This window comes from Pagrus major, chromosome 10, assembly GCF_040436345.1.
Source record: "Pagrus major chromosome 10, Pma_NU_1.0".
Taxonomy (NCBI): domain Eukaryota; kingdom Metazoa; phylum Chordata; class Actinopteri; order Spariformes; family Sparidae; genus Pagrus; species Pagrus major.
The window spans coordinates 21343111-21452638 of NC_133224.1; the positions used below are offsets into that span (position 1 = coordinate 21343111).

Consider the following 109528-nt stretch of genomic DNA (forward strand, 5'->3'; position numbering starts at 1 on the left):
GTATTTTGTTGAAAGTAACTAAAAAGTAGTGTAATAAGTAATATATTACTCTATGCAGACAGTAATATTGTAATGTAATATATTGCTTTAAAATGAAGGTGGATGGATAAAAATCTACATAGCCAACTTCAGGGTGATCCCGACAGGGGCAGCAGAAGACCGGGAGAGGCCGAGAGAACATGAGTGGGATCCATAACAACTCTGACATTAGCTATTGTTGTTGATGTTTGCTAACGTTAGCTGTGATAGCTCATAGATAGGAGCCATTTGCTAGCGTCAGACTTTGTTGAGTCTTAAGTCTTTTGACTACGAGTCCAAGTCAAGTCTCAAGTCTCTGTGTGTGGCTACTTAAGTGGGACTAGGACTCACAGACTCGCGCCCAAATCTCTGGCAAATAATGACCGTGATCATGTGTAGCTCCCCTCCAAAGCTTCAACTCTTCACTGATTATTGTCACTGAATCCCTGGAACTATCAATGATGAGCTAACATACCAGCTTCCCTTTGAGTGCTCGCAGCGTGGATCGAGGTTCAGCAGTAATGGATGTTCAGTCAGTTGGTGGACCACTTTGGTCCGGACTGAAATATCTCAATAACTTTTTCAATTTCATGGATTGTGAATATGTTTTGTTCAGACAGTCATGGTCCCCAGATGTTAATGACTTTGGTGAGTCTGGTGATCCCCTGACTTTTCATCTCGGGTCATCATCAGGTCAACATTTACATTTCTTCAATGCTTTGGCTCAGTTTTCTGCACAATGACCATTGCAGGCTTAAAGAGCTGCTTTGAAAAATGAATAATGCTCTGATGAGCAGCAGCACTGTAACGGACAAACTTGTATCTGTGACCTCCTCTTTACTGGATTTCAACAATCACTGTGGCCTCTCCTGCTGTGAAATATTCTCCCAGCCCGTCTAATCAGCTTCATTCTTCACCAGCAGTGAAAGACCTAAAGCCTCAACTTCTGCAGTCGCCTGCTGGCTGAGTTGAATAAGTCAAATAGAAAGCGGGGCCGAAAACGAGAGGGCGGGCGAGCGAGCACCTGATGAAAGAAAAAGAGAAAGAGAGAGAGTAAAAAGAAAAGAAAAAACACAGAGAAGGACAGGCTGCGCCCTCCGGTGCCTTTGTCCTATTGGCCAAGGGCCCGCCCGGCGCCGACGGCAACCGATGACATCACTGTGTGAAACGCGGTGGGGGAGGGCGGGGCCTCTGCTGCCTCTTGTCACCCTGGCAACAGGTCCACTCAAGTGTGTGTGTGCGTGTGTGCTTGTTAGAGTTATGCAGTGATTGCCTCACCTCTGGCGATAAGTCTGCCACCGATTCTCTTTTATTCTTTCTTTCCTCCATCTGTCCATCATTTCTTTTCCCTGTGGCATTACGTTTTGTCATCTCAAAAGTGTTTATGCATTTTTAAAATACACAAACAAGATTTATTTCCTCAGACTATATTTTCCCCAAACAAACATCCATCTCCTCTTTTCATCTCTCCTCACTCCCTTCTTCTCCTGCCCACATGTCCTTTCATCTTCCTTTCTCCTTCCCTCCCTATTTTCCCCCTCATCTCTTCCTCTCTCCTCCCCTCCTCTTCACTCTTTTCAGTATTCACTGGAGTCTATCGTAAGTGGATTGGTTGTGTGCCCACTTAAAAGGAGTGGAGGAATCACACCACTAATCCCATTGTGAAAGAACAAGAGCAGAGGCAGGCCGATGTGTGTGTGTGTGTGTGAGAGTCCATGAGTGAGTGACACTACTTCTGTGTGCAAAAAAGTGTGTTTGAAAAAAGGAAGAGAGAGGGTTATCCTGATGGAGAAAGTCATAGAGAGAGAGAGAGAGAGAGAGAGAGAGAGAGAGAGAGAGAGAGAGGTCTTTGTGCGTGTGCCCTGTTAAATCAGGCATGTAACGGCAGCTTTTATAGGAAAGCCTCTCTAGACTCCTGTGATAAGTGGCAGGCTTCTCTGATCTGTACATGAAAGACCGTGGGTAAGAAAGGGAGAGAGAGAAAAGGTGGAGGGGGAGAGGAAGTGGGAGAAGAAAAAGAAGGAAAATGTAGCAATGAGAGAGTGGGGAATCAGTGTGGTCTGTCCAAAGAAATTAATTTTTCCACTTCCTAGGGAGCTTCGTGTGCTGTTATCCTAATGACAAAGATGAGAGGAAAAGGGAAGAAAGGACAGGATGACCAAGGACTTTACATTCACATGTCTACATTTACACATCTGCACTGTCAGGGCTGTATGGCCTGCTCATGACCACTTAGTTGTTGGAGCTTTGCTAATTCAGGAAAGACTCCTAGTTCTGCAAAAAACCTATCAGCAGAATAGAGTTAGGATAAGGGACTACAAATACCAAAAAGCATCTGGAAGTGTTTGGCTCAGGTTATCCTCTAAATGTCAGCACACAACCATATGGAGTAGATCTTTGAGCGATTGAAATCTGTATTTCAAGTCCATAAATAAACAAACCAACAAAAGAGCAGTGCATATGAAAACAGGCAATTCTAATTACATGTACGAAAAGGATTAAAATCCATTAATCTTTATCTAATAATTCAGCATAAGCTTCCTTATTTAATCATTACTTATGAAAACATAAATAAATGAATCGATATGTAGTATACATATACACAAACATACAAATATGTATATAATTTATATGTTGTGATTTGACCTTGTCGTGGCCTGTTTTGTGACGTTTTTCTGTACTCTGTGTTTCAGAGGCGCTTGGGGCTGGGCGTGGCTTTTCTGCTGGCTGGTCCACACACCTGCAGCGCATTGGATGTAATCAGCACCTGCTCTGCTCTCAGTGTCTCTAGAGTATTTGTATTTAGAAGCTTTCTTTATGTTCACTCGCCAGCACCTAAATCCAGCCTCTCTGCTCTTCCAGTGTGACCGGGCCATTCCTGTGGACCAACTCCACCACTCGCCTTCCAGCCTCCTGCACCTCTGCCACCCCACACAACCCTGACTGCCTGAGCCAGCCATCTGCGTAACCGTGAGTCTCCACCTGCACCACCCTGGGAGCCACCTGCGCTCGAACTCACTACCTCTATGAATTTAATAAATGAACAACGAATACACATAATCCCCTTGTGAATTTTAAAGCCCTTCTACATCCCTGTACCTTGTGTAGCTTTTATCTGCCAACCAAAACGGTGAAGTAGTGGGCCGTGAAACCAAAACAATGAGCTGAAAAAGGATAAACTGCTTGGTAGAGCTGAGGGGGACTGCATTAGTCTCAGTGATCCCTTTACATACAAATCTATTAATCATATAAGAATATTGGTAAGTGCAGCTTTGAAGTTCCCTAAAGATTGTGTTTAAAAGAATAGCATAGGTTTTCTTTGAAATGTCTTTTCTCTTCACAAGAAAACAATGCGGACAGGTACGGAGGACTGAAAATGCTAAAATCAAAAATAAATAAATGGCTCAATATATCAATCAATATGTAATTAATTATTTCCATCCATCATCCAAATATGGAACCCAAGAAATAAACAAGTAAATAAATACATTTAAAAATTTGATGAATCAATAAATAAAATAGAAAATTACAGGAGTAAGTAAATAAATAGTTGAATTAAAACAAAGGTAAATAAATACAGAGGCAAATTAAAGTGGAAATATCAATATATTTTACATTTTATAAATCAATTAAGGCCTACATTTATTTTCAATACCTTTTTTTTAAATTTATTTTTTATTTTGGCAGCTTCAGTCCTCCATAGCTGTATGGCGGTCATTTGCGGCACTAAAACAGTGTTACACTCGTTTCAATTAGGCTCTGAGACATAACGGTCATATTTCACACTTCTATTAGAAGTCTCAAGACAGTCTCAAAGAAAGCAAGAGAGGGAAAAAAAGACAGCCAGTAACGAAGAGAGAAAACACTGAGATGTTCACAGTGAACTTGGATCACAGGAAGTCTCGTCTGATCTGTGTCCTTTTAATAACGTCTTTCTTCTGTCCTTTCCAACCTTGATCTACATGCTTGCACCATGCCAACCGCAGCGCGTCTTTCTTGTCATCTTTTATTCCTTCATCCCTCCCTTTCTCTACCTCACACACTCATCACCCACCAGGCGCAAACACACTTCCCTTTCATTCCTGACACTCCTGTTTTCTTCTCCTCACTCCCACCACTCCTCGCCCTGTGGGAGGTAGAGAGAGATTCATAGAGGCTGAAGTGATATCATTGTTAACGGTTGTCCTCTGAGCTCCCCTTTGAACACACACACACACACACACACACACACACACACACACACACACACACACACACACACACACACACACACACACACACACACACACACACACACACACACAAGCAAGCAGAGATGGTGATTTGCAATCAAACGCAGAATGTGACTGCGCGAGCAACGAAGAGACACAAATGCACAAACACACTTTAAGTAACACACACACAACATCCTTAGCACTCCGCCGTCTGCTGTCAAGAGGGTTTGTTCCCACGCCGTAGGGAGTGTGCCTCATGATCAGCCGACTGTGTGTATGCATGTGTGTGTGTTGGAGGCTGTATCGGGACACTTGGGGCTTCTCCTTGGGGATTAAACTCGTGTTTTAAGGTCAAAGGAGGTTGCACTGCTGGTGGCTGGAGGATTTGCTCACACACACACACAATCAGTTACCTCAGGTCAGAATTAGCCGTCGCCGCTGTCGTCAAACAGAATGTATTAGCTTATTTCAAATACGATATGGTGTGAGCTATTGTCTCACCAGCCAATCCATTAAAGTGACCACAGAGGTCCCAGTGGTACCAGCATCAATCCTCCTAATGCCTCGGCCGGGCAGTCACTGTGTGGATAAGTGGGGTTGTAGGTGACCGGCTGGTGTAGCAGTGAGAATAATTTTGTATTTTAATGACTGTGGCTGGTGGATTGTTTCTCAGATGTCTAAAGCTTACAAGGAATCACAACAGAGATCCCAATCGTATTGCATTGGACCAATATGCCTTATATTTATGGGCTCACAGTTAAAAAATACATGGACGTGTTCTGATGTGTGTTTCACTTATTTTCTCCTGCATGAAAGTTGTTTTTGTCTGTTTCCTGTTGCAAGAATACACTGATCAATGTCTTTTAATTTTAATGAACTTCTCCTGAAACATGCATGCAATTTTGAGCTCAGAGAATGCCTTTGGTTGCATTAAGTGAAGTAAAAAATAGTGAAACTGAGTAAATTGGCTGATTATTATGCACCAGAGTCCCTCCAACGCTCCATTCAGACTGAGATCATTTCTCCAGGGGAGGTGGGGTGATTTTAACATTACCTGTGCTCGTCAATGATAGTAAAATGGACTAGAGTGCACATGCAGGTAGTTTTTAAAAAAAATCCCTACTGGAGAAATAACACTCACAGTACTCTCCTGTTCTGTCAAACTTGCTGGTCGTCCTGTAATTGAAGTCCAGTCTGGAGTGTCATCCTTGTATTTTAAAGTGGATATCTGCAGGAAGAGCTGCCTGTCCTGCTACTTTATCACTCAGTAGGGTTGTTGCCTTTTATATGAAAAAGGCCTATTTGGGAACCATCAGATGGGATATTGTAAGGTAGATAATTTTGGCTTGTCCTGCTGAAGTCTCTTACACACCAAATTTTGCAATGGTTAAGATACTGTCTGGAATAGTGAATATAATTACAGAGAATCACAGTGAATATCTTATTTCCCACCTCCTCTGTAATGTTAACCCTATTCGAATGGGGTAGATGAAAAAACAACATTACAGCATTATTTTGCATTGCTTGTGCGCTTGATGTTAGAGGAAAAAGGCCGCCGTCTGAGCTTGATGTTAGAGGAAAATGGCCGCTGTCTGAGCTTGATGCTATAGGAAAATGGCCGCCTTCTGAGCTTGATGTTAGAGGGAAAATGGCAGCCGTCTGAGGCACTCGGAACATTCCACCATTTTGGTCCAGACAAAAATATGTCAACAACTGTTGTATGGTTGCTATGAAATGTGAATCCCACAAGATGATTTGTGATGACTGTGATCCCATAACTTTTCTATAGTGCTATCATCAGGTCCAAATTACTTTGGTTTATCATTAAATATTTGCAAAACAACAACATTTCCATCAGTCTCAACTTTGCTTAGTTTTTCATACTTATTAGCTTATGTTAGCGTGCTGACTAAGATGGTAACATTATACTGAGCATGAGCATATTAACACTATCATTGTGAGCATGTTGCCTTACCTTAAACACAGCTGTGTCCGATTTTATGTCAACACAAACCAGAATAATGTTTTGTGTCTTCCTTTAAGAAGACATGGATCACCATATGTTAGTGTACAGTGTACTGTACAAGATCCTCAGTGCTGCATATACGGTTATAAGCTCAGAAAATGGTTCCAGCAAGAGAGAATGGAGAGAAAAAAATGGTGAATGTGCAAATGAGGTGCTCGTTTTGTATCAGATTCTCTTGAGAAAGAAAAAGTAAGAAAAACACGAATCAATTCAAATGGTATTTTTTAAATGTGATCGCCACGCAGTGTAGAAGCACAGCGAAACAAAAACATGATTCTCATTTCAACAGCTAATGTCTTGCAGAATAGAATACAGGGTAGATTATTATTTTCAGTTTGTTTTTATTTCAAGGTCAGCGTTGGGTAGAGCCTACACAACCCTATTCAACATCTGAAGTACATCTTCCTGTTGGTTCACCATTTCCCTGCTTTTATATAAACAACCTTTTGTCCTTGAATGACCTTGACTGTGCAAGTTTTACTTGGACGGCATCATTTACATCTAAATTAGCATTAGTTACAGGTATTGACTGCCCTGGCTGTGAATTAAATCAACCCCATTGATCCAATCTGAGCCAACGACAGATACAATTGGGACTGTGATACAGATTCGTGTGATACTATTCAAGGTCCAGACAAAAGGTAATAGGCTCAGATGGATTACAACACCAGAGTCTGAATAAATGAACTGTAGAGGCTATTGTCAGTATGAATAAGTTCTGGCTGATTCATGCAAAAGCGATGAGGCCTTTCTTAGAAGATCAAGTTAGAATACTTAGTAGACGACAATGGAGCTCATATAGAAACGCTGACATCTACATTAAATTTCTTACTCTTCCACCTTAAAATGGTTAATAGTGTAGTCATTTTCTTGAAAGGAACAAGAATCGCTACAGTCTTTAATAGTGAACTTCAACAAAAAGCCTCATTCTTATCTCATAAGCTGATTATTTCAGAAGTGTTTTTTGGGGTGAATCGAGGAAGAGGATTTCAGAGCGGGATAGAAGGGTTTGAGTGTTGTTTTTCAACATGGGTATTAATGCTGTTTTGATCCCATTGTTATGAGACATCGTGGCTTTAAGGCATCAGTGTCTCTCGGTTGACTGGCTTTGGGGTGTCACTGTGTTTTGGTGATTCTGTTCCCGACTAGACAGATGGCATTTGGCGCAATATGCTTCTTTGTGTCAAATTCCCTTAAACCTTGAAGCCAATTGTTATGTGTTTGATGTTGTTTGGATACAGTTTGAGCCATAACATAGCCTTGTACATTCTTAACAGTATTAGGTGGTGTTTCATGTTGTAAACAGATTAAATCTTGAGTAATGCAAGCTGAGACCAAAGACTGCTGTTCATATAGTTTAGTCTAAGGGCCATCATCCCTCCATTTAACAAAATGTGTAGTTTAGTTCCTGACAGCACAATATTCGCCTCACAAAGCCAGCAATTTTCTCTTTTTTATGCCTCTGCATCTGCGACAGCCAAGGCCGGAGGAATTATGTTGTTGGGGTTGTCCTTCGTTCCCATTCTTGTGAACGTGAAGAGAGAGCTATCTCTTGAGGGAATTTCTTCAAATTTGGTACAAATGTTCAGTTGGACTCCAGGATGAACTGATCAGAATTTGGTGGCCAAAGGTCAGAGGTCAAGGTCACTCTGATCTTACAAAACACATTTTCGGCCATGACTCAAGAATTCATACGATAATTACGATACAATTTTATACAAAGAATAAAATGATGAAGCTATGACATTTTATATCCAGAATGGGTTAAATGCACTATGACATCATAATAATCAAAATGTTCTGCCCATTATTCAACTCCATAGCTCAGGAAACAGCAACTGCAAGCCGGCTATTCTAATCTTTCTTTCTTTTTCTTTTTTTTTCTTCTCTCATCGTAGTCTTGGAAGAGAGTACAGTCATTTTAGACAGTTTTCCCTCTCACTCAGACACTCCTCAACTTTTCCTCCACTTGACTGGACAACAAACACAGGTCCAACAAGTATCCAAATTCATTTTTTCAAGACAGCAACTGTGTCTCCATCTCATTGTCAAGCAAATTTGAAGCAAATTGAAATGTCACAGAAAAGTGTTTTTACAGGAGTTGGTGGTATAGGTCGAAGTAGAGGTTGCTAAATGAAAATGAAACCACCTCTAATAACCTCAACCTCAAAAAAACAGTAGAGGAAGAAGAAACAAAGCCAGTCCCCTTGGTCACATATGAGGGAATGTGGGAATTCATCCGGGATTGGGAATCTCATGGGAATATCACCAACAGTAGGCACAGCTTCTTCTTCTTCTATCTGAGTGGAAAAAGCAGAGTGAGTCATGTGAGATAAATGTTCACAGTAGGTCAGATGTAAAAAGATAAAATAATAATATTTCAGCTAACCCATTTCAGCCATGGATTCTATCGGTACTGGTAATACTGTACTCACCCAAGTGATTTCTGAAATCTTGGAAAGTGGTGAGATCAGTAAAAATAGGTCTCACTGTGCAATGAGAACAATAATAAGGGTTGTAAATATGCAGTTTTTCCAGATTAGCTGCCACTTTATTTAAAGGTCAAATGAAAAATGAATGTACATTATGAATGTTCACAACTATGACAAGTACAATGGGGGAAAGTTGATCCAGGATTGTGGCTGTATAAGCACTGCTGAATGTTTCCAACAAACAGTTTGACGATGCCATCGTCCATCGCCAATGGCTGACAGCCATGGACTACTAATCCCTGACCATCGTAACACCGTGATTTAAAAGGCTCCCCACCAGAGAGCACAATTAAGAGGCGTGTCCCTTCAGAGTTGCCGTAGGTCAAGGGTTGTTGTTGTTTGTGATATGTGGGGAGAGGAAATAAAAGAAGTATGTTGCTGCTCAGTGCACTTACATTACGTCTCTATGTCCCGTTTATAATTTTCGTATTAAAACAGTTAGGCGAACCCAAGACACTTGGTTGAATTTGTGGCAGCAGTGTTTCTTTTCCAGCGGGCCGCTGTTTCTCTGTCGCGCCTTTTTTTTATACAGTGTCCTTAGCTCAGCTTCCTTGGCTAGTAGGCCAACATTGTTTGTGCATACGGACAGGTGGTGCGAAGACGAGGACGCTTTTAAACCTGGTACAGGGATGTATGTCGGTGGTAACGGGATGATGTCATCGTCCATCACGATGTTTCACCGTAGACATCGTCATATGCCAATTCGGCAGAAATCACCCAACCCTCATTCTGGTACTATATTTTATTGGATATATCAGACCTGCCCGCTGTCCTAACCCCCTTGTTATAGTATCCTCCATTGTCATAAAGTGCACTGACCTTTATTTTCTTTTGAATGTGTGCATATTCATGTAAATGATTTCACCCAGAGCAACTATGATTGAGAAGATTTGTGTGTGGGGGGCCTGTGCGTGAATGAGTCTGCACTATATTTGGCTGTTTTAGTTTCTAAATGATGGTACGAAGCCATTTACCCTCAGTTCAGACTAAGTTAATTTCATACTAATTTTTTCATTACATTACTGTAAATGAGTACAAGCAACGCCTTTTTAAATACTTGAAAAACAGGACCACTCTTAATACTGATAGTTGTTCCAAAGGTTGATATTTTATTATCACTTAGTTAATGAGAATAGGACCAAGCAATGCAATGTGAAGAAGGGGAAAACACAATATAAACTGGTTCAGATGGACCTTATGCTTTGACCTCCACCTAATTGGTGAACTCAACCCCGGAGCAAATCCTAACCTTTAAGTGGTCAGCCTACAAAGACTCAGAGGACAGCCTGAGGCACGTAGAGGACTGTTTGCAAGAAGAACGGACTGTTTTGTGCTGTTGTTAAAGAAAAACGACACCCATTCCGTCATTTTCTGGAAGCTGGTCTTCTTTTCAGACCTTTTGTGTTTGTGTAAACCAACACATCATTGAATCTCCCTTAACTTTAGAGAAATAGATGGAACTGTTCATTATTTCTTTGGAAATCCATAAATAATCAGACATTTTTGTCTTACTTATTATCCTAACTGCACCTCTTTTACCTCGTATGTCAGTGTCAGAATTGACAGATGCGTGAGATACAAATAGTCACATCTGGAGGGCGTCTTCATCCTCACCATCTCCTTCATTGGTCTGACAGTTTGGGCAGCCGTCACCGTCACGGTTGACAAACCGCCCTTGTGGACCCACTATGACAGGGATGATGATGTTGTTGATTGCTGATTGAAGTGGCATTTCCAATGCTGCCGACATTCAATCATGCTCATATATAATTAGTCACAAGGAAATGGGGCAACAGGTTGTTAGGGTACACTCAAATTAAGAGGAGAAAATAGAGGAAAAGTGTGTGTGTGTTTTGACAAAACAGTGCACGCTTTCAACTACTTATACTGGGACACGCATGGTCAGATTCACTTTAACCACAGGGCACCATGAAATTGCCTTTAGTTGTCAATTTGTGCTCTCTTGTCTAAGTGCAGAGCAGCCCATTGTTGATATTGACAGTGTTGCGTCTGCACTGCTTTACACTATATTGACTATTCAGAAGGCCTATTCAATTTTCCAATAGGCCAAATGCTAAAACATTTCTGTTTGTTTCTATCAGCTTGACAGCACAGTTGTAGCCTCTTGAATGTTTTTTTTTGTTTAATTATTATTATTTTGAAGTATTTCTCAGCCCTAAGTGGCTGATATTGATTCAATGGTACTGTATGCACACTGTCCACGCTTTGAGCTACTTTGCCTTCCATTAGCTGGGATAGCTACATCAGATGTGCATTGATTTGGCTGTGGACAGACAGTGCTTTTATTGTGTGTAATCAGGTGGCTTTTCAGCTTCACAATATGTTCTAATACACCAGGGTCACAGTAGGTAACTACACATATACAACAGGGCCTTTTTAAATAAATATTACAATTCTGAGTTTAAATTTCTTCTCCAAAGCTACACAGTGCCTCTTTGATATACATTATTATTGAGGTAATAACACAAATTCAGAAATATTTATTTTTTCCATAACTGAATAAATGAGCTGTTCTCAGAGGAAAATAAGGTCCCCAGAACACTGTTTGAAGCTAGAAAGGTGGCAGGGTCCGCCACATATAAACAAAGTAAAACAGTATAAAACGTGTGTTTTGTCCTTTTAAGGTCAGTTTGTTTATTTAGTTTGTTCAGACATAAAAAAAATCAGTCAATGAAGATCTTCCTCTTCTCATTAAAATGTCTTCCCCTAAACTACATAGTGCACCTTTTTAAAGTAAAAAGATTTAAATGTAGGACACTCTTCAAGGAAAACAGAGGCAGCCTTCTTAACAGTCAATTTCAACCTTATTTTTTATTAGATATTAGACTGACAATGATTCTTGGCGTCCCAGAAATTGCCCTGTTAGTCCAGACGGGTGGTACAAAATAGGAAAGTGAAGGTTGAATTACATTTACAGTCTCACCGTGTAGGCTGCTTTCAAATGAGTACTTTGAATAAATGCAAGCAGGTGCTGGTTAGAACAAAACTGACCTCACCTGTCTATCTCGTGGGTGGTTTCAACACACAGTAAATTGGGCGCACGCTCACATGCACGCGCACACTCTTTCCCCCCTCGTCCCCTCCTCTATAAATGTCAGAAAGCATTGATTGTGTGACTGTGAACAGGAGCCCAGAGGCAATTTCAGGTTTTGTTTGTGTCTTAACAAAGATATAAAAAAAAAACCTGACAGTGTATTTAAAGGTCAAAACTGGAGAATAGGAATAGGGGTACTGTGTGTGTTTGAGCGTAAATGTGTGGGGCCGGGGAGGATGGAGGAATTTGGAAACTAAGAGAAAGTAGGGTAGAATTACTTTGAAAAAACTTTGAAAAAAAAAAGAAAACATGTAGTTTTTAATGTTTTTGTGTGAACAAAACCACAAGTGTGAAGTTTGCTGATTTTTTTGCTGCAAGATTTGATTATAGTAATATTGTGTGTGTATGTGAGTGTGTTTCTGTGTGTTTTTTGAGTGCAGAGGGGCTTTCCTATTAGATTTTGGAAATATGGAAAAGGCTTTTCTCTCTCTTGCACAACACACTGGTGGATGTGCTTTTGCGCGATGTTGCTCATGGGTATTCCTTTTGAGTTGGACTGTCTTTGAGGCTTCGGCGTGCAGTTGGACCCGTCTCAAAAAGTCTGTAAGGTTTGCATCATACAAGTGAAATAATGTCTTCTTCCTTGTATTTGCTTTGGGTCAAACTACTGATGATACTAAGATGTTTTTTTTCTTCTTTTGAGCAGACAATGTTTTTTTGGTTAGGACTCGAAAGATGTCATTAATAAAATCACAGGACCTCACACACACACACATATTAATCTGTCTTTCTGCAGGAGGAGACCCTGCTTGGTGTCGGATTTAATCTCAGTCTCAATCCACAGGCACTAATCCTGCAGATTATAGACCCCTCACTCCACGGTTTGTTATTAACAGCATCTTTATTATATGTGACAATCCCCTCTGAGCGATACTGCCCTCTCAGCATTTGCCCATGTGACACCAGCTGAGACCTGGACATATATTAACACACATATTCTCATCATGTGCAATAATGTATAATCCTCATATAAGATAGCTATGCTTATTGATGCATGCATCGCTACACAAACAGATGCACCATAGATATGCGGCATTTGACCTGGGAGCGACCTCGCTTATCATATTGTTGATTTTGCATTGAATGAGGAATTAGTGAGACTACACACTCACACACTCATATGCTCATTATTAAATGCACACCAATTATTAAGGTGATTAAGTGCTCTGTATTAATCTGTATCAGTGTCAGTCATAAGACAAACAACTGAAATATGCTGACTTTCACCACATGTCAGAGGAATCATTTCAGGATTAAGCAGATACACACGTGTGTGTGTGTGTGTTGTGTAATCACATGTAATCTGTAATTATATAGACACTGAACATGGGGCACATATAATCCCTTTGACCTGGTAAAGAGAGAGATGGGCTGAAAGATAAATTTACATTATATAATCAGTGACAACTCCAGATCGAAACAAGGAGGATTAATAGCATCTTATTATCAAATCAAATGTACATAATGTGGCTCAGAGGGGAGACGTTTTTGACAAACTTGGGTCGATGTTCTGCTGAATAAGTAAATAGGTGTTTTCCTCTTGTTACTTTTTGTTAACTTTTTATTACTTTACATATCTTGGCAAACTAGGGTGCGCTTGATCCCAGGGTCCTATGTTCTCAGGGCTTTATGTTCCTAGGGTCCTATGCTATCAGGGTCCTCTGTTCCCAAGGCCTATGTTATCAGCGTCATATGTTCCCAAAGTCATATGTTCCCAGGCTCCTATGTTCCCAAGGCTTTTGTTCTCAGGGCCCTTTGTTCTATGCTCCTATGAACTAGAGTTCGGGTTATTTGACTGAAAGAGAAAGGTTAACGTGTGCTAACAAAATATTGCTCTGGGAAACAAAGAAACTGTGGAACATTAGATATGCTCCCAATACAACAGCTTCCTCAGTTTTGGATTCTTTGAGTTCACGTCCCCCTCAAAGGTCAGCACTGTCGAGGCAACTCGGTGTTGGTCAACAGCGCAAATATTCATGTCAAAGTTGACCAAACTTGAACTCAGAGTGAATCCTCTAATAAACACAAGCTACTACAGAGAGGTGCACAGTAGACTGACAGAGAGAGACCGAAGCACACATCTATTCATTATAAATGATATTGACTCAAACAGAGAAATTAATTATTAAATGAAGGGAGCACTGGGCACCAACATCGCAACCACCAGTAACACCAGTGCAACTACTTAGCAACACTCCTAACATTCAACCACCTGCTTTTAAAAGCATTTCTACTCCTCTCCAAGTGATTGTCACCTCTTTTTTTTCAGCGACAGTGACAGGCTGTTGTTCAGCCACTAACTCATTCAGCTACAGACTGAAGTACGTTCATAACAGCTATTTTGCTTGTGTTTATATGATTGGGGCATTTAACAGAGTTGTTTATGTTGTTATGTATTCATTAGTCTAAAAAAATCTAAGAGATCTTGTGGAATGTTGCAAACTAGCCTTTAACACATATCTCTAAGCTGGCCAGCAAGAGCTATGGGGCGGTCAGTGTCGGTGTAGTCAGGCAGTGCACCGTGATATGGTTCAGAGGAGTGGCTCTGGAGGGAGGACAGAAGGGGGGAGGTAGGATCCTTTAAAAATTTAGCTTAAGCTTGGTTTTGGGCAAGCTTTTTAGGAGGCATGGAAATGTTAATATTTGTGGATAACAGAATGAACCTCTATACTGTTTCAATTTGAGGTTTTTTTTTATGTTACGTTATTCTGCTGGCCTCTGAGCATGTGGGTATGTATATGCATGAGAGGGACTAGCGATTTTCATAATGGAGAACTGCCAGTAGAGTGTGTGTGTGTGTGTGTGTGTGTGAGACTGGATTGATGCCAATGAGTCTGGATCAGCATTAGTTGAGATCAGAGAGTCGTGTCATGATCCTTCCACGGGACTATGTGTGTGTGCATGTATGTGCATTTGGCATGGGTAATCGCTATGATGCTGTAGCTCCTCTGTCTCTCCTTGCTGCCTCTGTTCATCATTCCTTCATGGGCTCTCTGCTAAGCCAATCAGTCTCCATGTAAGCAGGTCACCAGCCATGCATTCGTGTCCTCGTTTGTCATCGAGATAAGACGTTGGCTGCAATTGAAGCCGTCTCATATTAGCAATACATCCGCATACAGCTATGAAAATCAAGTTTGCTTGGTTGTTTGCCTGACAGAGAGAAGGTCAAGCATGTAGCCTAGAATTCATGATATCACTACAACTTTTAATGTTGTTCAATTGAAAGATGAGTTTTCCTCAACTGTATGTTATTTTGAGGCTCCCCGTTAACTAAGATTCATTTTCACTTTCTTGATATTTTGCCATGTCATATCAGCCAGACTGTGTTTACTAGTGGTTGAGTGGGAAGGTAATTAAAAAGTGATAGCCTGCATTTTTTGTCTGGCTCTGCTTTTACTTGTGGAGGCACCACAACAAATATTTAACATGATAAAAAAATAGACAATTTTGTCTCTATATCTGGTGTGATATGAGCTGGTGATGTTTGCACTTGCGCTTACATAACTTTTAACAAGCTGGTTTCAAAATGCACAGACTAGTTTATTTTTCTCACCACATAAGCCAGTATAGCAAATAATATACCCATATCTTGGCCTTTTGCTGTCTGCATGTGTTATGTTCAAAAATATGTCTTATTTGAACGTAATTCTTTTGAATGTGTGTGACTGGGCGCCATCTTGGCTCCACAGAGCAGCACTGGACAGGAGCCAAGATGGCAGATGGCTGCTTGTCTGCAGGGTTTGGATTCCTACAGGGCGTCTAATACAGCAAACACAGACAACTGGGTGGAGGAAGATGCTGCCCGGATGTAGATGCTGATATTTATTGTCTCTGATTTTTTTTTTTCTTATCTTTGATTCTGTCCTCCCTCATTCAGCGTCAGTTTTAGTTTTTCCCACCCGGTCCATCTTGTCCTCTTTTTGAGTTTTCTGACAATTAGACAATAAAAACACAGGAAATGTATTTTATTGTCTCCCTTCCGTTTTAAGCTCAAATGATTTATAGAATGATGTGGTATGGTGTAATTAAACAATGTAAAATATAAATTGTAATGAGTAAGGAAGAAAAATGTCACTGGCTTGTTTCATTGCAGTACATTTTACATTTGAATTATTTTGCTGACATTCTTATCTGGAGCATTTTGCAGTGCGCGACTGTGGCACAGTAGGCTTTAAACTCTTGTACTAAATCAGCCGATGATATGAAACACGCTAGATGAGTTCCAGGACAGAAGATTAGATTGAAACTTTGCTGAGCATCTAAAAAAAAAAAAAAAATCAATTATCTTCTGCCAAACAAATAGATAGGAAATGAAGACATGCTGAGCACTATGTATGCATTTGTTTTGTGGGTTGGTATTAAAGGGTAATTTCATTCTGAGGATGTGAAAAATGCATCGTCCTCATTCCTACATCCAGTCAATTCTATATCCTTTTGTCCTCCCTTTCCTTTTTCCTCCATTTCCTCCTTTCTTTTTCTAAATCACTCCATATTTCTCCCTTTCTTTGTCCTTTTTTTTGCTTTCTCTCTCTTTCTCCCCTATTTTTGACTCCATCTCATCCCACTCAACCTCTCTCCGCATCCCTGCATCTCTCTTTTCCAATCTCGATCTCTACTCCTGGAGCAACAGTATGTATACACCCGGTTGCCGTGGCAACCGGAGGAGGCCACATGAGCGGGTGGATGAACAAAAGACCCAGAGACCCTCATCCACAGAGAGAGTGAGAGAGAAAGCGAGAGAAGGAGAGTGAGAGGGAGAGAGAGAGAGAGAGAGAGAGAGAAGGAAAATCAGATTTCATTTTTAGGCGAGGGGTTTGGTGTGTGTGGAAAATGAGGAGGTGGAGGAGGAGGAGAGGGGGGAGGGATGGATAGCGTAGGTGAGGTGAGTTCATAAATGAAAGAGAGAGAGAGAGGGAGGGGGAAGGGAGATGTGGTTAACAAAGCAAAAAAAAAAAAAAAGGGAAAAGCTTTCTGTGAATATAGAAAAGAAAAGCCTAAAAAATGCAACAGTGAATTATGTAAAACTGCAGCTGTCACAGCAGCCTGGCCAGCGGTGGTGTCTCTGAATTAGAGATCATTTTAAAATCACTTGGAGGTGCAGAAGATTGCATGGCATTATATTTTTGCTAAGACCATTTCAGATGTGTTTTGTATTGTTCAAGAGGTAATTCTGAAGGCAATTTGTCTGAAAAAAATCTGTTGTTTTTTTTTTCCAGAAAATCTTTACGGTGTTTTACTGCATCTAATTTACAGAAATGGGATCTTTCCTGCTTCTGTATCGCTGGCTCCATATTACTCATACGTAAAGTAATACACCAGCCGTGTGTACAGTACGTAGTGTAGGCAGTCATATGTGTGTGAGAGAGAGGGAATAATACTAGCAGGAGTCTGTAGCCTCTTTCATACCCCTTTCACACTGGTGAAAATAAAAGACTCAGGCCCATTAAAGAGTCAATCGCCTTTAAAAAAAAACCTCTCCTCCATGATATCACTTACACTCTCCACAACTGTGTCCTGCTCTGAAATCCAGTTTCTGCTGTTCAGCTGGAATGCATTCTGCTTCGCTGGCAGTAGACACCTCATTTCCAGCACCAGAGTTTTTCTAACCAGCTTTTTGGCTAGTAGCTGACATGACCTGCCCTAACCTGGGCACGTCCACGTCAACGTAAGACGGCCTAGCTAGCACAAAAACAAATTGCGTTCTGGTAAAGCAGTAACGCTGCATTACTTAATATAGTAACTGTAATAATAGTGCTGCTTTTGAAATTGTACTCCCTTACACTACTTGTTACTGTTGAAGAAATTAATAATATAACAGTTACTTATTACTAGTTATGGTTAGGCAAAGATCACGTCAGTGCTATCTTAGACAGCGGTCTATGGCTTTTGCCCAGCTGTCACACCACAACCATCTCCCCCACCTCCTGACATGTCATATGAAAGTCAGCTCATATGCATGTAATCTGAATGTGTATAATCCGTATTGTAGAAATGTTAATACAATAGGTATGACACAGACTAATCTGAACGTATCCATAGTTCGCAGAAGCATCAAATGCCAACATATTATCGTGGTGGCTGGGATAGATGTCACTTATTGAAGACGTGTTGTGTGTGCAACCCACAAGATTTCCCGGAGCTCCTTACCCTTCGAGCACAGGACGTATGTCAGGGACAGTAAATGATTGTTATTGCCGTGTTATGCCATTATTGTTTAGAAACAGCTGTTGATGTGAATGTTATATGTCACAAGACAATGATGCTGTTGTTACACATACCCCCCACAAAACTGGCATTTGTTGCAGAGGTACTGTGTAAAAAGGGCCAGTGAGAGTTGAACCCACAATGTTGCCCTTATATGAACCGTTAGCTTGCTGTTAGCTCCATCACCCAGGTTGAGGGTCATAAAAATCTAAGGGGTCGCAAGATGATCAACAGGTCAGGAAGGAGAAAGAAAAACACGACAGCAAAGTAAAATTTAGCTTTTTCTTGTGTAATTTGGAATACAAATACAGTTTTACCCATTTAGACCTCCATCTATTATTAAAATGAAACCAAAGGAGAAGTTCCGTTGAAGCTCTCAAGCATTTGATTTCCTCCTCCATTTTTTATCATCATTTCCAGTTTCTCCAACTCATTTTGTCCTTTTGTGGATTTTCTGTGTTCATTTCTTATCTCTCTATTATAAATGAGACGTCCTAGTGGAAAACAGACAAAATATGGATAAAAGAGAATAATATACAGACATCATGTACTCACAACACCATGGGTTTTAATTCACCTTGTCATCTCTTTACTCTTCTTTACATATTCATACATACATACTCAGACGCCTTAAAGAAGATCTTTCAAGACCAATATTGTTCTTAGTATCACATAACTTTTGACTTTTGCTTTTGGGAACTCTGCTGATAGAGGAATCATTGTAATTGGCTCTGAATGTTTTCTAAAAGCTGAAAAAGCTCTTTCTAAATACTATCTATGTCTCCTTACCAACCTGGGGAGGGGGACCCATCTAGCACTTTCAAGATGGGCATCACAAGATGATTTATCAAGTAAGGAGAGAAGAAGAAAAGCATTCATGTGACACACGTTTATTTTTTTCAGACTTTTTTTTCTGTTGAAATGAAACAATATGAGAGGGAACACTTTTACTGACGTGCTCACAGACAACTAAACTGATAAAAGATGATCATCATACTGACAGTGGGTGTCACAAACAGCATGGTGGTAAATTGTCTTGAGTTTTGATATTTGATTTGTAATATTCAAATGATGAGTCTTTTCCATTCATCACTGGTAGAAACTTTGACTGCTGACAACATTCCTCCTGTGCATTTGTCTTTCCAACACCTACAGCAGAGTGGTGGAACCTTGTGTGCACCATAAGACACCCTCAAACACATGCTGGCGTTTCAGTCATACACAACTTTCATTTTAAATAAAGCATTTTAATGAAGGCGCAAAAAATGTCAGAAGGTTGGCTTTGGAGTGAATAAGATCATATTGAGATAAGATCCTTTTAACTACACTGTATGCTTACATGTATTGCGTTATCTTCAGTCTATTCTCACTCACGACGTGTCAAATACTGCAGCTGTGTCAGTGGCCGACGCTTCACAGTTTGACACTCTACTTACCCCAGTGTCACTTCTTTAAGTCAGTGCATTAGTATATAGAGCGGCAAAGTGTGAGTCAGGGGCCGGGTCATTCAACGGGTTTTTCCCTGTAGAGACAGGGATTTGAGTGCACCAAGTAGTTTTTTTTTGCGTAACCCTAACCAAGTACTTTACTTTGCCTAACCCTTAGCAAGTAGTTTATTTTGCCTAAACCTAACAAAACCGCGACTGTTTGACAATGTTAAGAACATTGCAAATGTCATTATCTGTCATACTATACAAACTCTTCGTTTATTTTAAAAGTCTGACCAGATGTTGAATATAACACATTAGTGCTAACATGACCTTGGAACCATTCACATGCAAACCTGACGCTAGAAGGGTCGGTAGAGCATCACAGTTTGAGGGCACTGGCCAAGCTGCCGACTTTGACGAGTTGAAATTGAGAAGGTGTTGTTATTTTGCTATGTGCTTAAAATTAGATAAAGCAACCATATGCTAATTTAAGTAATACAAAGGCACTGGTTTAACATAAAATATAAATATACTGTATGATATAACATTATCCATAGAATAAATCCTTCCTTTGATGAGCCACCTCAAGGCTTCTTCCAATTACTGTAGCTGTAAAGAAAACAACTAAAAGCCTCGTTTCTACTCTAATCAGCATCTTTGGTTGTATTGCAGGGCTGGTAATTATGTTGCCCTTGTTGATGCTCATTCTGAACAAGGAGCCGACATGTGTTCAGTCTCATATTAAGTTGTAACCTAGTAATAATTAGGGGGAAAGTTACACTTGGGAAAATGTCAAGTTGATTTCCACTTCAATTAGTGCTCTCATTATTTTTACTCTTTTTCATCAGCAGCTTTTTCACTTTCAGTTTTTCACTTTCAGCGTCTGTGTTGCAGGTTTTGGGACACAGCGTGTTGCCTCTCTCAATCATCAATACAATATTGACCTCAAACGCTCCCATCAAGTCCATTAATAACCTTTTAAAGTCCATAATTAACAGCTGAGTTAGTCGCAAATGTGCTCCTATTTGTCTAAGTAAACGTATGGAGTGCTGATCCTCTGCAGAAAGTGCAGATAGAGCCTTCAGGGCACAAGTGAGAGAATCAAAATCAATTATCCTGCCTATTAAAACTTGTCAGGTGTGTGTGTGTGTGTGTGTGTGTGTGTGTGTGTGTGTGTGTGTGTGTGTGTGTGTGTGTGTGTGTGTAAGCTGAAACAGGACAGCCTTATGCAAATATAATTACACCAATTAAACCACAGAGGGGCCTCCGCAGGGGTTTTGGGTGGAAAGACTGTCAGCAGACGTGTGTGACTGCTGGTGAGTGTGTGCCAGTGGGTAAGGTGGTTATAGAGCTTGTGTGTGTGTGTGTTCATGTATATAAGTCGTTGTGCACATGAGTGGGTGTTGACATTCTGGGAACACTATTCTTCACACCCTCTCCTCCATCCCCCATCAGCACCACCATCGCCCCCATCCCCCAAAGCCTGCTCCCCCATCTTCCCGTCTGTCTTCAGGGAGCTGATGGAGCTCAAAGGAGAAGCTTGGGAGGGACTCCGTGTTTGGAGGAGCGATGGAGGAAGGAACGAGGACGAGGAGAGCGTACAGATGAAAAGGAGGCTGAATGATTGAGCCCAGGAGCAAATCAGTCGCCACTTCACACGTAGTTGGAGGGATAAAGAAGTAGCAGCGACCGCGTGTGACCCGTATCATGAATAAAAGATCTTATGTATCAAAACACCAGGGTTACTTTCTTTTCTCTCTTCTTAATGAGTTTGTGCCAGGTAAGAACAATTAGCCTTGACCCATTTAACTTCACTCATTAAATCTGTGCTGCAGGTGCAGGATGTTAGAGAGGGATTTTGAGGCTTTGTGACAAGTAAAAACCTGCTTTTATCTCGGATAAATATTGCTACGCCACGAACATCCTGAAAAAATAACGACTTGTTTTTGTGTGTGCCTTGACCCTGCTTGAGATGTGCTTTTGCCACCTTATTTTGGAAGAACGGATCTGAGGAACAGAGACCCAAACCAGGGGCCGAGTTGGACAGGGTGGAAATTATCAGGCCAGGTAAGGTCTTTTGGGTTACTACTACAATAGGTTTACATGCTTTAATGCTCAAAAAACACATCTCTTTAGAATAAAGGCGTATCCTAAAGATGATGATATGGATGACATGGGATCGTTAATCTCTAAATCGATATGTCTATCTGGATCGATGGATCATTGTACCCAGACTATCCAGAGTGAATCAGCTCTGATCGTATGGTATGCTTTAATAACTGCAGGAGAGTAAGTATAGATGGACTGACTGAGAGGAATGAAACAAGATCAAGAAGTTATCTGAGCATGAAAAGTCATTTAAAAAGTTATATGGTGTTAGAGGCAGTGGAAGGTGTTCATCAAGCAAGATTATGGAGCTTGGGATTGCTACGCAGCCTAGTATCATGGCAGTTCATAAAACTGTGATGACATTTTATCTATAGGATTCCTGTGTTGTGACTGTTTCACCAGCTGATCTTTCCCTGACCTTAACCAAAGTGCTTTTGTTGCCTAAAGCTAACCACGGACTGGATGCAAAACCCTGAATTCTGGTGTGACAGTCCCGGTTTAGTACGCCCCGCCATCCGCCCTGCGACCCCGCGGCAGTACATGTGGCGTTTCATTCAGTCAAAGGACCGTGGTGCAGGCACGAAAGATAGTCTTGCTTGGGATAAAACAAACAGTTTCCAAGAAACTGCCGTGATACTATGTTGTGCTCTGGAGCAGTCAGGACACCAGCTTCCTTCACACACAACACTCTGCCAAAAAATGATAATAAAAGCTACATAACTCCATTCCTGATTGTTTTCTCATCAGTTTTGCCTTAAGAAAAGTTTAGTACAAGATGTGCAAGTGATTGAGACAAAGGGAGTGAATGACTGGCTAAACTGATGTAATATTTCCTGACATCCCCCCCCCCCCCCCTCTTTCTGAGCAGATCGGTATTCACTGGTTTTTGCCCAAAGGGTAACACCAGGGACCATGTCTGTCAGGTTAAATTTACCCCAGAGAAACTACCTCTTCATACACTCAGAAGAAAAACAACAGAATTTTTTCTGACATTGTTGAAAAAAAAACTCTCTCCGGTCTTGTCCTCGTGAGAGATAAACTGTCATCACAATGCAGCAGGGGCCATCGTATTACAAACATCAGCGGCCACTGGAAGTTGCTGTCAAGCTTTCGTCTCTGTTTGCTTCCAGAATACAGTGACGGCATCACACACTCGAGTGCACTCTGCAGAGCTGACGGCATCTGAGCAATTCAGCAAAGAGCAGGCAGCGCTGAAACCAAGAAAATTAACTGTTTTGTGATCACTGAGACACAGCAGACAGATTTGTGGAGTGCTTCTATTGAAGATTCAGAAGCTCATTTGTGGAGGCAGTAAGTTACTAGAGAGCACTAACTGGAGATATTGGTACTGTTCAATATACTGTGCTGGTCGCAGCAACAGTTGAACTGGACCTTCATCGTACCCTCGCAGTTTGTTTGTGTTCAATGAGGAAAACTACTTGGTTAGGTGTAGGAAAACATCATGGTTTGGATTTAAATAACTCACCGTTTACTTTTTGGTTTCATACAGGATTACTTTACTGATTACTTCACTTTACTTCCTTCTTTGCTCCTGTTGGTACGGCCAAACGAGAAATGTAAATTTGGGTCGTAATAAGCTGCTTGCACAGACGTCCTATATGGTTGTTTTTCTGATGAGGTACAGCCGCTGGTTTGTGTAATGTAATTTATGTACAGTACATCCATGACCTCGCACGCGCACTGTGCACGTAAAGGGGTTCAATTTACACAGTTACATTTTACAGTGGGGCGGCTATAGCTCAGTGGGTAGAGCAGGCAACCAGCGATCAGAAAGTCGCTGGCTCAAATCCCGGCTCCCCTGGGCGGAACCGAGCCACATGTCGAAGTATCCTTGAGCAAGATACTGAACCCCAAAATTGCTCCTGATGTGCAGATGGCACCCTAAGTGGCAGCTTCTGCCATCAGAAAGGACACACACCAGATTTCTCTCTGGCTCTCATAAAGCAGGAGGAGAGCCAGAGTGAGACATGGGCTCTGAATCCCTCTCCTCATGAGGGATGAACCTTTTTTTCTCAAAAGGGACTTACATTTCACTAATATACTCCCTAATCTTGTGCAGTATTAACAACACATGATTTATTCGCTCTACTCACTTCGCCACATCTATTTTAAGCTCCCAGACAAACTTTGGGTCCTTTTCCTCTTCTCTCCTCTCCTGCTAATCAGTCAGCAGATGTTTGGGAGGCACAAACGCCACTCTCGTCCTCCTCCCTCCTGTCCTCCTGTCACTCCTCCTCTCCCTTTTTAATTACCTTTGAATTTCTTCTTTCTGTCCCCGCTCGCAAAAAGCTTAAAATGAAGGAGCCGTTGTCATGTGAGCAGACGCCCAGCTGGAATCATCCCTCCTTTCTCCACTCCACAAACCTGCTCTCCCTCCTGATGAAATGATGAATCCATATTCATGTGCTGATTGTTGAACCATATCTTTTATTAATAGACATGATGTTAGTGTGTTGTCTGTCTAACATTGCCTTTTTTTTCTCCCCCCCCATCCAAGCATTTTCCCTTTTCACCAGGCAAGGACCAATTTACCCTCTCCTCAGTATGCCTTATTCCACCCCCACTCCTCGCCCTCTCCTCCTACCTCTTTCTCCAGTCTCAACCCTCCTTCATTTCATCATCGCCTCTCTCTTCTCTGTTTGCTCAAGGAAAGGGCTCGCAGAGACGAAAGAGGAGAGGGGGAATCATAAAGAAACAAACAGGTGATATAACCAACAAAATACAATAATAACAAAATAATTACATAAAAGCACTTTTCATACTATACACACATCCATCACTCTACAGTGTATATGATGAACAAGAACAATTAAAGTTGGAGGACAACTGGGGTCAACTAACCCTGAGTTTGTGTGGATTTTATATTGTCTTTTTCATTTCAAGTTCAAGGATTTTTGTGAATGTTTTTATGTAACACACCCTTGACTATTGTGTATCTTGTTATATTGTGTGGCCCAAAGGAGGGCATGGACAAACTGATAATAGAGTTAGTCTCCATTGTGGACAGAGAGCGCAGATGCTGCGCATTGAACCCAGGACTCCTGCGCTTCATCACCGAGATTAAACTGTTGTTTCATAACCAACCCGTAACAAATGAAACAGGGCCGTGATATCGGAGACAAGCACTTTCCGAGCAGCAGAAATCAATTTGTTTGGCTCTTTCAAATTTATTCTGTGAGGAAGAAGCTCAAGGCCACCACGGATTCACACAGCGTGTATCTTATTGAGCAACCCAATATTTCAGTCATGACAATATTTTCCAATTTGGACGGATTAGTTCTTCACAGCAGACCAGGAGAGATACAAATTGGAGGTGCTGTGGGATTGAAAACCAGATCCTCATACTCCTCATTTGGGCTTTTCAGAGACTGATAAATTAAAGGTGCAGTGTGGAGTTTTTATGTAAACAAACAAAAAGATCATGTTTATTGTTAGTCGCTTACCAAAACACATTGTCTGTAAAACATTGCTCCATAGTGTCTCTAGTGGTCAAAAACTCTACAAGGCACCTTTAAGTTTCTGGCTCGTTGGTGTCTGTGTTTAATGCAAATCATTTAGCCGACTTACACTGTATGTATTCTGTCTCTAGTGTACTTAAACCCTGTGTTAGTCACTTGATGATATTCATGTTTGTAATAAACAAAACAAAAACAATTTCTGTCCACACAAAATGACTGTGGGTATAAATAATATGTACAGTAGTGGACAGTATTGTAACGTATGGTCTTCAACATGTCAGACTGAGGATTGTAATTATAACTGCAGACAGCCACACGTGCACAGTGAATCATTTAATCAGTGATTTATAGTTCAGCATAATCTGTGTAATCAACCACTGAATCAGCTGAATGAAATAATCAGTTCCTCGCATATAATCATGACCTCTTATCCTTTCAGCACTGCTGCTGTGTAATTATTCCAATGTGATCTTATGCAGTGTGGCTGCCATGTGTTTTTCACAGCTTAAAATGCAGTCGTCTTTCTTCTCACTGTGCTGCTGAGTTAAAACTGACTGTAATTAAGGTTTGAGCATATTGAAACTACATAATGTAAAGTGTCTGCATTGATACAGATGCATTTAACACACAAAAGTCCAGTCAGCTCCAAAAACATTAAGTGACGCTCAATTTAAGAATTTAAGTTGCCAACGTAAACGAAGCTAAGACTCTACAGCCATGCTAGCAGCATGTGTGCCTGTACTTAAGCACAGCGGTGCTTTGAGCTAAATGCTAATGCCAGCACGCTAGCATGTTTGAAATGACGATGCTAACATGCTGATGCCAAGCAGGTATAATTTTAACCATGTAAAACCAATTTTGTTTAGCATGTTAGCATGCTAACTTTTGCTAATGAGCATCAAACACAAAGCAGCTATGGCTGAAGCTAATGGAGTGCTGCAGGGATGACGAATTTTCGTAGGCTAACCTGGAAGTTAGCATCAGCCTGGTTCCCTCTACTACAGCTTAAGTTTATGACACTTACACATTTTGTTCAGCCGGATAATCTTCACAGATGAATTCCACTTACATGATTTTTGAAGTGTAAATCATAGAAGTAAAAAGCTAATGTTAGGCTACAAACAGACAACCACTAAGTGTCTACACTACACTATTACTACACATGTGTTGTGTAAACTGATGAATCTACAAGTTGTAAAGTCAGAGTTAGTATAGTTTGTGACTAAAGTCGGCCCGTAAAGACGGACTAGTGAGTAGATGAGTCTCCGTGTTGACGTTTAATGTTCGTGACAACTTCTGTAGCCACTTGTTAGCAACGGCCGTTTTTAAGACACGTAAGCAACCAATCCTATTTCAGGCATTTAACCAAAAACTTTAACGCATAGCGCTACATGCCTTGAAACTCCGATGTATCTTGATGATGACTCTTTTTTTTAAATAGGGTCTGAATACAAAGTTTTCGGTTCTGGGTAGAATATGACTACAACTGGTCTTGGTATCAGGCGCTGAACAGTTTAACAGCTCTGACTCCAGTGCAGCCAAAGCTTTCTTCTCCCTCAAACAATAAATGCTTTCACACTGAAAGACCTTGAACATTTTCACCAAAGCAACTCTTTGCCTCTGAAATGGGAATATTCCACATCTGCTCAGGCCCACATTGCAGCACAGTGATAAAGCGAACAGAGGCAACCCCAGCCAGAGTCAGAAGCTGGGGTGTGTGCAGCAAAGGGTTTAAATCTCTCTGCTATCAGCCACCCACAGCAGTTTATCTCCCAGCACTGGGAACTGTGCTAACAAGCATTTTTCTGCAATAAAACAAAAAATCTACCATGAAATCTAGCATAGTGGCACAGCTCAAATGTCATTCCTCCCTGAAATGTAGATTTATTCAAACTTAACAAAATGTAGACTATCTTACTGTCACTAGTGATGCCCAGTGCATCCACCCACATCGCCCCCGTTCAATTTCTAAGACCCCTTTTTTTTCTGCCGGATGAGGGTCAAAACATGTTGTCAAGAGCAGCTTAGCACACAGCAGACCTGTCTCATCCCTTCAGAGGTCAGATCTTATCATTAAGGAACAACGACCTCAATCGCCTCACATGCTACAATCTGCAAGTAAACAGCTCGTCACCTGCCACCTCACACACACACACACACACACACACACACACACACACACACACACACACACACACACACACTAGGTAGTGATTATGATTGTAAAATTTTGTTTTTAAGATTTAGTTTTAGAAATAGTAGATAGAAAGAGTAAAAGTATAAGTACGATATGAAGAGTAGAATAGAAATAGTCTTTCTACTCATTTTCTGAACAACAATTTAAATAGTTTTAGGAAGTCATCGTATTCTAAAAACCCATATTAGCGTTTTCTGATCTCCCAGATTTTAAATAGGACCAACATGGCAGCTCGTTCAGAAAGTCTTCTCTTGTATTATGGAAATGGTTCACCGAAATGTGTTTCTGGAAACATTTTAGATAAAGATATGAGCCATGCAGTTGCTGAATCTGTCTTCATTTTGGATAAACGTTAGTTTTTATAGTTTTTGGGGAGTTTCCAGAGGTGTCAAGTTGCGCTGGATGCTGGTGATTTGCATAAAGCAGCCTTGACCTCAACTTTATCCAAATGGATAGGGGCCAACCTGATGCCCCGTCTCACCAAATGCAACACGCCGCTACCAGAATCCATTGGACGGCTGCTCGTTTGGACAATGATTGGCCACCAAATGAGTATTAGCAGGTAAATGTTTGCTAATCAGCCCTGAACATGTAAATAAGTACAACACCAAGTTATTACAATACGTCACATTTTACTATAAATAAAAGTGCTATGAATTTCAAACGTTGTGTGTCTGACGGTGTTGTGTTTCCGCTGATGCAAGTACGATAAGAGATAACATGAAACAAAAAGAACGTTTCCTTGTGGACTTTGTATCTTGTATCGTTTTATTGATGGAGTCAATAAAGCAACACTGAAATCAAACTCACTTCACCTGTTCTTCGACCGCACACAAAGCACCTGTGGATTAGATGATCCACTATGTAAGCAGCTGTAAACCTCAACTTAAACATTAGTGTAAGCTGCTGTGTAAAATTGCTTCCTCTTCCTCTGCACCCCCACATTCACAATCCTGTTTTTCAGATTGAAACGCTGCGGATCACAGACATTTCTTTTTTTTAACACTAGTCATGTATTAATGTCATAGTGAGCCGAGGAGCTCCACTTTGTACCGAGCACTTGTTCCTTCAGTTAGATCTCAGCCGGGTGGAGGGGTACCATGTCGTACTTGCCCCGGGCTCTCTCTGCTTCTCCACGCAGTAAGAGTGGGTTAACAGGATTAAGGGGACATTTGCATTGGGATGGGTGGAACACTGAGTACGTTGGCAGTCGACGACTCCATCATGGTATGTACTAGTGTTCAGAGAGCTCGACGTGGAGCGTATTTAGGTCAGATTTGAGAAATGCATACATTAACACAAACAAATACGAGCAGAGGATGTTTTCGAGTGAGGACCAGTGGAAAGAACATCTTGATAGATAGATAGATAGATAGATAGATAGATAGATAGATCCCACAAGAGAGAACAAGACTGACACTGTAAATGGGGAGGGGATGTTGGGGGGGTGTGCATCTTGATGGTGTATGTTGATCTAAGACACTCAGACTGGTTCATAAGGGAGTTGATGTTGGCATAATCTACTTAATCTGATTGAGGGCAGCGTCTTCTTCCCAGGCTCAATAATTGATATCACCATCTGCTGTGGAATCAATCTACCAGAATGCCACATAAGGAATTAGGTTAGAACAACACTGGGTAATTACATTTTACCTTTCTTCGCCATAAGGAGACTGATACTGGGTAATTGTATCGAACACTTTGCTTTTATCATAATCAAAGCAGGATGGATGTGAGTGTACTGATGTGGGTTTCTGTGTGCTGCAAGTCTCTCATCCTCAAAATTAATGATTTATCTGGAAATACTTCCTCGATCAAAAGTAATGTGCGCACACGTAACAAGGGGAGACATATGACCAGATGAACTCAGCACATCAGCATGCATTAGAAAAGCCTTTTTGTCAGAGAGTCCCAGAGCTCTGTCAGCTGAATTCAACCACCACCTAGTGCAGATCTTGACAGGAGTACCCATCATACTCCGAATGTGCTTATTTGAACTGATTTTAAAAGTCCAGAGTGTAGGATTTAGTAGCAACTCGTGGTGAGGTAGCAAACAACTGAACACCCTTCACTGTACTCCCCTACGTAGCTGCTAGAATGTGAAAAATGCCTAAGGCCCTCTCAAGAGTCAGTTTGGTTGTTCGTTCTGGGCTACTGTAGAAACATGGCAATGCAACACGGCTCCCTCTGTAGAGCTAAGAGACTCATTCTAAGCTAACAAAATACAATGATTCTTAGTTTTACTCAAGATATAGAAGAGGATGTTGCAATGTTGTTTTCATACAATTCAACGTTCAGTCTTTAAAGTTGGTCTAGTTAAGTTTGCATTCAAATGAGTAATGTTAGCACTCGTTCTGATGTTTTTTAGGCCACATTCCAACCATTTAACCATGCACGCAATACTTTTAGCTATGTATTTCAACTGTTTACCCATAACTTTTAGTTAACCAAATATCTATTACCTTTAGCTATCTAGTTCAACTGTTTATCTGTGACATTTAGCTAGCCAAATATCCATTACTTTTAGCTTTGTAAGCCCATTTCAACTGTTTACCCATTACTTTTAGCTAACTGTGTCATCTCCAACTCATTATGTAGAAATATCTTTTTTCAAACCAATCTGTAATTTAATTATATAAATGTACTTGAGCTATCCCATAGCTTTTCTACGTAGGCTACCCCCTGGCGCCTGCTGAATTACCACCTGGGGTAACATGAACCACTGGTTGGGAATCACTGCATTAGATGATTAGCTGTATTGAACTGAAGTAGGCAGCCATTATTGAAAAGCAGCATGTGTCTTACGAAGCACTTCTTGGTTGCTCTTTGAGGGACGAGGCTAATGATTTTATTTCAGCTCACAATGAAGAATGGCAACTCCACGGACGTAGAGGCTAATTATAGCGGAAATTATCCCTTTAATTAGACAGGGCTGTTTAATAGGGTATGGTGTGTCTATATGTGAGACCGTGCGCTTGTGTGTATGTGTTTGCTATCTAGATTGTGCTTGTGTATGTGTGTTTGACATGTAAATAATTAATTGGTTAGCATTGTTTGAACATCTTTAATTCACATCACAGCGATGGATAGCACACAGTTCTCCCCCAAGTGCTGCATGAAAGAAGTGCCTGTAAACATGCGCTTATGTTCGACACATTAAAACACTTTTATTAGCTCTGAGAGCTCGGACAACGTGCTGTATGTGATGATAAGAATCAACTTTGATTTCTCCGCCAAGCATCGTGTTGCAACACCTCAGCAGGTGCAGCTGGAGCAGGAGGGGCCTCTCAACATGGATCTGTGTTTCTTGGAAGCATCGGCCATGTTGTGTTCATGTCACGTTGGAAAGGGGGAAAGAACAGGTTGACAGATTAATGCAATTTGGGAATGCTGGGAGCATTGTAACCCCAGGATTTAAAGACACTAGCGGGCAGATATGAAGGTTTTTTTGACATTTGTTTTTCTTTTTAATTTTTAATTTTTAATTTTAATTTTTAATTTTAATTTTTTTAATTTCATCTTGCCCCCCTGTGCTCTGTTTGCTCAAGGAAAGTACCTGAGAAGGGAGATTGAAGAACATGGACATGGACATGATGAGGGAAAACTGTCATGTTTCATATAATTATGTTCAGTTTATCTATTGAATGGAAAAATCAAGTTGGAGGCCATCAAAGCCCAATGAAGGCCATTCCAGAAAAAATGTGGATTTGTCTGTTTAGTTGTTTTTCTGAATTGATTTACCTTGAAGACGTTGCATGGCTGTTACTTTGGTGAATGCTTTTACCCGAAGCACCCTTGAACAGTGGTGTAAGATGGTATGACCTAAGGGAGGGCATCAGCAACACTGAGAAGATTCCTGCTTCACATGTAAGAGCACTGTGGTCACACACTGTTTCACATTGTGTATGATGTCGTGTTAATAGGCACAAAGACTGTCAGTTAACATTGAATGTATTAGACGTCCTCTGTGGATAAGAAGTGGAGATGCTGGGGATTGAACCCAGGACCTCATACATGCAAAGCACGCGCTCTACCACTGAGCTACATCCCCTCTGCCAGTCACTCCACTGTATAATACTTCAGCCCTCATTCAAAGACAGAGGGATGGTGATCATGTCAATTTATTGATTACGCATATGCAGTATATAAACCTAAACCTAACTCTCTAACCACAGCATTAACAGTGAAACACTCTATATTATGAACACATACATGATACCATTGTGTACATGGCGAATGAAAATATCAGTTGGAGTGGCTGAAAACAAAGCTTGTTGTACTACAGCCCCCAAAATAGTGGATTCAACATTGTATTTTTTTTTTTTTTTTGTATGAGGAGCTCCTTCTTTCAGTCATTTTTTATTTATTCATCTTGAAGGCAGAGCAAGCATACAACTGATTCTTTGGTGAAGGGCTGCACTACCTTGAACATTGCATAATGGTGCAGTGTTTAGTGGCCCAAAGGTGAACCAATCCTGGAGGTGAGAGAGAACATAAGAAGATAAAAAGTAGAGAAGCTGGGGATTGATCCAAGGACTTCATACATGCAAAGCATGCACTCTAACACTGAAATACACTCCATCTTCTGGCAAAAGATCTGAGGAGGTGCTCAATATGTCTACACTTTTGTGAGTAGGATTAATGAACTTGCTAATTACTAATATCACTATTACTATTCACTTTATTCAATTGCTTATTGTACACGGGGAGTCTGTGAGTGCTAAGGGCTGTCAAAACCCACAATTCATTCAGTCAGGGCCCTCAAGCGACCTCTCTGCAGATGTCCAGAGAGTCCTGCTTGGGGTGCAGACTTCACTCTACTTCACTGATTTAATCACCTACAGTTCATTGCAATATGGATGTGACATTGTAGTATGTCCAACAGAAAGAACTGTCTAAAACAACTACTTTATTAAAATGTTACTTATTAGAAGAAGTCAAAATGCATTGTATTATTGTAGTCTTTAAGCCTGTCTATCAGAGGCTTCTACGAGCCCTACAGACTTGACGCAATGACAGTGATCATGTCACGGTACGTAAACTGAAGTCTGAGATGGCTGGATGAGCTAGTGCACAGACATGAAAGTGGTACGTGTTCTTATTTTTGTATTTCAACCATGAAAACAAAGTTTTCCAAACATTAACAAAGTAGTTATTTTAACCGAAACCATTATTTTCCCCTAAAACTAACCAAGTCGCTTTTGTACCTGATCCTAACCAAACCAACCTGTGTTTCATATTGCTTTTTAGCACAATCTGATGGTTGTGAAAGGGTCGATAATAACAAAAAAAATGATTGCCTAGACTTAATCAAACAGCCACAGAGAGCTGTGTGTGTGCTGAGTGAAAACATCAGTTAGAGGAAGGCTGTTAGAGCCAAAAGCATTGGTGTAGTCTTTGCAAGAGGATCACCTCCTCCCACTTCTTTTTCATTCATTCATTCAGCAACAGATTTTTTTGGTCAAAGCCTTTTGTGGGCTGAACATGATATGATGATGAATATCTGGTGTATTATTTAATGACTCATAATAGGCACAAACCTTGGGATGATGAGAGCTCCTCTGTAGATAAGAAGTGGAGATGCTGGGGATTGAACCCAGGACCTCATACATGCGAAGCATGCGCTCTACCACTGAGCTACATCCCCTTTGTGTAGATGACACCTGTATTATCAGACATCTGACATCTGAGGGAGGTGGTCACAACGTATTTATCTTTCTGACGAGGATTAATGAATCATCCCAAATTATTCAAAGCAACAATGTAATGAAATATGACAAATTCACTTTATTAAATTGCTTATCTTCCACATTGTGAAACTCCACATCCTTCTGTTGACACAGCACGTGCTGCCAGGTTATAATGTCTGACATGAGAAATTCTTTGAGGAACTGCTAACACAAGTTAATCACAACAGGATGAAATAACACGGGAGACACCTGGTGATTTCCCAACTGGAATTTATTAACTTTGTTGTTTTTTTAAGAATGACCACAGTGACTCCAACTTGTTTATTATCGTATCCATGACAACAAAGCTCCACAAACCTTTGAGAAGTAACGAAACCATCATTTTCCCCTAAACCTAACCAAGTTGTGTTTGTGCCTGCACCTAACTAATCTGTAAGCTTCGTACTGCTTTACAGCACGATCTGATATTGGTGGTGCTATTACTAGAACATCATGAATAATGTCAGTCCAGGACTGTCATTGCAACTGACCAATCACGTTATTGCGATGTCATAGCTTTCTAACTCAGGAAAAAGACCAGAAACGCATGCACATGGAGGAAGTTGTCTCTAACACGTGGTTAACATTGTGAAACGGTCTATTTAACCCCAAACCGTCTTTTCCAAACCTAAGTGTTTTTGTTGCCTAAATCTAACTAAACTGCGACAGAAAACTGAAAAAAGGAATATAATTAGTGAACGTAGCGTAACGATAATAACAACATGCTCTGAACAGCACACAGACCCCTGTGTTCTGGGTGAGAGTTCTGTATTTGCCACAGTGACTTACTACGAAACGTGGAAGACATGCCATGGAAACATCAGTTGGAGGACAAAATCTATTGAAGGCTGTCAGAGCCAAAAACATTATGAAGTGAGGAGCACTTCCTCCCACATATTTCTTATTAATTCACCTTTGAGGCAGTGCAAGGCTGCTACTCTTTTTTTTGGTGAAAGCCTTCACTGTGTTGAACATCATATCTGGTGTAGTATTTAATGACCCACAGGAGTGCTAGCATGAGAGTTCCTCTGAAGATAAGAGGTGGAGATGCCGGGGATTGAACCCAGGACCTCATGCGCTCTACCACTGAGCTACAGCTCCTTTGAGAAATGATCGTACTGTATTATAAATCCTTTTTCTAAGCAGGACTAGTGGAGTTCATTTATGTGACAAATTCACTTTATTAACCTTCTAGTGGTAGGTTCATATTTTGTTGTGTATCTTTGATAACCTGGACAAAAAACCCAAACATTCACGGCTCATTTTGGTGGAATGAAGTTAATCAAATGCTTTAACTTGAGCGTTGATCCAAATCTCAAAGCCGACCCGGGCTTAGTACAGCAGTTTAGACCCAATACCTGAATCCCTTCCATCTCCGCCCTCAATAAAACAGCAGAATCCATTGTTGGGGGGATTAAGGGAAAAGGTTTTGGGCCGTTTGTTCCATTTCCTCCTCAGCAGAGGTGAGGGGCGGGGGGTAAATCAGTTGGCAACCAGCCAGCTGCGATACAAACACCAAGAAGTGAATATCACACAGGGTGGGGATTGACCTGCATGTTCGCCTTGTAATCTGTTTGAGTCAGACGTTCTGGGTGACATGCTCAGGATTTCTGCTCCGTGATTTCTACGTGGCGCCTTCAGATTGACGGCTGGATTGATAGATTTAGATAGAGGGGAGTGAAGGAGTGGAAAGTGTGTGCGCAGATGCTGCAGGAGAGGTGGTGAGTGTGATGGGACACAGGGATGTGGGGGCGAGAGAGGTTGGAGGGTGCAGGGAGGGAGAGATAGGGGGACAGAAAATCAGGGTGCACTATGTCTTGGGTTTAATTAGGGAAATGAAAGCTGTTAGCTAAATGAAGTCGTTGTGTGTGTTTGTGTGTGTGTGTGTGTGTGTGTGTGTGTGTGTGTGTGTGTGTGCATGTGGCCCCTCTGCTCCTCAGGGCAGAAGTCCCCTGCCTTTTGTGACCCCTCCCCTCTCCCTCACACACACACTCACACGGGCTCTTACTGATTAAGTGGGAGAACAGAATTAAAATCCATGACTGCATGCATCACTTCTCCGGCACATAGATCAGTCACTCGTTTGATAGATTTAATTCACAACGAGCAGTGTTTTCACCTTTTTGAACAAAGTCACGGCCTCCGTGTCCAAGGTCAATGTCACATGTGTGGTCTGTGGCCCCCAGCAGCAGCTGATCGCTGTACCCCAGCCATATAATCACATTTGCTGGAGGTTGGTGGCTCGTCTGTCTCCCTCCATCTCTTTCCTCTGTCTTATTTTTCTTTTTCTGTCATCCTCTCCACCCACAACGAGCCCTCCAGCTCAACCAGTGTTCCCCAACCATTAGTCACACACACACACACACACACACACACACACACACACACACACACACATGCAGACACACATGCACAAATACACATATAAAACCTTTGGCCCCACCCAGTGTCTTGTCTTTGTAAAAAGAATGTAAAATATGCGCACACATGCTTGCAGACATGAACACACATACTGTACAAGCACATTTACAGACTTGTGACAATGTGCAGACACACACACACACACACACACACATTGACACATTAATCGTAGGAGTGCAGGGTCACGGATTGCAGCCTCCTTACATCAGGGTCTGAATATTAATGTGAGGGGACAGATAAGCAGCCGTGGCAATCCCTTTAAGGCCACACTCCTCTCTGGTTGGTGCTTCTGGTTAATTCATGCCAATCTGTGTGCCACATTTATGTAAATGCGTCAATTTGTGTGTGTGTGTGTGTGTGTGTTTGTGTGTGTGTGTGTGTGTGTGTGTGTGTGGACTGGTTTGAAGGCTTCAATCAATCTGAGTGTGCCCGTGCTGCATCTCGCCTCGTCTTTGTGTCTGCTCACAGGGATCCCTGTTCACTGTTGTATCTTTTTAAGCACCTGCTTCACCTGTCCAGAAGGGGGCAGCAGTTGAGTTTAACAGATGTTCACCAATCAAAGTGTCAGCCGCCTCCTTATTTGCTTTATCCCAGATGCACCGCAGTCAGTCTGAACAGTAAGTGACCCAGACGCGAATCGGGACCCTCACGCTGACAATGATGAATACACGAGCCACCCAAAAGTCATGGGTGGAGGCACCGGGGGGGGTTTCCAAAGTGCCCTCATCCCCAACGGCCACTACAGCCGACACTGATGAAGACATTCATTGTGATGCCGAGTGACGTTTACTCATTCAAAAGTCATCGTCCGCGTAAAGATGAGACGTGCACAGTGTGAGCTTAATCAGGCTTGATTAGAGACGGCGCCGCTCGCTTCTTTGCTCCGTTTGGCTTTTCTTTATCGACGCTCCCTGACCTCTGACCCCTGTCCTCCTCCTCCTCCTCTTCCCCCCTCCTCGTCCACCAAATCCTTTAATCCAGACTCCTCTGTGACCCCTCCCTTTTGTTCGGGAGTCGGGGTACATGTCTGCACCCCCGCCCCGTGAAATCGGCCGGTCCGCCAGCCGTCCCTGCTCTCCTCCTCGGAGAAAGAGAAGAGGGAGAGGGGGCAGGAAGGAGAGGGCTTTCAGTGTTGCGGTTATGACTGCTCCACTATTATTATTAAAATTACAACACAGGCTTGTGCAATTTCTCGACTCAGGAGGCTGCAGTTTGTTGTTTTTCAAATAACTGTGTGTCAGCACCACCGAAAAACATATTGATTTGTATGTTTGAAGCCCTGAAGAATAAAGGAAAGAATTAACAGCACATGGCAGAAAATAACCTCTCTGTGGATTATTAGTGTGGTTAAGGCCTGCCGACCATGACCTCACACCCACTGTTTAATCATCTTTACTTTAGACGCTCCGCCCCCCCATGATGTCAGATGACTGACAGGTGGATTAAGGAAAGCAGACCACAGGAGCAGAGGGGACACTCCAGGTCAAATGTGTGGTCTTTAAATTGATATTTTGAATGGATGACAATTGGATCGTGCTTTTAAAACCTTGGCATCTGTGCTTCTGATTCATAATCTAGGACTTTAAAACCCACCACCCCTTCAGTGGCTTCAGTATTACAGGATAGTCACAGGATGGGGCGTTCAGTTTAGTCTGGGGAAACTGTGTGTGAAGCATTTGATATGATTCGGTGGCTGATCTTAGCGTTGGAATGACGCCGACCTACAGGACCGATCCCAAAACTTTTGTTTGAGTCATTTACACACCTACCCAAACATGTAGCTACAGGGCTCAGGGTTTCAAAACACCCGCATTCCCCTTTAAGGAGATAAATCAGGCAGCTCATTCTATATATTTCAGCCGTCCTGGTACTGGAGCTTAGAAAATGTGATGCGATATCAGCCACCTTAAAGGACAACACAGTTTCATACTGTTTTACTTTGTTTATATGTGGCGGACCCTGCCACCTTTCTAGCTTCAAACAGTGTTCTGGGACCTTATTTTCCTCTGAGGACAGCTTGTTTATTCAGTTATGGAAAAAATAAATACTTCTGTTTGTATAATTACCTCATTAATATTGTAAATATTAAAATTCTGACTTTGAATTTCTTCTCCAAAACTACATAATGCCCCTTTAAGTAGAAAAGGTCACGACCCCCAGGTTTTAGGGCTGTTGTAATGACAATTCATCCTCAGTCCTGAACGACCGGAACCAGCGTCACTTCCCGTGAAGTTTGATGTAATTCAGGGTTTTCTGAGGCAAAATATCTGCACCTGTCCGCCTTGACGTCATCCTCTTACCTGTTACCCTCGCGCTGCCTTTTTCCGGAGGGCGGGGCCCCGCGAGGCGGTCTGCTTCTCCTCCAGTCAGCCGCGCTCGAGCTTCATATCAGCGCCTCCTCGAGCCGGTCACTGTAGTGCTCCCGTGCCAGCGCTCGAGCGACACAGCGCGCGCTCGGGATTTCCTCTCCCGTGATTTTCTCACTTTAATTCACTCAGATGATTTAAAACTGAAGACGAGCGGAGGTTTTTTTGTTGTTGTTCTCGTTGTTGTAGCAGCAGCAGCGGGACAGGCTCGGCGACACCGGGGCACAGAGAGCGAGGCTCCAGCCTGCTGTAACCCAGGACACCGGACATTATCCCCGCAGGAGAGCACGGTACTTTGGATTACTTTGACGCGCTGTTTGTGGCTGGGTGCAGCACAGATATTACTACAACATCCCGTCCTCTGGTTCTCAGCATGTCGCCGTCCTCTGTGGATAATACAAGCCTCACTTTACGCTGAGCGGATGCATGCGCTTCTGTGCGCTTTGTGCAGATTCTAGCTCCGGGGGAAAGCGGTAACCTGTAGCAGAATAACAGAGTCAGATATTAAAGGAAGCGTTTATTTCATTTAGAACTTATTTATCGTTTTGTGTTTTTTTTTTGGACCGAGCCCTGCGCCTTTTTGAACTCAGAGAACCCTGCGCAGCCCGGATTAGGATCAGGATGCATCGCAGCTGAAAGCACGAGTCCGGGACTTTGGTGTTTGAAATCAGATCGGACGGACCTCCAACCTCCCTCCGGGACCTGGGCAGGAGCCGAGTCGTGATGAGTCCGGGCGGAGCGATGTTGATCCTGCTCCCGCTGTTGTGCCTGCTCCGCGGAGCCACCTGGGCAGCGACCCTGGGCGGACTGGGAGGTGAGTGCGCAGGAAAATAAAAACTCACGAGGGCAGTATGGTGTTGATTGAAACAGAAGTGATATTTAAAGGGCGGATTAGCCCTTTACTGGGGGCACCTTATTCACTTGATGTGTTTTAAATAGGGTTTGGAAATAAAAAGGTGGTTCAGGTGGCTTCATCATCCACAGCATCCTGGCTGATGACGATGATGACAGCTATCAAAACAATAACACGCATGAGCCTGGAGCGACATCTCCAACTTTGCAGCTTGCAGCGTTGCGCCATATCATTTCACCACATGCACAGAGTACCCCGAAAAGATGTGTGATCAGATTTGGCAGAATTTGGCGCAAAACACCATTTAAACCCAAAGTTAAAGCTGCATGTGCGTCCGCGCCGTCAGCCTCTGCTCCGCGCTGCTGTTTTACGCACGGGCTGCGGTGCCAAAGTGCTGCCCTGCGCCTTTTATTGTGGCTTGATAAATGGTGATGCTGGCGAAGCAAGCAGGTGCCAGACTTGTTCTGCTCAACGCCAACAACAAGTGCACACAGACTGGGCAGAGACCTCCGGCTGCTGCTGCTTCATCCAGACACGTAGCAGCTCTCAAACTTAAAGGGACAGTCCAGTCAAATGCGCTTCACCCGGCTGAGGGGATTGATGCATGTGGGGAGTTTGTCTTTTTTTTTAGAGGAGGCAGAGGTGATTCAGCATCTTGCTCAGGGACACTTCAGCAGAGTGAAATAAAAAGGTTCAGACTGTGGGGATCTCCAACAGGACCTGTTAGTTTTCTTGAAAAGCGGTTGTTGTGTGCAGCACATTCACAAACATATTCAACGACCGACCGGTGGAAGAGAACCAGACACAGATCGGGATGGCTTTAAGAGTGAATGGAAGACGAGTCCAGCTCTCTAACAAGCTCCCCCTTTGTGCCGTGACCGTCGGGGTCAGCAGCACAGGCTGGCCAGCCTTCCTGTTTTCTGAAGACTGACTGACAGCTAAAATGGAAAACAGAATCAGAGAGGAGACTTTCACAGCAAAATAATAAGAAGCTTATGGAGCAACAGTCATACAGAGCTATTTCGTGACCCTTTGGAGATTGCATTGTGTGTGAGCGTGTCTGTATCTCTTCACTTGTCCATGTTATGAATGCATTCACTATCTCTCATGTAACTCTGTCTGTGTTTTTCTTCATTCCCCTTTCACTCTTCTGTACCCAATTATTTGCTCTTGGCCCTTTCCCCCCCCTCATGTGATGGTGTTTACACCCAGATGCAGCGAGGAGCAAAAGATTTAGAGGTTGCATGCGTCACTGTGCCTCCATTGACCATCAGCCTGCACTCCCAGTCACCTGACTGCTTTAATGGGCTTTGCTCCATGGCCTCAGTCTAGCAGCACATCTAAGTGTGCTTTAACCCTTTTGTGCTTTCCAATCTGTGATGACCTACATCTAAATTCCTACTCCAGACCGACAGTCGCTGCTTGCTGTTGATTCGGGCTCATTTGCTGAATGAATGCGGTGTCTGTAATTTAGCTCCCGGTCTCTGTGTGTCATTACGCAACTGTGGCCTGTGGCACGCTGGCCCCACGACAAATACAGCCGGAGCGAGTGCCAGCACACAGCAATGAGAGACAGAGAGGGAGCCATCAATGCAATGATATTTTGTATCTGTTGCGGCGTCTTGTCTTTCTATATTAAAGGGCACCTGCTAAGTGCAAACATGCAAGACTCCTATCTTGATTAAAGGAACAGTTCACCCAAAACTGAAAATTCACTCAGTATCTACTCACACCCCTTGTCGATGGAAAGTAGGGTGATGTTTATTAGTCAACCAAACATTTCTGGATCTTGACAGCAAACCAGCATTGCAGCATTCTCTTAGACATCTGAAGTAGATGGGGACTTGTTTTAAAAATGTAAAATAACAACCTAACCCTTGGCGGAGAATGCCCTCACGCTGTTTTGCTGTGGGTGAACTCGTCCTTTTAAAAGTCGGAGCAACATTTCATTCAAGCAGAGTTAAAGATAGTTGCCACCCTGACCCGGGCGTGTGTCCGTGTGCTTGCACACATGCTACAGTGTTTGCATGTGTGTTATGATAACTGAAGAGCAACACTTATGTAAGACAGTGTAGTTGTTATGAGCGACTGGTCCGGTGACGTGTGTGTGTCTTTGTCTGTGTGTGTTAAGCTTGGCCTGCATGTACAGTAAGATATCAGAGTGACGCCCTGCTCAGAGTGTTGAAGCTCATGTACACCGCCTTCAGCTAATACAGACATGTAATGTGGTGACATGTGTGGTCACCAGGGGATGAATCCTGATGAGTTTGGTCATACCCCGTCTCTACGGCTCGTGACACCAACAGGCTGATCTTGCTCAACAGGGGTACCTCCAGCCTCAGCTGAACTCTGAGGTTAAAGTGCTGACACGACTTACCCTGCCAACATCCTCATACGAAGTTAAGAATGACTGGTATCACACTAGTTTTACTGAAGACACCTTTACTTTCTGAAGTTATTTTGGTCCATATCATCCATCTGTTTTGCATCACAAAGTTGTTGCTTCTCACCGCCTCACTGCTGCTATGGCACGTCTGCATCTGTTGTGCTCATACGATGTATTATTAAATGGTAGGGCGGCTAATTAGGCTGATGTTGAATCGTTCCAACTCTCTGGTTAAGTGTTTGGGGGAAAGTCGTAAAACTTCCCGGCTGAAATCACCCGCTCCGTAATGAAGTTACCATCCGAGTGTGGGATTCCCATTTAAAGAAATCACAAACAAGCCTATTTAGTTCATCGCAATCGTGTTTTTTTCAATCAATTTAGCCTGGAAAAACATCTTCATAAAGTACACATTTCTATCTAGAAATCCAAAGATAACCTGCTGAAGGTCTAAGTACCGAAACGTTGTTGTCAATAAACTTAATTGCAAGTGTGCAGGAGTCTTTTTCCTAATAAAGAAATCCTAAAATAGCTCTGACATGTCCGTAGCAATGGAAATAATGATTAAATGGGCAGTGTGATTCAAATTTGTGACTGGATCAGAGAGTGCTCCTCTGCCAGCTCCAGTCAGTTTCACTGGTCCAGCAGCCCCTCTAATGCTCCTCACATGAAACTCATTAGGGTGTCGGCACACAGGGGAGGGCCTGGCTCCCAGCGGTGCACCCACTGCATGCACCAGAGTCCATTTACTGTGAGGGAGAGAGGAGCTATGTCTGATTTGATTAGGTTGGTTAGTTAGAAACTATGCAGGTATATAAGCATTATGTCGCCAGTAAGGCCACCCAGTGTCCACCTACTGTACCACCTGCTTGGCTGGCAGATCAGTTTGCCTCACTGCTCACCAAAACTGTACTTTTTCTTTGTTTCTAGTCAACAGGAGCTTAACAGAATCTCTATTCAAACACTTCTCACTCCAGTAGCTTCCAGTGATAGAAGAGTTATTACTCTATTGTAGTTTTCTGTTTTTGTGCCAACATTTTCACTTGGCTTGCGGTGAACTATGTGTGTGTGTGTGGGTGGATGGATGGGAGTCCCTTATAACAAAGACTAATCAAAGCAGGCTGGAAAACACAGTTAGCGCCTTGATTTGTGTGGTGGGTGGGGCTGGAGGCTCTGTGGTCTGGTCTGGTCTGGTCTGTGCTTCTCGAGAATTTTACTTGCCAGGTAAAACGGTTGCTTCACACTGGTAGGGAGGCAAGGAAGCAACCAACCTTGATAAACGATGAGTGAAAAGTGCAAGCGCTGCCAACCTTTTTTTTGCCCGTCAAGCTTAACTGAAAGCTACGGGTTCAGTTGAATTTTGCTTGGTTGCTCGTCTGCTGGTTCTGCCGTTCGTCTCGAGGTGGAACAGAAATGGGCTTTAGGGAGTCTAAATTCAGAGAAGAACAAAGACATCACATGAAGTGTTGAGGATCTCCTCCAGCCTGAAGCATCTCATCGTATGATCGATTTCGTCAGCAGATGATGGTCTAAACAATAGCCGCATTGTTTGTTTCATGTAGAAAAGTTTCATGATGTTACTGGATGAATCACTCTCGTTTGATCATTTAGTACTACTACAGTGATTATATGCTAACAGTTCTCATTATCCTGTGTAAGAAGGCGACTTATGTTCTGTGTTTATTTCAAGTTTTACGCAGTCATGCTCCTGAAACCGACCGTTTTCACACGATGCATGTGACACACAATGCTGGGGATTGAATTGATATGGGGATTTCACGCTGTTGTCAGGAAATCTGGTCAAAGATATCCATTGTTTGGAGGGATCAGACTCATGATGTGCAAAATTCTCATCACTGCATATTTTCATATCACAGAAATGCCTTGGGATTCGGCCAGAAAGAGTGTAACCACCAAACTGTCTCCACAGGACTTTGCCTGTGAGGATACATATGGACTACAGTAGATTATGTGTTTGGGTTGAGGCTGCATTGTCGTCTCCCACCAGGGAATACGAAGTGGTTTTCTAAAGACAAGAGAACAGTCTCCCCTCTTTCTCATCCCTGTAGCCCATCCTCTCTCCCTGTCTCTTTGCCACTCTAGCCCTCATTCTTCTCATTCTTCTAAGGGTGCTTGATGGGGCCTGGCGGTGTTGAGTGGTACGATGGGGATGGAGACATGCATCAAAAAATGCTAATTGCACTTCTTCCAGTTCTGTCTGATAAGCCCTCGCTCTTTGCTGGTCGTAGCCAAAGTGCATAGCAGCAATTTAAAACCTGTCTTCTTATCTATCTATTTGGCTCGGTCATAAATACCTCAAGTGGTCTAAAAAGTTTCCACCATAGCTTCTCTGGCCAGTCCCTGACTCAGAGCTCAGCATTTCTTTTCTCTTGCTGCTTATTTGGTTTTATGCCTGGTTTTCACATAGCTAACAGGAAGTTAGCATGAACAAATTAGCCATTAGTTTGACAGCATATTTAGCTAACGGTGGTAGCGTGCTAGCTGTGTAACACACAGACTGCATGCATAAAGGTAACGGTTCATGTCTTTAAACAAAATACTTCATAGAACTAACTAACCCGGCTGACATCCGAGACTTAGACTATTGCTAAAGCTAAACCTCAAACTAAGCTAAAGCCAGACAAGAACAAGAACAAGGCAACAGGCCGGTGTTAGCAGGTTGGATTTTATGTTAAATAAACTTTTTCTTTTTTAGTTTGACTTACTAAAAAAGTGTTTTGGCGGTAACGTGTTTAGCAAAAATGAGTTAAACATGAGGCAGAGGAAGTGAATGAAAGAAGGACGAGAGGAGTAAATTCTCAGCTGGCCTACAGAAAATACTCTCTCGCTCCTCACATTCGTCAGCAGAAGTTCATTAGCTTCTCATACGCTTTCCCCTCATAATGCACTCTCTGTGATTCTGAGAATTACATTACCGCTGTACACGTACATAGTTGTCCGTGCACTCTCCCACGTTGTTTGTGAACGCTCGGCCCACACAGGCACTCCTGTGACTGGAGCTGGTCAGAGTAAAGGTCAAACCGAGTCAGATGTCAAAGGCCACACACACACTCACACACACACACAGAGTCGACGCAAGCAGATTCCCTTTGTCGCATTCCCAGGAGGACTTCATGATTGGGATTCTTGGTGGCTCGGTCCTAATTCTGCATCTCTTGCTCGGGTATCCCCACCCTCCCAGTGTGACCGCTGTGAGCGCTTTAATCACAAGACCCTTGAAGGTCAACGACGTGGTAGGATGATGTTGTAGGAGGGTTCGTGGAATTCTCCTTCACGCTTCATTCATTCTTTCCTCCTTCCTGCCTTGTTCTCACTCCCCCGTTCATAAAAGTCCCGTGAAATGTGCTGCGTCAGGATGTGAAATATATATATATAATGTTCCTGGAGTCTTCACAAGGTTTTAGTAGAAAGTGCTTGTGAGTGTGTGTCAAGCATTCAGTGTGTATTACCTACGGAGGGCTTTGGAAGAAATGATCGCAGTGCACGGCACAGGCATATATCATCAACTCATTGGGATTCAGTCCTGCTTTCTGCCCTCATCTCCTTCCCCTGCAGCCCTCTGTTGTGTGAAAATCCCATCTGATAGAGCGCGAGTTGAAACGATTATAATGCATAGAGAACAGTTTTCAGCATTTAGACGTAGAGGGTACACTTAAGCTGAAGAGTTATATTTTTTCCTACGCCCTGTCCTATTTAATTTTGAGTTAAAGTGAAGCCTTTTTAGTATTTTAATCAAACCTGGACAACCCCAGAGGCATTTTGAATTAAAAAACTTAACTTTTTTTTGATGAAATCTGGAATAAGTTTGAGAACTATTTCCTGTCTGAGAGGTCATTCCTTTCAAAATTGCTGACTGTTGTCTGGGCCCCATCGTCAATCATGTCAATCAGTATTGATTTTATTATGCGGCAACTCAAGGTGAAGTAAAGGAGAAGATTGAATGCTCGTTGAACTTGTTGGGACATAATGAAAAGAACGGGGCGAGAAGCAGGAACGTGTGAGATTTAAAGGAAAAGAAAAAATAAGAGGAATGAAAACAGATCTGATAAGCTTCGGGGGAGAGAGGAGAAACTAATAGTTATTGATGAAATGAGACAGAAGAAAGGCCAGGAACAAAACCAACCAGACAGACAGGAGCTGATGGGCGTCACCGGTTTAAGACGAGGTCAGAGGTCACACAGGGTCACCTTGTTCACGTCGAGGTACTGACAGCATCCACTTAACCTGGTGGCTTTCTCAAGGTCTCTCTCTCTCTCATCACAATGAGACGATCCTCAGAGAGCTGCTGGCTGTTTACCCAGACTGATTGGAAGTCTGGGATCAACAAATGTCATCAATCGACTGGCCTGTCAACCTGTCTGTGTGTCTGTCTGCTGTGTGCGTGTCGCCAGGTCAGTCAGTGTGTCCATTAATGGCAGGACTGGAATGTGAAGACACGCTCCATCTGTTCACCTCTCTTTACGTCTGTTTCCCCATAACTACACCTTTTAACTAATAACTGATACATTTCGGAAGGTGTTGAGACTGTGAAGTGATGTGTCTACACTTAAAGGTAATGTTTAGAATGTGTGTGTTGCTTCTTATACAGGATCCCTGTCAGCTTTAAAGCAAAGGCAGGACTGTGGAGGGGAAGGAAGAAAACACACAGCTCTCTTTTCCCTTCACTCCTCTCGTGAGCAGAATATTATACTTCCTCCGGCTCTTTGCTCCCAGACGCACACACTCAAACAAGCCCACCACTTCATCCCTCCACACTTGCTTCAGGTCATTGATCTCCAGCAGCCGCAATCAAATATAGAGCTCCACGAACAGTACGTCCATGTCATGAGTGTTGGTGTCAAAAGGGGTCGTTTCAGAGCCGGACTCCTCCTTTTGTAGTGAAACTCCTCACCCAAGCTCGGCGCTGGCAGTAGCGAGCAGTCAGCTTATTCCAGATTTGTGCCTGTTGGCATTTTTGACTCTCAGTGACAGTCGGATGCTGTAGAGGCCACTGTGTGCAGACTGCTGAGGTAGAGTGCAGAGGAGAAGTCTTGGAAATACCAAGCAGCGATATTTCTGCTTTGTATCTCACCGAGGAAAGTTTACAACGATGTGAATGGAGACAGCGAGAACTGTGATTGGTCAACGTGGGCTGCCTGTGTGGGCTTCTTTTCCTCTTACAAGCCTTTAATGCTTTAATGTGGAGATTGTTGATGGCGAATACAACATGAAGGAAGTTGAAGAAAGGCTGAGTAATCTGCTGTCTTTCAGCAACAACAAACAACACGCAAAGCCGTCTCCAGTTTGCAAACATGCCGATTAAAAGGCAGCGGTCGCAAAATAGACGTTACCTCCACTCCTGTGAGTTTGTGTAGCCCACCATCGGAAGAATAGAGTATAATTAAAGCAGGATCAGGCCTGATCATGTATGAAACATCCAACTGTTTTGTGTTGGTGTCAGGTATGAACCGAGCTTACCTCACATTTAGATGTGTGAGATTGTTTTTCATTGGGCAGAACGGACAATTACCCGTGGGGATCTCCTGAGACCCCCCAAAGCTCCCGGCTTTGTGTGTTCTTGTTTGGGAACATCCACCGTTAAACCACAATATCAACTGACGTGATGAAGGTGGGTTCTGCTTTACTAACCGCGTCTTCAAGAGGATTCTTGTGTCAAAATCTAGGTTTGAGACTATCTTTATTTAATTTTTTTTGCCCAAATGTTCCATATTACTAAATAAATATGTGTAACCTGTTAAAAGTCAGCACCCAGTTAGTTCGCCAAACTTTACAAGCACAGCTAAGCAAATAAGCAAAGGCCTCAATTCAACTGTACAGTCATGCCATAAATCTAAATCAGAAAGCTTAGATTCTTGCACGATTCTTAACTTCTCTTATTCCCAAATGTCCAGGAGATCCATTTCAGTAACATATTTCGTCATAAACACAGTCTTCCATGATTAAATGGTGACAAAATGGCAAAAAAAGATGCTCATTTCACAGCAGACACCGTTCGCCCTCCACATCGAAGATCCTGAGATGACGGCCGTTTGATTGACAGCTCATTTGAGCAGATAGGAGCTTCTAAGTCCGGCCATGATATTTAATATACATTTCTCCTTCCACCCCCTTTATCTTTATAGTTGTTATTAGCCTGGTGATAACAGAGTAAAGACAGATAATTACTACACACTCGGACACTCTGAAATTTCACCTTCCCTCTGAACTGAACCTTCAGGTTGAGCCAGCTTAGAGATGTAAACATGACTGATGCCAGTCCAACCGGTTTTCAGAGAAAAAAGAAACGCACCAGAGATGCTATTTACAGATGAATTTACAGTTCAATGAAGCTGCGACAGTGAGTGTGTGTTCATACACACACACACCACAGGGTGTTTGGTGTTTCATGCAGAGCAAGTTACCACTCCTGCTATGATCAAGGTAACACACACCTGGTCATAAAGTCAGCGCAGTGACTCCCGTCTGCAAAACACACACACACACACACACACACACACACACACACACACACACACACAATAGTAATCTTCAAAGAAAGGCTGAGTAATAGATCTTCTAAATAAAACGGATAAACTGATAAGGCTGTCTGAGGCTGCTGTGTGTATTCGTGTGTGTGTGTGTGTGTGTGTGTGTGTGTGTGTGTGTGTGTGTGTGTGTCTGTGTGTATAATGAACCAAGATATCTATTTCCTCTCTGTATATTGTGCCCGTTCTCTCTTTGGCAGCCTAGTAAATCAAACCACCTCTCGGCACTCCCCTCTCTCTCTGTATGTGTGTGTGTCTGTGTTTTTTGGCAGTCTCGGTTGGCACACAACCATGAGGCCCATTTCTTCCTTACACACATATACACACACATACACACACTCACACAAAGACAACTTGACAGTAAGGGCTACCCTGCTGTTCCTACTTTGTGTTTATTGATTGTTTGTGTCTTCCGCTGCTGCAGAGAGAGTTTCATTGGTAATATATTGTGTATGTTGGTGTGTGTGTTTGTATGCTTCCATGCACATGTCAGCATACACACAAATATTGACTGTGTTGTTGTTGGTTTTTTTATCTCCGTGTTGTCTCTGTGACTTGTTGATCTCCACTATTTCTCTCTTGTTTTATTATCGTCCACTGTCTGCATATTGACCTTCTGTGTCTGTCTTTTTTCAATTTGTGTGTGTGTGTGTGTGTGTGCACCGTTAAGGAAATCAGAGTAACACTGGGAACCTTAATGTCAGGAAACAGGCTGGGGCAAAACACAAAGGAAAAACTGTCAGCAGTCCCTCATACTCACACACGCACGAATGCACGCACACACACACATGCACTCACTTCCTGCTCTATTTTATACCTTTCTCTTATCTTTAGCCTGTTAAGAAAAGCTTGACTTTATTTTTAAATATTGTTCCTGGATATGCTGCCAGCTTTGGAGTGTATGTCTTTATGTATATGAGTGTGTGTGTGTGCGCGTGTGTGTGTGTGTGTGTGTGTGTGTGTGTGTGTGTGTTTGTGTGTGTGTGTGTGTGTGTGTGGACAAACGTCTCATTAAATTTCCCCCCTCTGTCTCTCTCCCTCCACCGTCCCCTCTGTCTTTCCCTTACCGCCCCTCGGTCTCCGTCCTCTGCTCTCTTTATTGTGGTTTCTTTTAATTGGAGTCTGAGGTGGTAATTACAGGGAGGGATGGAGTCTGGGCGAGGAGGAGGAGGAAGGTAGGAGGTGGGGGGGGTGGGGTGGGGGGGGGGGGGTTTGAGGAAGAAAAAGCGGGGTTATGTTGCAAGAGCTGCAGAGGGGATGAGAGAGGGGAGACACCTTTTCAGAAGGAGTTTTGGAGAACTGACTGAAAAAATGGATCCTTGTGTTCTTCTTCTGCTGCACTACTTCCTGTCTATAAGTTGTAGACACTGGGGGACACGGTGTGAACGAATGAGTTTAAACTCGTTAATCAAGCAGGTGTGTAGGTTGATAAAGTTGCACTTTTTGCTCACATGTTTTCTGAATAATTTGACTTCTGACTTAGTGTGGCCCTATTGCACTGCTGCTTGTTCTTTGCCTGTGAATTACGATGTATTCCGAATGTTTTACATTGTTTGGACTGTATAATCTGAGTTTCTTCTGCTCAAATTCGAGGCCATCTGGGCTGCTCAAACTGGCTGATGCTCAGATTCACGCAGACAGAAAAACACACAGTGGGTTCATCTCCCCCGAGGCCTGTACGCTTTTGGAAATAAAGCACGAGGAATCCGGCGCGAGCTTTCCGTGTCTTTCTCTTATTTTGTCTCTTTCTTTGTCTGACTTGATCCCTCTCTCCGCATTTCCCTGAATTTTCTTATCTCTGTTTGTCCTTATTTTTCTTTGTCGCAGTCTTGAGAAACTTTCATTTTAACGGCGTGCGTTAGTCTTTGTGTGTAAAAGTGTTTATCGCCGTGTGCGTGCGGAAGAAGGTAGAAATGCTGAAGGCCTCAGAATTTTGCTTTCCTGGAGGGTGTAACCTGCGTCAAATGAGATACAGTAGCTGCCCCTCCTCTCCTGCTGTCTGGGACACACACACCCACCCACACACACACACACACACACAACATCGTTGAAAGCCAGCCGTGCTGTAAGGATACATTAATGCTGATACACATTATCATAATTGAGGTGTCTGCTGAGCCTGTATGTGTATTTTGTGCATGTGTGTGAGTGTGTGTGCGTCCAGGGGGAATACAGGAAGAGAGAGAGAGGGTCTTTAGAGCCAGACAGCCACCATACTTTCATCTTTTAGCTCGACATTACAATGGAAGACAGGCTGCCTAACATGAGTGGTTCAGTGTGTGTGTGCATGTGTGTGTGTAACATGGCTGAGGCAGGAAAAACCTCCTAAAAGCATCATCTCACTGATCTAGAGAGCATGTCGACATTACAAAGCACTACAGAGACAGAGACGGTGACATCAAAGTAAGAACACAATAACCGAGTCTTTGTTTGAATGGAATGAATGTAAATAAGTGTAATACATGCCACGGTGCTGTATCTATAGACAAAAGACATTCAACCTAAGTTTTCAGACAGTATCTGACCTCTGAAGTCAGAGTCGATATGAAATAATTGCATCATCAAACTGCAGGAAACTGATCCAATTATGATTTAAAGTTCTAAGTTTCCGCTGTGACATTATTCCACAGCGTCCAGTCAGATGGCACCATGACATCACGTTGTCCAGCGTCTTATAAACGATCTCATCAGCTTAAGTGCTTTTATATAACGGCCCCCCTCGTCCACATGGGACGGAATGAGATCCCAGCAGTCCAGATTAGATTAATATCATGCTGACTGGTATGTTACAGAAGCACAAAGAGTGTGGGTATGCCGGTACAGACACACAGAACGCATGCATGTGGACATTGCTTGCACAAATTCAAGCACTTTTACCGCAATTTCATCCTGTATGAAGCACCTACACCAACTTGTGTTAGAGAGTGAAGGGTAAAATGAAAACCACAAATCTCCTCACTATCTGAAGAGCACTGTATTCATTTACTGTGAATGCAAACTGAACATTTCCTACTGCTGTAGCTTGTGTGAACCCAAAATATTGCCAAATGGGCTTTTTTGAAACATGAATAAAATGTTGATGTTTAGAGAGTTTTCACAGGCTAGCAACAGTTTGGTAAAAGCTATCAGAGGTTTCCTTCAGATTTCCCTCCTCAATAAATAACATTACTAAACTTTAGTGCGTGCAATCACCACGTACATGCTAAAATCTCTGTGAATTAAATCAAGAATTAAACAGATTGCTGATTAATTTACTGTTTTACTGGCAAGTATTTTGCTGTGTAAGTGCTCTTAATTGGCTCGTCTATCACAAAAAATGAATTGTCAACAATTTTGATAATCAATTAATCCTTTAAGCCACTTATAAAAGTATAATACCAAGTGTACATTTCAGATTATAATATGTGAACAAGTCCTGCTTTCTCAGTTTAATATTGCATTAAATTGCACGTTTCGGTTGAGAACTCTTGGTTATTACAATTTTAAGACGTCCCTTTGAGCTCTGGAATATTTTATGGGTCGTTTTTCACCTTTTTGTAAACTAAATGATGATCAACTAATTGAAAAAACAATCGCCAAATAGGTTGTAGATAACAGTATATGACGTGTAACCTGCTTCTTGTCTGCACATGATAAAAATATCAAAGCGACACGCTTGATATGCTGCCCATGTGTACTGCACACAAACTGCGCGTAATGCTTCCTGTTTGCTTTTTTACAGAAATAACCTGTTTCCATGACATCACTGTTGCAATACTTCCTCAGTCTGCCTGTACAGTCTAATTATCTAACTTTAGCTTGATGCAGAGTTGAACAAATGCCCGCATCCATTTAAAAAGTTGTTCAATGTTCTTCAGCCACTGAACTAACAGGTATTGAATGGACGGCAATCTGTTAATGGGATTGTGTGTGTGTGTGTGTGTGTGTGTGTGGGTGTGTGTGTGGGTGGTTGTGCATGCATGGCTATTGCACTAGTAGAGAATTGAAAGAAAGGACTTAATGCATTACAGACACTAAGAGGTGATGCGGACTTATCCGACCCAAACATATGGGTCAGGTCAAACTGTGTGTGTGTGTGTGTGTGTGTGTGTGTGTGTGGGCTTAAAAAGCCAGAGGGAATAAGCCTGTAGTTTGGGACCTAATGTGAATTACTTTGATAATGAGTTTGTATAAGTCTTGTGCGTGTGTTTGTATGTGCACTTTGTTGAAATCATGCACTTGGGTAGGTGGCTACTTTAAGAACCAATGTCAGAGTGTTAATGTTCTGCTTATGATTGTCTGAGTGTGTCCATGTGTGTCCTATTCCTATGAGAGCACACACACACACACACACATGCTCATGCTTTTTGCTGGCAGGATCTGCTGTGTTTACGAGCAGAGGAAGAGTGTGTGTGTATGTGCGAAAATAGGAAATCGCTGTTAGTCAGGTGACCTAGTTACACACATGTCAGCCGTAGACAGAGGTGTTAGCCTGGTAGATTTGCTCATGTGTTTGTTTTAATCGCCTCAAGTTTTCAGAGTTGATGAATGATTAACAGTTTTAATGGCTTATTCATGGAGCCGAGGGAGCTGTTGTGTAGCTACCTGGGCAAATATCTCCACAAAATACAATAATGAGCTACTCCGTGGACTGCTCTGTGCTGTATAACAGGATTTTGAACTGCAAACATCCCTGTACTTAACACACAAGTCCACTGTTGAACAGGTAGACTGACTTAAAGGGGCAGTATGTCATTTTGGAGAAGTTCAAATTCAGAATATTTTTGAGGCAATAATACAAACTCAGAAATATTTAATTTCTCCATAACTGAATAAACAAGCTGTTCTTAGAGCTAAGTAAGGTCCCCAGAACACTGTTTGAAGCTAGAAAGGTGGCAGGGTCCGCCACATATAAACAAAGTAAAACACTATGAAATTGTGTTGTCCTTTAAGGTCAGTTTATTTAGTTTTCAGTGAAGATTCTTCTCTTACATTTTCATATGTTTCATATGTTTATCACAACAAGCAGTAGATGGCACAATTATCATAAAACATGCCCGAATGAAAAATTTGCAATTAAAAGGTGGTTAGGAGTGCACCTATCGTGTAAAAACTATATATTTTGCAATCTAGTCAAATCAACAATTAGTTTGCTTGTGAAAATCTTCCAGTCTTCCTGTCAGCACCATACAGCAGCACCCTGTGAACCATTTGCATGTGTGTTTTCTAGCATGCCTACTTTTTTTTTTTCCCATCCTTTGGTTGCATTCATAGCGTACATTCCAGTGTGTGCATACCTGCATATGTGTCTGTTTGTAGTATCAAGTTCAATGCACTGTCAGCTGCCTCCAAGCCTGCATGTGAATCATTTCTTTGACACAACACACTCACAGAATGCACACATATGAACGCGCTGTCAGTGGTGGCGGTGACAGCTGAAGGTGAAGAGCGGGGCATACAAAGTGCTACTCATTTAGTTTTAACAGCGCAGTTCCATTAATGACCTCTATAAATGTCATTTACAACATCATTTATAGTGGAAAAGGTTAGAGGGACAAGGCTAGCCTGGCAACTGAAGGTCAACCAAGAATGGGATTGTGAAATTAGCAGCTCAGCTTATGTATGTTACACACTGATGGGGTGAACAGTGAGACAGTGTAAGCTGTTTTTAGTCCTGTACAGGGGCAGAGAGCACAATGTGTCTTTTTAACTTTAAAGTCATGTTAAGGTAAACCAAAGTTGACCTTTAGAAAGTTAGTCTTGGCTCCTGACTGTATCGTCTTGTTTACTGGTCCTGTGTCTGTATTATCCGTACTCCATGTCATGTTGAACATCATTAGTTTACTTTGGTCGGCCTTTCTGCTTTGCATCGTGAATGGGCGGTGAGTTTGCGTGTCGCCATTGTCGCCAAGTACATTTTTTGGCTGTAAAAGTCTCCAGTGTAGGTTGGTCTTCAAGCTAGAATCTGATTTTATGGCTAATGAAGCAATGATACTGGCTGCTGACATAACACCCAACACTGCAAAAAAAAAGTGATATTGGTGAGGTGCTGTGTCGTCACAGAGCCCAAAGGATACTGAAAGACAGTGTCCACCCCAACCACAGTCTCTTCACCCTGCTGCCATCTGCCAAAACATGCATAAGTATCCACTGCCGTACCACCAGACTACAGAGCAGCTTCTTTACTCACGCTGTGCACACCTCAGTTCATCCAATATATTTTTTTTATGACTTTTTATTTATTCATTCATTTATATAATTTAATCTCCTGAGTAGCATCAAGGGATGAACACCAACATTTCGTTGTACAACCCTGCATGTATAATGACTAAAAATGAATCTTGAATCTTGTATAAGGCTAAGGGCTTGGTGGCTCCAAAATCGCTTCTGCTTTTGGGCAATTTTGGTCTTATGTCCTTCTGCTTCATTGCTGTTTCAGATAAATACTTAATTTATACTTGTAGTGCAGCAGATCCGAGCAGTGAAAAAGTTGAAAAGTGATGCACAGGTCTAATTTTACTGTTGATTTCAGGACCTGAAGACAGACTTTGTACAGACAGCATCCACATTGAATATGTTAGTTTATCAATCAACATGCACATGACATAAAATTACAATGTCAGTATTATAGTTTCTGCTGTCAGAGGCTGCAAACTACAGGTAAAACGTAATGTAGACTGACATGTGTGGTTAGGACAGACAGGGAATGAAGGCCAGAAAGAGAGGGAGCTAATGGACTAGTCAATTATTCACTCCTAACCTTTTACCGTCTGTTATTTTACTGGATCTCTTTAGACAAGCTTGACTTGTGTGCTCAAGTGTGTGTTGGTGTGTGTGCCTTCACAAGAGCCATACGTGCTATATGATGAGCATGTATGAAGAGTCCTTATGAAGGATACGCAAATGAGCCATAAGCCAGCTTCACTTTGACCTTTATGAGGTGTGTTTGTGTTCATGCATGAGGTGTGATGTTTTATACTCCACACACACATTATATTGCGTGTTCATGTGTTTGCTTTTCACTGTTTTTGTGCCCATGCTTATCTGCATGGTTGTGTTTGTTTGGGTGTGTGTGTGTGTGTGTGTGTGTGTGTGTGTGTGTGTGTGTTAGCTGATGGCTTGTCAGCAGGCCAACCCAACCATTGTGAAGCAGTCACTGCTCTTATATTGCCCGCGCAGCTATCGAGCACTGATAAAGATGTCAAATAGCATGCACCGCTAATGTTATGAAAATAACTTGGTAGACCAGAGAGGAAGCTGTCATCCCCGGCTACACAGATGTTATTTTATTTTAGGCAGAATTAACTGGAACTGAAACCGAGCTTATGATATAATATAGTTTATAGATGGTGTGAACATGAGTCACAAGGTGTGAGATACTGTAAAATGATGATATAAGCCTATATTACAGTTCTTCCTGATTAGCCGGATGAGGTGCAGCTGAAAGCCATTTCACGGACAAAGCTTCACTTGTTAGGTCGACGACACGCACACGCACATGGGCGCGCACACACACACACACACACACACACTCAGATCGTAGTATCTGCCAGGAATGAGCTCAGGGTCATTAATCTTGCTCACATACACACACAGAGCATGTATATACACACCACACATACAAGGACAACTCCACACAATGGCAAACAGAAGAAATGAACAGCCTAAATCTTTCTCTTTTTATTTTTAAGATCCCTCCATCTTGTTTTTTTTCACTTGTAAGTTAGCCCTGTCCCTTTGTCTTATTTCTGTCCAGTGTCTTCCTGAAGCTCCTCCCTCCAGGTGTGTCCCCACATGCAGGTGCAACCATGTGTATGCAAGCGTGCGTTTTGTAAAGCATCGTCCCAGACAGGGTGGTGCAGGGCTATTGAAATTCCCCTGGTTTTGTTTTGGGTCACGCATCATTTGACCGTGCATGAGTATATGATCATCTGTGTGTTTGTGTGTGTGTGTGTGTTTGTGTGTTATGTAAGTGTGTTCCACACAAACACATGAAAACAAGTCCAACCTGCCAGATGATTGTTTGGGTGGTGAACAGGGATTTTATAGCCACTGCAGCGAACAAGAGGATTTGTGACCTTTTAGTGATTATGAAGGCAGGGGGTACAGAAGATTAAAATAGTTGTTTCCCTCTTAGTGCTGAGCAGAAGCTGATCTTTTTTTCTTTTTTTTTAAAATCTTATTAACAGTCTTCACTGGAGTCTGACTGATACATCAGCATGGCTCATATTATTAGATGATTTTAGCTCATCACACATATATCAATCGGCATATATATGTCAGCCAAATAAGGCTGGGCAATACGGCCTTATGAGAATATCATGATATTTTCAGGCAAAGAACCAACATTTGTTTCATTATGCAACCCTGTGTATAATGCACAATGACAAATTAATCAGCAAGAACCTTGATATCTCGATATTTTGAAATCTCCTCAAAAGCTTTTCATAAATGGGCGACAAAATCTACTATTACAATATTTTTGACCAAATACATTTTCATCACCATTATTGCAACAATATCGTTGGCATGACTTTTGGTATGACGAGATGATGGTGCCACGAAAAGTATAAGGTGAGGTGTTTCCAGGATGAGAGGAGTGAATGAGATGGAGGAAGGAGGAAAATGAGAGAAAGAGGAAGTAAGAATGGGAGATTCAAAGGAAGAAAATGAGAGAAGGAATAGACCATGTCCGTGGATGGCAGGGTCAGAAAGGGAGGAGAAATTAGGAAGAGAGAGAAGGAGCGAGAGAAGCTGAGAGGACATTTTCTCATCATTGGGTGAAAATGAAAGTAGATGGGAAGAGAGGAGAAAGATGAGACACAGGGGCAGGAAGTCAAGACGAGCTGTCACGTCCTGTAGACCGATGGCAGCCTGAGAGGAGCAGAGATGAAAAGAGTTTTTTCTCCCCTTCCCTATCTGTCTCTCCCTCCCTCGTTCTCTTGCTGTGTGACCTGCTCTGTCTCTCCCTTTGGGTTTAATCAAGCAGACAGTTGGTTCGACCCGTTCCGGGAGGGGGGATTTATCATCAGCGGGCATTAATCTGTGTGACAGGGGCTTATTAGATGAGAGCGACCACCCCTGCTGGCTTACACAATGGATGGAGCCGACACTGGCTGAGAGAGGTGGCTGAGGGGAAAGTCACACTGTAGGGAGGGGAGGAGGAGAGATAGTGATTAAACTTTAAGAAACTACCTTTTTTCCTCAGAGGGAGATGGAGGTGACAGGAAGAAAAAACATGAGTTCATTTTCATTGAGTTTGACAGCAGAGATCAGCTGTCTTTGTTTGGAAAGTCAACACCAATTAGATGTGCAGGGGAAGCTGGTGCTGTCCATGTCAATATCATTACAGTACACTGCTCTGTGTGTGTGAGTGTCTGAGACATGCACTTATCTCACGTCCTTTCTATTTATTGTGAAGTGCACGTTTTGTGTGTTTCTTTCTGCTCCTGACCCCATCACACACTGTCCTCACACACGAATGACTGATCTTTAGTGCTGATTACGTAATGACACAGCAGCTCCGCGAGAGTTTTTGTCCCAGCGCAGGCAGGGTCTCCTCAGGCGAAGGGAGGATGTAATGAGACTCATCCTTTCAATACTTTATAAAGTCCTCGCTGCAGCTTCTTACTTTTCTTTTCTTTTTTTTCCTTCCCCCCCGCTGCAGTTTAGCGAGTTCCTTTCCCTCATGCGGAGTTATGGCTTCTAGTTTAGCTGCAGAGAGGAAGCTGAAGGGAGCGTAAATCTCCTGTGTTGTGATGCTGCACAGTGCTGACTCACACTTCTGTGTGCCAGCAAAGCAGTACACACAGTGGGCCAATCAGAGGGAGGAACAGAGTGATCTTTGGTATCATAGTGACTGCATGCAAAACAAGTTAATTAGCGGAGCAACATGCTGGTCAGAGCAGCTGAAGAAGCAATATGCTGCTTTATACTAAAGAAATAGCTATATTCTTGCATTGATGTTGAAATAATTTAACCGCAGTCTTTATTTGTTAGTTTGAATATTTAGCTGATGTGTTCTGACCCCTCATTTTTCAACATCCTACATTTGTACTTTCATAGTTCACTTAACTCACAAAAATCTCTTTAACTGTGCCCTCTTACTCTGGCTGCCATAAACCAAATCAGAGATGCTGAGTGGAGTGGAGAATGCTGATATGCTCATCTGGCTGTCTTCTGTTGTTACAGTGCAGACAGCAGCAGGGAGTGCCTTGTCTGTTACTAGAGAAGTTGATTAAATGATGCCTTTCTTTAAGGTTGCCATAGTTTTTCCTGCCCTGAGCTGGGTCTGCAGTCCTCTTCTAAGGCTGTGTGCAGCCCCAATGAGCTCTGACAGTCTGAAGCGTGTTTACACTGGAAAGTATGTGCAAAACAGTTAGTGTGCAAACAAGGCATTGCAAAATGAAATGGCTGAGCTACTCAAGTGTAAAACTAGTTATGAATGTTGGTACAAAAACTCCAGGAACACAAAACGTTTACATTTTTAGCTAGCGTTCTTCTCAGAAACTAAGTCCTCCATGTCTGTATGTTAAAACGCTGGGTGCATGGCGCTACTTCAGGCAAATTAAGCTGTAGTAAGCTCCGCCAGCTCAGTCTCATTCCCAGTCAAATATCAATGCACATTGCCTCTGCGGCCATGACAGCTCGACATGCATTTTCTTTTCAAAATAAAAGCCTGATGATGCCGTAAAAGACGTTCGATATTCTGAAAGATATTGCTATATTTGATGATATCCATTATCGTCCCAAACCTGATATTAACAGCTAAAAATGGCATACAGCGAAGATTACAGCATATAATGTATTCATTTGTAATGTAATATCAAACTGGGACACCATCACAGATGTTTGGGTGTTGTTGTGGGTGTACAAACCTGGAAGCACACTTCAGGCACTACTCAGGGTAGCAAAACCTCATCACCGGCATGTTTTTGTTCAAGTAATGATTAAATACAATTTGCAGGTCAGAATATTGTGTTTTCCTAACAAAAACAACAAAAAAGGAAGGCAGTGAGGGGCAGTATCTGGCACAGTCTCTCTCCAACCATCGATGCAAGTAGAGAGCAAACAAGCACATCAATACATTGATCTAATTCATGGAAAATAACTCACTCGATCAAACTCTCTTGCTGATCTCCAAGCATTCAAAAAGGAGGTCAAATCAAAGTGCAGAATGTGTGTCAACCAGCAGGCCGTTAGGAGGAAACACATGGAGGATGTTGCCACTGTAAAAAGTTGCATTCCAGGAAAAGACTCACGCTAATGCAGTTACCTTCCACTGCAGTCCGGCTGTATCACAGCAGCCATTAACTGTCTGCCTCTCTGCTTCAGTCTGCTTCCTTATCTTGTTTCTGGGCACCGCAACAAGCTGGCAGGCTGTGGCTGATGACTGACCCCTCCGAGCTGACCTAATTTTAGTATTTCACAACACACAGACACACGTTCAAACACATACATGAGTCAGTTGTAGAGCAGGTCCTGCAGGTGTGGGGGATTGGCAGGAAAGAATGAGGGGGCGGATAGTACCTGGGGATATGGGTTCTACATAACAGCCTGAAGGCAGATGTACAGTATGTGAGAATGAGAGTGTGTTTCCTTGTTAAATCTTCTGTGTGTGTGTGTGTGCAGTGTTTCCCACACATATAGTTTACTTGGGTGAGCCGCCCAGGTATATTAACGATATTTGGGGACCCATTTTAGCATCTTATACTTTTTTTTCCTGCCCTCGCTCTTCCAGCAGCAGCTCATTTGTGCCGTCTCGTGTGCTCTGTCCTCTCTTTTCCCCTTTTATTACCAGATTTTGTGTCCTTTCCATCCGAGGAGGACCTTATGAACTGTAGTGGTCAGCATCGTCTTGCAGCAGGAGACACAACAACTTTCGGCCAATGTTACCCTGAAATTTAATCAACGTCCTTTTTAAAAAAAACAGAACACTGCTGTGAAATCGAACACCACTGAAGCTCAACAAATTCTTTTGTCCTCCTCTTAACCGGACAAGATTCCTTAACAGGAAGTGCACTGGTTATTTCCACAGAATTTGTTGGTGATGGTTGTTTTTAAAAGGTTGTGAATTTCATAACCTGTGCCAATTTTTGTGCTTCCATGTTTGGCACTAAGGCGCTCTTCGCTGTGTTTCACTTCCCCTGTCAGTCAGACTTTCACAAGAACTATAGTTGATAATAAGCTGAACAAAAACCGCAAACATCTGCTTTCTCACCTACCTGTACCTTCAGATTTAGTTCTACTTCCCGTTGCATGGTACTAATCCAAAATTAAACCCCCGAATGACTCTCCTTGAACACATGAACAGCAGAGTGGAGTTCATAACAACATCAAGGACAAACACACATTTACATACACACAGATTTTGCATAAACCCATGCAGGAGGTTTTCCTGCACTGCCCAAAACAGTGTGTGTGTGTGTGTGTGTGTGTGTGTGTGTGTCTCCATTGTATTGGAGATGGGGTCAGGAAGGAAAGCCCCGCCTTCTTATTTCCCCTTGTCGCCCGGAGTGACGATGACGTCGCAGAGGAGCCTGGAGGTGCAGGGCATCGTGGGAAATGACCTTAAGACCTCAGCACACGAAGATGCACGCAGGCGCACACACAGACACATTTACAAACAGTGTGTGTGTGTGTGTGTGTGTGTGTGTAGCCCGAGAGATTTAGGAAAAGAGAGGGAGATATATGGAATCAGGTTAGGGGACTGGACTCGAGGGGAATGGGTATCTCATCTCCAGACAGAGGAATATTCTACCCATGTCAGCAATTTGTCACTGTGTGTGTGTGTGTGTGTGTGTGTGTGTGTGTGTGTGTGTGTGTGTGTGTGTGTGTGTGTGTGTGTGTGTGTGTGTGTGTGTGTGTGTGTTTAAGAGAGAGAGAGGAGGGAATAGATAAATGGATTGAAGCAACCCCTCTGACATGATTAACGACTTGACATACTGTGTTCAAGTGTTTATGTGTGTATGTGTGTGTGTGTGTGTGTGTGTGTGTGTGTTGCTACTAACCTCAATCTGTATGTGTCAGGATTATATTAACATTAATCGAATCTCATGGAAATAAACTGTGCTGCTGTGCACAGTAAGCAACTTCTACTGTGTATCCACTGTAAGTGAGCTTCTTACTGTGCAGCTACAGCTGCATGATGAATATACAGTGAGCAGAAATGTGCATGATAAATCATCACTATTGTTCCCAACATTTGTGGCCAATATCGGTCATAGTGTTAGTCCTTAAGCATTTAATCAAATGGGTATTAACACGGCGTTACAAAGCCTGTATTTTAGTGTCCACATTGGGTTTGGTCAGCTACTCATATGCACATCTAATATTGACATGAGTGACCTTACTTAGCACCTACAGTGATCACAGTTGTATCTTTTAAAGGGGATATACCTGATATTTTTTGCATTTGATGAGTCTGTCAAATACCAAAAATTGGCATTGAATTCTTTGTCGTATTCTTACTGAGTTTTACTGAGGAATTTCCTCTTAAATCATGATTTTACTGCCAAAAAACACCCACGGGTGGGCGTGGTTTTGCAGGGCATAGCAGTGCAGGCTTCAGCGAGCTCCGTGATTGACTCAGCGAGCGCACTGACTACATGATGTTTTGCAATAATTTGTGTATTTGTCCACACATATCTATGTGAATGGGAAGTGATAGTCTGCCTTGTAAAACTTTTTGGGTGGTTATATGAGAAGTTTTTTCTGACGGAAAGCCTTTAGAAAATCAGGTGATTGATAGATAGTATAAAAGATTAGACGATTACAGCCACAACAAGTCATGGTGGATGGATGGATCTTGCCCATGACTATCATGTGAGCAACTGGAGTTTGTGTCTTGGGTATCATAAGAGATTTCTATTGACTTTTTACTTAAAAAAAAGAAGAAGAAGAAGGACACCGATAACCTCAAAATGGCTAATAATCTCAAGTTGTTAAAACGTTTTAGCTCATGCAATTTATTTATGTTTGGTTTCACACATGAACAGCAATGATCTCGAAAAATAAAATTTGGATTAGATTTCATCGCGGAAAACTTATTTTGGGGTTGCTTATTAATGCATTCAAGAAGTTCAGCATCAAAGAAATCTCATTATGCAGCCCTAATATGTATTCCTTCCTGACTGAAATTGATGTAACCTGCCTAACACCATGAATTCTCACAGGGCTTTCATTGTAGACAGAGACAGGCCTTATTATTAGGGACGGGTTTTTATTTCAGATTTCCCTTATTCCCTGGATAGTTTCGCTATATTTGCACGTCGTCTTCGTAAATTCAGGATAATATTTCCACAACATGTTATCAGTACGGCAGTCACGTCCTCCAGAGTTTGCTTTAATCGCAGGCATGTAGTGCAAGAAAAATCTGTAGCAAGTGTAGAGTTTGACTGATGGTAGCTTAGCACCAGGGAAGAAGAGTGGAATTAATTAGCAAATGAAACTAGTTTTCATTCAGAGAGATACTCTCAGAGCAGCAGAGGCTAAGTAAGTGAAGTGCATTTGGGTGGAAACGCTCTTTAATACCGAATATTATGAAATGGCTCATGTCATCAAAGAGCCAAGTATGCAGAGGAAGATATGAACATATAGTTATCAGGCTGTATACAGGGTGTGAGTGTGGGGGAGGCAAATAGCTTATGGGTAATGCAGTCTAGAGGGATACATGACTGCTCCAGGGGTGAGACCCACCATCCATCTAACACATCATTGTGTATGTGTGTGTGTATCATGTGTGCTGCATCTTCCTCACTTCCTCTCAACAACCGATATATTCTAAATGCCAAACCTACATTATCTTCTCCCCGCAGGCAAATAGGATTTATTTAGTCTAATGTATGTGTGTGTGTGTGTGTTTGTGTGTGTGTCTGTCATAGCAGAGAAGGTGAAAGCAGGCGTGTCCTAAAGGGCGTTAGAGACAAACAGCTCAGTTGTTGATGGTATTTTCCAGCTCTCACTGTCGGATCCCTGTCTTGAGCTTACAAACATTTATCCAAGACTGGAAATGGCGCACATAGAGTGCACAGGCAGTAAACGAAGAACCCCTCACTCTCTGCATCCCACATGTGGGAGTGGAGAATATTGATTTCTGGTCAGGCATGAATCATGGCATGAGGGAGAGAGAGGGTGCAGGAGATAATGTCCATTTATTGATTCATGGAAATACTGGGCTTTATCGCTTGATCTTTGCATTTTGGACATATATGACTTTAAGTTTCAGTTCATTGTTTAGTGAAATACACACATAGCTAGAGTTTAAGTCAGAAAACCAGGCCAAACCCCAATGATATTCAAGTTACAGTCATGTAAAACAAAGACAAATATCAAATCCTCAAATTGGAGAAGCTGGAACCAGAGAATCTTTGGAAGTTTTGCTTGAAAAACTGACTTAGACGATACTTAACTACGATTTCAATTACTTTGCTGTCAGTGGACTAATCAATACATTTGATTCATTGTTTCAGCTCTCCAAGCTCTCCTAATAATGGTTGAAGAAATCCTCTTAACAATAAAAAGACAACAAATAAATGGAAGCTTATCTCCAGGCAGACAGAAACCCAGCTGGAAGAAAAATGGAGGGACATAATTTAAGACTCAAAATTGTGACTATGAAAATGAAACATAATCGAACTCAGCAGAAGGACTACATGATGACATCGTTGTAAACGTATTCCTCAAACAGGTTGAATGATTCACATGATTTAAATTTAACATAAGGGCTGAAATCAAAGCAACAGAGCTTGAGATATCCTGACTTTTAGTCAATGCTATGGATCAAGCTACTAAAACTACAAGTCCCATAATGCAAGCAAAAACATCTCTTTAAAGACACAATACGTAACATTATCGCATTGAAATGCCTAAAAATGACTAGAACTTTGTTATATATATTGTTGAGTTTCCTCTGCCCAAGCTGAGGAAATGACCTTGATGATGTCATCATGATTTGACAAGGCTCCTCCAGAGACTCAGATTACATTATACAAGTGTTTTCGCACGCTGAGAGAGCGCCTTGTGTTGTGAAATGTAAAGTAGACGTATAGTCCCGTTCCACTTCACCACCTGAGGTGGCTTCAGGGATCCTGGTTTCCTGTTTCAGGCTGGAGGCAATTTCAGGTTGACATCCAATCAAAATGAGTGACAAGTGTTTCGAGCAGGAAACTGACGAGGGTGCAGCTCACAATTCTCTTTGCGTTGCCAAACACTGCACATCGAAGATCCTCCATGTTGGAGGCTGTTTCCCCCTGCAGGGATGTGCAAATCGGGAACTAAACCTAATACTTACAGCACACAAACATTCCATGTAACCCAATCCACAGTTTGTTTCCTCTTATCTGTGAGTGTCAGGAACTGGTGTGACAACATTTCCTCAGAATGGCTCTTGTTTCTGAGTTAATGAACAAGAAAACATTGACCAACGGAGGCCTACAGCTATTCATAACTACTGAATCAGTCTACCAGGCTTGAGAGCTGCAGAGCAGTGACTCCTCGCTGGCTGAACTTTGTCTCAACCCTCATCCTGCATCACTTTAAATGTTTCACATAAACAATCTGCCACGACTTCTGCCTCACCCCTTTACTCCCTTACTCCCCCTCTGTGTTGAAATGCTCAAACTGCCTTTAACGTCAGGCGCTTGAGTTCAGAACAACATGCTTCATGTTTAATGTTTCAGTGGAACTTAATGGTGTGTAGATGCAGAAAGTGTGTGTGTGTGTCTGTGTGTGTGCGTGTGTGCGTGCGTGTGTGTGCCTGCAGAAACACAGCACAAACACCCATATGTTTCTGCTGTGTGTGACAGTGCGGTGAATCAGCACAGGAGCTTCAGCCATGTGGAAATAACACACATCATTTATTTAGCGTGAACTGTCCCTGTGCGTGTGTGTGTGTGTGTTTTAGGTATGAGGTATCACAAGGCCCACAAGCTTTCATGATTGTAAAACGTGGGTGTGTGCATGTGTGTGTGTGTTATGTAAGAGTAAGTTGTGTTCTCACCCGTCTAAGATGACTTTCTTTAGAAGGTAACAAAGACACTCATTACTGTCGCACGCTGAGCGATGGTTGATTTGTGCCAGCATGATATCTAATGATAAAGATCATTTTCATGCACGCCTTCATGTAAACAATTTCTGATACACTCATACACAGATTCGTGACTTATGACAGCATGACACCTGATAAGGACTGTGCTCATGTGCACACAGACTTGGACTGACTTGTGTGTTGTTGTCTTTTGTAATTTGTGCTAGTAATGAAATAAGTCAGTATTCGGGTTGATTTTTAGAAACTGGTACTAATCACTGTTTTGATTGATGGCTGTGGAAGGGGGCGTGTCTCATATGCAAGTCAAGGAAAGTCGTTTGTCTATGTTCTGGGGAATCAATCATTTATACGCTATGCCAACTTCCCCACAACCACACAAACTCCTACACTCAACTTACTTATTGTCTTACTTCTATGGATAGTATTTCATGTTTTTGAACTACGTTTCCTCCAAAACAAGCTACAACAGGAAGTTTTCACGGATTCAGTGAGTTACATTTTGAGTTTTTTTTTTGTTTTTTGCTTGTATTTCTTTACATTTTGGCAAATTTGCACCATTGAAAGTATATTAGATGAGCTGTTACTAGGACCTCTTTGCAATTAATTCATCGATATATATACAGATGTCACTGGAGTCTGTTACAGACGGAAACTGAAAAATGTGGTGACTTTCAGACCAGTTCTGGAGTTATAATGAGCATCTTCAGGATTAATGGATGTTTATTGCTAATTGTAGCATGTGGGCGCCAAGTTCCTCAATTGCCTCCATGAGTTGTTTGTCACAGCTGCTGCTGCAGCTCCAGCTGCTGACCTTGCTGGTGAGCGGCCAAGTCAGCCAAAAAGCAATAACCAACTTCTGTTCGTTTTAAGAACATCAGCATGCACCTGTGGCCTTCACCTGAAGCCTCCACACATCAGGTGTGCCTCGCAGTTTGAAAACCCCTGTATCTGTAATCAGTATCTATCTTTAAAAAAAAAACATTTTGTTTCTATATTCATATTTAAGAGGCTTCACTAAATGTTTTTGTTTTTCTAATAAAGTGACCTAAATGACGATTCAACTATCAAAGTAGTTGATTTTATTCCTGTTGATCAACTAATCGATTAGTTTCTTAATTATTTCAGCTCAAACTTGATGAAAACCAAATCATCCATTTTTATCCGCATGAATATCACTCTGACTTCGGTCATGTCACAATGCTGATGCAGGAGCCTTTGAGCGTGGCACATAATGAATAAATAAAGCCTTCTGTATGGGACAGACACTTATGAGGGCGGTCATCCCTTGTGACTCTGCAGTGATCTATTGTTTGTGACACATAATCACATACACATACACACACCCAAATGTTTTATTCATGCGTGACTGTGTGTGTGTAAGAGGTGTGGCTCCTAGGTCATTCAGCTCAACAACAGCACCCAAGGCAGACAATGACACGGGGTCAGAGATTCAGAACTTAGCCTCCACGCACACACACAGACACACACAAATTCTCATGAAATAAATGTTTTTCCGCTCAGACATTAAAGTATTTTTGTTTTGTTTTTCTTTCTCTCTCTCTCTCTCTCTCGGATATCTTAAATCTCCAAAAGGCCTCCCGGCTCATCAGTTTTTAATTTATGTTTTCACTTTAGCCGAGGGATTACATCACGGGGTCGACGTTCAGTAACCTTTGTTCTCATTAAAATCCACCAAAAATTTAATTTCAGCAAAGAACGGATGTCCCGCCAAATTAAATGTTGTGTTTCCTGGAAGGCTGACATTTTGGAAATGCCACGTTTTCATCCAACAACACATTCTTCATCCGAGCTAGACAAGCTGTTGAGCATTTGCATCATCAGGCTGGCGGTCATTGATTATTGGTAATTATATCCCCATATGAATCCTCATCCTGGACTTGAGTGTGTTTTCAGTCAACGTGCCGCGATGAATAAGACTTAAAAAGACTGATGGCAGAACCAGAACCGCACGATGCTCCATCTGCTCTTTCCGTTTGGGCTCTTGATCCTGAGAGTTGCCCGCAGGACAGATAAAGCTATCAGCTCTGCCGACACACAGAGGACCTCGGCACCCATTTCACAAGAACAGAGCACTTAACCCATCGACCCTTACTGCCATATATCACCTCAGACACCGCCGCAGCCCTCCCTTTAAAGGAGGGCTCAGAAAATGGCCCCAGTTTCTCTACAAGGTTTTATCTGTCCACCTTGCACTTTCCATGTCTCTGCCTCTCTCTGCCTCTCTCTCTCTCTGCCTCTCTCTCTCTCACCCTCTCAGGTCAGTGAGTTCATGTCTTATTGCAATGAGAGAGAGGGCCGCCGTCAAAGCAAGAAAATCGAATAAGTGTTGATTGGTTTCAAACAGGTTTTCGTCTTGATCAATATGAACATGCCGAATCTGAGAAATCCAATTTGTAATTCATTTTATGTACACTGTACATACAAAACTGCAAGAGAGGTTTTACCTCCCATAACGTCATGATTATGCCTCATCAAAAAAAATATCAATCGGTGCCCAGAGTATTTCTCATAGATGTCATTGTTAGATTCACTGTAAGATAATCAGAGCCGGCTAGACACCTGTAGTCACAACAGCCCAGTAATCTGTAGCAGATATGCACATATTGTACAACTGCTGACGTCACAGTTTACACGACTGTTGTGTCTCATCTCATCTCCTGTATGTCAGACCATGATTGAAAGTAACCTGTTGGTGCACATTGTAATAACTCAACTTTGACTTTTTTTCCCATCATGCCAAAACAAAAAACTCATTAGCTTCTGCGTACTATCAACTGTCAAGGCGTTCACGTCTTTTGCGCCTGCCCATTGTGGGAAATCACAATGTGCATTGTCTAAATAATTAATCAGCTGGTTCTTATTATGATAATGAATGTTGCAGCACATAAGTGATTCACACGCACGAATGTAATGTACAATACGTAAGAAATGTAAGCTCCAAGCTTACATTTCAGGCGGCTACATGCACGGCTCCAACTGAAGACTTCTACAGTTGGAGGTGCAGATGGCTTTTTTGTGTTTGCTCTTCACTACCTGAACTTTTCCGTCATCTCTCCATCTCCTCCATTTCCTGCCTGTCGCTCTTCCTCTCCCTCTCCCTCCCTACAGCACCTTTTATTTATTCACATTCCCAAATGCCTCCTCCTCTCTTTCCCTCTCCCTCTCTCTTCCTCCCCCTGTGGAGTTCCTCTTGTTTGATTTGCTGCTATGCTAAATAGCTTCTAAAACTGCGCATACACGCATACACGCTCTCAGAGAGAGTTTAAGGTAGTGAACTGCCAAAAAATGCAATTTGAAGGAGCATCACAACACACTATGATCCAGCTGACCTTGATGAAGCAGACGGGCATGGGAGGAAAGAAGGATAGCAACCAATGAGAGGAGGAAAGAGAGTGAAAGAGGAGAGGAAGCGCCGGAATTTTGTATTCCTACGAGGAGGCATCTCATTCTCTTTGTTTCTGTTTTGGAAACTCTCCATGTTTTCATCGTGTTGGTTGGCGAGGCTGGTGTCCGTGCAGCTGCAAGGTCACACACACACACACTCTCACACACAATTGCGCTGATTTCCAGAGTGTTATCAGTTGCCGCGGCGCTGAAAGTGTGTGAAAGGCTCCGACCGCGTGGAGAGAGGGGTCACAGGTCAAAGAGGGTGTCATGTTTGTGTCAGTGTCTGGTGAGAACTACTCGAGCTGAACCTCCAGTATAAATACGCTGACAGCCGCATGGTGAGATGTGTGTTTGTATGATTCTGGCCCTGACAGCTTGTAGCTTGGACTGTACAGTGCAGGAAGAGGCAGTTATTTTTGTAATGTGAGACACAGAGATGGACACAGAGAGCATTTAGCGACATTAACAAAGTGTCCATTATTCTATACGGTGAAACTGAGAGGAGAGGAACGGAGAACCGGGGTGAGGCGCTGAGAGCATCTCTCCCCACTCAGGATGAGACATATGGGACACAGAGTTCCAGCAGAGCCTCCCGGACCTGTGAGAAGCATCAGTTACTGTACCTGGAGCGAGTCCAGGGACCGAGGAGGAAAGAGAAAGATTTACCTTTATTACAGAGTGCTAATAGACTTTTGAGGGTTGTTAAATTAGAGTTTAATTCAAAGTTGAACACTCACTTGGGCACTTGTTCAGATGGCAGCAGTGAAGGCTGTAAGTATTTTGGCTCACACATGGCTGCCCTCACACACACACACACAGCCTCAGGGTTAGTCAATGGCCAGTGGTTAAATGTTGGCTGCTTTGATCTCTGGTCTCTGTCAGTGGCCAGACTGAGTTCAACACACTGGCCACTTTGTTCCGTCGTCCAGAATAGACCCAGCCCCAGACATCATGAACACAAAGGGTGTTTTGGAGGGAACATGGAGATGTGTCGTTCTCAACACATAAATCAGCTCTTAAAGAGAGGTTTGTTGGGAGTTTTACTGCTCAGACCGTCCATATTGTATGAGTCTTCGCCTCATGACTTACGTCCAATGCTAACCTTAAGGATCATCGCAGGAAGTAGCGCGAGCAGTATGCAGTGTGGAGAACAGTATCGGTCTGTTCATATGCAGATGAACTTACTCACAACAAAGTAGATCATTTCCCAATCAATGTGTTTCCATACATTGATTTTCCATACTAACCCTTGACAGGAAGGTTGTTGACCATGGTGTTCAGCTTTTCTCACATTTGTTTGAATTGCCAGTACATAGGGCAAACAGCTCAGCTGCTAACAGCTGTGCTTCAATCTGACTTTCAATGAGTTTTGTACCATCATAGTCCCGCAAATAACTGTTTTTTTAATTACTAAAACTGCCCTTTTCCCCTAACCTTGACCATATTATTTTTTCCATAACTGACCATTTCGTTGACCATGCTGTTGCTGCCATGTCTGGATATTGTAGCTTTCCACAACCTGCTTTACAGGGGATTTGTAGAGATGGTGGTATTTAAAGTTCTCCATTCCCATTACCTCATTGACTAGCAGATTCGCTAGATGTGAACAAACCAATGATGTAGCCAGTAGATATTCATATATCGACCGGCCAGTGTCAGATATATCCAGTTTTGGCCAGGGTTTATCGACATTCTTGTGTGGTAGTACAGCTGGGTTTATAGGAAACGTGATGGAAAGGATGGAAACAAATGTGGTCCGTGGAAGCAGACGTTCATGCGAGTGTTTAGCAGTGTGATGAGGGGGTTAGGCTGTGGTATCTAGGATGTGGGGTCACCTGGTATGTGAGTGTGTGTTTCTGTGGTCGTCTGTGGTGGCCTCTCCAGCTGGCTGTGTGGATGGAAGATATTTCATTACCAGATGGGCGGTAGACCTATATGGTTTCTGTTAATGTCTGTTTGTGCCTCTGCATTTAAACTGTCTTTCCATTCCTCTTTCTATATATTGTGTGTAGGCTCATCTGTCACACACTCATCATTAGGTTTGGCCATTAGTGTTGATGTTGAAACAACTCTTCCCACATGCCTCTCATTCCCCTCTTGTGTCCACTTCTTCTTCTGTGTGAGACACAATCAAATCACTATGAAAGGCTTGACCTTTAGCCTCTGATTGGTGCCTCAGGGGATGGACGATGACATCATGAGGAGGACAGAAATGGAGATGGTTGATGGGTGGGTGGGCACAGAAGTCTCCTCTCCTCTCCTCTCCTCTCCTCTCCTCTCCTCTCCTCTCCTCTCCTCTCCTCTCCTCTCCTCTCCTCTCCTCTCCTCTCCTCTCCTCTCCTCTCCTCTCCTCTCCTCTCCTCGGCCAGCAAGCTGCTAATTGACCTATCTATTATTGATCAGCTCAGTCTCCCTTCCCTATTAGCCTCTATTACTATCTGGTCCACTAATGGACAAGCTGCTAGCTCAGTGCTAAAACCCGTTCCCTGAGTATCCATCCACTCCTCTGCTTTAAAATATGTCCATACACAGGACAGGAAGTGAAGATGTGAGGATGATGTGTGTGTGCGTGTGTGTGGGGGTGAGGAGAAGGGAGTACAAGCACACAGGAAGCCTTTGTGGTGGACAGCTGTGTACAGTAGGTGTATCAACAATGCTTTTATCAGCAGTGGACAGGAAATTGGCTTTGTTAATTATTAAAACTTTGTCCACACATAAGGTCAGTCATGGGATTTTTTATTTTGCGACACACACTCACTCACTCACTACCCATCTTAGTCATTATTTGACTTACCGTGTCAGTGAAAAACCCTTCCACCATGTCATCAAAACAACAATGCCTTGTCACCTACTGCATCTCTGTGGGTTTTGTGACTGTTGTGTGGTGCAGTTTCTGCGAAAGACCTTTATTTACTTCCTTTGGTTTTATGTAGAAATACAAACATGACTCAGTGTGGTTTTGAATGAAAAGGAGATCAGCATCAGTACCGACGAGCCTCTTGAGAATGATGCAACACATTTTTCTTTTTGAATTCATCAGTGTTGAAAATTAAAGATATCAGATACCAACAAAATCAAAGCCCTCTGCAGACTCGATCTGATGTTTGCATTCCTGTTTCTTCAAAAGGTGCAAAACAGACTTTTCCCAGTTTAGATTAGGATTGCAATTAACAATTATTATCTTCAAGATTAATCAGTAAATATAAGATAAAACTTTATTGATCGCTCACTGTGGAAATTCACTAAATGTTTGACCCCTAAACTATTGTCCTTTTACATTTCACAAGGGCTCTGTGGGTTGACATCTTCAGTGTGCATCCTCTGTCCAGCCAACGGTCCAAAACCCAAAGACTCTTCATTTACTATCATAAATGATGGAAGCAGGAAATGTTTGACATTTCTCCTTGAAAAATGACTGAAACAATTGATATATTATCACAATTCTTCTTTTCTTTTGATCAACTAATCAATTAAGTAAGTTAAAAAAATGTGCAAAAGTAGTTCAAAGCAGACTGAATTGTGTGTGTGTGTTGGTGTGTGTGCATCCTTCAGATCTTCTCGAACAGCGTGCAAACTCCGACCTTTGGCATGTGACCCCAGAGGTCATCAGTGACATGGATGTGACACTGACCAGCTGTTGCTTCAGCACTGGCATGTGGTATCAGTCCTTTGTGTGTCTGTGTGTGTGTCTCACCACATGCAGATGTTAGCTAGAACCGTGTGGTTTCTGCTGCTTTAATGAGAAATGTGTGGGGTCTCTGTGGTTGTGTGTGCAGACATGTAGTTAAGTTTTAAGGCGAAAAGAACTGCAGGAGAAAAAATGAGAGCTGTTGCATAGGCTGCTGCAACAAACCAGTCCATATCAATGTGTGCATGTGCCACAGCGTGTTCTGGCCTGAATCTAAATAGTGAGCGCAAACGGAAACCCACAATTTACCCGCCAAACACATCGGGTGAAAAACATCGGTAAATGTCCCTGCGGTGCTGGCACAAGTGGCTTCATCTCACGCCATTTGGTTTTTGCCCAGATAACCTCTCTCTCACGCTGTTTCTGCCCCTTTAACTCAGTTTCTTTCCCTTCTGCGCTCAGTCTCCTGTTGTTTACACCGTACCCGAGAGAAAACAACCATGGCAACAATATTACACAAGTGAGCACATTACACAAGCTGTGTGGTCATTCAATCAGAAAGGATAACATCTTTCCCTCCTGCTGTAAATTCTCCGGGGGGAGTTTGACGTTGATAGTTGTGCACCTCTTTTTAAGCCTTCAGTGCTTAGAACACTACCTACCTGACTGATCCCTGCAGAGAAATTCTCTTTTCTGTTTATCCCTCCTCGGGGAGGTCAAAGGTCAGCTACAGAATAGCAGCCCTAGAGCTGGGAGCGAAACAGTCTAACAGTCTCTTGCACTTCAGCACAGTGGATGCTGCTGACAATGGGGTGTTTAAACTCTCGTCACCCAGCTGAATTATATTCTTACGAACCACTTGGGACTCACTGTCATCACCAGAGCACAGGGAACACACAGAAATAGATTTTCGGCAACTGATGCAAAGAGTTGTAGGTGGAAAAGAAACCATAGCACTTCCCTCTGACAAGCTCAGTTTATGAAAATGAAGATGTAAGTTTCATCTTCTCTATTAAAATGACTAATTTGTGCCAGTGTTAAATGGCAGGTAACTTAAATCCTCTTTTCGCAAATAGGTAATAGTTTTATAGCCTTCTTTCAGTGGTGTTTTGCAGTGATGGAAGTAAAAGTACCTATATAACATCAGGTTTACAAAAAAAGGATCCAAATGAAGACACGGAGGCAGCGAAAACAACAAAAACTGAGCCTTAATGAAAGCCGCTAACCACATTCCGATAATCCAAAATCCAAAATGTGATTAGCAAAAAAAGCTGCCAACAGAGAGAATCGAGAAAACTGAACAGTAAAACAGAAATGGATTATAAACCATAAAGCTATGGGGAGCAAATCCAGAACACAGGGAGCACAAGAGGACCGGGGAAAAGACACAGGATGAAAACAAGATGAGAAAAGATGACTCAACAAAGAGAAAATAGAAAAAGACAGACTTAAATACAAACCAAACTAACGAGGGGTTTGAGGTGGAGGCGGAGAGACGGTGGGAACAGGGCATTGCTAACGAGGCTGATGTGAGACAGGTGTGTGGGGGGAAAGCAGGCTGTGGAGGAGCACAGGAGCACTGGAGGGAAACACAGGTGAGCAGGAAGGAGACGCTGACAGCAACATACCAGAAGATATAACTATCTACAGAAACCCCATGACAAATGTAAAAACACGCTGTTGGAGGGAAGCCCTGCATTCAAAATCCTACTTAAGTAAAAATAATCAAAAGTAACAAAAGTAAACATTAGACACAGTTGGGTAATTTAGTCTACTTGTTCTTAACGAAGGGCTCGAGTAGTCATTTAAATGAAAACATCGGCCAAGTTCAGAGGTAATATCTCTTTGCTGGAACGTCTGACGACTGTGACATGTGACAAATGTAGTGGAGTAGAACATACAATCCACCGCTCTGAAATGCAGTGCAGTAGAAGTGTGAAATATAATAAAAGCACACGTACCTCCATTTTTACCAAAGGAAAGGGAAGAGAACAACTGCACTAGTGTGACAGATGTTATGGCTGCTCTGGCTCCGTTTGGCTTTAAAGAGACACAGATTGTCTCACTGTTTAGTCTGAATCCACCGGCCAGAACCTAAACACAGCCGGGCAGGTGAGCACTGTGTCCCTTTGTGTGAAAGATGTTACTGGATTATACAGTTACAAGGTTTCCAGCCAGATTCACTGCCAGTTTTGTCTTGTTGAAAACACATTTTCTTGATTCCAGTAAAACTGGAGTATGTTTACACCAACGTTTATACCAGACTTTTTTTTTTTTTTTTACACCAACAGGTAATTCTAGATCAAAATTCAATCTAAATAAGCATTTTATTTTAATTATTGTAATCAAAAGCAGATTATGGGAACAGTACGTCCAAAGAAAAACAAAAACAACACACAAAAGCTGCAAAACAATGGCACGATATTGAAAAAATAAAGGTTTATATTGAAAATGTAATCAAATCATGACCCTAAAGTCGACAGTTGAATTGCATTGTTTATTTGGAGAATGCACTAGCCCCCAGAAGTCAATACAGAAGTATATACTGAATAACTTTATATACAAATATTTATATTTTATGTATCTTTCTCCTGCCTCTTCCCTCCTCTCTTTGAGTACACACAATAACTTTTCAAAAGGCCTCATATTCCTTTATATTAAAATATTCATCACTTCGTAGGATGACATGATGAGATATTTATATTATACAACAAGATGGCTTTATTATATCCAGCGGTACAGTTTTACTTACAGTAAGATAAAAATAACAGGACTGTGTTGACTCAATGACTCATTCATACTGAAACTCTCCCTCACATACACACTGGGCTCTATGTGCACACATGAAGTGTGTGAGGGCCGATCAATGCTGCAGGCACCGGCTTCTGAACCAACACACACACACACACACACACGCACCGCTCCCACTCTCGCACATGCACATGCTAATCCTGCAGGGCATGGGCGAATTTAGGGCAAGCCTGATTAGTAGTGCTACTGCTTATCACCCAGAGCCAGAGAGAGAGAGGGAGAGAGAGGTGGGAGGGAAATTAGGGAAGTGGAAGAGGTTGTGGGAGGTTGGAAACTGGGAGAAGGGGGGGGTTAAGGGAATTGAATGTATGTCTATGTGGATTCACACAGAGGAATTCCTTTTTCAGTATCAGTATTTTTTTCATCAGAGTTCATCCAAATATAAACACACACCCCGGGAGGAAACAGGGAATAATAAAAAGACACAGAAGAAGAGGAGTAGAGCATTCAGTGATGGAAGTGTGCAACCAGCCGCCTCCTCTTCTTCCTCCCTACAACCTTTATGTCCTCCTCTCCTAGTGTCCTTGTATCATTCACGTTCTGCTCTTCTTCCTCTCTTCCTCCCTCTCTTCTCTATACTTGGTAATCCTCCACTTCCCTCAGGACAGTTGTGTGTGTGTGTGTGTGTGTGTGTGTGTGTGTGTGTGTGTGTGTGTGTGTGTGTGTGTGTGTGTGTGTGTGTGTGTGTGTGTGTGTGTGTGTGTGTGTGTGTGTGTGTGTGTGTGTTGCTCCCAGTGAAGCAGAACCTCAAAGGAGAGGCCAGCGGTGTGTCAGGGTCATTTGGTGTTTTTGATGTCTTCACCTCTGAGTGGAGAGGAGGGAGGAGGCCAGATGTGTATTACAAAGTGGGTACCACTGTCTAATGAGGTACTTTTTTTTATAAAGGGTCTATGAGGCTTTATGTTTTATAAAGTATTTATTAAAGTTAGTCGTGTTAGTTAGTTAGTTGTGAAGTTATTAAAGAATACCATGTCTGCTCAGATTGGTCAGCTCACACACGCCTGAGCTAGCACTGCTAACGCATCTCCAGTCGGTTCTATCATGTTTTCAGCTTACAGTTAGCAGTTCTAACGTGAATATAGGCGGGAATTGTGCAACGTGACGTTAAAATGTTTGCAATCGACTTGCTTAAATGAAAAGACACCATCTGTGTTGTTAAACACAGCTCTTGAGTCCGTCTTGACTCACTGTTAATGCTGCGAACAATTGTGTGTTCTCTCACTTGTCTGTTTTTCTTGTGAGAAATCAACTCGGTCACGCACACACTTTCACGCTTTACTCTGATAGGACAAACTGTTTTTTTCATTTAGACATTCATTTCATGGGCAAAATTGGTTTTGTATTTTATTAAAGTGGCCATAAAAGGTTTTACATTTGACTTGATGAAATTTGCAGACACGCTAGCACACAGGCAATCCTTTACTGTGGCTCTAATAAATCGAACCTCTAAGGCAAAATAAGCTGTTAGAAGGACCTTACTTTAAGACTCTATAATATTCATGTGTTCTCAGCTGTGAGTTAAGAGTGGTGTTTATGTTGTTTATGGTAGGTGTGTTCAAATATCGGCTTTATTACACTGCAGTATGTAGTTTATAATTCAGCTACGACATTGGTGCATCTCGTCTCTCATCCTGTGGTCTAATGTTGCTCCTATTGAGAGATTATTGCTCAGAAATGTGTGTACAATCTCAAAGAAAGACCGTCTCCCTTGATGCTGCTCACTCCAACATGATTACAACGTAAGGAACCAAATGACAGCTGCACACACTTCAGCGAAATGAACTTTTCCAAAATGCCCCACAGATGTCGTGTTTCAGCCTTTGTAGCATTCAGCTGCATTGCCCGATGCTAACAGGAGCTAAATGATTACTAAACGATTACTCTCAGGAGATCTAAGGAGCGCACAGCTTTGATGCTTTGAGGCCTTTGTAAGTCCCTTTATCGACTGAAAAGGGGTTGAAAATTGACTGTGACCGCTACAAGAGGAGGCTTGTCTTTCTCTTTTCACTCACTCTCTCTTGATCTCTGTCACACACACAAGCGCACAAATGAAAGATTTTTTTTGTCAAACGGAGGTCAGAGAAGAGCAGGAAGTCTAGGGGGAAGATATCTCGTCTAAACAACAGATGCAGGCCAAGATATTTATCTGTGTGTTGTAGTGTTTTCAATTCACATTCTGAGAAACCCTCCGCTGAACACTCAGCCTCCCTCCTCTCGTGCTTTAACACACTGTAGAAACAGCACTTCACACAGGATATGCCTGAATAGCTGACTTCTGTCATCAATCAAAGTAAAGACAATGAGCCACTTAGAACAACAAGAAGGGGTTAACCTAACATAAGACACACAGACATGCACAAAATCTCAGTGACCGTTTTCATTGTCTGGATGCTGGAACAGACATGATAGTTTTCTTGTTGTAAATCAAGCTCCTGCTTATGTTAAACTGTCTGTGCAGCAGACAAAACATTCAGTGGAAGTCACTTTCCTCTTTTAAACATTATAATAATGTGTTTTATTTTAAGTTAATTGGCTGTGCACATTCTCAAAAGTGTTTGCTACACATGCCTAAGATGCAATCAAGCAATCAGTCAATCCACCCCCCTATCACTTGTTTCTGTGCTATGTAACTTCAGCACGGTGGGCGGTTCCTGTTCAGGCCTGTGAGAGCTGACCAATCAGGGCAGAGTGGGCTTTTCAGGAGGGGGGCCTTAAAGAGACAGGCATTAAAACAGAGTGTTCAGACAAAGGGTGGACAGAGGTGCATCAACAATGGATAGTATGAGAAAAATAACATGAAAGCAGGTAAGGATTTTCTGGTATACACCTAAAATAAAAGTATGAACATGATAGAGGACCTTTAATGTGAAATTTGATACACAAAGTATCAGAAGATGGGAGACTGTACAGCTGAAAATAAGGCAATGTACTTGTTCAGCTGAAAAACTAAACAATGTTGGCAAGATCTTTTTAAATGTATGTTCTATTTTAAAAACCACAGTCAGGCTTTATACCTGTGTGTAAATGACAGGATGGTTGTCTCACTTAGGATGATGCTGCACGTCTGCTCTCACTCATCATAATGCATGCTGAAGTGTTAGGGGAGCCTGCTAATGGGTTTTGCTGTCTAATGGGACAATCTGCCAAAAGCTGTTGTCTTCTTTTAACCTGTGGAGTACATCTGTCTGACTGCTGCGGAACAATTCAGAGGAAACCGCAGCTGGAAAATGGCATTGAGCTGAGTGGATGATGGTGCTATAAATGTGTGTTACCGCAGAGTGTGGGACTGTGTTGATCATGCAGCTGTGTCCTGTCTCACCGTAGGGGCTGAGAGTGTGTGTGTGTGTGTGTGTGTGTGTGTGTGTGTGTGTGTGTGTGTGTGTGTGTGTGTGTGTGTGTGTGTGTGTGTGTGTGTGTGTGTGTGTGTGTGTGTGTGTGTGTGTGTGTGTGTGTGTGTGTGTGTCAAGAGACTGTGGGGGCAGGAGCATGCATGTGTATGCCTCTCTGCATCTCTTCTCTCCATCCCGTCAGTTTTGATTGACATATGAAGGAGGGAGGTGTATAATTTATCACTTCCTGGTTCAGCCAATCCCACAATGCCCCGCAGCCAGAGACAAGGGTTGGTCCCCCAGAGCAAAAGCCAGTTTATTAAACCCTTAATGGACACGCCACACACACACACACACACACACACACACACACACACACACACACGTACGTACACACACACTCTGTTGGTCTCTCTCCCTGGCTGCCTCTCAGTCATGTTTAATGTATAATGAATGAATGATTCATGGCAGGGGAGAGGATTTTGTATTTTAGGACTACTTATTCATTTATACCCACACCAGTCGCTTTTTAAAATATATCCTGGGTGTGATTTTTTTTATTTTTTTTTATCAGCATGTAAGGTCACCAGGTTTTTCAGACACATCATCCGAACCATTTTTAATGCGAAGTTCCTCAGTTATTGGTAAATCCTGTATTTTGTATATCATCCCACTTACACCCCCGTTGTGTCACAGCATTTATAAAGCACTTTAATAACCTCTGCTTTATTTTTGATTTTTATTTATCCAGGGATTACAGAATGTGGGATGGCTGTTCTTTAACACAGCAACACCTGGCTGCCTTCAGATTCATACTTAAAGATGCATTTATCAATATTTTAAAGTGTTTAAAAGCGTCATTCTCAGTGATTAATGAGACTAAAGATCATTATCACAGACTGCAGTTCCCCTCAGGTTTGTGGCGTTTTAGCATCCTTCAGCTTTTTGTTTTTGTTTTTGGCTCAGTCTCACTGCTCACACGAAACTTTTTTTCAGCCACAGCAAGCAGCTGTTTTGTTGTTAAACAGTGCTTATAAACTGTGAAACAGCTTTGTGTACTATCGTCCAACAGTAGACGGACAAAGTTAGCGGCTTGCTAGCAAATATGGTGGGGCATTCAGTAGCTAATGAGCCAGATGTTTCCCTCAGGAGTTAGTGGAGAGCGAAACAGAGCTAAAAAGAGAGAATATTAGACTTGAATTCACTCAGTGGACAGCAGCACAACCCCAAATGAATGCCAATGTTGCTTCTTTGTCTGCTGAATGTGTTAATTGACTTATAGTCTTATATTATTATATACTTACTTGTGAGTGCTGATGACTTTATTTGTTAATTTAGTAGAACATACTTACAGTAGGCATGAGTCCCATTCAAGCCTTCAGTCTATGTTAATTCAGTGTACAGAGGAACCATCATATTTACTTTTATATATTTGAAATGAAATATATGTAGATATATTTTCACAAAAATCTGTCCTGATGTCCTTTGTATCGATTTGATAATGTTACCACCACACATGCACATCTGCGTCCACACATCACACATGAATGGGCACGCTATGAGCAGGCCACAAAGACACCCGGGCAGGAGGTGATATTTGATACATGGTGAGCTGCAGGCCCCCGCTGTCAAAGAGGAGGCATTTACCCAACCTGCAGAGCATCCTCTCTTCCCCTGCGACACATGCCAAATCAGATTTATTCATAAAGTGCTTCCAACAAACAGCTACGCATGTCATCATGAGGATAAAAGAGAAACAAGAGATGGAAAACGAGAAACTGTATGTCATATGTCATTTCTGAGGCCTTTTCTTTTTTAGCGTGTGCCTGGATGTGCAGGGTTAGAGGTGTGTGTGTGTGTGTATGTGTGTGGTAAGGGCAGATGGTGTAGCTCTAGGAGTCATCTCTCTACATTAGGTTGCACAGCAGGTGGTGGCCCCGTTTGTGTGCATATATGTGTATGTGCAGTCACAGCCGGCATGGACCAGCGTACAAGGACATCTTTCCAGACCTTGCCTTTGGCCTGTGTCACTAACACTCATGTCTACTCTGCTGCGTGTGTGTGTGTGTATCGCACCAGCAGAAGGACACAGGCTGTAAAGTGAGTTTGAAGAAGCGTTGTCTTTCGGCGATGTGAGGCTGCAGGGTGATGAAAGGATGGATGGATGACAGAGCCGACGAAGAGGAGCGACAGAAGGGACACGAGTATGAAAGGAGGAAGACGCTGAAGGAGAGAGAATGGGACTGCGAGGTCTCCAATGTTGTTGTTGCCTCACTTTTCATCTCCTTCAGCTTTAAGTCCAAGTCGGCTTTGACTGACAGATCGAGGAGCGATGTGTTTATTTTATTAGCTTGGGGCGTAGAAGTGAAGGAAACTTTTAATCAAGGGCAACACGGGGAAACTTCACAGATATACACATCAAATCAGCAGCTTTATTGCACATGGGGAACACTTAAACATAAAAGTGTGTGTGTGTGTGTTCTGTCTGTCGAATGCATCTGCTTCGACAGACTGCGATCTCCCTCATCTCTCGCATTGGCTGATTTTCAGGAAGTGCATTCCCCACGTGGGCAAATCAGAGAGCGGCTCACTATTTGACTGCCTGGAGGCTTTTAGCTGAACAGATGGCTTCTTAGTGAATGAGAAATGACATTCATTCGAAATGTTACGGGAAACAGACCCAGACTGACTGGATGGATGAGGGGGTCTGGATGGAGAAAATGTCTGTGATTCAGTTACGGCCAGATGTCAGTTTGTCGGGAGCTTCTTTTTTTGTTTTTTTTCTCTCTTCTTTTCACAACACAGACAGGCTCTAAGTGGAAAACCATGTCAACGCAGAATGCCATTAATCAGACTACCCTGACATGGCACTCTGAGTCCCATTCACCATAACAGGAGCAGAGGATGATGCGGCCAGTTTAAATCTTTTGGTCGACAGCTGCCAAATTGATTCCTCAAAGGATTTTCCTCAAAGTATATTCTCTTTCATGTCATTTCATTTCATTTCTAATAGTAGTTATTAGTCAACCATCTTGCTTTTATGAATTATCTTGATAAAGCTGAATAAATAAGTGATGATCAGACTTCAGCTCCTTTCTGTTTTGCTTTTGAATTTGCTCCTCTGCCTCACCTCTGCCTGCAGAATAATACAGGGTGTGTGCAGGAGGAGTGCTTTTGTTCCCTCCTTTCTTATTCCTCTTCTCTGATTTCCCATAATAACATGTGAGTTATAAAAGCCCATTACTGAGAGGAATGCTGTTTGTTCTCCTCCTATCAACCATTTATGGGCTCACTATTCTATCTGAAGCGAGGACATTAAGTAGAGGACAATGTGTTTGTGTGTGAGTGTTTGAGGCTGGGTGTTTATCGAGGATGATAAGACTACTTAAGAGATAAAAGTTGAAACAACTCAACTGCAGTGAGCTCATATTGGTCTGGTTGACTTAAGCTGTCAGAAGTTTGTCTTTCCTTACCAGTCATGTGTAGGCCCGGATGGTATGGCCTAAATTTGATATCATGACTTCGCGATACATGATATATACCTTGATATTTTGAAATCTTCTCAAAAGCAGTTCATAGGTGTAAGGACTGGGCGACAAACAATATGTTGAACAAACAGACCCTACTTCGATATCCATATTGCAACAGCATTGTAGGAATGACTGCTGGTACTTTGACAAAATATTAACACAATGAGATTTTTAATAAATAATCAGCAGTAAAGTGGATATAATGACTGAGGTAAAGACAAGTTCTGAAACAAGTGGAACAGTCGGGTAAGTTCAGAAAATGACATCACTTTATTGTAATACAGCCTTTAAAACCAGGAAAAGACACAATTTATGCCATATCACGATATAACAACATCCAAAATCGGAGCAAAACACAAGTTCATAATTAATAAAACAGTTTTCTAACTTGCTACCAGCAAGTAGTAATTAGGGGACTAGTAGTTGTAGAACATAATTGTGTAGAATAAAGCTTGAATAAGTACTTTATAATGAGTTATAAAGAGCCAATATGGTATTTATATGAATCCCAATAAGCTGTTTGTTGTTAACCAACTTTGTTGGATTAACATGTCAGTGTTTGTAGATCACTGTGTACTGACTAACACAGTATCTATTTCTGTTTGCACAAACATGGGCATAGACTTTGTTATTGTCATTAGTCAAGCTTTATTAATTGTGCCAACACACTGAGTAATGTGTAATGAGTAATATGTAATATCATCTTTAGCTCTTGATGGTTTGTTTGAGGTTAAATTAAGATCACAGGCTTTATTCATTAGCGTCAGTCTTTAATCTATCCCCCTGATGAGTTAATCTGCACCACAATGGGTTCCGCTCTTTGTAGTCTGTTTGTTTGTTCAGTCATGTGGTCCGACTCGGAAACCGACCATTTATTCCACCTTTGGAAATGAGAGTGTCACTATGAATCTTCTAAACATTTCTGTCCTTTAGCACGAAGGTCAGCAAATGTCAGCGTTGTAGGAATCCTTGACGCGCATGCAGGGTTTCCCTGTGTACACACAAACATAGATGTTCAGTACACAGCTGTGCTCTTTCCTCCCAGCAGCTGGGATATGAACACACACATACACACACTCATATGCTTTGTCCTGTATTTGATGATGACAGAGTAGGAGGGAGAGACTGAGTGAACAAACAAGAGCTGGAACGCTTTTTGAAAGCTTTGGGATTTGATTCAGATGATAGTTTTGAGATTAAAGAGACAAATATAGCAGAGACTACGCACATGTAAAAGACAAATGCATTATTTATTATATATCATGATTATGCATAATTTAGTCTATTGTTTCTTTCCTCAGCAGTGGGTTTAAATCTGAATTAATATATGCAGGGAACATTAAAACATAGGGAACTGGACAGGAAACCAGGAGGATGATGGAGGGATATAGAGAGCAACAGGGTGGAGTTGATGTGACTGTGAAGAAGAGAGTGAGAAAGGGTGATGGAGACTGAGAGGGATTAAAGAGAGTTAATCTGTGGCTGTGATTGTGTGAGAGGGCAGGGTGAAACCAGGGTCACTATCATCTATCTCCCTCCTATTCCCATCCCTCTTCTCTCTTTATCTCTTCATCTCTCTTTCTGAGAATATATTCAATATGGCGTCTGCTTTATCTCATCCTGTCAACCACTTATTCTCAAATTTACACACGCGAATGAGCCACTGAACATATTTATCTTTGGGATTTGCAGCACGCAGTTTCCCGTAAACCTCACGAGCGCATCCTTTAAAATCAATTTTGGATGACCGACAGCAGCACGTCTTCCCTCGGATGTTGAAAATCTCACCTCCTCTCTCTCTTCTCTTTGCTCCGCAGACCAAAAGATTCTCGGCCCAGCAGAGTTCAGAGGCGTGGGCAACTTCAGCACCTTCCTGCTGGACCCCTCATCAGGCATGCTGTTCCTGGGTGCCAGGGACGCCATACTGGCCGTGGACACCAACAAACTGAACCAAGCGCCGCAGAAGGTAGGAAGGTTGTGTGACTGATTAAAAGAAAGAAAGAAAAAAGAAAGGAGTCAACATTTTCTGATTGCAGTGTCTGAAATGTGATTGTGGTGAACTTGAGGCGAGTGCTGTGGTAAGTCTAATGAGTATGCAGCTGCTGGTGAGCAAGTGACTTACCCTATTGTCTCTTTTTCTCTCGTTCCAGATTGTTTGGGATGTGCCGGAGGAGAAGAGGAGGTCTTGTGTGGCAAAGGGAAAAACAGAGGTGAGAGCTTTGTGTGTGTGTGTGTGCGTATGTGTGTGTGTACCGTCTTCCTTTGTCTAATTCTGCAATACTTAATTTAACTCTAGGAAAGGTGCCTGTATGTGAAGGGATTAACAGTGACGCACAGTATTTACAGTAGCTGTGTCTTCTATCAAGCCAACCACTAAAATTGTGCTCGTGCAGGAACAGGCTGTTTGACTCGATGATGCCTGATTATACATTGTGAGATTTAGTTATTGAATATTAAATTCGTTACACAGTTTTTTACCAAAATTGTGGAACGATAAAGATTCAAATGAAAGCTGATATATTGGATTCAATTTGCCTCAGACATTTGAAATGTGTGATGGGGCCCATATTTTGTGTTGCAGTATGGACATGTATTTTTGTGTGTGTCACAACCCGGCGCTGTTAGGCATCGGATGGGAAGTTCTGGGATTTGTGCCAAAACCTCATCAGGGGTGTCTGTGAGTGCGTGTGTGTGTGTGTGTGTGTGTGTGTGTGTGTGTGTGTGTGTGTGTGTGTGTGTGTGTGTGTGTGTGTGAGTCAGACAGAGAGTAAGAGTAAGAGAGGGTGTATGTGAAGTCACAGATTTCCGGTGATTGTCTGTGGAAAGTGATTAAATAGAGCGTACCGTACACTCAGGCTGTACATCTCATTATGCTCTAAGCTACAATAGGACATCCACCAAACTGCTTACAGTAAACTAACTGCACACTGGAACTGTGTTAATTGAGTAATGTCGTAATGACTCATCGGTTGTGACAGTTAACTGAGCCACTCCCAGCTTCAGCATCCTAACTGAAATGACTCTAATGAGCAGATAATGCTCAAAAATGCCTCAAAAATGCCGTTAGTCCGGCGAAATGAGGTCAAATCAAAAGATAAACAAAGCTACTGGGAGGTCTGCATGTATTAACAGAAAGTGCGATTAGTTTTGACTCATTTTAAACAATTTTCATCAGCACAGCAATCTGATTTCTACTGTGATGAGACAAAGAGGTGTAACACTAAGATAAAGGCAGGAAAGAGAAGGGTTGGGCTTTTTTTCTGAGAAAACATTGATTACAAGATTACATGTTAGTCAAGAGGATTAAGGAGTGGGAGAGAAGGACAGAAACAGGAACAGGAAGAATTGTAGCTGATTGTAACTTGTCAAATTAAGAGAGAAGTGGATTAAGATTATAGAGGCAAGACCATAGACATAACAAGAAGCTACCTTGAAGTTGAAGTTGAGAGAGTGTGTGCATTGACAGAATGACACATCATAAATGTATAGCCTTTTCTGAGACTCGTAAGGTAGGTCACAAAATCCCATCCTGCAGGAGAAATCTAATATTAAATGTTCTCAATTTAATTCACATGTCGCCAACCGTGGACTCATCAGTGATTATGATTAAGTGCCAACTGAAGAGTTGTTTACCTGAATACACACAGCTTTGTGCTGCCTTTCAACACTTGAAGTGTAACCACCAATTTAACACATTAAAGTGTGTTTACAGGTCTATGGGAGTACAACTTTATAAGTAAATAGAGAAGTTTAAAGCCTTCTGTGGCTCCAGAGGGAGCTGCATGTAATCTGAAAAATTTCCCCAGCTGTTGCATTGTGGGTAAAGTCAGTGACTGATTGTGAAAAGCAGTCAACCGGTCAGGCATCGCACTCCCATAACACTGTCGGGCTCATTATGGAGGGTTTGAAAACAAATGATCAAAGTAGATACAGCAGAACCAGAGATATGACCTGTTTCATAACCTGGCAGCTTTATTACCCACAATGCAATTCAGCCACTGAGTGACATCATTAAAGGGAACACAACATTTGACATTTAATTGTCTTCTGAAGATTTTGGCGCTAACATGCTAACAAAAGCTGCTGCCTTATGACAAATACATGAGACCCATATTTTCTCTCCTTTTACCTAATTTTGTTTCCTCAAACTCCTGAGGAACATATGATTCTTTTAAGCGACTAAATGCTCCACTATGTTCACAAGCTAGTTTCACACTGTCTGCCATGTGGTGCTTGGCAGATAGCGTACAGTTGGTTTATCACTGCTGAAAACAGCTATCTGCTGACAGTGAACCAAAACAGGAAAGCTGTGGGTCTGAAAAACCAAAACAATGAGCTGAAGGACACTAAAAGGCTATGTAGAGCAGCACCTTTTTATTTGATTCATTGTTGATATGAAACTACAGATTTACTCAGGTTGTTTTATGGTAATATCACTTGATATGCTAATATGGAACTTCGGTGGGGAAGCAACCCTCTTGATGGAAAACAGAAAAAGTCATGCATGGAGGATTAAGTTTGCATCAGAGAGGAAATGAGTAAAGTGCAGAATGGAAGTAGAGAATTGTAATTCTCCGTAATGATTGCAAAATTGCCTTTGGTTCGCAGGCGTCAGTCAGCGTGAAAGCTTTTCATTGTTTTGGTGGTAGGACATTTAATTTCCACAGCGAGTTCTAAAATCACAGAAGCTGTTAACATAAGGAAGTGTAATGTTAATTATTATCTCCAGCACACTCACACAGAGTAGAGTAAAATAGAGTAGAATTGAACAGAAAAGAGCCATTCGATTTACCCCATGCCAGATCGTGAATGAAGCTTATTAAAATGAATGAGGTTAATTTGGACCAATGAAATAGCTAATCCCAAGCTGATCCCATTGTTACCAGGCTGAGCTCTCCCCCCCTCTCCCCCCCCTCCTCTCTCTCTCTCTCTCTCTCTCTCTCTCTCTCTCTCTCTCTCTCTCTCTCTCTCTCTCTCTCTCTTTGGCTCTCTGTCCATCTCACGTGGAGCTGTACCGCTGTGAGGGCTGGTGGTGTGTGGTGGTGGTGGGGGCTGATTTGGGTGACATGATCTGGGCATCAGAGAGGATCAGGTCCCTGGGGCGAAGGTGACTCAGGCCTGGAGCTCATTGAGGATGGCACGCAAAGACATACACACACACACACGCACGCACACACACACTGACTGAAAACATTGCCTGCGTCATGGCTTTAGAGAGGAAAGCTCAATGCATCATCACTATTGTGTGTTTATGAGGCAGACGAAGGAGCACATAAGTGTGCTGAGTGTGAGTTATTCATGCATGAACATGAGTGGTCTTAAGTTGCAGTTTGCATGCTTGTGTTTGTGTGAGTTAGTATGGATGATCTCTGCTGGTAGCAGTGGGGGTCTCATGTGTCTGTCCCAGCAGTGGGGGTCTCCAATTTCCAATCAGAATCATTGATACTCCAGCTGTTCCCAGAATCCACCCCAACCTTTCTCCTAAAGCTCAGTGTGGTTGTTTCAGGACCACTTATTTGTGTTGCTTTGTTGGACCAATCAGGGTCAAAACAGACTTGTTTTTGGTTCTAAAACTAAATATGTACTTTTATCAAATGTGTGACACCGACTCTGATACGTAGCAAGATGATTGTTTTTATGGTAAATGAAAGTGAACCCTCTCTTTCGCATATGTTAAATGTCACCTGATGATCTAATATATAATGCAATAAGTGGATACATAAATCGCATACAGTGAACTTTTTGGCTTGTCTTTATTTCTGGGTGTTTGTCTCCCCCTGCAGGTCGACTGTCACAACTACATCCGTCTGCTGGAATTCCTGGGCAACAGACGCATCTATGTGTGTGGCACCTACGCCTTCGACCCCCAGTGCGCCTTCCTGGTTAGTTTGTGTGTGTGTGTGTGTGTGAGAGAGACCTTCCTCCTGCTGGTCCGTGCCTGCGTGTGTAAGTTTATACTTGAGGGAGACATTGTAGGGCAGATCCAGGCCTGAGGGGTCCGTATGATGTGTCACAGCACTGCACACACGGCTGCAGCAGCGCATTATTCCAAACTGGTGCGTCTTTGCTTGCATGTGTGTCCAACCACGTGTGTTTGCACCTACAGCATGTGCAAGAGCTGCAAATGAATCTCTGTGACAGGTTCCCACACTCATTCACACCCAAGTCCTTCACCAAACGGACAGGCACACACAACAACACACAGACACACACACACACACTGTTCTCTTACTGTTGCAGTGAATATTTGCACATTAAAAGTTTTTAGTAATTTTTTCACACTTTTTCTCAGTAATTAGTTGAGAAATATTTGGTGCCTGTCAACCAACAAAAGCCTTTTAGACGTTTTGTTTCGAGTGACATTTTAAAGAAGGTAATTTGAGCACTAAAGTCACCAAAGCTTTTAGCATAAAAGAGAAGATTAGAGTCAATTATAGTGACATTTAAAGCAGACAACATGGAGAGATCAAATTGAATTTTTTTCACTCGAGACAGCTGTGAATAAAAGAATATTCTGCATGATTTACATTATTCATGTGGTAACTGCCCTTCTAACTTCTCTTTCACCTTCCCTGTCATCCTCCAGGAGCTCTCCTCCTTCACCCTGGAGAAAGCCGAGGAAGGAGGGGTGAAGATGGAGACGGGGAAGGGCAAGTGTCCCTTTGAGCCCAGTCAGCACTACACAGCTGTGATGGCAGGTAGGAGAGTCCGATTGAATGTTTGACTAATTGATTGAATTCATATACTTGATTCTTTGTTGTCTGGTGTTATTTTCATGCTATTTTTGTAAATCACAGCCTGTTTCTTTTGTCTAGGGGGTACCCTATACACAGCAGCCACCAGTAACTTCCTGGGAACGCTGTTCGACATCTCCCGGGCAACAGGCCCCGAGCAGGAGCGCATCCGAACTGAACGATCCATCAACTGGCTGAGTGGTGAGGCGCGCATTCATGCTCGCACAGGCTCATGCACACGTAAACCCACATGTTCACATACGTTGACATGCACAGACGCTCCGACACAAACAGGAAAAAGTTAAATTGTCTGTGTGTGTGTGTCTCTCAGACCCGGAGTTTGTGAGTTCAGCCTTCATAGAAGAGTCTCAAGACAGCAACCCGACAGGAGACGACGACAAGATCTACTTCTTCTTCACCGAAGTGGCCAAAGAGTACGACCTCTACACTAAAGTCAAAGTGCCCAGGGTGGCACGAGTCTGCAAGGTAACCCAACATCCTGACTGAGTGATTGACTGAAAAACTGATTGATCGCCTTGTGTGAGTTCGCTGTCGGGCTTAATCTTTCTCTTCCTATCCGTCCAGTCTGACGTGGGAGGGATGAAGACTCTGCAGCGACGTTGGACCACCTTCCTCAAGGCTGAGCTGGTGTGTGAGGACAAACCCAGTGGTCAGCGCTACAACATCCTGACTGATGTCTTCACCACGCAACACACACCAGGCGACCCCGGCAGCACACACTTCTACGGGCTGTTCACCTCACAGTGGTATGCTAAGAAACCAAAGCCATACAAAGTTGTGGTATTAATATACTAGCTGATCCTTGGCTTTATGCTAAGCTAAGATAACCGCCTCCTGGCTGGCGCTTCATTTTCATCTTATCTATCAAGAAAGCAAATAAGCGTATTTCCCAAAATGTCAAACTATCTTTTGATATTGAACTCTTAATACGACTTTTTCCCGTCAAAAGTAGCAAGATTGAGGCTTAATGTTAACCATTCTTCTTCTTTTTCTCAGGGAGCGTGAAGAGTTATCGGCCGTGTGTGTTTTCAGTCTCTCTGACATCAACAAAGTGATGGACGGTCCCTTTAAAGAGCTGAAGAAGACCTGCGAGAACTGGATCAACCCTGAACCTGTCCCCACACCGAGGCCTGGCCAGGTACCAAACTGTGCAACTACATAACAACTGCATATGTACTATCAAAACCTCTGCCTTTCATTACATTCTACTATATTAACAGAAATGACTCAAACGTTTCTTTTTTCCTCTTCACTCTTCTTTTTTAGTGTTTGAACAGTGCTCTAAAGGCTGAAGGGTTCGAGTCCTCCCTGAAACTTCCCGACAAGGTTTTAACGTTTGTGAGGGACCACCCCCTGATGGAGAACAGTGTTACAGCAGCGCCCCTGCTGGTCCGGAAGGGGATCACCTACACCAAGCTGGCTGTGACGCAGACGGGCAGCGGGGAGGAGCGGCGAGGAGCGGTACTGCACCTTGGAACAGGTGAGGGAAAGAGAAACACAAACTGGCTTTCACAAACAGAGTTAAAGCAGAGGAAAGTTGTGAAAGAGAAGAGCTTTTTGATTGAAGTGTGTTTGTGTGTTGCAGACCGTGGGGAGCTCCACCGGGTGGCAGTAGTGGGCCAGAATGCCACCTTACTGCAGGAGATTCCTCTGTTCAGCTCTAATGAGCCCGTCAACAACATATTACTGCACCAGGTAGAGCATTTACAAATTAATTCACACTCATACTGTGCAAAAACACACAGACATAAATATATTAAGTGCCCAGAATACCTGTTATATTACTCAGTGTTTCTGTAACGGTTCCCTGTGTTTCCAGGGCCGGGCTCTGGTGGGCAGCCCTCTGTCTCTGGCTCGTGTCCAGGCTGAAGGCTGCGCTCTGTATCCCAGCTGTGAGGTGTGTGCCAGAGCCAGAGGCCTGGGCTGTGTGTGGAGCGCAGCCGAATCATCCTGCAGGCACACAACAGCCGAGTGAGTACTACAGGAATATCACAATGAACTGGAAGGCTTCCAAAAATGAAAAGCAAAGGCAGACAGCAACAGGGTTAGAAAATGGTTCAGTTATGTGTAAAGACTGACCCATTTTTCTTTATAGCGCGCTCATTAGTCATTTTGCTTCAAAGCTTTAACAGTGACCAAGATTCTGCTTACACCTACGCACATTTTATAAATGAAAGTGAAAAACGTGCCAAAAAATCATTAATAAAAATTATATCAGAATATGACAAATATGAACACAGAGAATAATAGAGCTGTTAAATGTCATTGTTAAAGGTACACTATGTAGATTTGGGGACCTTATTTTCTGTAGTGCTCCTTTAAGTCCTGCAGTTATTTAGTGTAACCAACAGAAGAAAAGAAATAATAATACCAGAATAAAAGCATCAAGTTGCATAAAAACAACTAAATTTTTGCAATTTCTGTGTATTGATCACTTAATCAGTTATCAGAATTGTAACTGATTACTTATCTGTTCCTACTAAAACTTTAATGCTAAAGTGTGACTCTATTTTCTTTGTGTGTGTGTGTGTGTGTGTGTGTGTGTGTGTGTGTGTGTGTGTCCAGGCCTGGTCCAGGTGATGTGATAGATGAAGCCTTGAGAAAGTGTGACACAGACGGTGAGTGTATCTCATTTTAACACTTGGAGATGACAGATGCGCTCCCATGTCTGTTTCTCCTTCAACTCTCTTCTGTCTCCGTGCTTGTTTTCTCCTCCAGGGCGTTGCACTCCGTCCATCAGGGAGCTGCAGGTTTCTATGGGTCTGCGCCTCCTGTTGCCATGTGTCCAGCTGTCTCCGAGGCCCTGTACCTGGGAGCACCCTCCCCACAGACAAACCAGGCAGCACCACTCTGACCTGGAGATGACTGTCACAGAGGAAAGCCTCGGAAAATACATCTGCACATGCCAGGTACACGGGCAAAACATACTGAAACTTATGTATATGTGATCTCCATAAATGGGAGAATTGTGTCTTTCTGGCATCAAATCTTAAAGGTGCAATATGTAAGAATAGGTTGAATTTCATACTAAAAACAAATAGGGGGCAGCATATCACCAAAATAACTGTTGCTAACTGTAGCTATTACCCAAGTTAGCTGTGCAGCTAGTGCTGTGTTGCTGTTGTTGTTAACACAGGAGCTGGCAGAGACTGGCTAGCTGGTTATCGTGCTAACTTCAGTAGATATGTATGCAACACAATATAGACATCACAATGTCAAAACTGTAATTTCTTCACATTCTGTTGATAATTTTAAATAAAGTACTGAATGACTAAATAAAATAGAATTCGTACATATTGCACCTTTAATTTTGACTCCACAGAATCAACTCGAACAAATAAAACAACTATCTCTTCTTTTCTGTCATGTCACTCTACTACAGGAGGCGGGACCAGGTATCAGAGACCCCACCCCCTGCCGCAGAGCAGCCTATCAGCTGACACTAGCTGGCCCCACTGCTGGAGGAACGGTGGCGACAGCAGGAGGTCGTCATGTCCTGGCTGTCTACATCCTTTTCTTCTGCGGTGGTTTAGCGCTTGGTATGTTTCTCCTCTACTTTGTGACCCGTCGGCGTAGCCTCAGTCGCCAGGGCCACCACCTGCCGGATAATTCGCTGTCATCAGAGAAGGGGCGGGACTTGCTGGGCTCCTCAGCCACGCCACAGTCTCCTAGCAGTGCAAGCCTGCTGTCTGAGGGATTCAGATTGACAGAAAAACGTAATGGGACGGCGACCTCAACCACGTCTACAACGCTCCTCAGCAACCAGGGTAATGGTGGTCACCATGGCAACAGCTACAGCGGCACCCTGATCCACAGCAACCCCAGCAACGGCCATGGGAATTCCCTGTATTCCAACTGCAACACAAGTAGCAGCGGGCTGAAGTTTGCCTCCGAAATTTTAGCTGCAGACATGCTGGATGGAAGGACGGGGGAGATGGAGAGGGAGTCGGGGGTGGGGGACGATGTGGATGAGGGGCTGGGGGACGGGGTAGGGGAAGGGATGAAAGGACTAGAGGAGGAGTTGGCCAAATTTCCGATGTTTAAATCACCTGCACCGTTAGCTAAGTGTGAAGAAAGTTCGATATGAAGAGCTGATATAAACATTCTAATGATTGCACCATTTAGCATCCTCCAAAAACTGAATACTACTGGGAGGGATGCAAAATGGCTACTGCCAAATGCCTTTGGATGGGAGCTGTGGCATGAAGAGAGACTACAGAGATATATGAGAAATTTATGATGAGTTTATGTCGAAGCGTTGAGAGAGAGACGAGGCGAAAAAACTGCAAGACAGAAAACTTGTTCCAGTGTTGTCACTCAGGATGAGAACCACAGCTAAATAAATGTTTCAGATGTAAATATAAACTGTAAATAGAAGCAGTCTGGAGTCGACTGTGGATGTGAAGCTTAGCGTGATATTGCGCTTTTAAATGTTACAAAGAATCAAAGATGAAATGTCTACCTGTGTAGACATGGAAAAGCCATATTGTCTTTCTCGTTAACTTCTGTTGTTGTTGCATTCTCTCCTCCTGATGGCACTGCAAAAGAAAAGTGCACTTTGAATCTCTCAGCACCTCTCTGTCTCTCTGTTTCTATTTCTCTCTTTGACACACCACTCAAATCCCAGACCTTGAAGGGTCCAAAGGCACCAAATGACTGCTGAGCCATAGACTGACATGTCAGACTGCACCAGTCCTGTCAGAGACTAAGGAACCATGAATTCACTGCGGAGCCCTCAGATGGGCTACAGTGACCATGACGGGGCTGTCCCTGCCTACACTGCCACAGCGGTCAGGAGGATGATAGGGTTTATGGCCACCTATCAGACTTGCATCAGTGTGGAAAGCTTGAGACGCACAGCAGATGTGAGTCACTGACAGCTGAGGATCCGTCAGTGTTCACAGGCAGATGGTTTTCAAAAGGATGTGAAACTCATTTCAGCCTCACAGAATGGACCTTGCCGGACACAAAGCAACTATCACCTTGTTTTGTGAGCGTGGATTTCAACATAAAAGTGTATTGTTTTGTCATGTTGTTTTGTAATAAAGCCTAAAAAAGGTGCCGTTAACCTGGTGTCATTGGTTTATGGATGTGCGACAGGTCAAAGAAGTTGTTTCTTTTATCTTACCAGAAATAGACCAAGTTAATTCTGCAAGGATGTGATAGAAAATGGCTGTGGTTATTACTGATTTCTAACTAAAATGGAAAGGGTCTCCATCTGTGCCTATGTACGTATGTACTTTGAGTTTCTTGGCAATGATTCATTTGATCAACTTCACACACGGTGATTTTGCTAAGAACCCAGAAAAGTGCACTGTTGAGTGTGAGCGTCTTTTGAAAACGTGCAGTAAAGCTCCGACCTCATTGCTGGATAAGGGATTTACAAATCAGAGAGAACGGTGACTGGTTCCACTATTGTGTATAAATGCAGAACTTTTGAGGAAGCCATCTAGACTAGCTGACAGGCTAACCTCGCTAGTTGAAAACACCTACGTTATCTAAATGACAGCAGCCAATTAATTATCTAAATTTAGCTACAGGTTGGCAGCCAGATTATTTTACTGTACCTTAGCCGTAAGATAGGCTAAGGATAGGATAGGTGGTTCTCTCTCTTCTTTTCCTCTCTCCTCTCTGAATAAATATATATATATATATATATATATATATATATATATATATATATATATATATATATATATGTATATGTATATGTATATGTATAAAAGTATATTTACCCTCCATCTCCAGTCAGCAGTCAGTAGTAGAGTATGTAAATACATAACAATGGAGGCCACCTCTGTGGATCACTGCTGCAGTCAGGTTAATAAACAGGAGTAAATAAGAATCCACATTTTAACCCCAAGAGTTCGATAGTCTTCTCTGAGCTCTCCTTCTGTTGGTACACAGCTCCATATCAGTTCAGAATCTGATGTGGTTCTGGTGTTTATTCCTCCAGGAGGTCTGGCTCTGCACCCAAATCTCCAGCCGGGTTCTGAACAGCTGAGCAGTGGCTTACCCACCAGCTCTGCCCGGTGCTCCCACACAACACATGGGCAAATGTCTTTTATTTTGATTTGATAGAGAGCACCCTAGTGGCAGAAGTTACTTACTGTATGTTTAAGAGGCAAGTGGAGCTGTGATATGCAGTGTTGAAAACCTCCAACATGAAATGTTTACACTTTTAGCATGTTTTAGCTTTTATTTCAGTGCTGTAGTGTAGGAAAGGTAGAGATGTACAGAATTAGTAGTCTTTAGACTTAATTATTAGATCAGATCAGAGCCATAATTAAATTAGAGTGCTTAAAATCCGTGTATTTGAGAACCAGTTAGTCAAAAATGTATAATTTCCTCATGATTTTCCTGCATAAATCCTTAATGATTGCTATTTTCTCAGTGGTAAGTGTTGTGGGTTCAACACCGGTGGGTTGTCCAAATCATGACCTTATCTCAACCATCAAACAGTTCTTTGGGCTTCTGGTAGCCAAAAAGCCTGACGTCGCCCTCGTAGAGTTTGTACAGCCTCCTCCTGTCCTCTAGGGGCACTGTTCTGAACCAGTTTAACACATAGTTGGGGGAAGTCATGTTTTCATAGGAAGGAGGGAACTTGATGTCGTCCTCCAGCTTTAAGATCTTCAGCAGCAGTTCAGCGTCGTCTTGAAGAGTCTCTTGATGGCCAACAAAATCATACCTGAGAAGTTTAAAAGAAAAAAACTATGTCACACAAGTGAAATCAGCATTTACTCATCAGTGTCAGTTTACTCATCCTGAGGAGTGCTGCTCAGTGGACCACACAATTTTGTAGTCAGTTGCTTTTTTAAGCTTCCTCAAGTGTAATTCTACTGCTGTTACAATAAATCATTTTTTATTTAATCAATTGTAAGCTGTTAATGAGAAAATTGTGTGTAAAAGAAAAAAGAAAAAAAACACCATGTGCAATTTGTGTGTATTTCATTTCTCTTCAGGTCAACAAACCATTTAAAATAAAGTTACATGAAAATACAGCTACAGCCTTGATGAAAAGAATGGCCTTACTGTATGAGGCAGGGGTGGCACAGCTTGTGCATCTGCCTCCAGTGGGGTTCAAAGGGCCCCTCCTTCTCTCTCTCTGGGTCTACCAGGTACTGTATGAAGTTGTAAAATGAGGGGTGCACCCCAGATGCAAAGGCCTCTTCCACTGTCTGTGGAGGATCGGGCTGGTTGCCATACCGGCTCAGAATGTCTCGGCCAAAGTTCTGATAGTAGAACTGATTCTCCTTCAGGAACTTGTCTCGAAAGGCAGAGATGAGACGGATAAATGGGTCCCGGACAAACAGGAACTTGGTGTAGTGCTTCAGCTTTGCCTGTAGTCAACAAATAAGTATACATCAACGCTCTGACACACTAACCCTGCTTAGTTAGTTTTCTATTTCTTGCTTTAAGGACACTTCTGATGTCCTTGTATGAACTGACCTTCATCTCTGGTCTTGGGAAGCTGTTTAGGAGAGTGAACACTTTAGGTAAGTGGACCAGGTCACCAGATATGGACATGGGGTCATCAAATGGCTCGCTCTGGTTCAGGACAAACATAACCCTCTTCCAGTTGGTACACGCCACCTGTAGATAAGAACAGAGAGTCTAAGGCCATGCTAGCTGCTCTGTGATGCTGTACTAAAGCACATGAGTTCTTTTAGCTAGCATAGTACAAATGACTGGTCTGAGAAATGCAAAATCCAATCAAGTATGTGATGTTCAGGCCTGACATGTCTAGGAAACAACCAATGTGTAAGTGTGTTGGGTCAGTTTATGTCTGTATCACCTTGGGAATGTAACAGTAGATGATGCCGTGATTTTCATCCACAATGAAGTGCTTCAGCTCGTAGTCACTCATGTCTTCTAAACTGCGCTTCCCATTAGAAAATGCCTCTTTGTCACCATCACACATTTCTTTTAGCAGCTGCTTTCTCAGTTCCTGCATCTGACGATTCCTCTCTGTGTAAAGACGAATAGGAATATGTGTTGTAACTGTCTTAAAATTATAAACAGAGAGTGAAGAAATGACAGTGTTACTGTTATGCTGAAGAAGTTTATGTACTGTGTTGCAGGGATAGCAACTGAAGTTTGCATGCTAACAAGCTGGCCCCGGCCTCTCCCGCTCTAAAGCTCCTGCATGGTGAAACGCCAACACACCCCTGGTGCTCTGAGAAGAATTTTAATATTTACAGTATTAATGAGGTAATAATACAAACTACAAACTAACTGAATAACAAGCTGTTCTCAGAGGAAAATAAGGTCCCAGAACACTGTTTGAAGCTAGAAAGGTGGCAGGGTCCGCCAAATACAGACAAAGTAAATCAAAATGAAATTGTGTTGTCCTTTGAGGTCAGTTTGTTTATTGAGTTTATTCAGTCATGAAAACAAAGAGAGTTTGTTTATTTAGTTTATTTTGGCATTAAAAAATCAGTTAATGAAGATCTTTTTTCTTCTGATTACATTTTCTTCCCATGAACTACATAGTGCACCTTTAACTAGTGTTGCTTTCTAGTGGCTTTTCACATGGGCAAATGACAGGTGGGGTGAAAGCCAAACATTTGTTTTTCTCAACGCCCCTGAGCTGACAGGATGAGAGGAATCCTTAATCCAAATGTAGTCAGGGGTGAGGTTGCCGATCTATTGTCTATGAATCCAATTACTAATACCACATGCCCTTGAGCACATAATACAAACAATTTATTTAAACAATTGGCCTAACCACAAACAGGATACACAGCAGGAACCACAAGAAATTCAAACACAGACTGACACACACACATATTGTACCTCTCTTGTCTTGTGATATCTTCCTTTGGTTAAAGGACATCATTATGAGACACATGGATCCCACAAATCCAACGAGCAGCAGGAACTGTTTGTATGCTGCCATGGCAGCTGAAGTTATACAACATGTCAGCCTTTGTCAGTGAACCGAAAGTTTAAGGACACATGAATGGTTAAGGTTAAAATCCATTATCTGCTGTTTATTTCCCTGATTAACTGCTGCACATACCAGTCACAAAAGATTCACATACAAGTTTTACAAAAACTGTACAGTTAAACATTATGGACTGTGTAAAAAATTGTAATGTTTTTATTAACACTGTGAGTGAGTATGATTTCAAAATCTACAATTACATCAAAGCTGAAGTCACACGGATTTCATTTAGTGTTGTAGTAAAAGTCAAGTGACAACAAAATCAATTCATAGAGAAGCAACAAGCATGTTGTGGTTTCTTTCCTGTGACAAATGTACTTATTGTAAGTCGCTTTGGACAAAAGCGTCTGCTAAATGCCCTAAATGTAAATGTAATGTATTCTGATGCTCCAGTAGGTTTGCCACAACCTAAATATAACAATCACTAATCACATCACTCACCCTGCTGCAGAGTTCTCTGATAGATGATCTTGTTCTCCAAGAGAAAACCACTGATGAACACCTCAGACTACAGAAACGTGTCCCAATACCATTTGTGTCCCACTAAGCTCTCTACTGTACTTGACAAGTGGGCTGTGAGGACTTTCATAGACAAAGCAAACTCTGGAATTCAGAGAACAAAACAAATAGGAACATGCCCATGAAGAGGCACGTCCCACCTCCTTTCATTCGGACAGACAGGTGCTTAGTCATTAAAACGAATGCCCTGACATATTTATAAGTGAAAAGTGATATCCAAATCGCACAAAATACGAATTCCTACATAATGTTGCTTTCAGGTAACAAACAGCTACACTGCAGATGATATTCTCCAGGAAGGGAACTAAGTACATTGATCATTACAGTAACCACATAAAGTCTTATCAGGTATGTAGAGAACACTAACATCTAAACATCAGGCAGAACTGTAATGCTATGAAGATGTTAATCATACAATTTTAAAAGTCATCATTGAAAAATATCCTCTCTCCTTAAATGACCTAAGCAAATTTCTTAGTTATTAACAGCAAGCAACAATCCAGTCTGCACCTTCACTTAAAATCTGGCATCCAACAGTTTTAAATTAAATTAAATTCAGTGACACAATAAAGAAAATCATAACAGTAAATAGTTTATATGGGTTTGGCACATTTGTTACACAATAAGGTTTCGAGAATTCATGTTAGGTACAAAACAGGGCCAATTTTCAAAGTTGCTGTACCATGTCATAGTGGACATGACAAACAAAAAGGCTTAGACACATATGCGATGTGTGTTTTCCCTACCACATCACCATTGATCCTTATTAGTAGAGCTGCTGTATCTAATATTAAATATCCTTAACTGATGTGAATCTAACAGCACGAGTAAATGAAAACTCTGTGCTTCATATTTGAGAATATCATTTATAATTCTTAAAAATGTCTTTCTATTTCAGTTGTGACCATGTCATCACATAACCCAGAGTGATTTTACCTGGTATTTTAGAGTAATTCTCTGTTATCTTCTTCTTCAGCTCCAGCACGGTGGTGCTTTTAAACTGTTCCTCAATAAAGATAAAGGTTAAAGTCTCCCCATCTAGCCCTTTCACAAAAACTTTCACAGACATTTCTGTGGTGTCCGTCTGCAGTGTAGATGATAAGACAGGGTTCGGCTGCGTTCAACTGACCAGTAAACAAAGCTGAAAAATACTTTTCCTTTCAACCTTACATTTAAAGAAATATACACCAACCTTTTGACTTTAAAATCTGTTTTAGCTTTTACTTCATAATTTGTAGACCAAAATGTTTAATTATTTTTGTAATCTGTTATTATTATTATTATTATTATTATTATTATTATTATTATTATTACTATTATTATAATGCAAATTAAAAGCACAATTTTCCATATGTCATTACATGGCTTAGGGTAACAGGTAATCATGGAAAAACTTCTAAGTCCTCATGTCAAATTTCCTGTATACTGTATATACAATAATGCATTTATTAATGTCAAATCTTCTTAAAAGTAATGTGGAGCTCTAATTTATGAGTCTGAAGTTAATGGGTGAGTGATGAGTGCTGCATTCAAGTTTGAACTAAACAATACAATAAAAGCACAGAAGTATCATCAGCTGAAAGCACTTGAAGTAGCAAAAGTAAACATATGTGACTGTTGAATTACTGTGTTGAACTGCAGCCAGAAGTCCACTGGATTACTGCAGCATGCCTCTGTAGCATTAAAGCACAGACTTTAATTCACACTTCACATAATATAGTAAAATAGCAGTCTAAGTTGTGTTTTTCATATGGTTTGTACAGAATGTTCTAAATAATGAAATATTGTATTGAATACATCATCTGTGCATTAATGAGAGTTAAACAACAGCACAACAGTAACATTTATTCACAGGAAGTATCAGATTAAAGATAATAAATATATATATAGTCATGTGAAAAACGTTCAATCCTGCCAGTGAAGGTACAGAAGTGTAAAAATGTTTATATCTGTATGACCTCTCACATAATAAAACTTGACACAGAATCAGTCTTGCAGAGGTCCAGGAGGAGCTGTAGCACCCTCTGTAGGTCAATCCCAAAATAACACCGAACAATGACGACACTGAAGACGAGTAAGACTGGAGAAGTGGTTTATATCAATGTCAGACTTTTTGAGTCTGATGAGTCCACGGAAAATACTTCAGTTTCATACTAAGGCCTGGAAAGTCCCATGAATGCAAACCAAGATTAACAGAAGTGACAGAACTGGTGCAGTCAATGTCGTGTTCACTGTGAATACTGAAATAAGTAACGTAAAACAAGGAAAGTTTTCACACACATTTCTCAACACAAACATCCTTTTGACACACTTTTAGAGTCAGAGATTTAGAGATACATTTGAAAGTGTTTGACCTGCTTCTCCCCACTGCTCCTTACATGTTTGTGATCCAGTAAAGAAAATGATAGATTCGCTGTTTAAAGGTTATTGCAAATAATTTGTGTGTGCTGGTTAAAAGTTTGCAGCCACATCGGTTGGTCACACATCAGTTCGAGTAACAGTAGAAGAAAAAACAAAGACATGTCATAAAACACAATACAGCTCAAGACATATCATCCTCAAACAATCATAATAAAAATGATTCTGTAACAATCATATTATTATAAATCACTCAGGTCCAGTTTAAAAAGCACAATGGAAGATTTTAGTCCTTTAAGTCATCCAACTGGGATCCAGAAGTGATCTGAGCTTCTTTCTTTGATTTGATAGCAGAGCCGACCATGCAGACATGTGAGTCCTTCTGGTAAAACTAGTTGAGTCAAATATTAATGCTTTCAGTTGTTGGCAAGCTACCAACCCAAACAATCCACTATCTGTCTCAGGAATCACTTAATGCACTTTTAAATCTCAGTATTAAAACAGTTTTATACTTAGATCAATATATGGAGTATATATAGTATATATAGAGTACTATTAGCAGTAACAGAGTAATATATTGCATTACTAATAATATTTCAGTAATGTGTTAAGCCATGTAACGCGTTACCGACCGAAGTGAAGCGTTTATTGTTGTTTTTTAAGAACCCATCCACACCAACATGACCACATTAAAATAGGCTCTGTGTGTTTAATATAGACGAGCCTATAACATATATGATCAGTGTCTGTGTGACTGAAATGAGCCGTATGTTGTAGGCCTGATGATGAAGCCTAATCCTCAGAGCACACTTGTTGAAAGTAACTAAAAAGTAGTGTAACAGGTAGTGAATTACTCTACACAGGCAGTAATATTGTAACGTGACAGATTACTTTAAAATGAAGGTAACTAATAATATGTAATATATTACATTTTGAAAGTAACTTGACCAACACTGGTATTAAAACAGTTGACCCTTTACCTACATATGTGATGACACATTAAAAATCATCACATTAGTTCTGAGTAAAAGAGTCAAGAAGTGGAGAGCTTTGTACAGCGGATGATTTTAGACAAACATCTGAAATGTGACGAGTCAAAATGTGTCTTTGTGTCCCCAGATGATAATAACTCATGGTGAGGACAGAGCAGGATAACATCAGCCTTCTTTAAGACTTAGTGGACCTGATTTACTCCAGTCATTGTACCAGTTAGACTTTTAAAGTGATGTTGAAAACATTGATCTGTCCACCTGTGTGACTTCTTTTAGTGTCTGAAGTCCTCAGCATTAATCCTGGTGGAGATCTTTGACTGCTGCTGGTTGAGGATGTGGTGCTGCCTCACTGTTGACATCACTTCCTGTTAACATTATAGCCACGCATTCCATACTCTGGTTTCTGCCCTCCCTGTCACCCACTCCACCACCTCCACAACTTCCCGTTAGTATGACTTTTGACAAGTGAATGGTTGATCCGTCTTTGATTCCATAGTCAGACAGCAGCCTGTCGTCCTCCAGCAATATAGTCTCAATGCAGAACACCATCCCCCCACCAACCAGCTGCTCAGAACCGATCATCAGTTCCTGGTCACGCACTACAAGATGCAGACACAGGAACACAAGCACACACAAATTAAATCAAAACCAGACAGTCACAAATAACTTACATAGACATCATTTATGATTTTTAACAGGTCATTTTTATTTGCCTTTCTTGGACCTGCAGTCAGACTACATGGCAAACATCTAATGGCAAATCACGCCTACTAACACAGAATTTAGTGTAAAAAAAGACAACGACTTAACTTAATGCTAACTGTGATTTATACAGTTGTAATTCTACCTGGGAGTCCAAAGAGAGGCTCTATCTTCTTCTTCAGCTGCAGCAATGTCATGCTCTTAAACTGCTCCTCAGTGACACACAGGTCCATGGTCCTCTCTGTCCCCCACTCACGAACTTTGATCTTCATAACCCTCTCTGTGGACTCGACCTCTGAAGCCACTTCTGTGTGTAACACTTCTGTGGATTGTTCTTGTGAATGCGATAAATTCAACCCCATTTTACATCTGCGTAAGTCTGTGAGCTTCTGCTGGGCTGTTGTGCAGGCTACTCAAGAATGTGGGTGTGTTCATTAAGGAGTAAACCGACCTGATGAAATACACAGGAAGTATAACTCAGAAAAACACACAGAGGCTATTCACTGTAGATAACAATGTCACTAGCAGTGGAGGAAAAGTTAATTTACTGAAGGAACAATACCACAAGGTGAAAAAAAATCTGATACAAGTCAAAGTCCTGCTTTCAAATTTACGCTTGACTAAAAGCAGATAAGTTTTATCAGCAAAAAGCACTTTAACTCATTTTCATGTATAGCTTCATACGTTGTTGATGAATAACTGTGCTGAACTGTGATTTTACAGTAAAAAGTCAGGCAGATTAATTTGATATAGCAGTATGTTGCTGCAGCATTAAAGGGGCACTGTGTAGTTTTGGAGAAGAAATTCAAACTCTGAATTTTAGTATTTACAATGTTAATGAGGTAATAATACAAACTCAGAAATATAATTTTTTCCCATAACTGAATAAACAAGCTGTTCTCTGAGGAAAATAAGGTCCAAGAACACTGTTTGAAGCTTGAAAGGTGGCAGGGTCCGCCACATATAAACAAAGTAAGACAGTATGAAACTGTGTTGTCCTTTAAGGTCAGTTTGTTTATTCAGCAATGAAAACAGAGAGAGTTTGTTTATTTAGTTTAATAATGTCAGCTTAGGTTTTCTAATACAGTTTCACCATACTGAACCTTCAATCTGGCTCCAGCTACTGATTTTTGTTCTTTACTCTTCCTCAACCCGTCCCTGCGAGTCTATCACTGGTTCAGTATTCATGTCACTGCCTCGTGACCACTGAGCAGACTACAGGGGCTACCTGTAACACCTGTATGGGTATGCTGGGACTTTGTTAATGCATCATCTTTTATAGGCAGACCATTTTATTTTGTATTTAAAATCAATTTGTATAAAAGATCAAACCACCAAATATTGTTATGTGCCCAGCAGGGGCAGAGGGTTTTGTTTTCTTTCTCCCTGTCTCCTCTCTTTCTCTCCTCTCTTTCTCTTCCTCCCCTAGTTTTCCTTCAGGTGCTGACAGGGTGATGAGCTGCACCTGAGAGGCCATGAAGCCACCGCCCACTGATGCAATGACTTCTGGAGTGGCCAATCCCCTGTCTGGAGGCCCAATAAAAGGAGAGCATGGCTGCGGCACTCTCTTTCTCTCAGTTTTGCATTCTGTCCTCACACACTACAGATACTCTGGCAGAATTAGTTGTTGTGGCTTTTGGAGGTATGTGGTGGGAGAAAGGGGTTAGGTAAGTTGGGGTGCCCTTACATTTCAGCACGTCGCAAACTCTGTCTAAAAACATTAGTTTAGTGGTGGATAGATACCACTTGTGTATTGTTCTGAGAGTTGTTTTGAATGCTCGTTTATTAGAGAAGACAGACAGGTTTTTGTTTTGTGTTTTGAATAAGAATTAGTATTAGTATAGGCCTTGTTTTGTTATATTGATTTCATTGCTCTGGCACTCCACCTCCCTCCTTTCCTCCCCCACATTTTGTAAACCTTGGCAATTTGTGTGTTACGTTCACCATAAATAAATCACTTTTTTTAACCATTTAACTTTTCTCATCCCAGTTCTTGATTTGTCGTGTTGCCGCTCCCTGTTCCCACCTGGACGTAACAAAGGGATGTAACATAGATAATTTACATATAATCATGTAGTGTAGCTGAAAATTGTACATTTTTGTATGAAAGTGTAAAAATGTTTATGATAAGGAGGAGATCCTCCTTCTATATAGGTCTATAGGTCAATCCCAAAATAACACTGAACAATGATGAACATGAGTGTTAAGAAAGACGGGAAAAGTGTTTTAATGAAAAAAATACAAAAATCGCATCATTTTAAAAATACTCTTTAAATAAAAAGAATATATCAATAGGCACTTTGACCAACATTAATAATGACACACATCTTAAGGTCTGCCTGTGTCTGATATACTATGAGTTCATAGAAAATGCTCCAGTTTGAAGAAAAAAGGCCTGGAAAGACTAGAAAGTTTTTACAAACGGTTCCACAGTTTTCTTCAAAGTATTTGGTATCCATTGCAAAAACTGGCGGGTAAAACAATCTGTCATTACGTAGCTTCCTGTGAACAATTTGTGTCACTTGATTTTCCATTTACATACGTATATAATAAAATAACAGTACATCTGACAGATCATTCTCAGACAATTATATTTTTTTAAAAACCCTGTGATTCTTGTCATAGGTGTACATTTGAATGATTTCCTATATATAAAAAAAAAAGTTTTGAAAAGTGAAGGTTACTGGAGGCTCTCTGTGGTGCAGGTACACAAAGTCTATAGCACCACAAGGATCAGTCCCTTCGGCATCTGACGTGGTGGAAACACTGACGGATTCCTACACACAGATGCCAACCTGAGAGGATCATGATGAGTCCAGTGTGATGCAGACACTGAGGTATCTGAAGCCGTCCAAAGAGTCCACTGTGAGCTCCTTTGTCTGGCTGACATTCACAGACAGTTTGCTCTCCTGGCTGATCAAAGGTAGAGGGAAGCCTCCAACAAACCAAAATGCTGACATTATCCATGCAATACAGGATTTAAAATGTACACTATTTTACATTTAGTCATGAAGCGTAGCTGAAAATGTGTCAGTTTTGTCCACTGAGTGATAAGCTTTAGCTCCCTCTGTAGGCCAACCCCCCAAAAACTCTACTATAAATCAATAGACACTTGGACCTACATATATACACTTAGTTTGGGGATTTCTAGCGTTGATTTCAGTGGACTTGGAGCTCATCATTTGGGCCCTTGTACCTCTGAAGTGCAGGTTAACATTGTGTCCATATTGAGAACAGAAGTATTTTTAAAAAGTAGGGAGTTATTCAATACTTTTATTGTTGCCCTCCTTGTCACCCATTCCATCATCTCCAGTCCCTTGAGTTTCCTCAATACTCCCCGCTCTTAAGCATTCAGCTAAATGAATGGTGGCCTCATGTTTGACTCCATAGTCAGACAGCAGCCATTCGTCTCCTAGCGGCTTGCCAGCGAAGAACAGTCGCTGTAGCTCTTCTACAACAAGCACACACAAGGAAGTCAAAAACAGGCACTGAGAACATTTCCCCAAAATAAATCCCAGATATATTATTCATAATTCTTAAAAATGTCTTTCTATTTCAATCGTGACCATGTGGTCGCATAACCCAAAGTGATTTTACCTGGTGCTCCCCTAATCTAAACTCTCTTATCTTTGTCTTCAGGTGCAGCACGGTGGTGCCTATAAACTGTTCCTCAGTAAAGCTGACAGTGAAAGTCCCCCGATTTTGTATATTTTTCACAAAAACTTTCACAGACATTTCTTCACTCGGTGCAGATGATAAGACAGGGTTCGGCTGTGTTCCATTGTCAGGAAACAAAGTTAAAAAGACTTTCACTTTGGCTCGTAAATTTAAACAAATATACACCAACCTTTTTACTTTAAAATCTGTTTTAGCATTTACCTCATAATTTGTAGCCCATAATTTTCAATTTATTTTGTAATCCATTATTGTTATTATTATTATTATTATTATTATTATTATTAATAATAACAATAATAAAAATAGCAATAATAATAATATTTAATACAAATTAAAAGCACAATTTTCTATATGTCATTACATGGCTTAGGGTAACAGGTAATCATGGAAAAACTTCTAAGTCCTCATGTCAAATTTCCTGTATACTGTATATACAATAATGCATTTATTAATGTCAAATCTTCTTAAAAGTAATGTGGAGCTCTATGAGTCTAAAGTTAATGGGTGAGTGATGAGTGCTGCATTCAAGTTTGAACTAAACAATACAATAAAAGCACAGAAGTATCATCAGCTGAAAGCACTTGAAGTAGCAAAAGTAAACATATGTGACTGTTGAATTACTGTGTTGAACTGCAGCCAGAAGTCCACTGGATTACTGCAGCATGTCTCTGCAGCATTAAAGCACAGACTTTAATTCACACTTCACATAATATAGTAAAATAGCAGTCTAAGTTGTGTGTTTTTCATCTGGTTTGTACAGGATGTTCTGAATAATGAAATATTGTATTGAATACATCATCTGTGCATTAATGAAAGTTAAACAACAGCACAACAGTAACATTTATTCACAGGCAGTATCAGATTAAAGATAATAAATATATATATAGTCATGTGAAAAACGTTCAATCCTGCCAGTGAAGGTACAAAAGTGTAAAAATGTTTATATCTGTATGAACTTTAAGATTAATTATTGATTGCACATCAGTTGGTTACACATCAGTTTGAGTAACAGTAGAAGAAAAAACAAAGACATGTCATAAAACACAATACAGCTCAAGACAGATCATCCTCAAACAATCATAATAAAAATGATTCTGTAACAATCATATTATTTTAAATCACTCAGGTCCAGTTTAAAAAGCACAATGGAAGATTTTAGTCCTTTAAGTCATCCAACTGGAATCCAGAAGTGATCTGAGCTTCTCTCTTTGATTTGATAGCAGAGCCGACCATGCAGACATGAGTCCTTCTGGTAAATCTAGTTGAGTCAAATATTAATGCTTTCAGTTGTTGGCAAGCTACCAACCCAAACAATCCACTATCTGTCTCAGGAATCACTTAATGCACTTTTAAATCTCAGTATTAAAACAGTTTTATACTTAGATCAATATATGGAGTATATATAGTATATATAGAGTACTATTAGCAGTAACAGAGTAATATATTGCATTACTAATAATATTTCAGTAATGTGTTAAGCCATGTAACGCGTTACCGACCGAAGTGAAGCGTTTATTGTTGTTTTTTAAGAACCCATCCACACCAACATGACCACATTAAAATAGGCTCTGTGTGTTTAATATAGACGAGCCTATAACATATTTGATCAGTGTCTGTGTGACTGAAATGAGCCGTATGTTGTAGGCCTGATGATGAAGCCTAATCCTCAGAGCACACTTGTTGAAAGTAACTAAAAAGTAGTGTAACAGGTAGTAAATTACTCTACACAGGCAGTAATTTTGTAACATGACATTAGTTTAAAATGAAGGAAACTAATAATATGTAATATATTACATTTTGAAAATAACTTGACCAACACTGGTATTAAAACAGTTGACCCTTTACTTACAGACATGATGACACATTTAAAATCATGACATGACATTAGTTCTGAGTAAAAGAGTCAGGAAGTGGACAGTTTGTACAACGGATGATTTTAGACAAATATCTGAAATGTGACGATGAGTCAAAATGTGTCTTTGTGTCCCCAGATGATAATAACTCATGGTGAGGACAGAGCAGGATAACATCAGCCTTCTTTAAGACTTAGTGGACCTGCTTTACTCCAGTCATTGTACCAGTTAGACTGTTAATGTGATGTTGAAAACACTGATCTGTCCACCTGTGTGACTTCTTTTAGTGTCTGAAGTCCTCAGCATTAATCCTGGTGGAGATCTTTGACTGCTGCTGGCTAAGGATGTGGTGCTGCCTCACTGCTGACATCACTTCCTGTTAACATTATAGCCACACATTCCATACTCTGGTTTCTGCCCTCCCTGTCACCCATTCCACTACTTGGAGGACCACTACAAAGTACGCATCCATTCAATTCAATGGTTGATCCATCTTTGATTCCACGGTCAGTCAGCAGCTCGTCGTCCCACAGCTGCGAGAAACCAATCGCCAGCCTACGCACTACAACATGCAGACACAGGAACACAAACACACACAAAGGAAATCAAAACCAGACAGTCACAAATAACTCACAAAGACATCAGTTATGATTTTTTACAGGTCATTTTTATTTGCCTCTCTTGGACCATTGGCAAATCTCACCCACTAGCACATAATTTGAGCTTAATAGACAACAACTTAACTTAATGTTAACTGTGATTTATACAGTTGTGATTCTACCTGGGATCCTGAAGACAGACTCTATCTTCTTCTTCAGCTGCAGCACTGTGATCCTCTTTAACTGCTCCTCAGTGACACACAGGACGATGGTCCTTTCCGTCCTCCGCTCACAAACTTTGATCTTCATAACCCTCTCTGTGGACTTGACCTCTGCAGCCACTTCTGTGTGTAACACTTCTGTGTGTAACACTTCTGTGTGTAACACTTCTGTGGATTGTTCTCGTGAATGCGATAAACATGACCCCATTTTTCATCAGCATAGGTCTGTGAGCTTCTGCTGGGCTGTTCACCTAGTGGGAATGACACAAGTGTGTGGGTATGTTCATTTAACAGGGAAACTGAGCTGAAAAAACAAAAAGCTTGTCAAACCTGTTGAACATCTGTTGAAGAGATGTTGAGATTCTCAGAAAAACTTTCACACCTGTACAGAAACTAAGATCAAGTAGTTCTCACACTGTGTTCATGATGCATGCTTTATATGGGGCGCCGATTGTAAAGTTGCGCATGCTGAAATAAACAGCGACTTTTTCGCCACATTTAGCAATAAACCACATTTAAAAAACATATGTGACTTTTTTTAATGTTACTTTTGACCAGATTTACAGCAATATTGTGAACTTTGTGATATTTACTTCTCTTGTAAAAATATAATGTCAATGTTAAATCTAAATAAAAAAATCTAAATCTAAATGTTAAATATTAGAATAGAAGTGACTTCTCTTCACAGTGTCCTGGCTGCAAGTCTCGTGTGGTGAGAACTAATCTCAGTGATCTCAGTGTCAGATGCACAGCAGACAGAAAAAACACATATATTCTGCTGGCAGTGTTTGAGGGAATGGAAAGGTCCGGCTCCTTGTTCAGACCGCTGTGACAATGACGGCTGCCGAGCCAATTGGAAATATTAAGGACCTGTCCAGATATCTTCTTTGAGAGGGTGAAGGGGGTCACAGGATGTCCCTCCATCCGCGCCTGTCCCACCTGTGGTGTGCTGGTGTGACATGATGAAACAAGATGTAAAAACGTTGTTTGTCTTCAGTGTGAAGTAGAGTTTTGTTTTGTGTGTCTGAAGATCACTACAGAGTGCCAGAAGATAAAACCATACTCACATTTCAATCTTTGTTCCACTGGTGTAGCACCAAGACAGACCTCCATACCGGTGAGGCAGAACAGATAATTGTGTTGATTCAATACTGTGATCTCAAGAAACACAAACACACCTTCTTACGTTGTCTTTTATAATGCCAATCATCTTTATTGTTATTACTCAGACAGACAAATAAATGCCAATTTATGGAAAAAAGGGAAATTAATCTCATGTTTTTGTGCCAATAAAGACAAAAAAAGATCTCAGGCTCTGTTTTTTAAAGCTGGTATTAGCTTTAAAAAACAGACATACACTGTGTATATGGTCGATAAATTCTGATGAAATCATAAATAAGGCTTTCATTAGAATTAAAGACACGCTTTCGTTAAAAGTTGGATGATTTTTATTCACATACAATGCCGTTAAAACAGTTGTAGGAAGGGGGAGAGGGAAGATAGAAGATAGGAGGGGGAGCAAGCCAGTAAACTGTGTTATATAGGGAGGTGGGAAATATTGTTCCTGTGGGGAAGGAGGGATGGATTGTTT

At 41.9% G+C, this 109528-nt stretch overlaps 2 protein-coding genes, 2 long non-coding RNA genes and 2 other non-coding genes across 6 annotated transcripts; 2 read left to right on the forward strand and 4 right to left on the reverse strand.

Moving 5' to 3' along the window:
- The first annotated feature begins 2851 nt into the window (after positions 1-2851).
- LOC141003221 (uncharacterized) lies at positions 2852-21233 on the forward strand. Its single transcript, XR_012179696.1, has 2 exons — positions 2852-2988; positions 20955-21233. It is a non-coding gene; the product is annotated as an uncharacterized lncRNA (long non-coding RNA).
- A 10030-nt stretch (positions 21234-31263) lies between these two features.
- trnaa-ugc (transfer RNA alanine (anticodon UGC)) lies at positions 31264-31335 on the reverse strand. The gene has a single exon. It is a non-coding gene; the product is annotated as a tRNA-Ala (tRNA).
- A 1524-nt stretch (positions 31336-32859) lies between these two features.
- Positions 32860-32931, reverse strand: trnaa-cgc (transfer RNA alanine (anticodon CGC)). The gene has a single exon. It is a non-coding gene; the product is annotated as a tRNA-Ala (tRNA).
- Positions 32932-37847: 4916 nt separating this feature from the next.
- Positions 37848-93136, forward strand: sema4f (sema domain, immunoglobulin domain (Ig), transmembrane domain (TM) and short cytoplasmic domain, (semaphorin) 4F). The gene is made up of 15 exons (XM_073475669.1): positions 37848-38614; positions 83131-83279; positions 83464-83523; positions 87097-87195; positions 87900-88011; positions 88129-88248; positions 88379-88533; positions 88633-88814; positions 89065-89206; positions 89335-89548; positions 89654-89763; positions 89888-90039; positions 90634-90686; positions 90787-90977; positions 91451-93136. The coding sequence occupies exons 1-15, from the start codon at positions 38524-38526 to the stop codon at positions 92153-92155; spliced, it is 2535 nt and encodes an 844-aa protein (XP_073331770.1). The 5' UTR covers positions 37848-38523; the 3' UTR covers positions 92156-93136.
- Positions 93137-94515: 1379 nt separating this feature from the next.
- Positions 94516-96022, reverse strand: LOC141003382 (carbohydrate sulfotransferase 12-like). The gene is made up of 4 exons (XM_073474707.1): positions 95864-96022; positions 95518-95661; positions 95101-95408; positions 94516-94756 (listed from the first exon to the last, which is right to left on the reverse strand). Exons 1-4 carry the CDS (start codon positions 96020-96022, stop codon positions 94516-94518), a joined length of 852 nt encoding a protein of 283 aa, XP_073330808.1.
- Positions 96023-99609: 3587 nt separating this feature from the next.
- On the reverse strand, positions 99610-101798 carry LOC141003883 (uncharacterized). Its single transcript, XR_012179764.1, has 2 exons — positions 101732-101798; positions 99610-101483 (listed from the first exon to the last, which is right to left on the reverse strand). It is a non-coding gene; the product is annotated as an uncharacterized lncRNA (long non-coding RNA).
- Positions 101799-109528: the final 7730 nt, after the last annotated feature.

Excerpts from the sequence above, each read along its gene's own strand:
- sema4f (XM_073475669.1), top strand. The coding sequence starts at position 38,524 with ATGAGTCCGGGCGGAGCGATGTTGATCCTGCTCCCGCTGTTGTGCCTG. Across the intron at positions 83,280-83,463 it reads TGAACCAAGCGCCGCAGAAG|ATTGTTTGGGATGTGCCGGA; the intron begins GTAGGAAGGTTG and ends CTCTCGTTCCAG. Across the intron at positions 90,040-90,633 it reads TGCAGGCACACAACAGCCGA|GCCTGGTCCAGGTGATGTGA; the intron begins GTGAGTACTACA and ends GTGTGTGTCCAG.
- LOC141003382 (XM_073474707.1), bottom strand. The coding sequence starts at position 96,022 with ATGCAGGAACTGAGAAAGCAGCTGCTAAAAGAAATGTGTGATGGTGAC. Across the intron at positions 95,662-95,863 it reads TCTACTGTTACATTCCCAAG|GTGGCGTGTACCAACTGGAA; the intron begins GTGATACAGACA and ends TCTTATCTACAG. Across the intron at positions 94,757-95,100 it reads TGCCACCCCTGCCTCATACA|GTATGATTTTGTTGGCCATC; the intron begins GTAAGGCCATTC and ends TAAACTTCTCAG.